The following is a 113,688-nucleotide window of genomic DNA, read 5'->3' on the forward strand; positions in this document are numbered from 1 at the left end:
ACTTTCCTTCTGAGAAGAGCGACTACCAAGATTGGCTGTGTTTTCTAATATTCCCTTTTTTGGAAAGGACAAATTATGGGAATTTTCCCCCAATTCTTTCCCTCAGAGCTGTACTAAGGGGTGTTACAATTAGATGGACATAACACCCTACATCTGGACAGACACAGTTATGGCACTTTGTAGCATCATAAGTTTTAATTGCTGCTGACATGTAATTTACTAACATCTCTTCTCCCCCAGAGAACAGCAAAAAAACATGTTGCTGCATGTCTATTGAATTCTAATGTGGCTTATTAATAAATGATACTGAGCTGAATCAGTAAGGGCTAAAGCAAGAGAAGAAGATTAGATATTGGAGTCTGGAGCGGAAGAGAATGGTCAATTACAAAGAGGACCATACAGACAGTAAAATGAAGGGGTAAAATCCTTATCAGAGAAATTGAAGAGGAGGGCGGTGATGCCTATTTCAGCAGTTATCCAATGGAGAGGGGAGAATGATAGTTGATTAAGTCAGTGGGCTCACTCCTTCCCCACTCCTAACCTCTAGCTCTTTACTCCACTGGGAGCTGAGCTGCATGGTGAACATGGACCCAGAGTGATGGGGAGAATTGGGGCCTCTGATCACTAACCACTTTGTCAGGGGAGAATACGACCCAAGAGGCCCTGGGTAACGTTACTTTCAGCAAAAACAGCTTTTCACCTTACGTAATGCTGGGGTGAAAACTATTGATATATTCAGTATCTTAAGTTATTACGCATACATTTAAACACCTTCCCTCCCAAACGTATGTAATCTCGTAAGTGCACATGTTAACATCCCTATGCACCTATCTCCAGGACAGTACACAGTAGTAGCTAGCTACAGTATATACATCGGGACAGTACACAGTAGTAGCTAGCTATACCAGGTTTTATGACAATATCAAAAGCTCTTTCACTTAAAGTGAAGTAGTGCTGATAAATGCAGCCATGGGAGTCTTAATGAACGATTTACTCATAATGTGGGCTCATAAAGATTATAGCATACACAGTACCAATCGTCCATGCACCTACAATTGCCCTCCTGTATGGTCGACCCATTCTTATATTTCAGCAAATGGGGTTTGTCAGAGACTATTTATATCACTTTAGTTGATTATAAATGTCAATCTTTCAGTTCACAGCCAATCTGAACAGTGCTTGTGTGGAAATATTTCAGTGTGTTATGATCCACAGGTAAGACATTGATGGAAGTCTCAAAGTAAGAGTGCTGATCTAGGATCAGTTTTGTGATTTGTAAAGTAACGAATGGACAGGAGAAACCTGAACGTATCAGCACTCCTGTGTGATGTTTGATACGGCCCAGTTATGAGTTAAGGGATGATTATTATTAGAATACCATTTTAATAACAAACAGGCAATATCAAACCATGTACTCAATGCAAAAACTAAGCCATGTGCTAAAAATACATCAGATATTTACAGTATCTGGTTAAAAGGATTAGAAAACGCATTGTAAATATGCAATTAACATTTCCTATAAAGGTTTGATGCTGTTTTAAGTGAATTTCAAAGTTACGGACCTTTCAGTGTTTCGAACGACCTCCAACAACCTTTATTCTGAGGGCCCACTGTAATACATGGATTTTATATGGCGCTTTTCTCGCTTTTCTTTCAAAACATCCATTTAGGGTGCTTTGCAGCACCTTGCATCACTTTATGATGATTTTAGATGATACTTTAAGCAAACTGTCTGTGTCTATCATCAAATGGGAACCGTGCTGCACAAGTACAATAGATAAGGGAGTCATTTGGATGACCGTAGGCCTGCTGAAAAGGAATTACAGGCTATCGTACATGTCTCCTCCTCAGTCTGCATGCATGTCACATGTTTGCACAGATTCAGTGATTTAAATCGGATCTTGTTAAGCTTCTTCGTTAATCACACCTGCCAAGAACATGAGATGAGGATGCAACATAGATAGCTACTGTCTGTTCCTAGCCTGCGGTGGATTCTCATTCTCAGTACTGGTTTGATGCATCATGGTACTGTTTATATTTAGGTGCAGGAGCTCCACAATACTTTTGAGCTGATATTCTATAAAAGGAACTCAAGCAGTAGAACATTTGAGGTGCCGGTACTCAGCTCAGGTGAGCTCCTGTCCAAGTCAAGCAAAGCCTCAAACTCTGTCTTCACTACACAATATTATACAGGATAGTAAAGGTGTTGAACACCACATTCAAAGACAACAGATTAGGTCTATGGAAAAATCTATACAAAATCACTTTCATATGATGGGTAGCCTAACCACACATGTATAAGACTGAATTAATCCACCTCTCCCGCTGTCGCTGCATGATCAGTGTCTCCTCAACCCAACCGTAACCATGCCTTTAATTTAGTTAACGCTCAAAGACGCGCACTAGAATCCGTCTCTCACTGAAGTAATGGTTACATCTGTGCCACTTAAGTGGCTCTCTTCTCCCCATTAAGCACAATGACAGTGATTCATTGTCATGCAAAATACAGATTTTGGCCTCTCTAACTCATGTGCTTCAATTGAATCCTCCTCTAATCTCGATCGTCCTTGAAAGACAGTCCAATCAGCTAAGGAAGTCAGACAGATTTTTTTTAAGGGAATTTGACGTGACAGATGAGCCTGCGGGCCCCTTAGGATGTTACCATTTTTCTGCAGCGCCTCCTTCAGTCCAAGTCCGTCTCTGAAACCGAAACACCATAAATACTGACAGCATGACATTCATGGTTTCAAATTTGCTCTTTTTTGTCCCCCTATCCTGACACTACAGTTTTCTTTTCTTACTGCAGAGAGCACAGTTTGCATTAGAGCTGGGTTTGTGACAAGGCTACATTCATCATGTAATAAAGTGATGCAAACTGCTGCAAAACGCCCTAAATGGTTGTCAGCCCCGATTTCCACGAATTTGAAGTTGTTTAGGGTCTTGCTGCTTCACGGCCAAGAATGTTATGTTTGAAATTCCAGTGATGTTTTATTATTGGCCAGCTAGCCGTGTGTCATGTTTTGACTAAGTGCAAGAAACTTGCTGATCCTGCCATGCAGTTTATAATACTGCAAATCCATGCAGCTTACAATACTGCAAATCCATGCAGCCTTGGGCACCTATCTAGATGATGCATAAAGGGTGTTTGTCATCTTTATAACTTCAGATGTTTAGGTGTACGGTGTGTGTCTCTCACATCTATCCGACTCACAGTCCTGATGTTCCCTACACCTGCAGCTTGTGATAAGATGACAGAACCCTGTCCAGAAACAACCCTTAGTACCTAAACCAAGCACCTGTGTAGATCTGAGAGGATTAGATAAGTATAAGAAATGTGGGACAAAATCCTCCCAACCTATCCGAGGGCAAGGTAAAGCTACTGCCATACTGCTTACGCCTAGACTTATTGATTTAGGGAGAAGGAACTAAGGCTTGTCTCTGGACAGGGCCATAGGACTAACCACACCAAGTCAAACACCTCCACCCTGCCACCTGACAATCACTTACAGCTTAGGGCCAACTACACTATAGTTCACAAAATGCTCAGAAAATGTATTTAACCGATACATAAAGTAGGCCTATACTAATTTAAATAAATGGACAATGTCAAAGACACAAGGTGGAGTTTCAGTTTACCCCCCCCCCCAATATATTTGTGTATATTAGTTACATTTACAGTGTTTTCTTATCATACCAGAGTTTGTGTTGTTTTTCAGCCCCTTTATCATATTAATTTATTTTGAGTTTCTCAGTTAGCTGAATCACAATTGTGTATGTGTGTGTGTGTTAGAGAATCCATTTGCAAATATATGGGATCATCTCAGATATGTTTTATTAGAAAAAACATATTGCACATATCATGCCAACTCTTTGTTAAATGAACAATACACTGCTGCCATCTATTGGTGTGACTGGAAAAATACACACAGGTGTCTAAATGTTGAGGCCCAAAAATCCTGCCTAAACATTTGCATAATTCATAATTGTACATTGGGTTGAAAATACTGTATTGTACTCTGGAGTGACCACAGATATCACTTTAAAAAGTATAATGACAATAAATATTATATTGACAAAGCAGATTGATTTCATCACATTCAATGAATCATTTACAGTGATTTCAGCATTTAAATATATCAATTGATATAGCAACGCTTTCTGGAGTGCAAATTATGATAATTGTCACATCGGTCATGAAGTCACAATTAAACAGAGAAAATAATCAATTTTTAATCAGCAAGGTTCATCAGACCAAAGTTCAGCATATTGTTAGCTTCAGACCACGCAGCGTGTTGTGCCCCATCCATCTCTGAAGCCACTCTGTTGCCACTTGCCAGAGCATGGTTTGCTCCACCGATCGTAGCATTGCACTCTGGGCAGTTACGGCTCATCATGGCGCCTCCACAATCTCCGATGGCATAGACGTGACCGTTGGGGCAGGAGTACCAGTGGCCTTTAGGTAAACTCATGGCTGAGAGTATCATCTTTCGTTCATCATCACTGATCCCCAGGCCAGAGCTTGGTAGCTTTTCAGCCAAGTCTTTCAGTGCCTGCTTTACCGAGTCCTCGTCTTGCAGAGTGAATGGCTGCATTCTCTCCAGAACCTCCCTTATGGCTGTGACCTCAGCCTGAACCTTGACCCCACGGCCTGTGTCCTTAGCCATCTTGCAGCGGGCGTTGAGCTCAGCCAAAAAGGAGAGCCTCTGTAGCTCACTCTGCAGATCAGAAGCCTGCTGCTCCGAGAACTTCTGGTAACAATCCATCAGCCACCTCAGGAACTCTTCGACTTTCTCATCAAAGTGGAAAACTTCCGCACTTGACATGTGCTGCCTACTAATCTTCAGCAACTTGCCAACTCTCTCAAGGTAGGCCATCTTGTTTTCCGTGATCCACAGTTCCTTAGCTGTGAGGTGGGAGGCCCTTAGTTTTTTCTCGATCTGTATGTACTCCATTGGTAGATACCTTTGCAAGTCCTCCTTGTCAATCCATTGCTGCTTAAGGACCGCCTTTTGTGCCGCAATATCTGACTGTGCTCCATTAATCTTCTCCTTAACTTTCTCAATTACCGCCAGACTCCGGTTGACGTAAGCCCCGTACCGGAGATTCCTGCGGATGGGAGTGCGACACCTGGGGCACTCCTTCAACTTTACTGCGAGCTGCTCCTCGGTAGCCTGCTGGTTGTCATCCATCCCCATGTATATATCCATGGACGTGGACTCAAAGATGTGTCCGCAGTCGTCCAGCTGAATAAAGCAGGCCTCAGCATCGTCCTCCGTACCAAAGAAGATCTCCATAACATCCTCGCGGTGGCAAACACGGCACTTGTTGGGGCAGGGGTCTCCACACAGGCCGATGCAGGGGTGCCCACACTGCAAGGTTTTGGTGCAGGGCTGGGTGCAGGGTGGACGGTCACAAGGCTCATGGCAGAGTTTGCTGCAGCCCTGGTGAGGACACTGCCAGGCACAGGGCTCTATGCAGGGGGCACAGGGCTGGCCGCAGGGCTTCTTACAGGCACTGTGGATGCAGCGATTCTCACAGAGAATTGGACAGGAAGGGCAGTCACGTGTACAGGGCTCCCGACACTTGTGGGAGCAGACTAGGAGCTTATCACATCGGTGGAAACAGCCCAAGTGGAAGCGGCCCTGGTGGCATCTCTGGCAGGAACCAGGACAGGGGTGGCCACACTTCAGAATCTGTTTGCAAGGTGCCCTGCAGTCCGGCTGTACTGTAGATCTCCTATAATGACAGGGACCTTCTTGCTTGTGTCCACACTTGAGCTCCAAGGTGACTGTTGCCATGCAGGTGGTGGTGCAGGACTCCCCACACACAGTGGCACATAGATGGCCACACACCAGCATCTTCTGACAGGGCTCCTGGCACACAAACCGCTCTGGAGCCTGGTGACAGGGCACCATCTGCTTGTGCTGGCATCGCGGTACGATTTTCTCTACCCGCGTAAGGCAGTCTGTAGGGCACTTCTTGTAGCACAGAAGTTTGCATCGATGCCCCAGCTCACAGAGGACCTTCTGGCACTTCTTGTTACATGTGTACTTCTTGTGCTCTTGGTCGTACGGGTGGCAAGCACTGGAGCACACGTGACCACAGTTCAAGCGGAACTCGCAGGGCAGGTTGCAGCCTCCCTCAGGAGCATGTTTGAAGTCTTCTCCGCAGAATGCTTTAATGTGTCGCTCAGGGTGGTTCTGGCAGCACAGGGTCAGGGCAGGGCCCACTTGGTCTTTCTCTCGCAGTGTGTGCAGGATGTTGCTCCAAAGCTTGACCTTTCCCAACATGGCCATGTTTCCAACGCAGTAGAGACCCTTCTTAGCCCGTGACAGGGCAACACAGACGCGGTTGGGGATGTTCAAGAAGCCCACCTTCCCCTCTTTGTTACTTCGAACCAGCGACAGTAGGACAATATCATTCTCCTCTCCTTGGTATTTGTCAACAACATGAACTTTTACCCCATTGAACTCTTTGGCTGGCATGAGTTTGCGCAGACAGTGGAGTTGGCCAGTGTAAGTGGTGAGGATGGTGATCTGGGACGGCTGGTATTCCTGTAACAGGAGGTAGCGACACAACGCTACCACGAATAAGGCCTCGTGGAGGTTCTGGCGACTCTTTCCATCCCTGATCTCCTCCTCCGGGTAGTTATGCTCCACAAAGAACATGTTGGAGAGAAGACCCTACAAGACAACAGGGAGGTGAATACAACGGTTATTGGACTGCAACTAACTTCTAAGGCCTACACATGGACTGTGTATTGTACTTTATTAATGGTTCATTGAATTGATGACATGCTGAAATGGATTGATATTCAGTATACAGTACACTTTAAATGCCCTCCTGCTAGGAGGGTAACTACCATGTAAAAAGTCTCTGAAAGCATTGACGAACCTTAATATTGTCATAGTCCATCACTGAGGGGTGGTTCTCTAGCTCAGAGTAGATGTGCGGGACCAGGAGACGGGCAATGTCTGGCCTCATGCGATGCTGTGCGAGGATAGACCCAGAGTTAGAGGATTGGTCAATGGACAATGAAGAACAAGGTTCTATGGATTGGTTTATCCATATACACTTTCCCTTTAGATTCCCCACACGTACCTGGTAGTTAAGTCTGACGTATGGAAAGTCCATCCTGATCAGCCTCTCAAACATGGACACTTCAAGATTGAAGTTCTTGGCCAGTTCGAACACTGTTGCACTGGGCCGGAGCTAGGGACACAATGAGCTACATAAGTACCCCTATAAGTACCGCTGAAGCCCAAGAGAGGATGGAATGGACCACCTCATTTCAACACTTTTAGACAACATCTCCTCAACTCTATTACTTGTTGTTGAACACTGTTTTTCCAGAACCTGCCCAAAGATAAACATTTGCTGTTCGACTAAATCACATTTACAGAAATCTTGATAAATGTGCATTGGCCCTCTCAAATCAATGTAATAAAGTAAAATAAAAAGAGTACGAAAAGTATACAGTATTTGAAAATAAAAACTCACAGTTTTGCTATCCTATCTTGTTTTCCTGCTTCTTTTCAGTTGTTAATGTGTGTCTGCTTTATTTAGGGGACAAGGTAAGAATGTATGTGGGAGGGGTGTGGGAAAGATACAAAACATTCTCAAATAATGTGAGTTATTGTACTCAGTTTGTTTCTGCCTGACTGTGTTAGATTTCAACCACTAACTTTTGATTAATAGCACTTCAAAACCAAAGCTTTTTTTCTCATCGAAAGTGTGATCCACCTACACGAAAGTAAAGTGCACATCTCAAGAATACCAGCTTTGAATAAAAGTGGATTATATTGAACTGAGTAAAATACGTGATATTCCCAGAGTGCTTTAGCTTTTTCACTCAGCGCTAAAAGGAACAAGTCAAGTTACGTAAGACCTTATAGCTGGGTGAACTCTCCGTTTAGCCCCAAGCAGAGTTGGAAGTTGATTGCAATTCAATAAGAAATTAAAATGACCATGGACTTTCAATCGACAAATGCCCAGTTTACATTAGGAGCAATTTTACATTAGGAGATATGTTCAAGTCAATTTTACATTAGGCGCAATGTTCAAGTCAATTTAACATTAGGAGCAATGTTCAAGTCAATTTTACATTAGGCGCAATGTTCAAGTAAATTTAACATTAGGAGCAATGTTCAAGTCAATTTAACATTAGGAGCAATGTTCAAGTAAATTTTACATTAGGAGCCATTTTCAAGTCAATTTTACATTAGAAGCAATTTTCAAGTCAATTGAACATTAGGAGCAATTTTCATGTCCAATTCAATCACTGGATTTAGTGGCCTAACAGTAGGGAAGTTGACCATGCCTGGCCAATGAGTGTCCAGTACCTGTTGGTGGTCTCCAATGAGAATGAGGTGCTGGCAGGCCTGGCTCAGAGTGGTGATGGTGTGGGCCTCCAGTACCTCTGCTGCCTCTTCCACGATCACTAGGCGGGGGCGCACTTCCTGCAAAGCTTTGCGCCATCTAGCAGCCCCCGTGGTCGTCATGCCGATGACCTTGGCTTCCTTCAGGACACATAAGTCCTCACGGAGACGAATCTCAGCCAGACGCTCGGCAGCATCCTGATAGTCCTGCTCTGCCTGCTGGGCTCGCATACGCAGCTCCGTCCGATAACGCCCCACCCATAACCTGCGAACACAGAGCAGCGTCAGATGAGGTCATTGGTAGCATTTGACGGTAAGGTCACTAATGGAGTCTACACACGCAGGTCATAAAACTAACAAAGTTCCTATAGAAAAGTTGTGTTTACCTGACATAACCCTGTCACAATCAAATTCTGAATATCTGAGATTCGTAGATAATGTGTAGAGCAGAATCCTTTATTACTTGTATGATTTACTGAGTCAATCCAACACGCTGGAGCTGTGACAATTTCTTTATTGCATCATCCAAAATGGCTTTTTGGCTTGGCACACAACTGGGTCTTTTCCCCAGTCAGATCAAAACATGCGTCACTTAAGGTGGCACAGTCAATCGCACACCTGTGTGGTTTGTGTGGTCATGACGACTGTGCACTTTGCACAAACTAAGCACAGTTACAGTGCCAGGGTGACAGAAACTTGTAGAGGTGAGGGGTTCAGTGCATGCATCTACTGAGATACGTTTTCTCAGTAATTAGTTGACATAATTATGCACAATGGGAATATACGCTCTCGCAGTCTGGCGTTGCCTAGGGGATGAGAGAGACTATTACCGGTACAGTCTCCATCTGTCTGGCAGACTAAGAGTCCACACATCCAGAATGGTGTCTTCCTCATCTTCACTCATGGCTGAGCTGCTGCCCAGCTCTCTCCTAATACGATGTTTCATCTTCCTCTTCTGCACCCGCTGTATCTGCGCACACAGAGAGAGACACGTCAGACTTTTCAAATAACATTAACTATACCTTTAACGCAGCACCTGTCTTTCTACCATACTCCTGAGCTAAATACTGTGAAAATGAAACAGGAGATTGTCATTTTAAATCAATAAGCAGCTGAATTAGTTTGTGATTCACATATTGTATGATGCAATGTATTTTGGCTATATTGTTATACAATAAGTTTGGATCAAGGCACGTTGTAGGTTCTCACCTCCCAGCCTTGTTCACTCTGCTCTGCATGTATCAGAGTGTTCTCCAGGTTCATGGCCAGCATCATTTCCGCCATATCCCTGACTGTCTCCTCCATCTTTCTTCGATCATCATCGTGACTATGATGCATGTCTGAGACTTCTACAAAGCGTTCCATCTGGATCAGGTCTGCCTCCTCCGCTATCTCGATCAGGTCCTCCTCCTCCTCCTCATCTTCGTCCATTTCCCCATCTATCACAAAACAGAGAGGGTAAAATGGGTGAGGAGTTTCTAACTTCTATTCCTAGTAGTTCTCTCAACAGTCACTTTAATAATGTTTACATATTTTGCATTACTCATCTCATATGTATATACTGTATTCTATCCTATTCTACTGTTTCTTAGTCAATGCCGCTCTGACATTTCTAACCCAAATATTTATAGATTCGTAATTCTATTCCTTTACTTTATATTTGTGTGTATTGTGTGTATTGCTGTGAAATTGTTAGATATTACTTGTCAGATATTACTGCACTGTCGGAGCTAGAAGCATTTCGCTACACCCACAATAACATCTGCTGAACACGTGTATGTGACAAATAACATTTGATTCGATGAACTCTGAACTCTGCTTCACCCAATATAGTTTCAGGATCAAAGGGAGTTTTAAAGAAAACATAAAAGAGTTCAATAGATACAGCAGACTACTAGCTATCTATGTGAACTACAACCATAATATATTCACAAGCAATGTTGACAAATACAAGGCCACAAGGAGAAGCACTTTTTTAACTCTGCATTGTTGGGAAAGGGCTCATAAAGTAAACATTTCACAGTAAAGTCTAGACCTGTTGTATTTAGAGCATGTGACAAATACAATTTGATTTTGATTTGCTCTGCACCTGTTCCAGTTGTTATGTCTGTCTGATCATGTTGTGTCTCATCTACTGTGACAATTATGCAATTTTGGGTAACAATGAATTGTCAAGCACGGTTATTATTATATAATTTTTTTAAACAAACTGCTTATAATGCATTATAACCTATCTTTGAAAACAAGTTACAATATACTGTACCTAATGAATACAACACAGCTTTGGGGACACCCCTGTCGCTTGGAACTTTTGGAAATTAAGCTTCTCCTCCCGACCGTGCCGTTCTGTTCATATAATGATTACCAACTTCATGTAAAAAATAAAATAAAAAAATTAACTGCTATTGGGTAAACCATATCTACTTAAATATAAAGGTGTATCCCCCTTCTACTGAAGATAATGTAGTAAGAAGATTATGACAATAATTGTTTTAAAGTTCAGGGTTATTGTCCATAATTGTCAGTTACGAGATTATACAATAACTGTTCCAGCCCTATGTCTTCGTTCAGTGGTACTGCAGTGGCTTCTCACCTGCATTGTCATTTTGAGGATGTGGTGTCCTCTGCTGGAAGGCAGTGGAACCTAACCCCAGCCACTCCATTATCATAGATGGCTTCTTCCCACCATAGCTCTCAAAACCATCCAGTACCTGAGGAAAAGTACATATCAAGAGTAAGTATTGTCTCCACTCAGGCCAATAGCAGATTATCACAGATCGTATCATAAAGCTTTTCTGGGAATGTCTATTTTGTTTACATGAATCTTAAGCCTTGAATAAGCAGTAGGGGTTATCGTCCTCATTGTAGTTATCCTATATGACATCATCATAGTTCTAGAAGTAGCAGAGGTGGTGGAACTATGAGTTATAGTCATAGCAGTAGTCACCACTTTATATTTGACAGTGGTATCAACGACTCACAGGCTGGAGGGACAGGCTATCCCAGTGCTCCTCTGAGATGAACCTTTGAAGGAACTGTTCCCTCAGAACGCCTCGCAGACTGCACTCCAGCTGCACAGACTGAGTCTGGATCTTAGTCTCTTCGGTCCGCAGTGCATCATAGATCTGAGAGGAAACAATATTCTGAGCATCAGTGTGTGGTATCGTTTCCCTAAATGACTATTTCCCCAAAACATATCCAGCCTGGTTGTTACATTCCTGACACATACGGAAGCTGAGCTACATTGACTTCAATAGGAGTGCTCATTTACATTTTAAGACTATTTTTCAAATTTTAGCGTAACTTTCAGGTTTCCCACACTAACTCTCACCTCACTGTTGGCACGGCGAAGATGTTGCGGTAGTCTGCGGCGGAAGTCATGGGACCTTTTCAGCTCCCCCAGAGTGAAACGCTTCAGGGCCTCACTGTTGCTTCGCCCACCCACTCTTACAATACCGTCTGGTAAAAACTTGTGGATGCCTTTGGTGCACAATGTTAAACAAATGAACTTGTGGATTTGGTGCACAATGTTAAACAAATGAACTTGTGGATTTGGTGCACAATGTTAAACAAATGAACTTGTGGATGCCTTTGGTGCACAATGTCAAACAAATGAACTTGTGGATGCCTATGGTGCATGTTAAACAAATGAAAAAGCTGCTGATACATGTGATGACTAAAGTGCCCTTCAGAATTATATCTGGTAAAACACAAATTATGACATTTTCAAGAATGGCTTGAGGTTGAAAATAACTGAATTCAAGAAGCAAAAGTAGAGTGGGACAATCATGCATTCATATACCATACATCCATAGTTCAGTATGTCGGGGAGCAGGAGCCCTACCTTCCAGGAACTGGTCTAGAGCGTGGTTGGTATAACAAACCACCAGCATTGGGGAGGAGTCAAAGACACCTTTCCACACCTCCTGATTGGTCAAAAGAGCTTGGGCGATCTTTAGTCCTGTGTAGGTCTTCCCTGAGGTTATGAGTAAGGAGAGAAAACGAACGTCCAAAAGTATTATACTCCTGCAAGTCCACCAACACATGAAGCAGCATGGCATACCAATGTCAAACTTTCAGCCTAGAAATTGTACATGTACACTACCATTCAAACGTTTACGGTCACTTAGAAATGTCCTTGTTTTTGAAAGAAAAGCACATTTTGTCCATTAAAATAACATCAAATTGATTAGAAATACAATGTAGACATTGTTAATGTTGTAAATGACTATTGCTGCTGGAAACGGCAGATATTTTATGGAATATCTACATAGGAGTACAGAGGCTTATTATCAGCAACCATCACTCCTGTGTTCCAATGGCATGTTGTGTTAGCTAATCCAAGTTTATCATTTTAAAAGGCTAATTGATCATTAGAAATCCCTTTTGCAATTATGTTAGCACAGCTGAAAACTGTTGTTCAGATTAAAGAAGCAATAAAATGGATGATCTCGTGCAAAGCTGTGTACTACTCCCTTCACAGAACACCGCAAACTGCCTCTAACCAGAATAGAAAGAGGAGTGGGAGACCCTGTGCACAACTGAGCAAGAGGATAAGTACATTAGAGTGTCTAGTTTGAGAAACAGATGCCTCACAAGTCCTTAACTGGCAGCTTCATTAAATAGTACCAGCAAAACACCAGTCTCAATGTCAACAGTGAAGAAGCGACTCCGGGATGCTGGCCAGTTAAGGACTTGTGAGGCGTCTGTTTCTCAAACTAGACACTCTAATGTACTTGTCCTCTTGCTCAGCTGTGCACCGGGGCCTCCCACTCTTCTTTCTATTCTGGTTAGAGCCAGTTTGCCCTGTTCTGTGAAGGGAGTAGTACACAGCATTGTACGAGATCTTCAGTTTCTTGGCAATTTCTCGCATAGAATAGCCTTCAATTCTCAGAACAAGAATAGACTGACGAGTTTCAGAAGAAAGTTCTTTGTTTCTGGCCCTTTTGAGCCTGTAATGGATCTCACAAATGCTGATGCTCCAGATACTCAACTAGTCTAAAGGAGACCACTTCTATTGCTTCTTTAATCAGTACAACAGTTTTCAGCTGTGCTAACATAATTGCAAAAGGGTTTTCTAATGATCAATTAGACTTTTAAAATTAGAAACTTGGATTAACACAACGTGCCATTGGAACACAGGAGTGGATGCTGATAATGGAACTCTGTACACCGATGTACAGTTGAAGTCGGAAGTTTACATACACTTAGGATGGAGTCATTAAAACTCGTTTTTCAACCACTCCGCAAATTTCTCGTAAACAAACTATAGTTTTGGCAAGTCGGTTAGGACATCTACCTTGTGCATGACACAAGTCATTTTTCCAACAATTGTTTACAGACAGATTATTTCACTTACAATTCACTGTATCACAACTCCAGTGGGTCAGAAGTTTACATACACTATGTTGACTGTGCCTTTAAACAGCTTGGAAAATTCCAGAAAATGATGTCATGGATTGAGAAGATTCTGATCGGCTAATTGACATAATTTGAGTCAATTGGAGGTGTACCTGTGGATGTATTTCAAGTCCTACCTTCAAAGTCAGTGCCTTTTTGCTTGACATAATGGGAAAATCAAAAGAAATCAGCCAAGACTTCAGAAAAAAATTGTAGACCTCCACAAGTCTGGTTCGTCCTTGGGAGCAATTTCCAAACGCCTGAAGGTACCACGTTCATCTGTACAAACAATAGTACGCAAGTATAAACACCATGGGACCACACTGCCGTCATACCGCTCCGGAGGGAAACGCGTTCTGTCTCCTAGAGATGAACGTACTTTGGTGCGAAAAGTGCAAATCAATCCCAGAACAACAGCAAAGGGCCAAGTGAAGATGCTGGAGAAAACAGAACAAAAGTATCTATATCCACAATAAAACGAGTCCTGTATCGACATAACCTGAAAGGCCGCTCAGCAAGGAAGAATCCACTGCTCCAAAACCGCCATAAAAAAAGCCAGACTACGGTTTGCGGTTTGAGAAATGTCCTCTGGTCTGATGAAACAAAATTAGAACTGTTTGGCCACAATGACCATCGTTATGTTTGGAGCAAAAAGGGGGAGGCTTGCAAGCCGAAGAACACCATCCCAACCATGAAGCACGAAGATGGCAGCATCATGTTGTGGGGGTGCTTTGCTGCAGGAGGGACTGGTGCACTTCACAAAATAGATGGCGTCATAAGGAAGGACAATTATATGGATAATTATTGTGGGAAGCTTGTAATCCACAAGCTTCCCACAATAAGATGGGTGAATTTTGGCCCATTCCTCCTGACAGAGCTGGTGTAACGGAGTCAGGTTTGTAGGCCTCCTTGCTCGCACACGATTTTTCAGTTCTGCCCACAAATTTTCAATAGGATTGAGGTCAGGGCTTTGTGATGGCCATTCCAATACCTTTAATTTGTTGTGCTTAAAGCCATTTTGACACAACTTTGGAAGTATGCTTGGGGTCATTGTCCATTTGGAAGACCCATTTGCGACCAAACTTTAACTTCCTGACTGATGTCTTGAGATTTTGCTTCAATATATCCACATAATTGTCCTCCTCATGATGCCATCTATTTTGTGAAGTGCACCAGTCCCCGCTGCAGCAAAGCACCCTCATAACATGATGCTGCTACCCCCGTGCTTCAGGGTTGGGATGGTGATCTTCGGCTTGCAAGCCTCCCCCTTTTTCCTCCAAACATAACGATGGTCATTATGGCCAAACAGTTCTATTTTTGTTTCATCAGACCAGAGGACATTTCTCCAAAAAGTACGATCTTTGTCCCCATGTGCAGTTGCAAACCGTAGTCTGGCTTTTTTATGGCGATTTGGAAGCAGTGGCTTCGTCCTTGCTGAGCGGCCTTTCAGGTAATGTTGATATAGGACTCGTTTTACTGTGGATATAGATACTTTTGTACCTGTTTTCTCCAGCATCTTCACATGGTCCTTTACTGTTGTTCTGGGATTGATTTGCACTTTTCGCACCAAAGTACGTTCATCTCTAGGAGACAGAACACGTCTCCTTCCTGAGCGGTATGACGGCTGCGTGGTCCCATGGGGTTTAAACGTATGTACTATTGTTTGTACAGATGAACGTGGTACCTTCAGGCATTTGGAAATTGCTCCCAAGGACGAACCAGACTTGTGGAGGTCTACAATTTTTTTCTGAAGTCTTGGCTGATTTCTTTTGATTTTCCCATGATGTCAAGCAAAAAGGCACTGACTTTGAAGGTAGGACTTGAAATACATCCACAGGTACACCTCCAATTGACTCAAATGATGTCAATTAGTCTATCAGAATCTCTAAAAGCCATGACATCATTTTCTGGAATTTTCCAAGCTGTTTGAAGGCACAGTCAACTTAGTGTATGTAAACTTCTGGCCCACTGGAATTGTGATACAGTGAAATAATCTGTCTGTAAACAATTGTTGGAAAAATTACTTGTGTCATGCACAAAGTAGTTGTCCTAACCGACTTGCCAAAACTATAGTTTGTTAACAAGAAATTTGTGGAGTGGTTGAAAAACAAGTTTTAATGACTCCAACCTAAGTGTATGTAAACTTCTCACTTCAACTGTATTCCATAAAAAATCTGCCATTTCCAGCTACAATAGTCATTTACAACATTAACAATGTCTGTACTGTATTTCTGATCAATTTGATGTTATTTTAATGGACAAAAAATGTGCATTTCTTTCAAAAACAAGGACGTTTCTAAGTGACCCCAAACTTTTGAACGGTAGTGTACATAAACATGATCTAATTCAATATGTATAATTTGTTCTATATGTATTCCACCTGTGCCTGGGGGTCCCTGGATGATTGCCAGCTCCTTGGTGAGGGCGAGCTGAAGTGCTCTCATCTGGGACTCGTCCAATCCCAGCTGCTCCATGGGGGGCCAGGCTTCAGGATCCAGGGTGTGGAAGCGGCTGCTCTTAAACTCAGGCACCGCAATAGCAGACAGGTCATATGTATCCCCCATTGGCAGGTAGGCAGGAGGGTGGACCTCTGAGCTACATTCCACTATATACCTGCAATTTACATGTTGTCATGAATCAAAAATACCATTTTTGTTAGTCAGAAAGTTCTCATTCTTCATTACAATAATTGATATGCAGTAAATGTTCTGTCACAAAATATCTGCTAAATATCATCTAGCAGCTGGTGGAAGAGGTAAGTCACCCACAAACCATGTTAAACACTTTAAGATCAGAAGTATGGAACTGTATGAACGCAATCTGCGACTCTCAATATCAGAAAAACATGGTGGAAAAAATATCTCTCTCATAGCATCAACACCACCGGTGCGACAGCCAGTACATACGTAGGGCTGACTAATGATTGAATTCAACAACGACAGACAGTACACCAACCTCTGGAAGGGCAGATCCTCTACTTCCAGCTCCTGCAGCCCCTCGAGGACGTAGCGGTAGGCCTCAAAGTAGGCGGTTGTCTCCACCATGAGGAAGGACTGGTGGGCCTCCACTCCGGCTAGGGCTCGCCTGCTCTCCGTTGAGAAAATGATCTGGACAAAGCCCTTCTCTAGCTCCTTGGGGTCCCGGTCTGACACAGTGGCAAACAGGAAAGTCTCAAAGTTGTCACTGGACATGCAGACCAGGGACCCATATATCAGCCGCTTGGAGTTCTGCCAGCGGACAAACTGTGTGGGACAGAGAATAACATGAACATATATTGAATGTACTCTACTACACGATGTTGGCAAGTCTTGGTAAATTATATTTCTTCTGTTCAAATACTCAAAAGAACTGACTGACCTTAAGAGGTTTGGAGTCAAACTGGACCTTATAGGCCAAACCAGACCGGGTGCACATTGGAACCACCAGTCGCGTGTCAAAGTACACTGTGATGTCATCGAAGCGCTTCTTCCTCAAAGGGACGTCTTTATTGCCCAGGTCCTGCTGGCCCTGAAGCAGCTTCTGGATGCCCTCTCGAAGAGGTCTCACAAAGTCCTCTCGCATGAGCCGGAAGTGCGTGTCCAGGTACAGCAGTCCGCTGGCATAGCGTTTCAAGATGAGGTTGGGCCTGAGGAAGGGCCTCTGTTCCTGGTGGAATTCCTCGGGGGTGGGGTAGATGGACAAGGTCCTGAAGTCGGCCTCCCCAGGTGGGGCGTCCTCCTGGGGGGTGATGAAGGAGTAGTTGTCCGACTTTAGGGTGCCCTCCCTGGCTCTCTCCTGGAGGTGCTCCACCAGGACCTGGATCTTCTCCAGGTTCTCCTCCGTCTGCTCCAGGACATCCACCCCCACAGCTCGCAGGCTGTTGATGACTGGTCTGAAGAGGGCCACTATCATGGACACGGCCTGGGTCGAGCTAGCCGGGAATATCCTGAGCACTTCAGCGAGAAGGGTCATGATGTTGTCCAAGTGCTGGGGGTACTGTTCCCGGCGAGTGAGGTCGAACTCTGACCCCATTCCCATCACATAATGGGGCAGGATGGTTCGGAGGAATCCAGAATGCTTGATTAAGCCAGCCAAGTGCTGTATAGTTTGACGGTCAGTTTTGGACAAGAAGGCCTTGCAGAGGACTTGGCAGAGGAGCTGAACGAGGTCCTTTCGCATCTCTCGTTCGTCGAGTAGAGCTTGCAGTCCATAACTGGAGGCAAGAGTAATGGCTATTTCTGAAGGTTCTTTCCCTGAGAGCTCCTCCAACGTTTTGTACCCCATTGGACGAACATGAGGAGCGCCACCATCTGCAGCTCTTCCTCTCCCTCCCCCTCTCTCTCCATCTCTTCCTCTCCCTCCTCCTCTCCCTCCTCCTCTGCCTTCTCCTCTGCCTTCTCCTCTGCCTCCCATTCTTTCTCCTCCTCCTCCTCCTCCTCCCCAACCCCTCGCACCCTCCCCTCCTATTCCTCTTCCTCCCCAACCCCTCGCACCCTCCCCTCCTATTCCTCTTCCTCCCCAACCCCTCGCACCCTCCCCTCCTCCTCTGCCTTCCACTCTTTCTCCTCCTCCTCTTCCTGCCCAACCCCTCGCACCCTCCCTTCCTCTTCCTCCCCTGGCATCTCGCGCTCTCCTATCCTCCCTTGGGTTCCCCCCATTAACACCTCTCCTCTCTCCCCTGGCCCCCCTACCTCTTCCCCCTCGGTTGGCTATCCCTTCCTCTTCTCTCTGACCAGCCTCAGCACCTGAGAGGCAAACAGGGAAATATATATCAATATAATGAAGGAAATGCCAATCATGTCTTACTTATACAAAATTCAACATTAATCTCCTTACCTATTCTGTGATGGACATGGTTGGCTCCTCTACCTCTCCTGCCCCTGTTTGGGTTTTCCATTCAGGCTGAATTACTATTGGTCCACTAGAACAAGAAATGAAACCCAGCAAAACACATATTGAATGTTTATAACAATGGCATTAATCAATTTGTTTAAAGTTATTCCAAAACAGAGGCAAACTTAATCTTGATGCATGACTATTGTACATTGTGGTGGATGCCGTGCGACATCTATTGGACACAGACAATTATTACGTGGACATTTTTTATAAATGTTTTATTATGCGGAAATAGTGTTGGTTTCATTTCTACTGAAATTATGTCACTTGGATACAGTGAATACATTATATATATATATATATATATATATGGCTGATACAATCAATGTATCGAAATCAATCTGGATCCTTCGAAACCAAGGGTGAATATTTCATCCCAAAATGTCAGTGTTTAGGACAGTCATGGAATGATGTAAATGAATCATTTATATTTTATTCCGGATCTGCAGCTACTCTTCCTAAGGGTCCAATCACAATTACATACAATAAAACAACTATAACATATATACAATACAAACTCAATAACACAGAAAAAATAACAATATTAAAATGTGTGTAGAGTGCGTGTGTTAGCGAATGCCATGTGTGCCTGTGTCTGTCTCTTCACAATCCGCGCTGATCCATAACGTGTAGTTTTATTAAAAATCTGATTCTACTGCTTGACAGTTCCAAATAGCCATGGCGCTATGTAGTACTGTGCGTTTCCCGTTGTCTGTTCCGGATTTGGGGACTGTGAAGAGACATCTGGTGGCATGTATTGGTGTGGGTATGTTTGGACGTCTGAGCTGTGCGCTAGTCGCTTAAAACAGATAGGTCAATGATTTAAACATGTCAGTACCTCTCACAAAGACACATTTTGAAACAAGGAAAACGATTTGAACTGTTCCACAAGTGTATAAACCAAGCAGTGTGACTGACGTGACATCTTATCCAGAATTGTATTTACTTGTCGAAATGTACTTGTCGAAATAGGGTGTCTACATAGTAAAATAGAATTTCTTACCTTTGCTGAACGTGTGAATATTTGAGATGGGATTTAGGGTCCAATTGCAGATTACATAAAACTTTTAAATAAGCGTATTTCTGTAGTCCTTGTTGTCTGGTTGACAGTAATGATTCGCTCTGTTACTGTCCTCGTCTCTGCGGATCCGTGTTGGGGAATTCCGCGAGCTGCTCTTTAAACAGGCCCAGGCCTGTTCGCTGTCAGTTTCGCTTTCCAAGATGTTACATAGTGCAAGTGAGTCAGAAATGAAACTACACGCCCTGTTGTTTGTAGAAAATATGTTGACAATACTTTAGAGTGATCTGCTGCCCGTTACGCTTTCCAAAATGATACGAAGTGCAAGTGAGTCAGAAATTTAACTACACGCCCTACTTGTTGGTACAATATTTTAGAGTGATAATTTTCATGTTTACGAAAATACATATTGAGCAATAATAAGGTGCTCTTTTTTGTCAGTATGGCTAATCATAAACACTTCGGAAGTTAAAATATATACATAACGCTGCACTGGCTCGCTCTCTCTGTTGTAGCAATTGAGCAGTTGTGCAAAGTTTAAGAAGCACTATCAAGTATTTTGACTTATGTAGTTTGTGTATCTGTACAATTTATATTATTGGCAACTTTTACTTCACTACATTCCTAAAGAAAATAATGTACTTTTTACCTGACACCCAAAAGTACTGAATGCTTACTTAGCAGGACAGGAAAATTGCCAAATTCACACACTTATCAAGAGAACCTCCCTGGTCATCCCTGTTACCTCAGTCTGCCAGATCAAACTAAACACATGATTTGTTTGTTAATTATGTCTAAGTGTTGGAGTGTGCCCCTGGCTTTCCACACAAAAAAAACATGAAAACTATTATCTGGTTTGCATTATAAAAGGATTGAAATTACTTAAGTATATTTTAGCTAATTACATTTACTTTTGATACTTAAGTATATTTAAAACCAAATACTTCTACTCAAGTAGAATTTTACTGTGTGACTCACTTTTACTAGTCATTTTCTATTAACATACTTTTACTCCCAAGTACAACAATTGGGTACTTTTTCCACCACTGCAATGGAGTAGGGGCTAGCGACTGAATGAGTAGGTGTTCTAAAACTTTTGACTGGTAGTGTATATTGAGCAACACAAAAGGTGCTCTTTTTTTTGTCAGTATGGCTAATCATAAACACTTTGGAACTTAAGATACCGCTGCACTGCCTATGTACAGTTGAAGTCGGAAGTTTACATACACTTAGGTTGCAGTCATTAAAACTAATTTCTCAACCACCCCACATGTATCTTGCTAACAAACTAGTTTTGGCAATTCAGTTAGGACATCTACTTTGTGCATGACACAAGTCATTTATCTAAAAATTATTTATAGACAGATTATTTCACATATAATTCACTTTATCACAATTCCAGTGGGTCAGAAGTTTACAAACACTAAGTTGACTGTACCTTTAAACAGCTTGGAAAATTCCAGAAAATTATGTTAATTAGCCTGAGTCAATTGGAGGTGTACCTGTGGATGTATTTCAAGGTCTACCTTCAAACTCAGTGCCTCTTTGCTTGACATCATGGGCAAATCAAAAGAAATCAGCCAAGACATCAGAAAAAAAAATGTAGACCTACACAAGTCTGGTTCATCCTTGGGAGCAATTTCCAAACGTCTGAAGGTTCCACGTTCATCTGTACAAACAATAGTACGCAAGTATAAACACCATGGGACCACACAGCCGTCATACTGCTCTGGAAGGAAACGCGTTCCGTCTCCTAGAGATGAACGTACTTTGGTGCGAAAAGTGCAAATAAATCCCAGAACAGCAAAGGACCTTGAAGATGCTGGAGGAAACAGGTACAAAAGTATCTATATCCACAGTAAAACGAGTCCTATAATGATATAACCTGAAAGGACGCTCAGCAAGGAAGAAGCCACTGCTCCAAAACCGCCATAACAAAGCCAGACTACGGTTTGCAACTGCACATGGGGACAAAGATTGTACTTTTTGGAGAAATGTCCTCTGGTTTGATGAAACAACAATAGAACTGTTTGGCCATAATGACCATCGTTATGTTTGGAGGAAAAAGGGGGAAGCTTGTGTTGGAGCGAACCATTGAGGAGAGAGCTGAGCATTACATAGGTCTGGTTGCAAGGCTGAAATAGCAAGGACATGCACGTTAAGAGAATATGACACCCAGGCCTCATGACACTCCATTTTTGAAAGAACACATTATCCAAGACCATACGTGCATTCATGACAGCTGAACGTGCTGTGGTCAGCAGGGTACAGGAAGAAAGATGTAGGCAAGATAACTGATGACTAACACGTAAAACATAAGCATGCAATACATACATTATTTTTAGAACATGGAAAGAGTTCTGCCATCGTTGTAACCAAAAGCAGATGCTAAGGGGGAGTAACTTTATTTCATATGTGAGTTACACAAATACTATGTATGTATAAAAGCAGAGCCAGTGCTAAGAAGCGGCGGCTGTTCCGCGGACCAGCACGGCTCTTAATAACTTGTATTAAAGTCTACATTGAATTCACAAAGTTCTTCTGAGAGTATTATATTTCTGAAACAATTCTCCACAACATATTTTGGCGAGCTTTGCCAGGAGATCAGAGGGGCCGAGCAGAGTGACATTCCAGGCTGGTGACAGTTTCTTTGGACAATCTTGCAAACGGGTGGCCACCCAACTATAAAAAGGTAAGCTTGTTCTTACATAGTTGAACGTTTGTATAAATTGCTTCAGAGATACTGTCCCAGCAAGAGGGGCGTCATGTAGGTCTCTATTTAAATTTCGTAAAAAAAACCAGTAAATGCTAAGAGCTTGTTGAATTCAATGAACTGCATGCATGTGTGATTTTGGGGGTTGTTAAATGTGAATATATGTGTGCATGTGTAGGAACTAAGTGAGTAGGGGCTGTGAGCCTTGCTGGGCGGGCGACTTAGGTTGGGTGTGTGATTCGGGACTGCCCCTCTCGCTGGGCCATTCATGTGGGGACCTTGTGTGGCCTGACTGGTGCGGCTGTTTGCTCTCTCTGACTGAACTGCCTGGCCTGGTGAGGGGCTGCTGCTGTCTGCCCATATGGTCAAAATAGATCAATAAGTAGGTAGAAAAGTCCACGAATACCGCCCTTTAAGATTACAAAGGGGTTTGGGTGGCATTCATGGTTACCGGCCCAATAAAAAAGGGGGTCTGCTCGGATGAATAGATAGCGTGCAGAAAAACGTCGGCCCGATTTGGCGAGGTTAAACTGCAAAACAAATCCTGCGGATAGAACGCTCCGTCTGTCTGAACGGGGGTCTCTAAATGAGCAGGTCACGCCATAATACAGCTCTGAGAAAAGGAACAGAGTAGACAACTGAAAAAATTAATAGAACACCAGTAGAGATCTTAAGGGCGAGGCACCCCCTGAGCAAAAAAGAAAGACTTCTATAAAATGGGAAAAAACGCACAAGAAAATTGAACACCAAATGGCCAGCGGTAGGGACATTGGATGTCTCTGTGTGTGAGACAATGAAATACTAAAAATGTTTAAAGAAGGAGTTGGTTTACTACAAAGCATGAAGACAGCAAGAGAAATGCTGAAGAAGAATGCCAAAACAAACAAAGGAAAAGCAGAATGGTAACTAACCCCCCCCGTATCAATGTATAAGTAATACTGTTGGCTTGCTGATTAAAAGGTAACATTGTGAATGCTAACGAAACGTACACTTTCTTTTCCAGAAAAAGGGGTTTCATTTTCTCTGGTCAAAATGTCCTTGGAGACTGCGATACTGAGGAAAGCAGTTAGTGATAGTCGGCCGCTTTAAAAGTAAACGTATCTGGATACGCCTGTAAATGGAGTTCCGGATAAGTGAGGCTAGTTCCTGTGTGTTCTTAACCTATGGTTCACTCTAGTAGGTGCACACCTTATACCGTGAAGAATATGTGTTAGTGGATTTAATTTGAAAGGGGTCCTTTTCAATTCAGTTTCAAATTGGGTATGCAGAAGGATGGACATTTTTTTGAAAATGTTTTTAAATGTTTCTTAAGAAAAGGGAGTGGAAACATTTTAATGGTGTCAAATGCCCTGAGCCATAAGAATTTCCCGTGAAGACTGATCAACTTCACTAGAAATTGTTGGAGAAACACCAGTCTCTACTCAAAGTGTACAAAAGTGTACAATTACCCAAATTTGTGGCAAAATGGCTTAAGGACAACAAAGTCAAGGTATTGAATCATCAAATCAAATCAAATTGAGTGGCCATCACAAAGCCCTGACCTCAATTCTATAGAAAATTTGTGGACAGACCTGAAAAAGCATGTGCGAGCAAGGAGGCCTACAAACCTGACTCAGTTACACCAGCTCTGTCAGGAGGAATGGGCCAAAATTCAACCAACTTATTGTGGGAAGCTTGTGGTAGGCTACCCAAAACGTTTAACCCAAGTTAAACAATTTAAAGGCAATGCTACCAAATACTAATTGAGTGTATGTAAACTTCTAACCCACTGGGAATGTGATGAAAGAAATAAAAGCTGAAATAAAAATCACTCTACTATTATTCTGACATTTCACATTCTTAAAATAAAGTGGTGATCCAACTGACCTAAGACAGGGAATTTACACTAGAATTAAATGTCAGTAATTGTGAAAAACTGAGTTTAATTGTATTTGGCTAAGGTGTATGTAAACTTCAGACTTCTCTGTTGTAGCAATTGAGCCTGAGGATGAGGATTTATAGTGGGCTAACTAGTGGTCTTATGAAAACAGGCCATGCATCACCATTTTGTATCTTTATTGACACACTATTTCAACAAAAACCAACATAATCCCTACATGGATTTCACTACTGCAAGGACGATGGCCATTCGACACTCATGAAAAACCCATCGCTCAGAATAATACATATTAAACTTTTATTATCTTCAAAAGAACATATGTTTCTCAGCATTACATATTTTTAAGTGAAGCCACAACAGGTTACATAAAACCACGATATGGTTACACACTGCAACCTGTATGTTTGTTTGCGTGTGTGTAGGTCTGACATATAAAAACTAAGAGAGGACGCAGAGTGCAATCTGAGGCTAATGAAATGATTTCAGCCAAAACCTTTCAAGTCTATTTCCATTATGTCCCCACTGAAAAGTGGGAAAGCACTGATTTAGGAAGACAGACACTCAAAACAAAAGAGACAGTGGAGGTGAATTCATCCATCCAAATTGCATATCTTGTCATTTTCCCATCAAGGCAGCTCTTACTTTCTCCTAAACCTGAAACAGAACCAGCGTATCAAAACATTATTAAAGTGCATAGAAAAATAATTAATGAATTACATTTCTATGGCACAGTACACATGGAGATGGCATTGGAGCAGCTGTTATGGTCATTTGAACAGTGGCTCAAACACCTGCCCCTCCCCGGAAACCCAAAAGCTGGAAACATTCATTGGTCATAATGACGGGTCACGGTTGTACTTATCATACCACTGGTAATATTTCAAAATTAAGTGTCATTGCAGAAAAACAACAGAAAAGCATGGATAAACATGAGCCATTGTAAGATGATAGTGCAATATCCACCAGACTACATTGAATAGGAATCCATGAAATATGACATCACTTACTTGGCCTTGGACTTGAAGCCACCGCCTCGTTTCTTGTTCGTTGGAATTCCAAGCCTCTTCTTATCCTCAAAGGAGGGTCTGAGGGTGAAATAAAAGACATTACATACAGACAGATTTCCTGTGTGGTTGTCAACGTTTCAATGCAGTTACAGGTATTAACTACATTTAGGAAAGACACTTACCCAGCTCTGTACTGCTTGAGTGCTTTCTTACTGGTGTTTGTAAGTTCTTTGTCAAATACAGACTTCTTGGCTGGTTTACCAGCTTTCTGTTTCGCACCTAAACGCAAAGAAAAACAGACAATCCATGAGTTGTGTTGTAGGACCCCGCATTTAGGTTATGTGGCAGGACCCCGCATTTAGGTTATGTGGTAGGACCCCGCATTTAGGTTATGTGGCAGGACCCCGCATTTAGCTTATGTTGTCAGACCCCCCCCATTTCCCCCAACTTTGTGATATCCAATTGGTAGTTAGTCTTGTCTCATTGCTGCAACTCCTGTACGGACTCGGGAGAGGCGAGGGTCGAGAACCATGCATCCTCCGAAACATGACAATGCCAAGCTGCACTGCTTCTTGACACACTGCTCGCTTAACCCAGAAGCCAACCGCACGAATGTGACGGAGGAAACACCGTACATCTGGCGACCGTGTCAGCATGCATGCCCCCGGCCCGCCAAAAGTAGTTGCTAGAGCTTGATGGGACATCACAGCCAGCCAAACCCTCACCTAACCCGGACGACGCTGGGCCAATTGTGCGGCGCCTCATGGGTCTCACGGTCACAGCAGGTCGAGACACATCCTGGGATCGAACTAGGGTCTGTAGTGACGCCTCAAGCACTGCGATGGAGTGCCTAAGACCGCTGCGCCACTCGGGAGGCCCATATTTAGTTATGTTGTAGGACCCAGTATTTCGTTATGTTGTAGGACCCAGTATTTCGTTATGTTGTAGGACCCAGTATTTCGTTATGTTGTAGGACCCAGTATTTCGTTATGTTGTAGGACCCTGCATTTCATTATGTTGTAGGACCCCGCATTTCGTTATGTTGTAGGACCCAGTATTTATGCAGCCAGCAGGGTAGTATGGGGCTGGAGAACAGGGGTGAATTGACCTAACAGTTGTAAGGAGGGGCACCTTGTAAACTGTTTTATGCATCTTAAGAAAGCACACAGAACCTGAAACAAGGGTTCCAACGCATGCAGCAAAAAAATTAAATAAACTGCTTCACACACAAAAAAAAAGAACAATTGCATTTTGTTCACTGCTGGATAAAACAGGAAGAGGTGAGCCTGCACACTGCAATCAGATATGAAACACCAAAGTGCTTCTTCTGGTTCATGTCCACATCAGGATGATAGTGGTGGCCATGGAAGTCTTACAAGCCACTTGGGAGCATAGAAAATGAAAGACCAGGGCCTGCATTCATAAAGTGTCTCAGAGTCGGAATGCTGATCTAGGATCAGGTCATAAAGTGTCTCAGAGTCAGAGTGCTGATCTAGGATCAGGCCCCCCACCCCCTGTCCATGTAACATTATTCATTCTTCATTATGATCCAATTCATTCTGATCTAATCTGATCAGCACTTTTTGTGAATATGTGCCCAGTTCTTTATAGAATATGAGTCCCACCTTTCTGGACAGGCTCGTCCTCTGGCATGGCTCTGGCTCGTTTGGGTTTCCGGTCCCTCTTGGCTGATCGCTCAGCATACATCTGGGACTTGAGGACCTCAAACTCTGCTCTATCCTCAGACTGAGAAGAACAGAGAGAAAACAGTGACTGGAAAGATACATAGCTAACCATAATAGCACTTGACAAAAAATATGATGAATAATGTGTGTACGCAACAGGGTTGGGGTCAAATCATAGAAATTCAGGAAGTTAACTGAATTTCCTATTCCAAAAATGTACCTCAACCCTGATACACGATATCCTGTATATTTAACATGTATATGACCATGTATTTCAAGTTACATAGACATGATAGGGATATGTGGTCATTCACAACACAAATGTCACCATAGTTCATTTAATTTCAGTGGTGAAAACTAGGGGAAGAAAAGATCACTAGTTTTAAATGCATGGTCAAAGTTATAAAGCTCAGATTATATGGACAGATGTAGACCCGGAGAACTACAAATAATGATTGCAGAAGAAGAAGCTAGCCTGAGTTGGACTTACAGCATGCCTCATGGGTTTATAACTAGTTCAATATAATATTTAGTGAAAAGAGGTCATACATAGGTTTGTCAAATGTAATGGTTTTGATGCTATAAAATATGAAAATGGTCAAATCAAGATTCCTGAGTGGAAACACCCTACATGGTGAATTCTGTTAACATTATTTTTCAGTGCACAGAGAAAAGACAGAAGATCAAGGAAAACAAATCAGTCGTAGTCTACCAGAAAAGGAGCACACATACCGATAACTCTTTCTTTTTCCCCTCTTTGATGAACTTCTCTCTCTTCTTTTTTCCTCTCAGGGCCAAGTCAAAGTCAGCCAGCGCTTTGGTCACTGGCAGAGACAAGGGTGAAAGGTTAAAAGTGATGCTCCAGAGCTTTGATCACTGGCAGACAAGGGTGAAAGGGTTAAATCATGAATGATGCAGATGGGGCTGAATTGTCCCTGTGCTTTTAGGGGTCATATGCCCACCTTTACAATGTGCTCACAAGCAGATCAATGAAAACAATTGCATCAGCTAACAGACAGCTGGCCCCAAAAGGCTCCTTTTCATTTACATACAAAGTTCTGACCCTAGCTGGGTCTTAGGCAAGGGCCTGTTTTAGTTGAGCTGTAGTTGAGTTCATGTGCATTGGTTGCAGTGAGAAGATATGACCATGGTAATGCACTTTCTGTAGTTTCACATCTAAGGGCATCTAAGGACACGAGCATAGGAATACACTAGTACCCACACACGAGCATAGGAATACACTAGTACCCACACACGAGCATAGGAATACACTAGTACCCACACACGAGCATAGGAATACACTATGCTGGGATAGGAAGACGCCACCTAGCAGTAGTGAGGAACGTAGTACGGAGGTCGGCAGGCCTGTAATGCATGTTGGTCTGTGATACTCACTGCGGTCTTTTTTGCGCTCGTCGTGCGTTTGGAACCACGTCCTCTGGGGATCCGTCTCGTCTGCGTTCTGTGCCAGCCGCTTCTGTGCCACACTGATCTGAATGACACGTGCACATGAGCATAGGAATACACTAGCCCCCACACACGAGCATAGGAATACACTAGCCCCCACACACGAGCATAGGAATACACTAGTACCCACACACGAGCATAGGAATACACTAGTACCCACACACGAGCATAGGAATACACTAGTACCCACACACGAGAATAGGAATACACTAGTACCCACACACGAGCATAGGAATACACTAGTACCCACACACGAGCATAGGAATACACTAGTACCCACACACGAGCATAGGAATACACTAGCCCCCACACACGAGCATAGGAATACACTAGTACCCACACACGAGCATAGGAATACACTAGTACCCACATGAGCATAGGAATACACTAGTACCCCACATGAGCATAGGAATACACTAGTACCCACATGAGCATAGGAATACACTAGTACCCACATGAGCATAGGAATACACTGGTACCCACATGAGCATAGGAATACACTAGTACCCACACATACACACATGAGCATAGGAATACACTAGTACCCACATGAGCATAGGAATACACTAGTACCCACATGAGCATAGGAATACGCTAGTACCCACATGAGCATAGGAATACGCTAGTACCCACATGAGCATAGGAATACGCTAGTACCCACACATACACACATGAGCATAGGAATACACTAGCCCTACACACATGAGCATAGGAATACACTAGCGCCCACACATGAGCATAGGAATACACTAGCGCCCACACATACACACATGAGCATAGGAATACACTAGCCCCCACACATACACACATGAGCATAGGAATACACTAGTACCCACACATGAGCATAGGAATACACTAGTACCCACACATGAGCATAGGAATACACTAGCACCCACACAATATGAGGCTTTTTACCTGAGCCTCCGAGTGAGACATGGCCCTCTCCTCTCTCTCCAGGCGCATCACGGCGTACACATCCTTCTCCAGCTTCTCAATCAGGTCTCTGAACTTCAGAATCACCTCTGGAGGAGAGAAAACATCAGAATCAATCAGGAGAGAAAAGTTGTAGGCCTGATCACCGACGACAATGAGACAGCCTATAGGGAGGAGATCAGAGAACTGTGCGCAAGACAAAATAGATGATTGTGGACTACAGGAAAAGGTGGGCCAAATAGGCCCCCATTCTCATCGACAGGGCTGCAGTGGAGCGGGAGTTTCAAGTTCCTTGGTGTCCACATCAACAACAAATTATTATGGTCCAAACACACCAAGACAGTCGTGAACAACAACACCTTTCCCCCTCAGGAGGCGGAAAAGATTTGGCATGGGTCCTCAGATCCTCAAAAGGTTCTACAGCTGCACCATCAAGAAGCATGTGTGGAGGTACAGGTCAGTCAAGGAAATTTGTAGGTAGGGGTAAAGTGACTGCATGGATAATAAGCAGCAAGTAGCAGCAGTGCAATGGGGGCCATTTTATGAATTGTAAGCCTGGGGGTAGAGGCTTACAGGGGGGGGTTGCATCACCGCCTGGGTCGGCAACTGCTCGGCATCTGACCACAAGGCGCTACAGAGGGTAGTGCGAACAGCCCAGTACATCACTGGGACCAAGCTTCCTGCCATCCAGGACCTATATACTAGGCTGTGTCAGAGAAAGGCCCCAAAAAATGGTCAATGACTCCAGTCACCCAAGTCATAGGCTGTTCGCTCTGCTACCGCACGGCAAGCGGTAGCGGAGCGCCAAGTCTAGGTCTAAAAGGCTCCCCAACAGCATCTACCCCCAGGCTTACAATTCATCAAATGGCCCCCCCATTGCACTGCTGCTACTTATTATCTATGCAGTCACTTTACCCCTACCTACAAATTTCCTTGACTAACCTGTACCTCCACACATTGACTCGGTACCAGTAACCACTGTATATAGCCTCATTATTGTTATTTAATTTTCTTGTGTTATATATTTTTTTACTTTCGTATATTTAGTAAATATTTTCTTAACTCTTTCTTAAACTGCATTGTTGGTTAAGAGCTTTTAAGTAAGCATTTTACGATCAGGTCTACACCTCTTGTGTTCGGCGCATGTGACAAATAACATCACCTCTGAAGGAGGAGCGAGGAACGCGTCTCGAAGTCAAATCAATAGATGAAGTGAGAAGAAGCCTTTTCAGAGAGGGGCCTGAGAGGCCCACCACAATGCCTCTCCTGCTGCAGTACTCTCTCACACATACTAAAACCTTCATGGGCGTGGAATGTAACAGGCAGGGCTATGAGTACACCAGTGAGAGGAACCGATTAAATTCATGCCTAGAAACAGAGATGTATTGGTTGTCTAGATGTGTAAGGAGTTGACCACGCCTATCAGAAGGTTATAAATATATGTGCTTGTGTAATCATGCCTCGACTTTGCAGCTGTACGTCCCAGTGGGTGAATAAACTTGGTTTGAGCTTTTTTCTAGTTGTCCGTTTTAGTTTTTACTCAGTTTGTTCAGAACCTAACACCATTTACCTAGTGGCCATGACATTTTATAAAATAATTTAACAATCAAATGTATAATTTTGGTGGACTAGACTCTTCCTAGAAATGAACAACACACAGTATGTTGAATGAGTGGTAAGCACACCAAAGATAAGACGTTTTATTTCTTCATTTACCCAGATGATACCAATTGAGATAGAAATCGACTTTTGAATATTTTAGAAATGAATCCTTCCTTGAAGTAATTGGCGATATGAATTGGTTGGATTGGTAAAAGTAAGGGGGTGATATCCTGGCTAACACCGATCCAACCAGGAGGAAGAAAGGATGTATTTCTGCAGTATTTCAACAGGGTCGTGGTAATGAGCTTTTACCTTGTGGCAGGACGCGGGCCTTCACGGGGGTCTTGGCCTTCCTGACGATGTCCTTTAGCATCTTCCTCTCGGTCTCGCCCACCAGGGACACAGAGCGCCCGACCTTGCCGGCACGGGCCGTGCGACCCACCCTGTGAACGTAGTGCTTCACTGTGTTGGGCATGGTGAAGTTAATCACCTGGGGAGGAGAACGAGGACGTTAGCGGGTGCATCTCAATAATAAGAAAATGGCTTCTTGGACATGGTGACCAGCTGAGGAGAATGGGTTCATTTCTACAGTGAAGGCCAGTTTTGATATAAACTCTAACTACTAGTCTTCTGCCGGCTAATCGATTGAGTTCAGGGAGGAAAAAAGCACGGTGGTAGCTCCACCCCCCCCTCTCTGCAGGGCCGGTAGCTCCACCCTCCTTTCTGCAAGTTTCTGCAAGTCTTTGGGCTAAATGTCCCCTCCTCTTCTGAACTTCGTAAGAAGTGCACACTTGTGAAATCATGATATTTCCAACTAATCTGTGACAAAAACGAACTAATCAGTGATGAAAGCAATAATGTCACGTGTTCTTGTAACACATAAACACTTTACAGAGAGCCCTTACCGTCTTGACTCCATCGATATCCAGACCTCTAGCCGCAACGTCTGTAGCCACAAGGATGTCAATCTGTTCATCTTTGAACCGCCTATTATGAGATACAAACTATTTACTATGATGAAACACAGACTGTTTACTATGATGGATACGCAAGAAACAATTTACTATGATGGACACGCAATACAATATTTAATCCATGTTACATAAACCTGGTTTGGATTTTAATGCATCTCAATTCAATACTGTCATCTTCATTCTGCTCATCTCTGTTCTTATGAACAGATCAATCCAGCTACTGTATTGTGAGTCACAGGGTACTTGCATACTCAACTTTGTCTGAAGATGTGTCAAGGCATGGTGATGGCTGGGTATACACTATACCTGTTATTACTTTAAATAAGTCTGACTCACACTGTAGGGCCGACCCAAATCCTACTGTGCTGGCTCAGATAGTTCCCTTTCACATTGTCCTGTACAGCACCGTTCCAACAACTATGGTGTGGAAGTGTAACCGGGTCAGTACCGTACAGCTGGGCTCTGTTAGACTACCTTTTCTTTTTTTAAGAGTCTAGGTACCTGAGGCTCTCCAGTCTCTGGGTCTGGGACAGGTTCCCATGCAGCTCTCCCACCTTCAGCCCCATCAGGCCCAGGAGGATGTGCATCCGGTGGGCTTGCTTCTTGGTCTGGGTGAACAGCATCACGTGGTCCTGGAAGGTCCGTGTCAGCAGAGCTGAGACACAGACCCAGGAGACAACACACACACACACACACAGTTATTCACCAGATTGGAAGAGAAATCGAAAAGCACTATACTTCACAGTGAACGTTAGGCTACATGTCGTCCTATACTTCACAGTGAACGTTCCGCCCTAACGTCATACTGTACTTCACAGTGAACGTTCCGCCACACGTCGTCCTATACTTCACAGTGAACGTTCCGCCACACGTCGTCCTATACTTCACAGTGAACGTTAGGCTACATGTCGTCCTATACTTCACAGTGAACGTTCCGCCCTAACGTCGTCCTATACTTCACAGTGAACGTTCCGCCACATGTCGTCCTGTACTTCACAGTGAACGTTCCGCCACATGTCGTACTGTACTTCACAGTGAACGTTCCGCTACATGTCGTCCTATACTTCACAGTGAACGTTAGGCTACATGTCGTCCTATACTTCACAGTGAACGTTAGGCTACATGTCGCCCTATACTTCACAGTGAACGTTCCGCCCTAACGTCGTCCTATACTTCACAGTGAACGTTCCGCCCTAACGTCGTCCTATACTTCACAGTGAACGTTCCGCCACATGTCGTCCTGTACTTCACAGTGAACGTTCCGCCACATGTCGTACTGTACTTCACAGTGAACGTTAGGCTACATGTCGTCCTATACTTCACAGTGAACGTTAGGCTACATGTCGTCCTATACTTCACAGTGAACGTTAGGCTACATGTCGTCCTGTACTTCACAGTGAACGTTCCGCCACATGTCGTCCTATACTTCACAGTGAACGTTCCGCTACATGTCGTACTGTACTTCACAGTGAACGTTCCGCTACATGTCGTACTGTACTTCACAGTGAACGTTCCGCTACATGTCGTCCTGTACTTCACAGTGAACGTTCCGCTACATGTCGTCCTGTACTTCACAGTGAACGTTAGGCTACATGTCGTCCTATACTTCACAGTGAACGTTAGGCTACATGTCGTCCTATACTTCACAGTGAACGTTCCGCTACATGTCATACTATACAATATACAGAACAAATGGACTGTGATAGTTGTCCAGACCACTCACCGGCCACAATAGCCTCCCTGTCTCCTTCCCTGGCTGGTCGGATCCTGACAAACTCCTGTCTGAGGTAGGGCGCCACGTCTGTGTTACTGTTCACAAAGATACGAACCGGCTGCTTCAGAGAGACCGACGCCAAGTCTTTCACCTGGAGAGGAGAAAAAGAGAGTGTGAGTGAGTGAACACTATTTCAATAAAAGGCACAGAAAAGGAATGGAAAACGAAGCCATAGTGATGAGAATGGAATAATAAGCAGTATGTGTCAACACAAACCATGACCAGACACTAACACATGACTCAATTTATCAGCCAATCATCAAGATGATGACAAGTGGAATCGGGTGGGTAAGAGCGGAGCTGGGAACACAGCCTGTATCTATCCTAGACCTATGTTTGGTGACCAATGGGATAATAAAGGAATCAGGTGGTGTCCTCACCTCTTCGCTCATGGTGGCAGAGAAGAGCATGGTCTGTCTCTGGTAGGCACACATCCTGATGATCTCCTTCATCTGCTCCTCAAAGTACTCGTCCAGCATCCTGCAATTTAAGGAAACATTTATGATGCACGGAAATGACAATATACAAGGGAAAATCTGTGAAATCTGGGCCGTATTCATTAGGGCACACAACGGAAAACGTTTTTAAAAGTTTAAAAACGAAAATGACTGTTTACCAGACAAGTCCAGGTCACTCCCCGTTTTAGTTTGTTTTCGTACATTTGGTGCCTACTGATGAATACGACCCTGAATTGCTGTGTAAAAAAATATATAACTATCCTATGTTGAAAATGTATACTGCCTGTAAATGATAGGCCTTCTCAATACTGTATCTGTGGTGAGATGGTCCAAACGTATGGGGTTTGGCCATAGTGCATTCGGAAAGTATTCAGACCCCTTGTTACACATTTTATTACATAACAGCCTTATTCTAAAATTGATTTTTTTTTTATGTTGCTTAAATCTACACACAATACCATAATGACAAGGTGAAAACAGATTTAGAAATGTTTTCAAATTTAAATAAAAATATATCTTATTCACATAAATATTCAGACCCTTTGGTACGAGACACAAAATTGAGTTCCCCATCCAGACAGAGCTGGAGAGGATCTGCAGAAAAGAATGGGAGAAACTCGCCAAATACAGGTGTTCCAAGCTTCTAGCGACATACCCAAGAAGACTCAAGGCGGTAATCGCTGCCAAAGTTGCTGAGTAAAGAGGCAATTTTTAATTTTTTAAATTTAAAATAAACCTGTTTTTGCTTTGTCATTATGGGTAGTGTGTAGATTGACGAGGGGAAAAACAATTTCATCCATTTTAGAATAAGGATGTAATGTAAAAAAATGTGGAAGAAGTCAAGGGGTTTGAATACTTTCCAAATGCATTAACTAGACCAACAAATGAAAACTGCATCTCATTCATTCCTATGGATGGATCAGCCTATAACCGTCTTACCGGTCAGCCTCGTCCAGGATGAGGATCTCAATCTGACTGAGCTCAAAAGAGGGCGTGTTGTGCAGGTGGTCAATCAGTCGACCTGGCGTTGCGATCAGGACGTCAGGGCCCATCCGCAATGCCACCTCCTGGGATTTGAGGTCCAGACCCCCTACAAGGCATCCACACAGAAAAAGACACCATGATTCCTGACCCTTCGTCTTTACATCAATACATTCATTGGTTATATTCCATGCAACTAAATATTTGCTTTCACAACTTATGACAAAATCTCCAGTTGATTAACGCCATGGAGTAAACTGAAAAGTATATTAAACTAATCCACGATTAATTACCACCGAACAGCCAACTACTATTGTCTGGGAGCAGAATAGGATGGCAACTGCACAACTGTTGCCAAGCAGCTTCATACTACCAGAGACGAGATCACAGACGTCGGCCATATGGCTCTAAACTTGTCCATTTTGGATCAAGTGGTCCGGTTCTCTCACTCACCAACGGCCAGGCAGGTGGTGATGCTTGTGAACTGGGCCAGCTGGCGGGCCACGGCATGCACCTGGATGCCCAGCTCACGCGTGGGCACCAGGACTAGCACACGGGTCACTGCAGTCTGTTTGGGCTTGTAGATGAGACGCTCCAGCACAGGGAGCATGAACGCTGCCGTCTTACCTAGAAGAAGAGGGAGGAAGACGAGCAAGGAGAGCCGAAGAAAGAGGAAGGAGAGGAGAGAGAAAAGGAAGGAGAAAGAGGGGTGTGTGTGCAGGAGGGAGAGGAAGGTTTAACAGATGGACTTTTTCAAAATACCATTGTAAATATGGTGTGTGTGAGCGTGTGCGCTTGCAGGGAGCAAACTTGAGTGCTGCAACTCTGTGCCAAAACATGGCAATCTACTAATATAAAATAACACACGTTGTAACTGCTGTCGTTAATGTAGTAAAGATCTGATGATGCTATGGGCACTTGCAGTGCGTGTGTGCCTATCTGTGTGTGAGTGAGTGTGTCCTGTCACATCTTCTTTACCGGTGCCGGTAGCAGCGCAGGCACAGATGTCTTTGCCCAGAAGCCCCACAGGTACACAGGCCTTCTGGATGGGAGTGGGCTGCTTGAAGCCCATAGCAGTGATAGCCTGAGGACACACATTGGGAAATATCTTGTCTGACTTCTCCATTTCTGGCCAACACAGTCATAAATTACACATTCAACTGACATTTATTCAACTGACAACTTTCATTACAGAGTGCTATATTCGTTTTTTGATTCAACTATAGTCTGAGTCAAACACATGCAGGACTACTGCTCTGCTTTGGGTGAACACACCCAAAGCAAACCTTAGTATAATTTCATTTTCTAACAGATTTCCAAGTGAACGTGACCCACCTTAAGAATAGGCCTGGAGAGGTTCATGTCGGGAAACATGAGTTTGTCGTCATAGTTTGAGGCATCTTCAAAGAAGGCCTCTTGAGGCTGTAGGTAGAGAATGAGTAAAACATATGGCTATTATAGCAACAATAGCAGGGTCCTAGCAATAGAAACAGTCCCACGGTTAATCAGGGTCCTAGCAATAGAAATAGTCCCACAGTTAATCCCTCTACAGTATAAATGTGGGAAACTCAAAAGTATTTCTTACAAGCTATCTGTTCAACGCTCACCTCTTCTGCCTTTGTCTTCTTTCTGCCTTTGTCCCTCACCGTATCTGTGAGAGTAAAACCAAGTTTAAAAGTCACTGAGTGTCAATACCAAAAGTAAAACAATGCTTCAAGCTCTACCCACCTGCTTTGGTGAGAACCTCTTCATCCCCCGATGTAAACTCCTCCCCATCATCACCACTCTGGTCTTCGTCATTGGATACCTCAGCCCCATCTTCAGCTATATCGGGTTTCTCATCTTCTTCCTCCTCCTCATCATCATCGTCATCTGCCTCTGAGGGAATCTCTGGTTTTTCTGTCGTCTTTGCCTTCTCCTATATAGACATTGAAGGAAAGGGAACGTGCCCTTAGTGACAAACACTGAAGCAGTCATCATAGGAAATGTAATGTGTCTTGTCTGCAGGTTCCATAGTACAGCAACTTTTCAAACTACAGGACATCTTACCTCTGTTTTGCGCTTCTTGCGTACTTTCTCAATCTTTTCATCCAAGGTGGTGGGGGCTTTCTGCAGGACAAGAACACATTTAGTTCAGTGTTGTATGATTTGGCACAGACTCAGTAACAGTAGTTCAGTCTTTTTGAGTTGAATTAGCAAGTCGCCTGGATGTCAGCCTTGTCTCCGCTTAGGCCAAATAATTTGACAGTTCTGTTTGCTACAAAAAAAGTAACAAAGGAGCTGGCTGAAGCACAAGACTGATAACCAGGCTTTGCCAAATTGCATACTCTTAGACTTGCAACCTACCCTCTTCTTCAGCTGTGCCATCACATCTGCCATAGCCCAGTCCTCGCTGTAGAGTCCATCCCTCTCTCCAAACTCAAAGTCAGCGCTGAAGTCCCCAGCACCATGGCCCTTCAACGCTTTCTTCTTCTTGTTGAGTACTATTGGCTGTTCCTTTTAGCACCGAGTGGAGGGATGAAACACAATGTCTGGTATTGTAACAAACTAACTTTCAAGAGAAACACACCAGAAAGTTAATCAGGGTCTAATTTATTTTTCTTATGCAGTGACACTTCTGTCCTGGAAGAAATTAACTAGCTAGTGAATGATTGCCTAAATGCAATAGAAAAACGACCACTCAGGTTACTAACGTGAGATACCCAGCTAGCTAGCCACTTTGATCAGTATAACTGACTGTCTGGCACGCTTGTTTCCAAACTTACATCTTCGTCGTCAGACTCTGAATCAGGCTCCTCGGGCACATCGTCATGGTCCTGAATTGTCCCGACCAGGTCCAAATCTGATAGCATGGTTCCGTTCGTGTTAACTAGCTTTATTTCCAAAGAAAACAGTGATTGGGCTACCCAATGCTAGATAGCCGGTGTTAACCAGTTGAATCGATGCCTGTTCCAACACGTGTACGTACCAAAATAGGAAGTGTACGGTCATCTACATCCGGTTACCTTATCGGGCGTGACATGTTTAGCGCCCTCTACGGTATCGGGGCGAACACTACATCTGCGGTAATGATAGGTACGGGTGTTATGCAAAGATATATATAAACCAATGATATTCCGTGCATTCGTAAAGTATTCAGACCCTGTTACTTTTCCCACATGTTGTTAAGTTACAGCATTATTCTAAACTGGATTAAATTAATTATTTTCCTAATACATCTACACACAATACTCCATAATGACAAAGCGAAAACTGTTTTTTAGACATTTTTGCAAATGTGTTAACATAAAAAACAGAAATACCTTATTTACGTAAGTATTCAGACCCTTTGCTATGAAACTCAAAATTGAGCTCAAGCGCATCCTGTGTTTCCATTGATCGTTCTTGAGATGTGTCCACAACTTGATTGGAGTCCATCTGTAGTAAACTCAATTGACTTGACATGATTTGGAAAGGCACACACCTGACTTTATAAGGTCCCACAGTTGACAGTGAATGTCAGAGCAAAAAAACAACCAATGAGGTCGAAGGAATTGTCCGTAGAGCTCAGAGACAGGATTGTGTCGAGGCACAGTTCTGGGGAAGGGTAACAAAAAATGTCTGCAGCATTGAAGGTCCCCAACAACACAGTGGCCTCCATCATTCTTAAATGTAAGAAGTTTGGAACCACCAAGACTCTTCCTAGAGCTGTCCGCCCGGCCAGACTGAGCAATTGGGGTACAAGGGCCTTGGCTAGAGTGGTGACCAAGAGCCGATAGTCACTCTGACAGAGCTCCAGAGTTCCTCTGTGGAGATGGGAGAACCTTCCAGAAAGAAATCCATTTCTGCAGCACTCCACCAATCAGGCCTTTATGGTAGAGTGGCCAGACAGAAGCCACACCTCGGTAAAAGGCACATGACAGCCTGCTTGGAGTTTGCCAAAAGGTACTTAAAGGACTCTCAGACCATGAGAAACAAGATTCTCTGGTTTTATGGTACCAAGATGGAACTCTTTGGCTTGAAAGTCAATCGTCACATCTAGAGCAAACCTGGCACCATCCTCACGGTGAAGCATAGTGGTGGCAGTGGCATGCTGTGGGGGTGTATTTCAGCGGCAGGGACTAGGGCAAAGATGTACCTTCTAACAGGACAACAACCAAAAATACAGTCAAGACATTGATTGAGAGGATCTGGAGAAAAGAATGGGAGAAACTACCCAAAGACATGTGTGCCAAGCTTGTAGTGTCATACCCAAGACGACTCAAGGCTGTAATCGCTAACAAGTTGCTTCAACAAAGTACTGAGTAAATGTTTGGATACCGACTCATTCCATGTTTTTTCTTAATTTTTGTTATTTTCTACATTGTATAATAATAGGGAAGACATCAAAACCATAAAATACCACATATGGAATCCTGTAGTAACCAAAAAAGTGTTAAACAAATCAAAATATATTTTCTATTATTCAAAGTAGCCACCCTTTACCTTGACAGCTTTCCATTTCAATTAACAGTTGTGCCTTGTTAAAAGTTAACTTTCTTTCCTTCTTAATGCGTTTGTTGTGACGAGGTAGGGTTGGTATACAGAAGACCAAGAATTGCTGCAAAGAAACCACTACTAAAGGACACCAATAAGAAGATGTGACTCGCTTGGGCAAAGAAACATGAGCAATGGACATTAGACCAGTGGAAATCTGCCCATTGGTCTGATGAGTCCAAATTTGAGATTTTTGGTTCAAACTGCTGTGTCTTTGTGAGACACACAGTAACTGAACAGATTATCTCTACATGTGTGGTTCCCACGGTGAAGCCTGGCAGAGGTGTGATGGTGCTTTGCTGGTGTCTGACTTAATTAGAATATGTTTTTCAACAGGACACTGACCCAACACACCTCCAGGCTGAGTAAGGGCTATTTGACCAAGGAGAGTGATTGAGTGCTGCATTAGATGACCTGGCCTCCACAAGCCCCCAATCTCAACCCAATTGAGATGAGTTTGACCGCAGAGTGAAAAGCAGCTAACAAGAGCTCAGCATATGTGGTAACTCCTTCAAGGCTGTTGGAAAGGCATTCCAGGTGAAGATGGTTAAGAGAATGCCAAGAATGTGTGAAGCGGTCATCAATGCAAAGGGTGTCTACATTGAAGAATCTACAATATAAAATATATTTTGATTTAACACTTTCTGGCTCCTACATGATTCCGTAGTTTGTCTTCACTATTATAATGCAGAAAATAATATTTGAAAACCCTTGAGTAGCTGACCAAACTTGAGATACAGTATGTAAATGTGATATTTCCATCTATATTTAAAATGTTTGCAGAAATGTTTGAACCTGTTGTCATAATGGGGTATTGTGTGCAGATCGATTCATTTTTTTGAAAAGTAATATGTGGAGAAAGTCAAGGGGTCTGAATAATTGAGACCTTTGAATTGTTTATGCCATCTACTGGCCATTGAGGCTTTGAAGCCACTGGTCAGTAATACTGGCACACCCCAGTAGGGCCAGTCCTCTATAAGAAATTTACAGTAATTCAATTAGACTGTTATGGATAAAATGACATGAATCAGTATTTTTTGGAGACATTAGCACTCGTGATATCTATACACTTTAAGGGCAGTTTAAAGTATTTGTATGCTTAGCTCAACATAAGTATGCATTGTATCTAAAATAAATGTAGACATACATTTCTCTACATTCCAAAATATTAAATGGTTAGTGTTAAGATTGAGACATGGTGGCTTCAGTGCCCCCAATATAATTGTTTGGCAATACCAAGTATCCAATGATTCCCAACCAGGGGGTACTAGGCCTATCCACAGGTAGGTACTTAAGACCATAAACTTAATGTTAAAATGCAACCATGGGGGTACACAGGGCAGATGAACCTTCCAGTTGGTGGTAGGGAACCACTTAATGTGATCATGAAAGTACTCAACCAATACATCCCAGGCAAAACTAGTTCCCCACCACAGGTGAATGTATTTATGGTTCAGTTTCAGAAACATGCTCATACTTTTAGACCAATAGTCAACTGCCAATTTCCACCCAAGTAATTGTGGAAAGATCTGTCAGACAAGCATCAGTTAAAATGACACAATAATGCCATTACCCCTCCCTAGCTGTGAACAGCAGTCCATCATGCCACTTGGTAGATCAGAAAAAAAAAAAAAAAAAATTCAGGAAACTGGCCCAATAGTCTGATCCATCAAGACAAAGAAATTAGAGACCTGGCCATCTTAATCATTGAGAGCATGGTGGATTGATAATAAATTAAATTAGCTTGTCCTTGCATTTAAGACCATATTGTCTGTTCAACAAATCACCCGCAACGCGCATGCGCTTCAGCCAAACACGGCATCAATACTCACTTTAATCTGCATAGCAAGTCAGAGGCCAACATTAAAACAAATCGTCCATGACACTTTATTAAAAAAAATCAAAACAAAGTTACAAAATTCAAACTATACAGGAGCCTAAAGAGAAGGATTTTGTAGGGATTACACTTAAGACAGTCCAGTGGGGAGACTCAAGGTCTGGAAGGACGCATTCCTGGGGGTAGTGGGCCTGGAAAGAGAATATTCAGGATTAGTTAAACAGTGCCATGGCTTGAATAATGAAGGATTAACTCATTTTAACATCAAGTCACCAAAGAGAGAAAACTCAGTCTGAGTTCATGGTTCTGGGCTCAGAGTAATCCTGCTTCAATGAGCTTCATCAGCATCAGGTTCAGCTCTAATGAAAATCATCACCACAACAGAACCAATGTCTCAAAGGCTGCGTTTACACAGACAGCTTAATTCTGATCTTTTGCCACTAATTGGTCTTTTAACCAAACAGACCTTTCGCCAATAATTAAGAAAAATAACAGAATTCAGCTGACTAAACACAGACAAACATCAACTTTACTCAGAATCCTGAAAGAAAGTCACCCTCACCTCTCATGCCTGGGTGTGGTGGCCTCATGCCGGGAGGGGGCATGCCCATTGGACCTCCACGGCCAGGGAGCATTCCCATTGGAGGACCCATGGGAGGCCTCATGCCTGGGGGAGGGCCCATCATACCTATAGTGGGTAAAGCATAGATTATGTTAATCCTAGTCATTAAATTAATGTAAGCATAAATACCCACTTCCTAAATACAAATGTTGATCATACGAAGTTAAGTGAATGTTCTGGGCTCAGAGTAATCCTGCTGATGTAATGTTTCAGCATCAAGTTCAGCTCAAATGATCAATCATCACTGCAACAGAACAAAAGTCTACTTTCCACTGCAAATGAAGCTAGGCAGCCGTTGTGATTGAGTCCTTACCTGGGGGGGGTGCACCACGGCCCATGGGAGGGGGTCCTCCTCTGCCTGGTGGGTACTGTGTGGGGGCACCAGCGAGGGTGGCACCAGCTGCTGCTGCAGCGACCGTTCCCCTACCCTGTGGGGTCATTACCTTGGGAGGGGGTCAAGGCACCATATTTAACAAACCAAAATGCGTAGTTCCAAGGCCCCAACTCAGATAAACTCTGGAGACAGATTAATACTGAACTTGTGTAATCAAACTTGTGCAATTATACAAAACTCTACATTATGATCTCCGCTCAGATGCAGCAGAGAAGATTGTGCTGTTTTAAAGCACATGATAATTTCTATGCACTTTACCATGACTTTCAGCAAACAAAACCGATACTGCTAAATATATTGGTTTTGGAATTTTCAGTTTGCCAAGCAGTGTTCTATCAAGAAAACAATATTTTATAGGTTTGGATGTAAGCAAACAGTACCCATCCAAGAATTTTAATTACAGAAAAATCTTTGGAAATCCTGCTTCAATGAGCTTCAACTCAAATGAAATGCCTCCCCTGAAAAATAACCACATTTTCACCCTTTTAGAACTTCAAAAACTGAAAAGCTGCAAGCTAATCCCCAGTAATCATCCACCATATAGCCATTATCAATCTTTTGTTTTCACTGAGATGCAGATGGGATAAGAGAAAACGTGTGACCCGAGACCTTGGCCGTACCTGTTGCGAGGGGCCTCCTACTCCTCTGACCGGCCCAGCGAGGCCTGCAGGTGCCTGGGGCATGGGTGCTCCGGCAGGGACGCCTCTGCCAGCTGCCCTGCCAACTCCTGGGCCTCCTGCCACACCAGCCAGGGGCACACGGGCAATGCCAGTCTGAAAGGGGGGGCAACACTAAGTCAGATAACACACCTATGAATTTCTAAGTACAGTTAAATCGCAGATGATTAAACCGCTCTGGGCTCAGAGTAATCCTGCTTCAATTGGTTTCAGCATCAGGTTCAGCTAAAATGATCATCACTGCCACAGAACAAAGTAACTTGTAAACCTCTCACAATGATCCAAGTAAGCCACCCATTGAGTAGGAAACCCCAATGGCTGATAAAAATGCCTTCATTATGACAGACACTGAGCATTTACACTACAGAAAACCTACAGGTGGTGCGGAATGGCTTACATCTTTGGGAGGGGGTCCTTCCACTGTCATGGAGACCAGATTCTCTCCTCTGAGCAGCACCAGGCCCAGTACCCTCTTTTCTTCACGCTCAGGCTGTTTAGAATTCTTGGGCCTGTCAAGGGGAGAGTATGGATTAAATCAAAATATATTTTTTACCTTTGAGTCTGGAAAGGAATACAGATTTAACAAAACTCATTTTAAGTCACTGTTCATCCAATAGTACACACAAATGTTACTTCTGCCGTTCTAAGCCTGCCCTGTTTGAAAGCGGCAGATGTAATGATAGAGATCCAAAAGCAATTACTGATTGTTCTTAACAAAAAAACATTACTTACTTGATCTTTCTGAACTCGTCGCAGTCACACAAGATGAGGTTCATGTGTTTGTCAAAGGCTTTGAAAGTCCCGATGAAGATCCGACCGTCCTGCAGGATGCACCGCATCCTGAAGTCGATGTGTTGCAGCATCTTACTACTCTTTCCAACAGTCTGAAAAAAATTAGGCATAAATCAATTTATGCGAAATGTGCAATACTATATGAATTGACAAACCTCAGAGTAATCCTGCTTCAATTAGTTACAGCATCAGATTCAGCTCAAATGAGCATCACTGACAGATCAAATTTATCCAAGTTACCCACTGATTAGCAATCATTGCCGTCATGGAATTTAATAAATTCTTAACTTAGATTATGTTCAGAACAAAAACGAGCCTTGATTGTAGCAACTAGAAAACTAGGTAGTCCTAGATTGAATATATTAGCCAAGTGCCGCTAGCTACCCCCAAAAAAGGGACTAGCAGACAGACAAGCGGCACTTTCGCCACGATAAGAGGTAAATTGTCAGGTGGACATTTCGATAGCAACATACAATCATGATAACATTGGCGGGCTTGGAGCCTAACATGAATGAAGCCATGTATGAGCATGCAGCCAACCAACTAGCGTTAGCTAGCTATGTTACCTAAACAAGTTCTGGTCATGGTCAACTACGGCCAGGGTTTAGTTTCGCATGGACGTGCTGGTCAAAACTGTACTGTATGCAAAAGCACATTACAACAGGAACATACCGTATGCAATTTGTTTCAAGTGGCGAATGTAGCTAGTTAGCCATTGTAGTCTTATAAGCTAAGAGTGAAACAAAGGCCTACACGCCTACGTTGCACTGACGTTCATCACCGGGACAGAGAACAGAAAGTTTCCACCGAATAAAAAAACTAAAATATATCATAAAACACGTAGATCATACTTCAATTGAGTCCAGAATAAAGCCTTACCATGATTGCAGTTCTGATGGCTCCGATGTAAGTCGGATCACGCCAAACAAACTCAAAAAATTGACCCGCGAAGCTCCCAAACTAGGTGCTGCCAGGTCCGTCTTTATCCGCGAGTTACAGGAAGTGACGACGCACTCGTGTGAACCCGTTAAAAGCGAGAAGCGCTCTTTACACGCCACTTCGAGATAAGCTATGTCCGGAAGTAACTTCTTAGTAGCATATGTTAGGAGAATTTCCATAACAGGTTAGGATAATTAAGTGAAATTCAGGAAAAGGTTTACGGTTTGCGAAAATGCTCTCCTAACCTGCTACGAAAATCACTTCCGTTCGTAGTTGCTATCGAAGTTACGTGAACAGTGTGTCCCCGTTAAAACCACCGTGTGTCATTCATTCAGTCACTCAAAATAACGGACCTTGCTATCGTGGATTTAAAATGGTTAAGGCAAGGGTGAAGGATAGTGTACAGGTTAGGTAAGCCTTTAGTTAAGGTTAGGGGCTAGGGTAAGAGTAGGGACATCCCAAGGAGCCCGGATAGCACAAAACTCAAAATAACATCTAATTTATATTTTGGTTTCATAACTCAATTATACACATTTAAAACAGATACTGGTACACATGCATGATAATAATATAATGTACGCTCTGAATGGGTTCTTACGGGAACATAGAAAGTGAAACACAATTATTATTTTTTGCGCAAGAGTCGCGAGTCACATGGCTTTGACACATTTTATGACTTGAGACTTCATTTGATAGAAAGTAAAATAACTTGACTTGACGTGGAGCCTCAACACTCAGGAAGCGACTTGATACTGATTACTTGTAATTGTCTGCCCAGGTTTTGTTACTCATTTTGTGGCACATAGTCTCAGCGGATTATTTTCCACACAGCCAGGGACAGTAGTGCCCTTGCAAAAAGGAAAATAAAAAAATGATTGGCTAGAGAGACGCAGCTCTCTGATTAGACCAGCAAACTGTCAATCTCCACAGGCCGGGGTGAGCTAGCTCAGTGAGAAAGGTTTGGCGTGTTAGTTGGGTCATGTGGAATCGGTGAGGGTAACTAGAAGTGGTCTAGTGATAATTGTTTGTGTTTCTGTTGGGCAGAGGAAGAATGCGCTCGAAGTTAAACGAATGGGGCCAAGAAAAGTTAATTGTTTCGTTCTCAAGAAAAGGGAACCAATGAAAGGAGTGATAACTGGGGTAGTAGTAAATATAAACGTTGACCAGTGTATGTGATGCTCGTCGTTTGATGCGACGCAGACATGGTGGGGAAACAGAAGAGTCATTGTCTGTCTGTTTTTTTGAGTTTTGAAGTTGAGTCTTTGCCTGACAATGTGAAGTTGGGATATATAAGTTATCCTGTAGTAGCGTATGTGCCGAATACATTAAGAAATTACAGGTGTCAAGTTTATGGGCATGTGGCAGCAGTGTGTAGGAGGGGAGGGTACAAGGTATGAGAAATGCAGAAGGGCATGAGACAAAGGAATGTGTTAATTGTAGAGGTGCCCATGGAGCTGGGGATTAGAAATGTCCCATGTGAGAGAGGCAGGTTGAGGTTTCCAGGGTTAGAGCAGAAGTTGTCATATGCTGAGGCAGTGAAGAAAGTAGAGGAAGATGGGAAGTGGTGAGAGTAGTAGAGATATACCAGTACAGAGGGATAGGCAAAAAATATATTAAATAAGTTAGAGGAAGATTGGATTTTTAGCATTTATAGCAATGGTTATCAATTATGCTACTGGGATGGAACGGAAGTCTCAGAAAATTGAGGTTGGGGTGGCAGCTGCAGAGAGGTAATTTGGGTGTGCGAGACTTGACAGCAGAAGAGTTACAGGATGTGTCAAGTGGTGATGTCCCATCCTTTCAGGGTGATGGCATGAGGTAGGAATAAATACATTTAATTAGCGGAGTAGGGGGGTGTTAATTTTATTTTATATAATTTTGAAACGAGTGAGTATAGTGTTAGATGGTAGGCTATTTATTTAGTACATTTTTATTTTTCAAGTAGAGTATAAGGGAGTTGTACTCCAGTCTAGTAGGTGGCTGTAATGCAGCAAATTGGATGCCAACCGCTGTTAAACCTTATAAAAGAAGAAGGTTTGGTGGGTGGGTTCCCACTGAATGGGAAAAGTATTACTTTCATACATATTCTATTTGGCTACATAACATTTGTGTTTTATATTTATACCATTGCTTATTCAATCTAGTCACTAACATAGGCCTATGCCATTGCACCAAATTCTTGTTTCAAAAACATCTAAACAAAACGCAACATCTAAACGCAACAAGTTGCGTGTCTTGAATGTTGATCAATGATCTGTCAACATCATTTGGTGCACAAGGAAAGGCTGTCGTACACTTCGATCCAGAAAATCCCAAACATGCTCAATGGGTGACATGTCTGGTGAGCAGGCCCGGCACCACGAGGGGGCAAAAGGGTGCAATGCCCCCTTACTTGGAATATTGTGCCCCCTCAGTTTTGTATCCTTATTCTGTACCACAATCTGCCCCCTCTGTCATGTCCAACTGATTTGTTGTGTATGCTTCATTCATGCAACTCCATTGCATGCATCATACGTACGTCATACACATTTTACCAGTTTGATTGGCCTTCACAGTAGAAGGGCGGGGTAAATTTTACCGTTTAGGTTTACTTTCAAAGTTACATACTACAAAGAAAAAAAAGTTTAACAGCGCAGCTGGATATAATTTCGCTAAGTTTAACAGTTAGGTAGGTAGCTGATAGCATGATGGATATTAGAAAGTGGCTTCGCCAGGGCACAACTGCAGCATCGGATCAAAGTGGCGGGGAGGGGGAGAACCCCAAGGCCACTGAGCCGATGCTAATCACCAAGGCGAAGGTCATCGAGGCACGCATCAAGCAAATAACATTTGAAATGCATGGTACTTTGGACAGAAAAACAAGCAAGGAATGCACAGGAAGCAGAGATTTCAAAACTTGTGAATTCTGCACAGCTTGTAAGATATTGTATGTATTTATCATCGATTGTGGAATTTCCTGCTATCAACGAGCTTCCTCTCAGGTTAACTTTGGATGCGATGGACGCAAGAGGGGAAGGGGGTGGTGGACTATTCCTGGTGATGTTAGATTATACGCTCAGGAAAGACGAGGAACTTGCCTTAAGCACAATTCCCTGCAATGCCACATACACATCTCATGACATCCAGAACAAAATAATTGGGCTCATGAGGGATGTAGTCACAGAGGAAAAGGAAGTAGGTGATTCATGGTACACAGTTAAAGTGGATTGGACTGAAGACCCAACCGGGTGCGAGAACATTTCAATTGTACTCGTTATGTGGGCGAAAACAACAGTGTTTGTGAGCGGCTAGTGTCAATGGCAACGAGTAAAGAATGTGATGCTTTATCGCTGACAAACTTGGTTCCTGTCAGAACTAACAAATGTTAACCTTAGCACCGAGAAGATTCTTAGTCAATGTTATGAAAGGTGGTGCAGGACAAACTGAATCGGGAAGTGCCGTATGTGCATTGCTTTAATCACCAGCTGCATTTAGTCAAAGTGCACACTATGTCCTCTTGAGGTTGCATAGGATGACTTTTTTAACGTGTGTATTTCCCTTTACAAGTTTCTCAGGAAACCAACTGTGTCTGCGCAATATTCAGGAGAGAAACTGGCCACAGTGAGTGTCATTATAAACCCCCCCCCAACAAGCTACTTCAGGCTGATTAACTGATCTGTACACTGGCATCCGAGTCGTCCGCAGTGTGTGGAAAAACTGCGACGTGACAGTGAGTTTGATGAGTTATGGGAGAAATACATGGACACCTCCGCTCCAAGCAAACGGCGAAGAGTAGTGAGTAGTAATCTGAAAGAATATGTGGTCGAAAACAACAATGGGCCAGCAAGAAGAAATAAATGAGAGGGAGTCCAAAAGATTGTTTTTCAGCACTTTGGATGCTGTACTGGGAGAAATGTCAGCAACATTAAACAAACAAAACAGTCAACTTGTCGAGGCCCTGTGTGCCTTGCACCCAGAAAATGAAACCTTTATGGATGTGAAAAAAGTGAAACCACTGCTGGACTTAATCTCATTAGACTTTATGGAAACTGAGTTTACTGTCACACGCCAGTTTCTACAGACTGAAATCACCTGATCTGGAGAAGATCCGGGGCATCTAACTTACTGTGCTTACTGTGATGACTGGCATTGAAACTGGGATGAACATTTGAAGCATCCACGGCAATTTGTGAGAACTCTTTCAACATTGAAAAACGTATTCAGTGAGCACAGACGAAGCATGTTGCACGGGAGGAAAGCGTAACTGATTCAACTGGGATTTGAGAGGGATTTTAGAAGCAAATTCCGTGGGGAGTGGGAACGAGAGACTGCTGAGAAGGTTCAACACAGCATCAAAGCGGCTGCAACTCTTTTGAATCTGGGTACAAACAGGCAGTCTGGCTGGGCTTGTATTATTTAGTTATTTGCTAGCTTTTGGAAATGCGTGGCAAATGTCAGAAATAGGCGTAGAAGTGATTTTCTTTATTGGAGTTGCTGCCAAGTTTTCTGCTTGATTTCTGTGATTGGATTGGAAATGTTTGGTTTATAATCAGATTGTTTTTTAATGTTGTTTTATATGGTAGAAGAGGCGCTTTGCATTACATTGATAAGGGTGGGCAGACCTTGGCCAATGGTTGAGTAACAATGTAGCTATAGTGTTGCCATGGAATACTAATTTCTCTGATATCATATGCAGCGTAGTACTGCACTCTCGTGGGAAGACAGCTTGGTAGCTGCGTCCAAGCTGAATTGTACTGATAAATCCTGGTAGTGCATTGTACATTATTGTTTGCTTTCCGCTATTGGAAATGCATTGTATTGGCATTGGTTATTACAGTAATTAGCAACTGTTTTGCATTGCATTGATGAGTATTATGTATGTAGCGTTGTCATAACTTGCAATTGCTCCAGTTGGTTATGAATTGTCCATGTTTGTAAAGTGGTGCAGTAGCCTGTATTCTTGCGGCAAGACAGCCGTGTGTGGCTGCAAATACATTGTGTGTAATTGTACTATCGATTATTATCCATCCTGTGTTAACAGCAAGCGAAAATAGTTGTGCCCCCTTAGTAATTTCTAATGCCCCCTTGGTGAGTTAATCCTGCTGCCGGGCCTGCTGGGAAATGTTCAGTTTCCAGGAATTGTGTACAGATAATTGTGACATGGGCCTTGCATTACCATGCTGAAACATGAGGGGATGGCGGTGGATAAATGACACGAAAATGGGCCTCAGGATCTCGTCACGATATCTCTGTGCATTCAAATTGCCATTGATAAAATGCAATTGTGTTCACTGTCCGTAGCTTATGCTTGCCCATACCATAACCCCACCGCCACCATGGGGCACTGTTCATAACTTTGACTTCAGCAAACCGCTCACTCACATGACACCATATGTCACACGACACCATATGTACCATCTGCCCGGTACAGTTGAAACCGGGACTCATCTGTGAAGAGCACACTTCCCTTCTTGATATGCCACTCCTGTCAGGTGGATGTATTATCTTGGCAAAGGAGAAATGTTTACAAACGGGCATGTAAATCAATGTGTTGACATAATTGTAGAGAAATAAGCTTTTTGTGTGCATGGAACATTTCTGGGATCTTTTATTTCAGCTCATGAAACATGGGACCAACACTTTACATGCTGTGTTTATATATATTTTGTAAATATACACCTCAATGATGGTACTAGCTAAATCTAAAGATAGCTGTAACATCGCACTACCTTCAATACTTATGGGATGAAGATGTAACATATTCTGGTGAATTAATTACAATATTTTTGAGGAAGAAAAAGGCTACAGACTGTAACAGACAGATCATGTTTTCCAGTGGTGACCTGTCATTCAGGGCAGGTTGGGCCAAATAATACAAAATATGTGTTGCCTGTTTTGCATGTTATTTTAGGATTAATGTGTGTCACATATCACTTTGCAAACAATGTCAAAATATATATATATAAGGTAACAAAGCCGCATACAAACATGGTCTCTTTTTTGCTTTCTTGAGTAAGGCAGCTCCAAAATACAGATGTTTCAGCCTAGCTCAGTGCTTTCTGTTGTGGTGGGGCAGCCATCGGAAAATACAGAGCGTAGGGGTTGGTAATTTTCTCTAGTTATGCTGTGATTGGCTTAGAGTTCTGTCACTCATGTGGACACTACGTCACAGCAACATCTACAGGGAGAGCTTTAAAATTCAAGCCCCTTAGATGCTGCCATAGATTTACATTAGAAGTGCCCATCCAAGAAGGCTAAGGGCATTGGCTAAAGAATAAATTAAATTAAATCACGTTATATCTAATGTAGCTTTGATTGGACTGATCATGTCAACATCATACTTTCAAAATCTTAGCAAGCAAGCTAGACAAGCAGTCATCATCATGAATCAAGTCGACAATCTACTGGCAAATCCTTTTCAATCCTTGTCATATGAAGATAAATTATAGATAAAGCGTATCAGTGCTCATCGGCCATTGGACATAAAATTTACACAACAAATTGGAAATCGCAAATTCAACAATGAGTAGTTTGGAAGGAATCAGTAGCTAACTGCATGCGTTGCAAAGCAATCACTAGCCTGCTATTCAGTGGCGAGGGTGTGTGGTCCAATTCTGGGGTTAAGGGTCTCTTTACCAAGCTTGAATGGATAAACATTCACATGCAACACCATGTGCCAGAAAAGGTTGAATACATAGGCCATGCTGTCAATCCAGCATAACTTCTGCCATGTTCAAAACAACTGGAAACTCAGAACTGGGAAATCTCCAATTTCAGTGAGTTCAAGACAACTGGGAACTCTGAAAAAAAATAGCTACAACTGGGAAAATACCTTTTGAACAGTCATCCAACTCAGAATTCCAAGTCGGGAACTCGGGCCTCTTTCTAGAGCTCCGACCTGAAGATCACTGACGTCATGATTCAACCTTGTTTCTTTCCAAGTTCCCAGTTGTCTTGAAAGCACCATCAATCTAGAGAATGCCACTTTGATGACAAAGTGCAAGGACCGCCGCGCCACCTTCCTGTTCAAGTGAGCACAGCACAACAAGGTGAGTCCTACAATGTATTGTATGCTGCTGCATAAATTATGAAATATGACAGGGAGATATGTATACTGTAGTTAAGAAAGTAATACTAAGTGTATGTAGTGTAGTAAGCTGTTAGTAGCCCATGTGCCTCACCCTAATCATTTGGTCCCTTTCCCCCTCATAACTTAGCCTACTGTTCTGACTTGGTGTTGCACATGTAGCCTATAGCCTGTTTAGAGAAATGTCATCATCGAATGTCGTAAGAGCTTTGTCTGATTAAATGCCTACTTTATTTATCCTATGGTTCTGACTTGGTGTACAGGGAGAATACTGTAGGAATGGCCCATGTTCTGAATTCTGTCGCTGTACATTTCAAAAGTGCTGAACAAATAGTTATATTGACTACATCAGTCTTAACTCGCTCATTGTCTTAATTTAAATTACAGATTACCTCTTATCATCATTCCCTTATGCCATAGTTTGTATAGCTCAATTGTCCGTAGAAACCACAGTTGTTTAAGCAAGTTAGCCATATCAGCTGTTTTTTTAAGGCAGTAAATGAGGCTGAATTAACTGTTTCGCTGCCAGACAAGGCTCCGCTGGTAGCCAGGTGCAGCTGTGGTAAGGATTCACTCCATAGTGCTAAAAAGAAAGCTCTGCTGTTGGGGCAGCTTTATGTAGGCCCTAACAGTTTGTTGGCACCGTTTGTCACCGTTATAGTGCAATTAATGTATTGTTTAGTGTTCTGTAGTGGCTTTGCTGGCATGCATCTAAAATAATCTGAGTTTGCCCCACCAAAATGTACATGCTAAAATTGCCACTGATGCTTTCCATCCGATTCTGCATCATCCGCTGCACACAGGTAGGCCATATGATCCTTCTTGCTCTGGATTCCAGAGAAGTGGGAATGTGACATATCCCGAGACGATATTGACTGCTATCATGAATGACTTTCAGCACAAAATGCAGGTGTAAAACGCCGTTTGTTTCTGTATCTTGCGTTTTGAAAATGCATCACCGTTTATGGCTGTAATTACAGGCTACATTTGCGCAGCCATTGTGCGCGAGTATATGTGCGGTGGTTGCGAGCTTTGAACCACTCCTTTTTGGGGCTTGTGGGTCAAAAGGTTTGAAAACTACCGAGCTAGCGAACAGATTGGGGATTTGCTGTACAGCTAGAGGATCGGGTGCAGCCCAACGGCAAATAAATTGTAGGGAGAGAGTATTGCTCAAGAATATGAACAAATTTGGCAACAATTGAGAGCATAGGTCTACAGGACTTTACTCTAAACTCGACCGGTTCTACTTATGACTGATTTCGAACTTGTGATTTGAGACTTGCTTGTGACTCGAATAATAGTGACGTGTCCCAACTCTGATTTTCGGTAACGCTAACCAATTTCCTAACCTTAACCTAATTATCCTAACATGCTACATTTATTCTCCTAACCTGCTAATTCTAATTTGCCACGAAAAAGGCGTGTTTTGTTCCGGACTCGCCTTTCCATTGAGGGATAAAGTGGTAGTTTCCTTGGAAACGGCTCGGGCTGCAGCAAAGGCTTGCGACAAAGACACAATTTGTATTTTTACTCCTGTCTGTAGGAGATTCTTTCAGTTTCTCAGCTCATGCCCCATGCTTTTGTTTGATTTTGTCTGTGTGTTTACTTGTAATTTGTTTAACATGGAATGGTTATGTAGAATTTCTTGAAAATGAATAATTCCATTTATACAACCTTCCAGTGATTGGCATTGAAATGTAATGGTTCCACACAGTTCTGCCACAGGTTCTGCTGTCTCCAGCCATCACAGGCCACAAGCAAAGCTTGACCGCCGAGGCTCGCGCAGCTCAGTCGCATGCAGCATGAGCTTGGTGTTGTTGCCACAGCAACCACTGAAGAGAAATCCGTGCAGGTCCTGATGCTACGGAGCTCGCGCTACCGCATTGAGGGGGATGTAGCAGTCGGACACGGGCAGATGGGACCTCAATATCGACAGTGACTCACCGACAACGCGCGACACTAGATAACGAGGGAGGGAGAAATGTGATGGCGATAAGCCTCGGGTACCTTGGACCTTGACGGGAAGACATTGTCACACGGTGTGCCAGGTTGTCCTACACTTGCGGATCAAGGGTGAGTGCACCTAACTGCGGCGAAATGTGATTGCTGGATTAGTCTGAATCTAAATTGGGCTTGTTGCGACTGGGCTATATTCAATCGCAATGAGGCTATGAATTATACAATTGTCACACGGCTCACACCTATATGGTTTTGGCAAATACATAAAATGATATAAATATATTCGTACAATATTATTAGTCTATAAGCTAGTATACAGGAGAATAGGTTGGATAATGTATTACATCTTCGGGATGTTGAATTCTAATGAGTTGGTTCTAAATACTACTCCAAAGCAACAGGGCTGACATTTGTTCTTGTTGGGAATTATAATGCACACATTAATGCAGCACAACAGGCTAATAGAAACAAAAACAGCTGTAAACATGTTTTTGCTGAAATAAATATCTAGCCTATCACAATAGGTTCTAGGCTAGAATGATATTGTGCAGTTTAATTGCCTAAACTAAATATGGAGTCCATTTTAAAAGGCGTTTTTTAAATCGCCTGTAGTGATAAAACATTTGCAACAGGAGTTCCAGAGGCTTGCTGCTGATCAAAACGGCATGGGTGTTTGACAGAGAAAACCCCACTTTATTAGAATAAGCTATTGTTGTAAATACTCATAAGCCTTCAATTGGACATGTGTGTTTTTACTCACAAAGTAGTCATTTCATTAGTGCCAAAATAGTGTTAACATGGTAAATATAAACAGCTCAATGTCTTGACTTTGAGAAACGTCAAAAGATATTTATAATTTAAAAAATGACTTAAGACAGGGTTGAAAAATGAATCCCCAAGAACTAGTATAATCTAAAAAAAAATGTAAGTGTCATTATTTGACTTGGCCATTTTTACCCCAAAAATTAAAAGAAAAAAAATGAAATGAAAGTCGGAGAAGAAGAATTCACTGAATTATTGATTTTTTATTATAGATACTCTATATATAACTATTTAACAATGGGATTTGATTAATGTTCCAAAATGAATACAGGTCCTTCAGTACAGGTCTCAAAATGCCTGGCAACAACATGCATCTAAAACAATGTTGTTTTACTGCATGTCTCATACTTAGAAGCAACCCAGCAACCATGCATTTGCTGTAAGACAAGAAAGAAACCTAATTGTACAGCTTTTCAAAATAATTAGTGACTTCAGTCAGTCAGACCGGGAATGCAATGAGTGGAAACGTGTGGTTGACCACCACTATTCCCAGTTGCATTTCCTATCAACCTGTCAGATCACATCAAATCAGAACAGAGTTGACTATTTGCTGTGTCTAAAACCAGAAAGAAGAAGACACAATAGTGTCTGTCTCATAAAGTATGGATTGTTTTGAACTGTTCTCTGCCAAGTGTTATATTTCAGTATAGTTTCCGAAGTAGGAAGGAAGTAGTTGGGCTAAGCTATATTTTTACATTCAAAGTGAATTAGCTTCATTGTATTATACAGTACCAAAATGCTACTATGTTGAATATATCTCAGGTTCAAAGTGAATTAGCTTCGTCGTATTATACAGTACCAAAATGCTACTATGTTGAATATATCTCAGGTTCAAAGTGAATTAGCTTCGTCGTATTATACAGTACCAAAATGCTACTATGTTGAATATATCTCAGGTTCAAAGTGAATTAGCTTCATTGTATTATACAGTACCAAAATGCTACTATGTTGAATATATCTCAGGTTCAAAGTGAATTATTCAGTGTACAACAGTTTCATTTACTTCTTCATATCATCTTGTCAGGTATGTGGACTGTTCCCTGCAGCAAATATAACGTCAACACTGATTGTTTGTTTGTGTTTGTTTACACTATTCTGCTTTGTTTTATAGTTGATTTAGGATTTAAGGCCTGTAATGCAATTGGTGTTTTCTTGTAATGGCGATAGCCCCAGTAATGGCTAAGTGCCTTGAGCAAGGCACTTAACCATAAAATTGCTCTCCATTCAGGGGCGCTGTTCCGCAACTGACCCTGTGTGTTTGTCTGGAAGTGTTGGGAAATTTGCTTGACGACTCAAACTGAATTCTTCCGCTGCTCTATGTTCGCTACATACTTCAGTCTGAGACTGCCGTGAGGTGTTGTACAAAACAAAGTGATCAGCCATTTGATCGTCTCTAATCAATCAGAATGTCAAAGCCAATGACACATTTTCTAAATACCGCTTTACCCACTTGTGTTCTGGCTCTGGCCCGACCCATCTGTTTCTGGGACCAATCCGAACAGTTAGAATGTGTTTGTGTTCTAGAAATTGTCAGGCAGGTACTCACGTTCAGACTCACTGCGGAGAAGAAACTAACGTCCGTGGGCGTGGTGTATCATTTGGCCGGAGCCAAATTGGGAAATAGGCAAACGACGAATGGCCATTATAACCAAATGGACAATAACATTTCTATTATATTATTTTATATTCTATTCAGTTACATTTCTACATTGTGGAACAGCCAGGCATAAGGGATGTGTAAACATAAACAATATTTGAATGTTACCTGTTTTTTTAAAAAGAACATCTGTACAATTTTGTTTCTGATTGAAAATATATTGTTTAAAAAAGCAATAATTCACTATGAAATGATAGCATTTGTTTGCGGATATAGCGTGTAGGGAGCCTTGGTATTGGCACAGTGATGTGTGTCAGTGTTTGTGCCTGCCATAGAAAAGGGGCCACAGATGTTTGCCTGTTGATCTGACATCATGCTGTCTTCTTAACAGGTATCTTTCCTCCGACCCAGCAGGCCACACCAGCAGCCACAGGCAAGGCTTGATGGCATGTAGATTTCCTAGAAAACAATGCCCAAAGCTACATAATCCCTTTTGGAAATAAAATATATTGAATATATATATTTTAATAATTTCAAATCACTCAATTTATTTTCTAAAATATACAGTGTAGTATATTGATAATATATTTGTACGCAATATATTTCATGTCATAATATATTGGAAAAATATACAACTATTTGCCACATTCAGATATTGTAATACAATACAATAATAACATTCTTATTTACAATGACGGCCTAACCCGGATGACGCTGGGCCAATTGTGCTCTGCCCTATGGGGCTCCAAATCACGTCCGGTTGTGATACAGCCTGGAATCGAACCAGGGTGTCTGTTGTGATGCCTCTAGCACTGAGATGCAGTGCCTTAGACCGCTGCTCCTCAAGGGAGCTCATATGTAGGCATACAAGTGTGAAATGTTCTAGATAATTATTTGCAGTTTCTTTGTCCACTATAAAAGGCAAGAATAGACTAGCAATAAAAGCAATACGGCTTGCCAAGTTGACATTCAATTATAGGGCCAGTCCGCAGTTGAAACCATAACAAACCGTCATTTGAGGGATGGGCCTGGAGAAATGTAACCACTCTCAAATTAATATACTATGGATGGAAGGACTGACAATTCATGATATCACAATTATCTTTTTAACCATGTTATGAGGCTACAGTGTTTGTTTACATTTACAATGTTTACACACATTGGAGTAAAACAAGCTTATGTTTTTGGTTATGATGGGGTGTGCCAGTTGAACTAAGCTCATGAGGCATTTCTAAGTTATATTCTTCAAGAATCAATGGGTATATATCTTTAATTTATTAAATCCAAACATTTATGTAGCAACTGCAGATGTCCCCTTTAAGGAAATGGTAGGTGATATATACTGAACCAAAATATAAACACAACAATTTCAAAGATTTTGCTGAGTTACAGTTTATATACGGGTATCAGTCAATTTACATAAATAAATTAGGCCTTAATCTATGAAGCCGGTTGGACATACTGCCAAATTCTCTAAAAGGATGTTAGAGGCAGCTAATGGTAGAGAAATTAACATTAAATTCTCTGGCAACAGCTCTGGTGGACATTCCTGCAGTCAGCATGCTAATCGCATGCTCCCTCAACTTTAGACATCTGTGGCATTGTGTTGTGTGACAAAACTGCACATTTTAGAGTGGCCTTTTATTGTCCCCCAGCACAAGGTGCACCTGTGTAATGATCATGCTGTTTAATCAGCTTCGTTATATGCCACACCTATCAGGTGGATGGATTATCTTGACAAAGGATAACATTTGAGAGAAATAAGATTTTTGTGCGTATGGAACATTTCTGGGATCTTTTATTTTAGCTCATAAAAAATGGGAGTAGGACATTTTATGTTTTGTTACTGAGAGCCATGAAATGACACAGTTGGCTATTGTCTTCCTCATAATTCTACCTCTGGTGAAGAGTGATGCCTCCTCCACCTGTCTAGAACCCACCCTGGATGTATTGTCAGCTAATTAGACAAGGAAACACTATGTATTCCCACTGGGCACACACTGGTTGAATCAACGTTGTTCAGTGAAATGACATGGAATAGACGCTGAGGTGACGTCTGTGGCCAGAGGTGTCTGCAAGCGTGTTAATGCCTTTGCAAATGATCAAACTGACACCAAATGGAAGTTGTTAAAAGCCACGAGAAGAGCTCCATTGTGTACTGGGCTCAGGTCAATGGGAATCCTGAGGATATGAATGCTCATCCATACAACGCCAGTAGTCTATTTTCTCTGTGTTCCTCAAACAGCTGTATCAGTCTCTGTGTGGTAACATGAGAGTCACGGTTCCTACAGCGTTGCCGTTTGTCACTTAGTTCGCTCGGTTTCCCAAAGAGCTCTGGTAGGATACAATAGTATCTTAGGGAGACTCAGTGTCAGTGGCCTAGAGGATTTGTTTTGACAAAAAAAAAAATACACATAGCTTAGTCTTAGTGCATATACCTATAATCTTAGTCCTAAATGCATTTTTGTTACCCTAGTTCCCGCAAGTTATTTCCAAATATTAGCTTCATAGGGACCAAGCTATATTTAGCTCATGCACACAAGCTTTTTCGAAATGAGGGCAACTTCATTTTGTGCTCATTAACTAACCAAAGACACACACTCGCTTCATCAGAGGGATAAAATACAGCTTCATCAGAGGGATAAAATACAGCTTCATCAGGGGGATAAAATACAGCTTCATCAGAGGGATAAAATACAGCTTCCTCAGAGGGATAAAATACAGCTTCCTCAGGGGGATAAAATACAGCTTCATCAGAGGGATAAAATACAGCTTCATCAGGGGGATAAAATACAGCTTCATCAGAGGGATAAAATACAGCTTCCTCAGGGGGATAAAATACAGCTTCCTCAGGGGGATAAAATACAGCTTCATCAGGGGGATAAAATACAGCTTCATCAGAGGGATAAAATACAGCTTCCTCAGAGGGATAAATATGTCCGGGTGTTTTACAGTTGTCCCTTCAGGATGTGTAGCCGGTAATTACATTTTTTTTTTTTGCAGACCAAGAGGACAACAGTGCTGCTTCTAGAGCCTCCTTGTCCTTAGAATAAACATCTATTCAAATAAACATCTATTCCTTGGCCCTAGCAGAAACATCTATTAAAAGAAACATCTATTCCTTGGCCCTAGAATAAACATCTATTCAAATAAACATCTATTCCTTGGCCCTAGAATAAACATCTATTCAAATAAACATCTATTCCTTGGCCCTAGCAGAAACATCTATTCAAATAAACATCTATTCCTTGGCCCTAGAATAAACATCTATTCCTTGGCCCTAGAATAAACATCTATTCAAATAAACATCTATTCCTTGGCCCTAGCAGAAACATCTATTCAAATAAACATCTATTCCTTGGCCCTAGAATAAACATCTATTCAAATAAACATCTATTCCTTGGCCCTAGAATAAACATCTATTCAAATAAACATCTATTCCTTGGCCCTAGAATAAACATCTATTCAAATAAACATCTATTCCTTGGCCCTAGAAGAAACATCTATTCAAATAAACATCTATTCCTTGGCCCTAGAATAAACATCTATTCCTTGGCCCTAGAATAAACATCTATTCCTTGGCCCTAGAATAAACATCTATTCAAATAAACATCTATTCCTTGGCCCTAGAATAAACATCTATTCAAATAAACATATATTCCTTGGCCCTAGAAGAAACATCTATTCAAATAAACATCTATTCCTTGGCCCTAGAATAAACATCTATTCCTTGGCCCTAGCAGAAACATCTATTCAAAGAAACATTTCCTATTGTTTATGCAACCTTGTGTTCTTCTTCCCATCCCCAGATCCCTTAGAGACAACCTGCCACCCAATGTCATCGTCATTATCTGTAAGCTATATCTGTCTCTTCGCTCTCCTCTTTTTCAGTCTCTCTATTCCATCAGCATAAAGAGAGGGCTCCCCTCCAACCTCCCTATCGCCCCGCTGTCTTAGAAGGGAAAAAAGGAGGCATTATATAAAACACCTTGTGTATCCCCCCCAGCTCTACAGGTGGGATATTTATAGGCACAGTTCAGATTCTAACAACCTGTGCGCAGGAGAAAAAAGGGAGGAGGAAAGATGAAGGAAGGAAGGAAGGAAGGAAGGAAGTGTTACATAATGACAGAACAAGCGGTGAGGGAAATCAGATCTGTGCACTTGTAGTGTGCTGTGCTGCTCCTTCACTCTCCACAACTCTCTCCCACTGACATTCTGGTGTGTGACTCATCATCTTAGTAAACACACACAGAGAGAGGGAGAGAGAGCGAGCGAGAGGAGAGAGAGACCATACATATGTGCTACAACTTGTTGGCCGACTATTTTGATGGAAGGAAAATTATTTAATGCATTTTAATGCCTGATAAAAAAAATAAGGTACAGTTGAAGTCAGAAGTTTACATACACCTCAACCAAATACATTGAAACTCATTGAAACTTTTCACAATTCCTGACATTTAATCCGAGTAAAAATTCCCTGTTTTAGGTCAGTTAGGATCACCACTTTATTTTAAGAATGTGAAATGTCAGAATAATTGTAGAGAGAATGATTTATTTCAGCTTTTATTTCTTTCATCAAATCAAATTTATTTATATAGCCCTTCGTACATCAGCTGATATCTCAAAGTGCTGTACAGAAACTTTCATCACATTCCTAGTGGGTCAGAAGTTTACATACACTCAATTAGTATTTGTTAGCATTATCTTTAAATTGTTTAACTTGGGTCAAATGTTTCAGGTAGCCTTCCACAAGCTTCCAACAATAAGTTGGGTGAATTTTGGCCCATTCCTCCTGACAGAGCTGGTGTAACTGAGTCAGGTTTGTAGGCATCCTTGCTCGCACATCCTTTTTCAGTTCTGCCCACAAATTTTCTATAGGATTGAGGTCAGGGCTTTGTGATGGCCATTCCAATACCTTGACTTTGTTGTTCTTAAGCCATTTTGCCACAACTTTGGAAGTATGCTTGAGGTCATTGTCCATTTGGAAGACCCATTTGCGACCAATCTTTAACTTCCTGAATGATGTCTTGAGATGTTGCTACAATATATCCACATAATTGTCCTGCCTCATGATGCCATCTATTTTGTGAAGTGCACCAGTTCCTCCTGCAGCAAAGCATCCCCACAACATGATGCTGCCACCCCCGTGCTTCACGATTGGGATGGTGTTCTTTGGCTTGCAAGCCTCCCCCTTTTTCCTCCAAACATAACAATGGTCATTATGGCCAAACAGTTCTATTTTTGTTTTGTCAGACCAGAGGACATTTCTCCAAAAAGTATGATCTTTGTCCCCATGTGCAGTTGCAAAACGTAGTCTGGCTTTTTTATGGCGGTTTTGGAGCAGTGGCTTCTTCCTTGTTGAGCTGCCTTTCAGGTTATGTCAATATAGGACTCGTTTTACTGTGGATATTGATACTTTTGTACCTGTTTCCTCCAGCATCTTCACAAGGTCCTTTGCTGTTGTTCTGGGATTGATTTGCACTTTTGGCACCAATGTACGTTCATCTCTAGGAGACAGAACACGTTTCCTTCCTGAGCGGTATGACGGCTGCGTGGTCCCATGGTGTTTATACTTGCCTACTATTGTTTGTACAGATGAACATGGTACCTTCAGGCTTTTGGAAATTGCTCCCAAAGATGAACCAGACTTGTCGAGGTCTACAATTTTGATTTCTTTTGATTTTCACATGATGTTGTCGTGTCTTTGGCATCATTAAACTGAAGATTAACCTTTATCAAAAATTCTCTGTAATTATTATTACATGATTAAACTACTTAATCATGAAACTGTAATTAACTAGGAAGTCGGGGCACCAAGGAAAATATTCAGATTACAAAGTTATAATTTTCCTAATATAACTTTCAGATCTTTTAATATCTGATCATTTAGTCTTCTGATTAATGAATTCTTAATTACCTCACGTTAGTCTCATTCCAAACGTCGTAAATTGTTGGTTATCTGCACAAACCCAGTTTTCACTATAAGTCATCCATACATCAATTGTCTTAAAATCATTTATTTACTAACTAAGTACTCACAGACATGCATAACAAACAAACAAGATATGGTTACAAAGAAATGATCGGGGATGTGCCCTAGTGGGCTAAACCGGTATGGCGGCTTGTTAGAAAGAGTGGTAATTATAACAATTTAAATGCTAATCCTTTGCACATGAACGCTCACTCATTCGGGAAAAATTGCAATCAATATATATATTTACGCTCAGTGTGTCGTCGGGATCTCTGTTGAAAAGTTTGTTTCTGTTGGAGAGTCTGTCCGCCCGCTCTCTCTCTCTCTGTCGTGGTTAGAATTCAGACTGACATTCATTCTTGTCGTTATAGAATAGATGTTTCGGCGGTTGTCGGTCTTCGCGTTCAATGTTACCGAATTCCTAGCTGCAGACTAGTAATTAATATCAAAGACTTGTTCTTCTGTCGGTATTGATAGTCTAAAAGTTTAACCACATGGTATGATTAAAAGATTCAGCCATCTACTCAAACCTTAGCCCTCTCGTTATCGAGGTAAGCTGGTCTGCAACCTTTGTCCTCTCGTAATTGAGAGAAACATGGTCTGTTGAGAAATTCTCAAGGTGGGGGTTTTATTCGGAAGAGCAGAAAGGGGCCTGTCCCAGGACGCCAGACCATAACTGTGCTCATGGGTGGACCTCTGATTTAGTTAAACTCCAAAGGGAATTGGAGTTTCCTTCATTAAACAGTCCAAAATCACATTACACAATTTCACAAACAGTATAATCCTCACTCATTCATTTTATACAACAATTAGATGTAAGCCTCATATCTGAGGCTATTGTATAAACAGTGTTATGGTAATGTGGCCGTATTGCTCCCATGAGTTTCACAAAATTGTACCAAACGGACCAGTTCGTAGCTGGATTCTTCAGCGATCTTTTATACCTTCTCCAGAACATAAATGTTGTTCGGACCTCAAGTTCTGTGAGGTGGAAGAAATTCCTTTGTTCTCTCTATGAAAACTCACTCTCTCTCTCTATACTGTGGCCATGAGGAGATAATCTCCTCCAGGAATTTACGACCTGAGGTTGCAGCAGCCTGAGTGTAGGAGACAGAGAGAGGGGGATGGTGCTCGCTGTACCCAAAGAGGGTAACGTCATGACAATGTCAAGCAAAGAGGCACTGAGTTTGAAGGTAGGCTTTGAAATAGATCCACAGGTACACCTCCAATTGACTCAAATTATGTCAATTAGCCTATCAGAAGCTTCTAAAGCCATGACATAATTTTCTGGAATTTTCCAAGCTGTTTAAAGGCACAGTCAACTTAGTGTATGTAAACTTCTGACCCACTGGAATTGTGATACAGTGAATTATAAGTGAAATATTCTGTCTGTAAACATTTGTTGAAAAAATTACTTGTGTAATGCACAAAGTAGATGTCCTAACTGACTTGCCAAAACTATAGTTTGTTAACAAGAAATTTGTGGGTGGGGTGTATGTGTATGTAAACTTCCGACTTCAACTGTATGTAAGAAGGGTCCCATAACACAATAGTGGTTTACAGTGCCACATGTCATAGGGCTTCCATCCATCCCTTTGCATACCCAACCCCCGTGATGCACAACTTCTCAGCACTGTGGATTGTATTAAAGAGAGAGGTGTGTGTGGAGGGTGGATTGACAGAAAGGAGGTGATGAACGGTGAAGAGGTAAATTAACAGAGGGGAGGGAGGAGAAAGGCAAGTTAAAGGGGGCTATAGACCCCTTTCTGCGTTTACAAACATTGGCGCATGAGGGCGATGCGCGCAAGTTGGTGACAGAACAAGGGGGAGTTATTATAGAACACCAGCAAAAAAAGCCTCTATTTACATGTTGCTTATGAGTGCATTTCACATTACTTTTGGATTATAATTGGATTTTAAGTCTCGTATGAATGTCCTTGCTTAATATAATGTTTGTCATCATCACAAATCAACTGTATAATACTAAAACCTTTCAACCAGTAAAATGGCTCTTTGGCTAGCTTTTTGCTATATCAATGAGCGTTAGCATTCCAGCTAACAACTGCTGCATCCAAAACAGTTATTTTGCAAAGATCACAACCAAATATAATCTTAACGACTGTTCAAGCAAGAATCAAAATATCATTGCAAGCGTATGAGAACCCCAAAATGTCATTTTGTTTGGAAGTAATAAAAAATTAAATCTAGGCTATGTTGAATGGGCACAGATGGAGATGGCTTTCTTACTACCGCCATGAGTCGCGCGCATCTGAGCGTGATGTCAGTGTGTCATGTACTGAAATAGGATCTATTACTGGGGACATTGAGGATCACCACAGTACCTATTATGGATGATGAATCATGATAAGCCCATTAAAGGTTGCAACTGGAATGACATTGGATGACCATAAATAAAGCATGAGATGAACGCTCTCTTCTGATGAAGGATGTAGCTCTGGGATGTAGGCTATATGATAGTGATGAAGGATGTAGCTCTGGGATGTAGGCTATATGATAGTGATGAAGGATGTAGGCTATATGATAGTGATGAAGGATGTAGCTCTGGGATGTAGGCTATATGATAGTGATGAAGGATGTAGCTCTGGAATGTAGGCTATATGATAGTGATGAAGGATGTAGCTCTGGGATGTAGGCTATATGATAGTGATGAAGGATGTAGCTCTGGGATGTAGGCTATATGATAATGATGAAGGATGTAGCTCTGGGATGTTGGCTATATGATAGTGATGAAGGATGTAGCTCTGGGATGTAGGCTATATGATAGTGATGAAAGGATGTGTGGATACAATTCTTGGATAAAGACAATAGGCTGATATTGAAGAAATGCATAGACCCAAATTCATTGAATTAAGTATTGGTAAACTGGTGTTGACATTACCAACATTTTGACAACAACCTGACACCTTGTCCGTTCATGCACTCTGAAATGAAAAATAGAATTCGGTCAAAGTTGATCATCTGTCGTAACTAGTGCATATTTCTTTTAAGGAGTGGAGCAGTCCCAAACGGAAATAGCAGTAGGCTGGATTCAAACCCATGCAGCGTACTGTATATGCAGCGGCTTAGCCTGCAAGACAATCAAAAGGCCCCTAGTGTGCGGGTTTTACATATATTTTGGATTTCCAATGTTCCCTGATATATATTCCCTTGTGTTCTTTCCACAGAGGAGGGACCATGTTGCTGTACCAAGGTCCTGGGAATACCTATACTGGGAATACCACTGGCCCTCTCTAGCTGGATCATCTGACACCAACTCCCCCAAGATTTCCTGATGGATATAATCCAATTCATCCCTCCATATTTTGGATATTCGAAGCAATAGTGGCATTGGCACATGTAAACATGGTTCCCGCCTTCTATACACTTGTGTATTTTTTTCTGTTTACACATTTTACACATAACAGGGATTTTCAAAACCGGAATGTTCTCTCATTAAATTGTTCAAATGTTTTTGTCATTGGAAACTCATCTGGAGAGGAACATCTCTGATCCGAGGTGGGCATGCGCTACGTTTTGGTAGCGACCAGTCATACAGCATTGTTGAAGATGTAAAGCTGTCTAACCTCAGTCCTATGCCCTCAAATGCTAATTTAGCACCACACATTGTTGTGAAAGTAAAGCCATACTCAGCATGCATACTCAACTGTGAATACGAACTCTATTATTCAGGGTGTTCAGGATCAACCATGAACATATATTAGAGCATGATTGTGAATGTATTTTTACTATGAAAAGGTGTAAAAAAGTATGAGCCATCATATCAGTGTCTTAAATCATAATTTGGATTCCACTTCTTGTGCACGTCAACGTGGACAATACCAATTAATAACATTCACTGTATCTTCATACAAATCTTTTACAGAAATCGTACAAATCTTGGGACAAAACTTTACCGGAGAGACCGCAGCTGTTGTTGAAAGTGCAGGGTGTCTCAGTGCAGGGTGTCTCTAGAACACGGCACTGCTGCATTAGTGCCTACATTTCTGGCTAGCTGGGCATCCCTCCCTCCCTTCTCTCTCTCTCTCTCTTACAATGAGCCAGAAGTTGGAGAAGTTGACCTTGGAGACAGACCAGCCTCTGGTCTACACCGTGGAGGAGCTGGAGTGTAAGATTTGCTACAACCGTTATGACACGCGTACCCGCAAGCCCAAGGTGTTGGGCTGCCTCCACCGCGTCTGCGCCAAATGCCTGAAGAAGATCGTGGAGAACTCGTCCCCCAGCATCGTCAGCTGCCCCTTCTGCCGCCACGAGACGCACGTGTCTGACGATGACATCTGGCTGCTGCAGGACGACAGCAACATCCTGGCCATCCTCACCTACCAGGACCGCGCCAGGAAGAGTGGCGGTTCCATCACCCCGAGTGGGGAGGTGCTGCTCACTCCGGGCAGCCTGAGCGGGAGTGGAGGTGGAGAGGGTGGCTGTGGTGGTTCTGGGGGCGGCTGCGTCACAACCGGTGAGCAGTCACACAGCTCCTCCGACTGCCTGGTCATTACCATCATGGAGGTGCCGGGCGAGTCGCAGTCATCAGACTCCATGAGCATGCTCAATATGGTGCGCCTGTACCGGCCCGCCAGCCTGGCCTCGCTGCCCTGCCACCTGCCTGCGCAGAAGTGCGGCGCATGGACCTCTCGCACCTTCCCCAGCTTCCTAATCGGCGTCCTGTGTCTAGTCTACTTCTCATCGCTGCCGCTGGGCATCTACCTGCTGATGATCCAGCAGCTCACCCTGGGAATCATCCTGGTCAGCCTGGTGCCCTCCACCCTGGTTCTGTGTGTCTTCTACGGCTTCTGTCAATGCCTGTGCCATGAGATCATGCAGTCCATAGCCACATAGCCATGCCTCCGCTTAACTCCCCTCCCCCATCCCCCATCCTAATACCAATGTATTTCTATCAGTGGATGTGACATAGCAAGACCTGTAAAAGACAAAGCCAAATCACCAATGCAAATCTATACACCCTGTCCTTTTGTAAAATACCCCCCCACCCCTTCCTTTTACCTTCTTCAGATAATACCAGCACTAAAACATCCAAGTGACCACTTGGATTTGGATGTATGGCTTGACTATTCAAGACAACCTGTGAAAGGCCCACGGCCTGATGAATGGTTTTCTAATTACACAGCTCAACCTGCATCAGATTGCTGCCGTTTGTGTTCATGCAGCTCACCGGAATGGGCTTCAGTTATTACTGTGACGATCACCAAACTGTATTGTTCAAAAATAATATGATCCTCTCAGTGTTAACCGTACTGTGGTAGAATACCCATCTGCTCGACCTATGGGCAACAGACTATGAAAACCCATAGTTTTAAGGATGTATTCAGACACAGCATAGTCACCATGTATACGCCATGTTCCTAGTTGCCTTTTAAAGGCATGTCTGTTTGTGCCCCTGCAGTAACTTAACGTTGTAAAACCTGTCTGTGTCATTGCATTGGGAACGGACAAACCGCCTAAACTGTTACTAGATATTTCAATAAAAGACTCAAGACACTTTTGTGATCTTTGCCATTCTTTTTAAAAATTTCCCCCATAACCCACATTTCCTGGGCAACTGATTCCAATTTGCACTATTAATAGGATACAATCACATTCCTTGTACTTAAAAATGAAGATGGAATAAGTTCTGTAAAAACGCAAAACATGCGCAAGTTTTCATATAGGAACACGACACACAGCTACATAAGAAGCTTCATGAACACTACCCACAAGGGACTGGAGAAATCAATGTATTATCCACAGTAGTCGTTTATGCTGAAGAATGACCCGCAGTGAAAAGTGTACCATTTTGTGATGTGTGAATCAGTAGGTTCCAGCCCCACAGACCCATTCTGCTAAAATGCTGACGTTTTGCTAACTCGAGCTAATTTTAGTGTTGTTGCTCCGGAGACCTGGCACATGGGAGCACCCCCATGGCATCGAAGGACCTCAGCTCCTAAAAGCTTCTTGTTAGCTATTACAGGAGAGCAACTCAAAGGAATATCTTGCTGGCACTATCAAATGATGCTAATTATAAGAAACCTTACCTAGCACTAGAACTTAGAAATAGCATTAATCAACCACAATATGAATATGATAGAACCACACAATTTGTGCAGAACCTGTGTCTAATGGTAACACTCCCAGTCTATTAGATCATGTCCACCATTTTTTGTTTGCCTTTATTTAACTTGGCAAGTCAGTTAAGAACAAATTCTTATTTATAATGACAGCCTACACCGGCAAAACCCGGACGATGCTGGGCCAATTGTGCACTGCCCTATGGGACTCCCAATCACGGCTGGTTGTGATACAGCCTGGATTTGATGTGGTGTCTGTAGTGACGCCTCAAGCACCGAGATGCAGTACCTTAGACCCCTGTGCCACTCGGGAGCCCAAACTAGCAACCCTCCAGTTGCTGGCTGGCCTTTCTAACCGCTAGGCTACCTGCCACCTCAACAATAAAAAGCATTCAAAAACACATCTTTAGATATGATTAGGGAATATGATTTGTCAAAATGTGTTGACGTAAACGACTTTTATTTATGGAAGAAGAGCCAAGGACACAGATGGTTCCATGGGCCTCAGCTGCTAGGGTTGGCCTAATTGAATAGTGTCTCCCTGAAGACCAGTTCCTGCCAGTGCCAGTAAGGAAACAGTAAGCAGGGGGGATGTGGAGGAGGAGCCCAATACTGAGGGCTCACCCTGAAGTTGCTCAGTTGTTTTCAGTCGTGTCGAAGGTTGTCAACTTGGCCGTAGGCTATAAGAAAGCATGAGACCCTGAGGAGACTTCAAAACAGAGGTGGGTTCTTAATCTAGCTTGATTATTTGGTAATGAATAAGTTGCGAAGTAGCTAATAACTCTTGATTCCTAATTCCTTTATTTTGTGTTTCATATGTGGTCATTGTAATATTTGGTGGAGTTAGTGGCACAATATAGACTACTGATAGTAATGTTAAGTATAAATGTTTATTGGAATATAAAAAGGGAGACAATATAAATCAAATACAACTTTATATTTTTACAGTGAAAATTATATGCCAATCATCAGAGATTACATTATCAATACTCAGGTCTATATTGGTTTTATAATACCAGTCCATTTACCTGGTTTAGTGAGACTGTGTGAAGAAACGTATTAATTCCATCACAAGGGCCATGACAAGGTTATTGCTTGATGAGCTTAAAGACGTCAACCAGTGATTTTTGTACTTTTACTGTTGAAGCGATATCCCAAATACAGTAAAGCACACACACAAAAGGGTCAAAAATATGTTTTGGGCAAAATAGTTATTTTTTTCTGACACAAAAGCAAACGTCAAAGAGTATGGAATTCAAGGACTTGGTCTGATGGTAATCGGTGATGTCGACGGCCTCCCCCCTTGCTTGAAAAGCAATAGAGAACAAAAACCACCACCACCCACACAACTTGTGCTGTCATGACATACCCGGACCACCTATTGAGATGTGCCTTTTGTTAGGTAATTCAGTTAAACGAGGTGAAAAGGAGACTGGAGTGTGACATTAAGGTCAGAGTGGCAGGGCTGGGTTAGTTACTTTCTAAATGTAATGTTACCTAAATAAAAAGGTACCTAGGCTGTCCAAAATTGTAATCGGTAATTTAGCTCTCTCTTGCAAGGTTCAGATGAATCGGTGGCGGAGATCAGTGGATGAGATTCAGGCCAGGAAACGGCAGGTCACAGAGTGTGAGCGTGCCCTGGAAGCCCTGTGCAAGGTGACTGCCTGTTTCCAACAGATGGCCATCTCTATCGGAAGTAACTCAGATGGCAGCTTTCTGAGAGAGGAGATGGACGAGACCAGAGCACTGGCTCATAGAATCTGCACAGGTAAGGCCACTATAATGCTGTTGAATGTAACATGAACCTCAAGATCTGACCCTTTCTTATTCTATCATTTAATGGGGTTCTACAAACAAAAGGGGACTGTGATCTGACCCCTTCCATTCAAATTCAAGTCAAATCTTTAAGTGCAACATTCTCTCAGCCAATTGGTGTCTTAAAAAAAAATCAAAATTGTTGACAGCACTGTCTTTTCAAAATCACAAGTACTTTGTATTGAGTGTAAATCATACACAAATTCTACTGTGAATAATTGTGCGTCGTCTCATGATCCAGGGTTGCACAGACGCCTGGTCCCTCTATTGACAGAGAGGTCAACTGAACCTGGACAAGAGGATCGATTACAGGTGCAGAGACTGTGGGTTCTTTTCCTCACTGGGCTAGAGAACCTCCAACAGGACTTGCACAAAGCCAGTGACTTAATAGACCGCTTCCCTTTGAAACAGAGAAATGACCGCCGGACCCTGGTGAACACAGGAGCTACAGATGGGGTCACTGGGGTGTCTGCCCGAGCAGCTTCAGTCCAAACCCCGTGGCTAGCAGTAGAGGTGGAGCAAAACCCTGACCTAAAGACGCACATCACCCAGATTGACGTCCTGGTCAAGGAGATGCTCCAGAAAGTCAGCATTCCTTTCTGGGCAGTGGAGGCTACCCAAGAGGCCTGGGTGGAAGCCACTCAGTCTCAGGACGCTGCACACGATCAAGATGAGACTCTAGAAGAGATGATGGTGGTGTCCCAAGATGACCAGATGTCTGGGTGTTGTCAACCTCTAAACTGTAAGTTATGGTGTATGTTTTGTCTATCGACCTGAAGACTGGGGTGTACTCAAACTGTTAATGGTCAGTAAAACTTTGAATAAAGCCTCATTCATACTGTACATACACTGTGCAATAACTACAAGTAGCTGTGTAAAAACTAAAATGTGTTGTCCTGCAATTTTAAAACGACAGTACAAAGGACCAGCATTTTGCATAGCGTCGTGTTGCGTACACATAGCATAAATTAGGTTTTTACATGCACAAGTCATTTCTATTTACTAATGAAAATTATGAACGTTAAACATCTTTAGATGCAGTCAAAGAACTAACACATGCTGTAAGGTATGATCAACTATAAAGATCTCCTTGATAAAAGGATAGATTTGTATGTTAAAGACCTTGTATAGCAATAACCTAGGTTATCGATTCATTTTGTAATATGCTGACTACACCAGGTGGGTACATCCAGCCACACAAGTAGGTTGAAATAGCAAAATAGTCAGTCTAAACAGTCACGGACATTTAGCTCGCTAAATGGTCCTGGGATATAAAAATTGCGTTATTTTTATCTCCTTCATATGCCATTTGGCAACCAACCTTAAGGTGCATTACCATCACCAACTGGACTTGAGAGTGTGGACCTAAATTCAGCTTTCAATCACCCACGTGGGTAAATACTCCCAAAAACCAATGACAAGATGGTCTTGTGACACAAATAGAAGTTGTATTTTAGCGCCTGGCTACAGAGACACACGCGAGCAGTTTGGGTAAAATTATTGAACATGTATTTTGTAACAGGGCCGGTGTGGTCAGCATGTTAGAATGAACGTTGTATTGATTGCTTGAAAATGTATTATGCAAACTAAATAAAGTCAAATGTTGATTGGAAAATAACCAACAAAGCCACGATTACACTTTATTCACATAAAGTTTATACAAACATAAAAATATTGTACAGACATACCCAGTATTTACATAATCAGAAGAAAGATACTTAAAACTAGAACACATGGCAGGATTGTAGGATCTTGGGTCAGTTCTTGTAGGTAGAGTTTAAATGGGCTTTGAATGCTGTAAGAAAGACCTTTGTTCAATACCGTACAAGTTTAACAAAACTGTTTAATTCATGACACTAATATTTATAAGGTGCATAACAAATTACCTATGGGCCCTGGTCAAAATGTGTGGGTCCTATTGTAACAGACATTGTCCATCTACTAACCTTCCTGGTTATGCCAAAGCTCAGCAGCAGCAGTGTTCAAGGGACTCTCATTGTTGGGCTCTGGACAAAACAGATTTTGGTACAAGGTTAGCAAAAATTTGACAGTGGCACAAAACCTAAAAAATGTAAGCGATTTGATCTCGGTGTATTGATAAATCTGATCAGACCCCCTTATGAAAATGGTTGGGCGACAGACGCCAAATAAAAAAAAGACACCTCACCTCCTAATAAACTCTGGATGGACAGTAGGATGGAACGCACATCGTACAGAGCTGACCATTTGTCTTTCAAGATATCCAGACAGATGAATCCCTGATCGTCAACATTGGGGTGGAAACACGATGTGATGAACTTCACGCGTGGGGCTTTGTAAGGGTAGCCACTAGGGAATTCCAGCGACAGCTTGTACCTCAGGCCTTCGTAAACCTAAGAGAAGGAAGAAGGCTGACATTCTTTAATATACTTTTTTTTTTTAACTGCACAAAAGCTAATCAAGGCGAGCATTTGAATGTTGACGGAAGGCATGTAGATCTTGTTAAGGCATCCGTATAACGCCTATCTGAAACAGTTCATGCATATATTCTGACGACCTTTTGGTCGCCGGAAAGAGTTTGGCTGTTCATGCACACACATTTCTGTCCAGAGGCAAGCCAAAGCCCACGCCCCTTCGTCGGTGATTGGTCAAAAGTAGGTAATTGTTTGTGGTCTTTCAACAAGAGACAAAAAAAAAGCCATTGCTTCTTGACACACTGCTCGCTTAAACTGGAAGCCAGATGAACAATGTGACGGAGGAAACGCCATACAGCTGTTGACCGAAGTCAGCGTGCATGCGCCCGGCCACCACAAGAAGTCGCTAGAGCGCGATGGGACAAGGACATCCAAGCCAACCAAACCCTCCCATAACCCAGACGAAACTGGGCCAATTGCGCGGTGCCTCATGGGTCTCCAGCACTGCGCCGCTTGGGACTACACCAAACATCTTATTTCGTAAATTCACTTTGGCTATCTACTCCCCATTCAGAACAGTCTCATCGGAGTGTGCCAGGGCACAGAATAACTGTCAGTAAACATCAGCAACAAAGCGTAATTAAATTGTTGCCAGCAGCAGTCAGTCACCAAAGCTCTGGATAATCAGCTCTGCTAGGGCAAGTAAAATAGTCAGTGAGGCACTCTCATTTGTGTCTGGAAGTAGCTAGCCAACATTAGCCAGTTAGCTTGGGTGCTTGACTGCCGTTGATGTCAGAACGCTCGGATCAACACTACTCCTCAGCCAGAGCGTCCACTCTGGCACTTCAGATTGAATTTACGAACACACCCGTAGTTTGACTTAAAATTTTGTGACCAAGATCTCCTCAGCAAAAATTGTAACTAATGACAGATTTATTGAGTCATCTTACGTTAATTATATTTTGAGGGAGTGGCTACGGCATCTCAAGTTCAACAAACTTTTATTGTTTTTCAAGCAACGGTCTTTTAAGGGAATACGCAAGCACAAGCGGTCTGTTCACCTAGCCGAAGCATGCCAACACCTTTACCCATGTTCATCTGGCAGGGTTACACACCATCTACACATTACTGGTCTTACAATCAGAGCCCATGCCAACGATCCACTTTTCATGGTGGAGTATAAAAAAAAAACTTCACTTACTGTTCCCTGAGCACCGTCTATCGTTCCGATCCACTTAAAAAGGTTGTCAGATTCTGGGAAAGCCGAGATCCCCTTATGTCCAGACATCTATATGACATGTGCAAGAAATAACCTTCAGATCTAAAATAGTTGCTTTCCAAATAGATCAATTGACATCTCCAATTGTGATTAGGACATAGCCCTACACAACACTTACCATTAGTGTCATCAGCTCTTGTTGAAGTCTAGGGAGTAAAAAAAAAAAAGACATTTAAAATGTGCCCAAACTTTGTGCAATGACTAGCCCATATCCCAATGTAAGTAGTACTAATCCCCCATCTTAAAAATCCACTAACATGTAGGCTGTTACAGAACAATACTTTTTGGTTCACTTAGCAGCTAAATGGCAATTTTTCTAGGACCATTTGTTAAGACCCAGCCTTAGTATAAAAGTAAGCTGGGAATAAATCTAGAGTATTCGCAGTAGCCTAGCGTTTAAGTGTGTTGGGGCAGTCACCAAAAGTTGCGGTTTGATTACAGAGACAACTAGGTTAAATAAATATGTCGACATGCCATTGAGGAAGGCACTTAACCATAATTGCTCCTCTATGTCGCTCTGTATAAGAGCATCTGTTAAACGACAAATGTACTCCGTTCTCTCACTTCTGCCCCACAACCACTAGTGGAGGACAGCTCCCGTTGAGACCATTGAAAGATCATGTCCTGGCATCCCAATGGTGTAACCAGCGTCCCCTTGAAGCTATGCCCAGTTTCCAGAAAGACTTTCTTTTGAAGATGTAGGGTTATCATAAATAATTGCACTGCACCTCAACACAAAGAGCCTTTTGTGAACAAACATTCGCACTTGACCCCCTCCTGACTTTGCTGATCGCTACTTTGAGGAACAAATTACTTTGACAGATGGTTGTCCCACCTGGGCATCTTAAGAGGAATGCACTAACTAAGTCTCTCTGGGTAAGAGCTTCTGCTAAATGAGTAAAATGTACATGACGGTAACAAATGTCACAAACCTTTTAGTGACTGAGCCCTTTGCGGCACTCCCACCGGTCTCATTGCCTTTCAGAGCGGCTGTGGATGAGGAAGCTGCAGGGTCCATATTTTGAGAGGCCATACTTGTAACTTATTGGAATAACATAATTCGAGAGGACGGTAAGTAGTTAGCAAAATAGAAGGCAACAAACAAAAAAGTACACGTTACTTGAAACACTCAAATGCACGTCGTATCTGGCATTTTGCTTCGTGCTATAGCAAGCCACTAACCAACAGGGGTGTCGTCATGACGGTAGCTAAACAAGTTACAGTAGTTAGCTAGCAAACATTTTATTTGAAGTTGCCTTGGCTAATTAACAGTAAGTTAGTTAGGTTTGCATTGACTAGCACAGAGATCCTATGACCTAAACAAACTGTCGAATTCACACAAGCCAATAACACAAATGGGTATATTTGCTAATCATGTTAGCATAGCAAGCTAACGTTAGCTTAGTTAACGACGCAGTTAGCCGAGTGTCGTCTCGTTAGCGTTATTAATGCTGCAGTGTACTTTCCAGCCAAGCTAAAGTATTGTTTGTTTGTTGAATAACCAGTACTGCCTATCCTATACTATACTTCTGAATGAATAATAAAACGTCGCCATACTTGCCTGGTGTGTCGGTTCTGTCCACCGACTCTATTCTTCTGCTACTGAGTTTTTCAAATTGTGTCGGTACCCGCCCACCCGTTTAAACGGCCTTTATCAAATCGGTGTCACCGCCCCATTTACAAATATGACCAATCGCAACTTCAGGTTTAAAACAAAGCAACGCTGTAGCAACCATTGAGAAGACTGCACTTTACAAAACACTTCGATGTCATTGGGTGAAATATCATTCGGAAGAGACAGATTTGCCGATGGTTGTACGGTCGCACTAAACACAAACTCGCGTTCACATGCTAGTCGGAACTAGGAAATTCGGCAATGTCCGATTTGCTGAATCGTTGAAAGCGGCACGTGTGTAACGACAACCAGTTAGCAAGTTGACTTTTTATTTTTGGAGTTTCATAGTTCCAACAACCACTTAAACGCGGCATGAGCAATAGTCGGTCGGCCAGTCATAATTATGGCTAAACCACGCCCATTTCTACAATGTATATTCTTAAAACCTTAACCATACTAACACCGCTAGCCGTGTTTCTACCCCTAACCTTAAATTGAGGCCAAAAAGCACATTTTTGTAGTCAATTTTAAAATGTGAACATGTCTCAATAATATATATTTACCTCCACTATTGTGTACATTAAAATATCTCACACATTTGCTTCAATATTTTAACGCAATATTTTAACGCAATAAACCATATAAAAAGGTAGACAGACATACAATGGATATTTGAATAGCACGGCTGTAGATAAAATAAACGTTCTGACAAACATACTGAATAAATCAGACATAGACAAATCAAAACCTTTATTTCTAAGCGAGTAAGGTTGATTCATATCTTCACTAGAAAAAAAGTATATGGTCTAAAAGCTCATCATGGTCTATGTGCCATGAAGTACAATGACATAAAAGAACCTGACATTGTAGAAACATATTACAATATAAAATTGAGAATACAGTTGAAGATGGGAAAAGCACCTGACATTGTAGAAACATATTATAATATAAAATTGAGAATACAGTTGAAGATGGGAAAACAAAATGACTGATTTTACAAGAACAGTAACTCTTTATTGAAATGTGGGCGGAGGCACCAAGAATGGCCCCAAGAACCATTCTATTACCAAGGGGCCATAGGCTGCCAAAGAGCCCCTTTTAACCATCAGAGTACTGTAAGGAGTGTTTGGTTTTTTTAATTAAGAAAAAAAAGGAGGGGGGGGGGCATTTCTTCATCAAATAGAACTGATCAATTACTGACTTGGCTAGTTAAATAAAAGTTACATTTATTATATATATCTATAAAAATAAAAATAAACATAAAAAATACAAATCTGTAATGGTATACAATGAGATCCAAAGCCACATGGGCAAAAAAGACATTGGCACTTTTGTACAGTGTCTCGTGATTTGATACGATTGATATATTCATTATTTCCGTGGTTTTCTACGGCTGTATCAGAAATTGACATTTTACATTTGAGTCATTTAGCAGACTCTTACAGAAGCAATTAGGGTTAAGTGTCTTGCTCAAGGGCACATTGACAGATTTCTCACCTAGTCGGCTCAGGAATTCAAACCAGTGACCTTTTGGTTACTGGCCCATTGCTTTTAACTGCTAGGCTACCTGCCGCCCACAAAATGGCACCCTATTCCCTTTAGCACACTACCTATGTCCAGGGCCAACAGGGCTCTGGTCAGCAGTAATGTATTATATAGGCTAGGAAATAGGGTGCCATTTGCCAAGGTAGACTAGGACTCTACTCCTTCCCTGAACTCTGGACCTCCATGGCCTTCTGCATCTTCTCAATCATCCACCCGGGAACTGTGAAAGGCTTCAACTCAACTGGCGTCATTTTCAGGTCAGGGCAATCTCTTTAAAAAAAACACAAAAAAACAACAGAATCTTAATCTCACCCTGAAAACTGTGTAACCCCCTTTAGGCTTGATTTTAGCCTGGTCGTCCCAGATCTATTTGAGCTGAAGGCTACAGCCAATTTATCTGGGGTGACCAGGCTAGGCATGCCTGGTTTAAGAAGTGAATATCCATCGAAGATACTCCATTCAATGACAGATGAATTGACACTTGTTGAGTAAAATGGGGGCCAACAAAACATCTTCCTTACTTGTAATCATTACTCAGAGAAAGGTCCTGGACATCCTCTTCAATAAGGAGATAGGCCTATAAAATTATAAAATGTTTAGATCATGTTAGATTAGCTTACATTAGTTCATAGATTTAGCAGAACATACTAGTTTTTAAAAAGGTGCAAATATGTAGAAATCTCTCCTCCATTACCTGGTTGTTCAAATTCTATAATTTCAGTTTGTAATAAAACAAGCAATTTATAGTGTAAAGGATCATATTACAATCTTTTCAAAAATCAAAAAGATTGTATTTTAAGCTGATGGGCATTCACTCACTGCTCTAGGATGTTTTTTTTTGTTTTTTTTGCTCTCGGATGTAGTGAAATAAGGGTCAAGAGGGTTTCAAGAGGGTGCTACTAAATTAATGTCTAAACGTAGTTCTTTGCCCTATGCCATTATGAATCAGATTCGACTAATCATTAGATTGGTCTCTAAATATTATAACCTTAGAGGCCTCCAGACCGAGTGGCGCAGTGGTCTAAGGCACTGCATCGCAGTGTTTGCGGTGTCACTAGAGACCCGGGTTTGATCCCGGGTTTGTATTATAACTTTAATACGCTAGTACTTAACAGTGTTGATTAAATAAGAAGGTAGACTTCACTTAGAAAAACCCAATTTGTGTCACACAGGAACCTGTAGCCACTAGCTAGCTTGTCAGTTGACGTTAGAGCCATTCTGCCCGCGGAGCATTAACAAGGTTCTATTGACCAGCGACCACTTTCACTCTAATCATGCTAAATTATCTGAGTAGATAGTCTAACTTGTGAACCATATATGGTAGAGACATAGGGTCTGGACTATTGTTTTTTTTAATGCAATTCTATATTGAAATGATGTATTCTTTTTTTTTACATTGAAATAATAATGTTATGGGCGAACACCCTATAGCTGTATGAAGCTGATGTGTACAAAACTGAAAGTAAAAAGACACAAAAGCTAAACTTAAGGACGGGAAGCATAGAAATGACCGCTTAGACTTGCTTTCAATGAGAATGACGGATCTATAACTCACATTTCTATGTGAATTTGGTCAGGTCGCCCACAAAAGATCGGTTTCTGCAGATCTTGCTTTAGCCAAACTCCTCTGTCATGTTAGTTTTCATGCAGAGTTGGCTAAAGCAAGATCTGCGACCAGGCTAGAGTTGGAAAAAGAGCTCTTACCATCTTTCCACCTGTAGCTCTCATATGCTGTCTCTCTGCCAACCAGTGTTTGTCCTGGGCATCGGCAGCATACTGAAAACACACACAGAACTTTATTACTTGGCTGTAAGCTTTGTAATGGTTTATGGTAGGGGAGAGGGGATGGTCGTCTCACTCACAAGTTGGTTAGCATAATATAGCAGACAGTGAAAAAAAACGTCAAAGCACATGGCCACTCCGGTTCCACATTTACTTTAGACTTTTTTGATTCAATTCTATGTGCTCCTTTAATTCAGTTATTAGCTACCAATGTACACGTGAAATACAATTTATTTAAACAAATATTGCGTACTTCTAAATCTACAGCTTGTTGTGTAACCATAAGATAAAACATTACTTCCACCTACAGGTAAATGCCAAATAAAGGAAACACCAACATGAAGTGTCTTAATATGATGTTGAGCCAGAACAGCTTCAATGCACCGTGGCAAAGATGCTACAAGTGTCTAGAACTCTATTGGAGGGATGCGACATCATTCTTCCACAAGATATTCCATCATTTACTGTTTCGTTGAAGGTAGTGGAAAACGCTCCAGAATCTTCCATAAAGTGTTCAGTTGGGTTGACATCTGGTGACAGACGGCCAGGGTATATGGTTTAGATTTTTTTTATGCTCATCAAACAATTCCTTGACCACTCGTGCCCCTGGAAGAGACCACTCCAATCAGAATATAAATTATTCACCATAGCTGATCTCACAGAATGGCTGTGTATTTCTTGGGGTTTACCCTGCCCTCTAAACCATCAGAGCCACCAGAACCTTCATTTCAAATTCAAGTGTTTCCAAATTTTGGGCTTTCCACTAGACGTTGGAACATTGCTGCGGGGACTTGCTTCCATTCAACTACAAGAACATTCGTGAGGTTGGGCGATTAGGCCTGGCCGGCAGTCGGCGTACCAATTCATTCCAAAGGTGTTCGATGGGGTTGAGGTCAGGGCTCTGTGCAAGCCAGTCAAGTTCGTCCACACCGATCTCGACAAACAATTTCTGTATTGACCTTGCTTTGTGCACGGGGACATTGTCATGCTGAAACAGGAAAGGGCCTTCCCCAAACTGTTGCCACAAAGTTGGAAGCACAGAATCGTCTAGGATGTCATTGTATGCTGTAGCATTAAGATTTCCCTTTACTGGACCTAAGGGGCCTAGCCCGAACCATGAAAAACATCCCCAGACCATTATTCCTCTTCCACCAAACTTGACAGTTGGCACTATGCAGTCAGGCAGGTAGCGTTCTCCTGGCATCTGCCAAACCCAGATTTGTCTGTCGAACTGACAGATGGTGAAGCGTGATTCATAACTCCAGAGAACGCGTTTCCACTGCTCCAGAGTCGGAAAGGTAGCATCCTATGACAGTGCCACGTTGAAAGTCACTGAGCTCTTCAGTAAGGCCATTATACTGCCAATGTTTATCTGTGGAGATTGCATGGCAACAGGTATGGCTGAAATAGCCGAATCCAGTATTTTGAAGGGTTGTCCACATACTTTTGCATATATAGCGTATATCGATTTGGATTCTGCATGTAGTGCTTATTAAACATTCCAGATGATGCAGAGCAAATTCATTTATTTTACAACTGTTTGATATACAACCACATGTACATCCTGCATTTATTATTGCCTGACGGAGAGAGCAAGAGAGAGCAAGAGAGAGCAAGAGAGAGAGAGCGAGAGCGAGAGAGAGCGAGAGAGCGAGAGAGAGCGAGAGAGAGCGAGCGAGAGCGAGCGACACAATTAAACCCAACCAAAACATGAGAAAACAAAAAGAAAATCACTTGACATATTGGAAAGAAATAACAACAAAACTGAGCAAACTAGAACCCATATTTATGTTGATTTATTTTCCCTTTTGTACTTTAACTATTTGTGCATAACATGATATCTGCAAAGTTTTTTATTTTGAAACTTTTGTGGGTGTAATGTTTACTGTTCATTTTTGTTTATTTCACTTTTGTTTATTATCTACTTCACTTGCTTTGGCAATGTTAACATATGTTTCCCATTCCAATAAAGCTCTTAAATTGAATTGAGAGAGTTACCTTGAAGAGGTCAGCATGTTTGATGTAAATCCTTCCTCTGGTGCCACCCATTCCTAAAGCCCTACAATTAAACAGGGATTTCAGGTTTCATTAGGAACATAAGGTAAAAACAACGAAGACCAAGACAGTTGGTGGACCACGCTCCCATGTAACTCAATTTAATTCTCTTTTTTTTTTTGTGCGTGTGAGTCATTATGAAACATTGTTAATACTCAACTTCTAATTTCCACTTACTTATTTGCTCTGGACCCAAGAACAAATGTGCTCCCTTCATTCAGTCTGGAAGAGTCCCACTGTAGAATGTGAAAACATTGTATTTTATAGGGAAAATGTATCATACTCAAATCCATGGAACAGAATGTAAAAAAAAAAAAAAAAAAAAAAAAAAAAAAAAAGTCTAATTACTATTCACCCAAAAAGGACAGTTTGTGATCTTTAAAGATGCTAGAATGCATAAGGGAAACTTGTTAGAAGTATATGGTATAATTGATAAATGACTATTGCAGTCAGCCATTACCATATAACTAATTAATAGAAGCAATAACATAAACTCTTACCTTAGGTCCCTCACGCTTTACGGACTCCGATGTCTTGGGCTTAGGCCTACAGAACATGCATATGGATCACAGCATTTTACATCATACAAGTTTGAATATTCACGTTAATCTAGATTTCCATTGAAGAAATATGCGATGACGAAGTTGTATTTCACCTTTATTTAACTAGACTAAGTAGCATCACTTGCATGTGAATTAGAGTTTGAGCATTCATGCAGCAGTGATTTTACATGTAGGTTTTGACAATGAAAACAACTGCTCACTGACAGCAAGGTAAAAACACGTGTTGTCGAACAGAAGTGCATACTCACACATTACTATACATAGTAGGCTTGAAAGTGGACCCGACAGGAGCTGTCATGCGCCCTTTCCGCTGGGAGAAAGACATTGCCATATTGTCAGTTATTCTGCGTTTAGGGTTTTTTATTTTTTGATGAAGGTTTATTCTACAAGGGCAGACTAGTTTACCTTCTTTGGAACAGGGCTGGATCTTTGACTGGACTCATCCTCCAGCTTCACCCGCTGCAAGAAAAGAGATATTGTCGCTGAAGTGGAAGAGACAGCGATAGCATTATATCCTTATTTTCCCGCCAAAAACTTCATTCAAGATGTGGAGGCAATAAGACTAATGCGATGAGGAAAACACTCATTCATACTTCCAGCCGGCATCCTCACTTTTTTATTTGACCTTTTTTTAACTAGGCAAGTCAGTTAAGAACAAATTATTTTTACAAAGACGGCTAAAACCCGGACGACACTGGGCCAATTGTGCGCCGCCCTATGGGACTCCCAATCACGGCAGGTTGTGATACAGCCTGGGCTGAGATGAGATGCAATGCCTTAGACCGTTGCGCCACAACATCCCTTTTTGGAAGCGTAATTCAGTGTCATGTTCACTTAAAATCTGCAACTTCACTTATGATGACAACTACGTTTAAGTTATGAGACTTGGACTCATTCTAGATGAGTGTTTCTGCAATACATCTCACATCCTACCTCCTCGCCTCCTTCTCAACCGTATAGGAGGAAAAGGGCCAAGGTTCCTAACCTCCCCGCCAATGCACTTTGAGGTAAAGAAAGAGGAATGTGAGGAATTGATGAATGATGGATTGAGAAAGAGCCATCGTGATTTTCACTAAAAAAAAAATAATCTTCCTTTACCTTGACTGGAGGCTCAGGGCCGGGTCTTGCCACTGCCGATTTCTCCCCATCTGAGAAGAGCTGTTTGGCCTGACCATGGACAGGAACATTACTCATAGATGTCTCTGTGCATTAACCACAGAATCTAAACACTGACACTTCTTGAAACACATTTAGTTGGCATCTTACATTTTCCAAGCAGTTTCTGCAGGCTTCTCGGATCAGCTGCTCGGTCTGGATGTCCTCTTCGAAGTTCTCCTTCACGTTGCTGGCTGCTTTCTCGAAAAACTGTCGCAAAGAAAGAAAAAAAGTTTGCCACCCCTGTTTTCAGTACTCCAGCACCTTTACCCGTTTGAGGGTAACAACACGGAGGCTTTTTTGTTTTATGAGATTAGAGAGCACATTAGAAGGGATTATTGACCATTCCTCCATACAGAATCTTTCCACATTCTTGATCTCCTTCGTCTGTACTTATGGACTGCGGAGAGCTCTATTTTCATGTAATTTGACCATAGCACTGCCTGGAGTTTGATAAAAGGCATTGGTGCTTGGACTGGAATCGGTGCTATGAGTTTGGGTTTGGAAGCATACGCAGAAAAGTACCTCATACTTACGGTAAAATATGGTGGTGGGTCTTGTATGTTATGGGGTTATTTTACTTCCACTGGGCTTTTGTTAAGGTCACAACAGCATCATTAACGTTACCAAGTACCAGGACATTTTAGATCCAAAACCTGGTTACCTCTAACAGGTGGCTGAGGAGGGTGCTAAAGTATTGAAAACAGAGGTGCCAACAATGAGGGTGCTGGTGTATTGAAAACACGGGTGCAAAAATGAGGAGAGTGCTAGAGTATTGTAAACAGGGGTGTCAATAATTTCGACTCCTATCCTTTTTAGATGTGTTTATTACTTTTCCAAACAAAATATATTCCTTGTTAGTATAAAATAATATATTTTCCCAATTTTTTGGAGCACAGATATCTCAGTATTTGCGTTATTTATGTTATACAGTCTTCTTTTCCTCATCTTGATCAAGGGTGGCAATAATTATGGACCTGACTGTACGTATGTATATATGTATGTACAGTACCAATCAAACGTTTGGACACACCTAATCATTCAAGGGTTTTTCTTTATGTTTACTATTTTCTACATCAAAACTATGAAATAGTTACATGGAAAAACATATGGAAATATATAATACACATATGGAAATATATAATACACATATGGAAACGTGTAGTAACCAAAAAAAGTGTTAAACAAATCAACATACATTTTTTATTTGAGATTCTTTAAAATAGGCACCCTTTGCCATGACAGCTCTGCACACGCTTGGCATTCTCTCAACCAGTTTCATGAGGTAGTCACCTGGAATGCATTTCAATTAACAGGTGTGCCTTGTTAAAAGTTCATTTGCGTTATTTCTTTCCTTCTTAATGTGTTTGAGCCAATCAGTTGTGTTGCGACAAGATAGGGGTGGTATCAGAGGTGTGGACTCGAGTCACAAATATGATGAATTACAACTCGACTTTGACTTTAACACCAATGACTCGTGACTTGACTTGTACTTGAGCCTCATGACTCGACCTGACTTGAAACCCTCCTCAAGACCAAATGTAAAAAATTATGCTAATGAAAAAAAGTGTGCAGCGCATTAACTCTACAGTTTGAATCGGACAGCAGCCAATCAAATTGTGCCAGCTGTCCACAAAAGTTGTGCGTGGCAGTGCAGAGGAACATCGGCGGTGAATTCAGATGAGGCATTGGAAAGATACTCAATGATTATTTTCGGATATAAAGACGACGCTGTATCAACAAAAAAATTGATTGCAACTTGCAAAACACACGGGAAGAAAATTACAGATGGAGGCGCAACAATTTCCAACTTTGTTCGACATTTGAAGCTGCACAAAGAACGGTAAGTCGTGGCTAATATAGCCAACAGCTATATAATTTATATGTTTACTAGTGTAGCATGTAGGCTAACGTAACGTTAAATCAATGACACACAGTCAGTCAGTGCGGGAACATGATCATTGCCCCCAAGATTGAGCTACAACTGGCTAGACAGTTGGTAGCCTAAATCCTGCCTGCTGTTCCTAAAACCATTGACACATGTTAGCCTACCGTAACCACACAAAGAGAGAGTGTGTGTGTGTTAAGGATGGGAGATTGTGTACAAGCCTACATCGCCAGATTGCACCCCATAGCGATCCTCGATAGTCAATCACTATTGGAGGGGGGGGGGGGTCTTTCATGGCTACCCATGTATTTCCATGGAAATATAAAGTTTATTTGCTAAGTAATAAATGCATAGATATTTTTAAAAGCATTCATGATTTGCGTAAATGTAATATGCTGACTATTACTTGTTAAAAATATGAAATGGTATTACATTTGGTGAAGAGCATAATTATGACTGGTTTAGGACTCAAAACTCAAAGTTTAGGACTTGAGACTTGACTCGGACTTGCCTGTTTGACTTGGGACTTGAGTGGTAAAGACTTGAGACTTACTTGTGACTTGTAAAACAATGACTTGTCCCACCTCTGGGTGTTATATGGAAGATGGTATTTTACCAAATAGGGCTAAGTCCATATTATGGCAAGAACAGCTCAAATAAGCAAAGAGAAACAACAGTCCGTTATTACTTTAAGACATGAACGTCAGTCAATCCGGAAAATGTCAAGAAATTTGAAAGTTTCTTCAAGCACAGTCACAAAAACCATCAAGCACTATGATGAAACTGGATCTCATGAGGACCGCCACAGGAAAGGAAGACCCAGAGATACCTCTGCTGCATAGAAAACAATACTAAAAGACACCAATAGGAAGAAGAGGCTTGCTTGGGTCCAGGAACATGAGCAATGGACATTAGACTGGTGGAAATCTGTCCAAATTGTTGATTTTTTGTTCCAACCGCTGTGTCTTTGTGAGACGCAGAGGAGGGGAAAGGATGACCTCCGCATGTGTTGTTCCCACCGTGAAGCATGGAGGAGGAGGTGTGATGGTGCTTTGCCGGTGACACGGTCAGTGATTTATTTAGAATTCAAGGCACACTTAACCAGCATGTCTACCACAGCATTCTGCAGCGATACGCCATCCCATCTGATTTGCGCTTAGTGGGACTATCATTTGTTTTTCAACAGGACAATGACCCAAAACACCACCTCCAGGCTGTGTAAGGGCTATTTGACCAAGAAGGAGAGTGATGGAGTGCTGCATCAGATGACCTGGCCTCCACAATCACCAGACCTCAACCTAATTGAGATGGTTTGGGATGAGTCAGACCACAGAGTGAAGGAAAAGCAGAAACTCATTCAAGAATGTTGGAAAAGCGTTCCTCATGAAGCTGGTTGAGAGAATACCAAGAGTGTGCAAAGCTGTCATCAAGGCAAAAGAGTGGCTACTAAATCTATTTTGATTTGTTTAACACTTTTTTTGGTTACTACATGATTCCATGTGTGTTATTTCATCGTTTTGATGTCTTCACTATTACTCTACAATGTAGTAAAGATAAAGAAAAACCCTTGAACGAGTAGGTTGAAGGGGAGCCTTTCCCCCTCAGAAATGTTTGGGAACTTGCAGGTGCCTTGGTGGTAACATCTCACAGCAAGAACTGGCAAATCTGGTGCAGTCCATGAGGAGGAGATGCACTGCAGTACTTAATGCAGCTGGTGGCCACACCAGATACTGACTGTTACTTTAGATTTTGACCCCCTCCCCCCTTTGTTCAGGGAAACATTCATCCATTTCTGTTAGTCACACGTCTGTGGAACTTGTTCAGTTTATGTCTCAGTTTTTGAATCTTGTTATGTTCATAAATATTTAAACATGTTAAGTTTGCTGAAAATAAACACAGTTGACAGTGAGGACGTTTCTTTTTTTGCTGAGTTTATAAGCACCCCCCCAAAAAAAAAATGTATGTATATACAGCAGACTCACCTTCATGTATTTTCTGAAGACTCCCATAATGTCCTCATTGAAGCTGGGCTGTAGAACTGTTCGCAAGAGGTCCATGGATATAACAGGGTCTGTGTAGCTAGATGCACAATGACACTACCAGCTATAGCACACCTTTTGTAAAATCGGTCTGGAAAGTCACTCAACAAAACACATCGTCATCACAGTTTCTGCTCTATCTTAACTTGACAATATTACACATACACAATATTTGGTTTTGTATCAAAGAGATTCTCCTGTACTTTGTTTACTTATTAGCCAGTAGTAGTAGTTCTAAAAGTAGAGATTGTGCTCCCCGAAAATTGCGTACTGTCACATTATGTTCACCACTTCAGTGCGCTCTCTCGCTCTGCTGTTAGTGCATCATGTGCATCTTGCTAGTTGTCACTCATATGGCGAGGGGCTGATTGCTCATTGGTTGAAATCGATGTGGGGGAAAAATACTGCAGTACATCTTCCAGAAAAACAGTCGCTTTTAAAACTTGGGCTTTCATGGCTAATTAAGGTAAGACAGTAATTCTGCTCATAGATGATGCATGTATGAACTACACATTGACACATCCAGCTCAAAGCAGGAGGTTTAAATAAAATACAAAGTAATTGCCAAAGTTTAGGAGCATGTCTTTAAAAGCAGACTAACAATACTCAAATGTGTTTTTGTTGGTGTACTATCCCTTTAACAGGGAGTCAACTTACCTCATGGTCATCTGTGAGCGTCTGCCCCGGCGGTAGACCTGTCTGTGCTTTATCATGATGTTCCATGGATTCTGGAAGAAGAGGCCAAAGGATGCTCAGAGTCATTGAATGTCACCTGAGTCATCATCCCATTCCCATCACATGAATTAGGGTGTGTTGACAACTACTTTTCCACATTACCCTATGTTAAGTGACATTTGAAATGTTAGTTAGATATACATTTTGATGACAACTATAACTTGCTGAACTTGTCGACTAGCTGATAGTTAAAACGACAATCGCTATCGATCCACCTCATCGAATCACTTCCAGGCACGATCGGAATGAGCTCGAGCGGTCAATCTACGAAATGTCACATTTAGTTGTTCACATTGTTTCTCGTAACATAGTTATGTAACGTTAACTGTGTAGGAATCACACTTAGTAACGGTAATAATTTTGCAATTTTAATGCATGCTCAGAGCTCACCATAGTTTGTATGGGCGGCTGTTCAACAGCATCTTGTTGAAGCCAGTCCCTCCGTCCCTCACCTCGATGGGCACCCATTTGGCAACAGCCCTTCTGGTATCTGGCTGGATGGAGTGTGATTGATCCACGAGGACGGTAAAAGCTTGAGACGGCGACCAGGACAACTATTTTTGATCCCTTTTGACGAGGTTGTTACAGAAGTGTGCAATGCTCAAATTGGGCTTATACGTAATTGTCTGATTCTTTTTATTATTTCAATAGGCTAAAATGATCCAAATGCTGATTTAAATGCGCGCTGGAAAATTACTTCCGAGTATTTTTTTTACAGAATATTCTAGCATTCAAAAGAAACCATTATCCTCTTTTCTAACCACACTGTTGTTTTAAAGAGCCAGGGTGTTTTTCAAGAAACCAAAGCGAACTCTTTACCGCCATCTATTGCACGGGAGGTACAAAAATGTATTTAGCGCACGCGTAAAAGCTACGAAGGCGTGTCCGTGCGACGAAGGCTTTGAACCATTGCAGCCGCCATATTTGTAGGGGCTTTCAGAAGCAACTCATGACCATCAGCGTTTGGGGAAAAAAATGACTATTGCGCTCTATCACCTATTTTGTCTCTTAACATTTAGGTTGTAGTGACCAGCATTGCAGTATACATTTTTCTTTCACTAAAGTAATATGGAGTAATGCAACAACTATGGCATAATGTACAGGTATGTCATATTTTCCAAGAGATGGCTCTGGGGAACCTTTAGGGGGTTCAAAGCCCAAAACATGGGATGTCAGCAGACCAGTCAGCATCTTGAAGAGAGCCTAAAAAGTACAGCTACGGTATGGTAGTTTATTAGAAATGCAAACAACATACATGGTTTGACACATTTTACTGGGAACAAATATGATTCAGCGCATCTGTATGCTTGTTCCAATGGAGAAACATTGATAATCTACTCCGAGAGAAGACTAGGAAGATTAATGAATGAATTCAGCACAGACAGTATTTACATTCTCCTTATTCTTGCCCATAGGAATCACATTGAGAAAAACATTCATGGCATTACAAATGTTCTACAGACAATAAATTACCATAAGGGTAAACAGGGATAAATACATGTCGTCATACTCATACTTTATGTAAAAAGTCTATGAATTGATTTAAGAATAAACATTTTTATGATTTAAGTGTCAAAAGTGTCATGCAAAATAAATTCCAAACATACAATCTGCTCTTACTAGAACAAAAAAAAAACGAATTATAAAAATAAACTCAAGGAGTAATTTTGCTGGTTACACCTTATCCATTACTGATGCAATCATACACAAGTCTACTTTTAGATACAAGATAGATTTTTTTCTTCTTTTAATAACACTTTGGTTTAGATTAAAACAATTTCTATGTGATAAACTGTATAATACATAAACAATTTTAAAATATATGTTAAATGAACTCATAAAAAAACATGGAGAAAGACAACATTCAATTGTTTTTTTTTTCTTTCATCAGAGCTCAATACAATTGTGTAACAGAGAAAAATAACACAATTCATACCAATTTTCTGTACAATATCTACAATTTGTTTTGCTGGTGACAGAAACATACTAGGATCAGGGTATGTGACTGGTGCTCAATGCTCAAATGACAAAGAACGAATTGCTAGAGTTTGTATCCAGGTTCTGGGGCGCGATGCCAGACTTACTGTAGTACGTATTATGTTCAAAGAGCAAGATGACCATCATACATTTTCAACAGCATAAACAGATCTTTGTCTTATCCTACAGCCTTATGCCTGCAATCATTGTAGTTCTCTATAAAAAACCTCACTACTAAGTATATACAAATGGGGCAAAGGCAAGTGATGCTATCAAGAAGAAACTATGTCTAAGCTCATTGTACAAAGCATTTGGGCTATAGATGAGAGCATATGCTGAGATGACAGTCCGTGCCTGATAATCATAGTTTACAAGGACAGAGACAAATTTGTCATACGATGGAGGAATTGTACAATAACATTTGTCTTTCATCTTATTTTTTTTTAATACATGAATTCTCTCCCCTCGATGACTGAGGCCGAAGTGAGGCTCTTGGGCCTGTGTCCCAAAAGGCAATCTAGTCCCTATATAGGGCACTTCTTTTGACCAGAGCCCAAAATTAGGGCACTACAGAGGGTACAGAGTGCCACGTTGGACGCAAGGCATCATGACCTTCTTGTTTTGCCTTTTCAAATTTTACATTCATAGTGCTGCCCAGTGATGCGTTCTAATCTCATACTGGTGTAAACATATACAAAAAATACAATTGAGATTGGAGGGATTAAAAACAACGTAACTAATCTATTTTTCTATGCCATACGACAATGTGAAAACACCACAACCAAGGTTGAACACAATGGACATTTTTTTCTATGTTTAAAGAGGGTATAATTTTATATCAGATATTTCATTTAGTGCTTTTCCTTATTTTAAAAGAGGTGGGATAGTGCTCTAAGGGAAGTGACACATTTTGCTCAACAAGCCAGTTCAACTCCTTTCGTAGTTGTTACTTTGGACTTACATATAGCACAGGGGGAAAATAAGAATAATTCAGCTGTTGTTCGAGCCAATGGTTTGCAACATATTGCCATTGTAAGATGTATTAAAGGCCTGTATTTTGCGTGCATTGGGAAAGCGGTTAACAACTTGATGAGCTTTCTTCAACCGCAGATATGGAAACGGTACATGGACATGGACAGGGCCAATATGGAACTACTACTCTCTGGTATTTCTGACCTGCATAACAGTAGTCCACAATGCAATGCAGCAATATAAAGGCCTGAATCTCTCTCGTTCAGTACTCTAACTTACTGCTGGCTGTCGTATGTACAAGGGTTGCCTCTAAACTGTTTGTCGGCTTAAGAGGGTTAGAAACATAGCTGCCTTATTACCCAACGACACCTCCATCCTGTACCTATTAAGGATTAGAAGGGATTTGGACAAACAAAACTTATGTCTTTCAAAATACACATTTTTCAATTCCACACATCAAAACTGACAGCCAAGTCCCGCTGCTCAGGAGCAGATCACTATCCATGAGTTCCAAATAGCAGCCTATTCCCAGAGTGCCATTTGGGACAAACAGTACTTCAAAAAGGCCAATGAACAATGACTAGAATTACCCAATAATTACTGACGACGACAGCACCAATGATAGAAAAAAGGAATCCTAGTAAACCACAACCACTAGCTACATTGATAAAAAGCAACAAGCGTTACTACAGTAAATAACGACCAGAATTATAAAAACCTAGTAGAACTAATATTAAATAGTTGAGAAAGTAAACTGATTTTAAGGGAGGCCCTCCTTCGTAGTCCACTCTAGCAGTCGAAGACCAAATCCCCCCCCCACCACCACCACCATTTGTGGTCTACCCCCACCACCAAACACTCCCTATCCTCACCTATGTCCCCTCCCCTGCTTTTAAACACTGGCTGTTTCAGAAGGTGGTGTAGTCTTTTCCACAGTATTACTACTACTGCTGTTGTCCTGGCGAGCGGGTGATGTGTCCAAACTGGCTGATCGTTCGGGTGCCGTTTTGGCGGCAATAGAGTCTTTGTCGCCTGACCCCCCTGCACTGGCCGGGGAGAGCGTAGTGGGAGCGGAGGAGGGACCTGGGGAGCCCAAGGCTCGCCTGTAGACCTGGTAGGCTGCCAGCAGCTCCTGGATGCGCTCCGGCGTGGGCTCCCACTTCGCAAAGCCAGCGGCATTCTGCAGGAAGATGACCACCGTGCCGTGGACGGCCTTGTAGTACATCTCCTCCCTGAGAGAGATAGCGAGAGAGAGCCATTGAAACTCCCTTCATACAAATCAAAATACAGCTACGCTTGTGTCCTCTTTAGGGTGCATCTGGGAGCGTAATTTCCCAAAATACAGCAAAGAGCACTTGGGCAGCCAAGTGAAAACACCAAGCACATTACACTTGTTGGTCCTGTATGTCAAATATTGTGCGCTATAGCTTGGAAAATAAACTAAATGTGACTCTGGGTGACAAAAAAAAAAGACAAAAAAAAAAGACTGTTTCAAGCATCAAGAAATAAAGTCTGCGTCATGTTTGTTTTTTTCTTTCTTCCATGCCATGAGTATCACGATAACGGTGATGTGACAACCCTAGTCAGAACAATGGACCCTGCGCTGTTGGACACACTCACTTCTTGCAGATGTGCTGCGAGCCGCTGCGGTACTCGTGCTCGAAGGCGGGCACCGACATCTGGTGGCGGCGGAAGGCGCTGGTCTCCATGCGGTGGAGGGCCGGGGTCAGCGGGTCTCGCCACTCCGGGACAAAGATGATGAAGGACAGAGGCTCGCTGGACTTCTCCAGTAGTTTCTATAGGACACATATATTTGTTAAATACAAACACTCCCAGGAATTCAAAAATGAACATTTCAGTTGAAAGTTAAGCTGGAGTTAAATATCGCTAATTGTCCCCCCTGTTCATGTAGGATTTATGTCCTGTAGATTCTCTCCTAATACAGTCGGTGGGATCTACACAGCACGTGGTATATGGACTCATACCACTTTTGAAGTATAAACACATCAGACAGAATTTGAATGAGGGGTGAACCGTCACTTTAAATGAGTTTAACAAGCAATGAGTTACTAAGGAGGAGCACCTCAAAGTGTGTCACCATGGCATCCATCAGCTCCTCACTGAAGGGAGGGTTGGCCTCAAAGGAGCCACTGGCTGGTGAGAAGTTCAGAAAGGGCCTGGGAGGGCAAAGAACATTTTAGAACAGGCTCAAACTAGAAAACCATAGAAGAACAAATAACTAAAAGTACACAGACCATGTCTGGGTGGTCTCTGTTTAGTTGTGATGGGGTAGACCAGTGTTTCTCACATTGAAACTAGCATTGTAAAATAGACAAAAGTCCCTGGACCAGAGGTTGAGAAACACTGGGATAGAGAAAAAATTTTGGGATGAGAAGCAAATCTTTTTTTCTGTTTTTTTGTGATTCTAAACCTACCCCCTGGATCCGAAAAAGCCATCTGTGTCGGGGAAGGCAGAGCAGAACTGCTTGAAGTAGGAGTTGAGTGGCGAGGCGAAACACTCAAAGGTCACCCCGAACTGCTTGTTGAGGGCCTCAAAGACAGGCACGGGGAGAGCCCCCTGTAAGCCCGTCCCCTCATTCACCCCGGCACCAAACATCACCTGCACGACAAATAGTGACATCAGCACAATAAAAGATGACGTCAGCACAACAAATGTCAAGACGTAGCCAGACAGAAAGGATGGCGAGAAAGAGTAACAGGACAGTGATTGTCATCACGATATGGAGGGAAAGTGGACTATAAGAACATCGCCTCTAAACAGATGGCTTCATACTTTGGCAGTGAAGACAAAAATATATAGAAAGAGCAGTGAGTCAAAAAGGCAGGGGTAGAAGGGGTGATGGGGAGGTGAAGTAAGGGGGTGAGGGGGAGGTGAAGTAAGGGGGTGAGGGGGAGGTGAAGTAAGGGGTGAGGGGTGAAGGGGGAGGTGAAGTAAGGGGGTGACGGGGGGAGGTGAAGTAAGGGGGTGACGGGGGAGGTGAAGTAAGGGGGTGACGGGGGGAGGTGAAGTAAGGGGGTGAGGGGGAGGTGAAGTAAGGGGGTGAGGGGGAGGTGAAGTAAGGGGGTGAGGGGGAGGTGAATGGAGATCAACGGCAGGGGTCTAACCCCTAATTTACCAGGTATCTCTTGATAAGGCACCACACTCGTGACAGGAACTTCTCGAACCTGGGATCATCGATGGAGCTGTATCGGTATAATAGCTCCTGAAAGAAAGCATAGAGAGGAGAGTCATTTAGCAGAGGGCACGCCATGTGCCAGAAGGCAATGCTAGTCAATTATATCCACAACACCTTTCAGGATTACATCCTGGTAGTTTCTCAAACAAGAGCAATTCATCTCTCTGGTCATGTAGGACTTCGGATTGCATGCATTACAAACACTCAGTGGTACTGTGCTAGTATCAACACTCAACCAATGACACCCCAGTGCACCTGCATACACTGAATGTACAAAACATTAAGAATACCATATTGGAGTTGACCCCCTTATCCCCTCAGAACAGACTCAATTCATGGACTCTACAAGGTGTCGAAAGCTTTCCACAGGGATGCTGGCACATGTTGACTCCAATGCTTCCCACAGTTGTGTCAAGCTGAATATCCTTTGGGTGGTGAACCATTCTTGATTCACACAGGAAACTGTTTAGCGTGAAAAAACCAACAGTGCTGCAATTCTTGACACAAACCGGTGCGCCTGGTACCTTCCCCGTTCAAAGGCAGTTAAATATTTTGTCTTCCCCTTCACCCTCTGAATGGCAACAATACACAATCCATATCTCAATTGCCTGAAGGCTAAAAAAAAAATATCTTTAACCTGTCTCCTCCCCTTCTTCTACACTGATTGAAGTGGATTTAACAGGTGACATCAATAAGGGATCAAAGCTTTCACCTGGTCAGTCTGTCATGGAAAGAGCAGGTGTTCTTAATGTTTGGTACACTCAGTGTATATTTGTACTTCTAATAATATATACACATTATCGCTGCTACATTACTCACCAGCTTGGTGAAGTAGCTGCGGTTGACCTTGACCATCTCTCCCTTGTAGCGCAGGCAGGCGATGTCGTTCTCAAAGTGCAGCTCCACGCGTGGCTGAGCCGGCGAGGGCAAGGCCAGCCGAATGGGGTAGCAGTATACCAGCCTGTCCTGCACATCTGCTGCCTCTGGGTCTGGGAGAGAGGGAGGGAATGAGGGATAACAGTAGAACAAAAGTTTAAAAAACAGTAAGAAAAACCACACAACCAGTTCATCATGGATATTGAACGGCTTAAATTCAGAGTAAAACCACAATATCAACAACAGACTTTGGGGGGTTTTAAGTTGCTAAATTAGTTGGGCGCAAAGATACTGAACGATTAGAAAGGACATCGCCATTCAAAGTCAATCCATTTCTATGGTTGTGCACCAATGTAATCAATTTGGTCCCGTATGAGTCAGTTGGTAAAGCATGGTGCAGAGTGCGAGGCGATTTAGCACGTCTCACCCGACACGTTGCAGTCCTTCAGCAACGTCTTGTGGGCCTGGTGAATGCGTCGCACGTACTCTGCTGAGATGTGGTAGATCTTCGTACAGATCCCCTCCACAGAGTCTTTGGCCACTGCTGCTACGTGGGGACCGCACTGTTTCCGCAAGTGCTCCAGACGTTCCTGAGGGGGAGGATTTGTTTTGGGATCCGTTTTATTAACATATACATGTCATTGTTCATTCCGTTGAGGTGAAATTTATACAGACACGGATTATTTTGTTGTTGCCACATATACATACAATACACCACACTTCTAAACCACACACACACCATGTAGTCCTCTTTACTGGCCGAGTGGTCCCTCCGTAGCCAGTTCATGGTGTCCTCTGCATTCCATTTCACAACCTTTCGGCTGTCTGGTGTGGCGTTTCTACCAGGACATAAGAGACACCAGTCATTCTTCAGCCAAGACAAAGCATTTCAAAGCAAAGTGCCGTTCAACGAGCCCAATCAAGCTCCCATACACATGCTATGTTCAACGAGCCCAATCAAGCTCCCATACACATGCTATGTTCAACGAGCCCAATCAAGCTCCCATACACATGCTATGTTCAACGAGCCCAATCAAGCTCCCATACACATGCTATGTTCAACGAGCCCAATCAAGCTCCCATACACATGCTATGTTCAACGAGCCCAATCAAGCTCCCATACACATGCTATGTTCAACGAGCCCAATCAAGCTCCCATACACATGCTATGTTCAACGAGCCCAATCAAGCTCCCATACACATGCTATGTTCAACAAGCCCAATCAAGCTTTCTTTTCTTTCCAGTAAGACAGTTGGGGAAAGAGAACGGACTGGTTTTGGTTTAGGATCTGAAGCCACGGGTTTCTGATTCAAGTTTATCAGTGGATGCACATATAAATGCTTTCTGTGTGTGATGGCGAGACATGGTGTTGCTTTTTATGTTACGGTCTGGATCTTGCCGTCAAAGCAGTGGTGTTAAAAATGCTGAGCCATCACTTGAGTTATAGAACATACTATAATATATATATATATATATATATATATATATATATAAAAACATCTCTATACACACACACACAGTTGGAGTCGGAAGTTAACATACACCTTAGCCAAATACATTTAAACTCAGTTTTTCACAATACCTGACATTTAATCCTAGTAAAAATGTCCTGTTTTAGGTCAGTTAGGATCACCACTTTATTTTAAGAAAGTGAAATGTCAGACTAATAGTAGAAAGGATTTATTTCAGCTTTAAATTCTTTCATCACATTCCCATTGGGTCAGAAGTTTACATACACTCAATTCGTATTTGGTAGCATTGCCTTTAAATTGTTTAACTTGGGTCAAATGTTTCAGGTAGCCTTCCACAAGCTTCCCACAATAAGTTGGGTGAACTACTGCCCATTCCTCCTGACAGAGCTGGTTTAACTGAGTCAGGTTTGTAGGCCTCCTTGCTTGCACACGCTTTTTCAGTTCTGCCCACAAATTTTCTATAGGATTGAGGTCAGGGCTTTGTGATGGCCACTCCAATACCTTGACTTTGTTGTCCTTAAGCCATTTTGCCACAACTTTGGAAGTATGCTTGGGGTCAATGTCCATTTGGAAGGCCCATTTGCGACCAAGCTTTAACTTCCTGACTCATGTCTTGAGATGTTGCGTCAATATATCCACATCATTTTCGACTTCAACTGTACATACACATACGTCCTAATGGACACCAGCTCTGTCAGAAGGAATGGGCCAAAATTCACCCAACTTATTGTGGAAGGCCACCCAAAACATTTGACCCAACTTAATTGAACAATTTAAAAGGCAATGCTACCAAATACTAATCGAGTGTGTGTAAACTTCTGACCCACTGGGAATGTGATGAAAGAATTTAAAGCTGAAATAAATTATTCTCACTACTATTATTCTGACATTTCACATTCTTAAAATAAAGTGGTGATCCTAACTGACCTAAAACAGGGAATTTTTACTGGGATTAAATGTTAGGAATTGTGAAAAACTGAGTTTAAATGTATTTGTTCCGACTTCAACTGTATGTATATATATATATATATATATATATATATATATATATATATATATATATATATATATGTGTATGTATGTGTATACAGTGCCTTGCGAAAGTATTCGGCCCCCTTGAACTTTGCGACCTTTTGCCACATTTCAGGCTTCAAACATAAAGATATAAAACTATTTTTTTGTGAAGAATCAACAACAATTGGGACACAATCATGAAGTGGAACGACATTTATTGGATATTTCAAACTTTTTTAACAAATCAAAAACTGAAAAATTGGGCGTGCAAAATTATTCAGCCCCTTTACTTTCAGTGCAGCAAACTCTCTCCAGAAGTTCAGTGAGGATCTCTGAATGATCCAATGTTGACCTAAATGACTAATGATGATAAATACAATCCACCTGTGTATAATCAAGTCTCCGTATAAATGCACCTGCACTGTGATAGTCTCAGAGGTCCGTTAAAAGCGCAGAGAGCATCATGAAGAACAAGGAACACACCAGGCAGGTCCGAGATACTGTTGTGAAGAAGTTTAAAGCCGGATTTGGATACAAAACGATTTCCCAAGCTTTAAAAATCCCAAGGAGCACTGTGCAAGCGATAATATTGAAATGGAATCAGACCACTGCAAATCTACCAAGACCTGGCCGTCCCTCTAAACTTTCAGCTCATACAAGGAGAAGACTGATCAGAGATGCAGCCAAGAGGCCCATGATCACTCTGGATGAACTGCAGAGATCTACAGCTGAGGTGGGAGACTCTGTCCATAGGACAACAATCAGTCGTATATTGCACAAATCTGGCCTTTATGGAAGAGTGGCAAGAAGAAAGCCATTTCTTAAAGATATCCATAAAAAGTGTTGTTTAAAGTTTGCCACAAGCTACCTGGGAGACACACCAAACATGTGGAAGAAGGTGCTCTGGTCAGATGAAAACAAAATTGAACTTTTTGGCAACAATGCAAAACGTTATGTTTGGCGTAAAAGCAACACAGCTCATCACCCTGAACACACCATCCCCACTGTCAAACATGGTGGTGGCAGCATCATGGTTTGGGCCTGCTTTTCTTCAGCAGGGACAGGGAAGATGGTTAAAATTGATGGGAAGATGGATGGAGCCAAATACAGGACCATTCTGGAAGAAAACCTGATGGAGTCTGCAAAAGACCTGAGACTGGGACGGAGATTTGTCTTCCAACAAGACAATGATCCAAAACATAAAGCAAAATCTACAATGGAATGGTTCAAAAATAAACATATCCAGGTGTTAGAATGGCCAAGTCAAAGTCCAGACCTGAATCCAATCGAGAATCTGTGGAAAGAACTGAAAACTGCTGTTCACAAATGCTCTCCATCCAACCTCACTGAGCTCGAGATGTTTTGCAAGGAGGAATGGGAAAAAATTTCAGTCTCTCGATGTGCAAAACTGATAGAGACATACCCCAAGCGACTTACAGCTGTAATCGCAGCAAAAGGTGGCGCTACAAAGTATTAACTTAAGGGGGCTGAATAATTTTGCACGTCCAATTTTTCAGTTTTTGATTTGTTAAAAAAGTTTGAAATATCCAATAAATGTCGTTCCACTTCATGATTGTGTCCCACTTGTTGTTGATTCTTCACAAAAAAATACAGTTTTATATCTTTATGTTTGAAACCTGAAATGTGGCAAAAGGTCGCAAAGTTCAAGGGGGCCGAATACTTTCGCAAGGCACTGTATGTATGTGTATATGTATGTATGTATATATATATATATATGTGTGTATGTGTATATGTATGTATGTGTGAGTGTATTCTAAATTGTTAAGGGAAATACTGTAACGGTATACCAGGAGGTAGTAGTAGCTGGAATTCTTTGAGAGCATCTCTGACTTCATACTCGGAACGATTTCAAAGAATATTAGGTCATATTCAAATGGAATTTGGCCAACTAACTCCAGTGTGCCAGAAACACCTACCTCGAGTCAATCATTTTCTTGGCAGCTTCGGCATATTTGAATAAGAGCTTACGGGCCTCCTCTTTGTACTTGATGCGGGACAACCTGGTGTAAGAAATGACAAAACATGTGGTCAATAAAACTAATTGTTGAAATGAAGACATTTCAGTGTGTTGACAATTCACATACTAAAATGTAAATCAGAATAGTGCAAAAAGTAAACATTTTTGACACATATCGTATAATTTGACAATATCGCAATATTATTTTTGCGCTTGTTGGCATTACCTGCACCAAAACTCAGTATTTTTCCATTCATAGCTTGTTCTCTATCTTATTTATTTTTTTAAATAGGGAGACAATTTGGTTTCAACACTTATTTCCATGACTGATCAAAACTTGACTTCTCATGGCTCTCTTGACCCTCTGCAGCAGACATGTGTTTGGAACATCGAATCACAATAAATATTGTATCGGCACTTTGAAAATATCGTATCGTGTCATCCCTGGCAATTCCCAGCTCTATCAGACAACATACTTCACAATGAAGACCTGAACGGAATCTAGCCATACCAACCATAGTGAATCAAGTCCATCCCAGGGTAGACTAGAATTGGTATCTAGAGATAAGACCTTGGTTCAAAAAGTACATTTTAACATCTTTTGAATCCATTGAGCATTTGCGTGTCTGATGGGTGGGGTTTGCAGTTGTTGGGACTATTCCATTCGTTCCGTTACACCAGGCATGATCAATCAAGCAAATATTTAACCCTAGGACTAACACAGATTCTCTTTCCCACTGACCTGATTGGGATGTCATTCATGACCTCTCTGAACATGGACGGGGAGATGATGGGGTCACACTCGCTGGGCAGTAGGGGGTCTGGCCCTTTGTCCAGCACCTTGCGCTCCAGCAGCCAGCGGTTGAAGGACTCCCGTGGGGGCTCGATACCTATTAGATAGGGGGAAAATCATTGATTATCAAGGTCAGCCAAGAATAGGAACCCCTGGGTTATGTTCACTAGGGCATGCTTTAGGGAAAACATTAGAATCCATTTCATAATGAAACATGAGAAAAGCAACACCAGGTCCCCGCGGTTGTACAAGTTGGGCAAAAAAGGGAGAAAAAAAAAAGTCTTAAATGCTAGGACGCTACGACCGACTTCAGGATCAGAATTTACACCTGTTGCATTAACAGTAAGACTAATGGTAGCTAAGTCTGGCGTCAGCAATGCGCCTTCATGAGATTTAATGCTTCATAAGGATGGTTGCTAGGCAGCGCTCGTTAATCGGCTATTACTATTCTCGTGGCAGTTCTAAACATTGCGAGGCATTTCGAGTCAACCACCATCACAGCTGGAAGGATCAATCATAATTACTGTGGGGATTCATATCACTGAACAATGAAAATATTGGAAGAAAGTAGGCTAGAAAATGTTAGCCAAATTAAGGTGAGTGTTCATGATCTTCGGTCTAGTTATCAGAACATTTTGCAAGCATGTTAGTTAGCTATGTCGCCTACACTATCCTAGTATAACAGGTGGGTTATTTTGCTCTTCACCCTCTTAGTAACCGAGACTATGTCACGACTAAAAGCCCTTGACTTGTCTGATAATCAACATGATTTTGTTTGACTGAATCTCAGTCTGTATATTTGGTTATTTGATCTCTGCCTGGGGAAACAAGTGGTGGCAGCTCACCTTTTTCAAATCAAATCAAATGTATTTATAAAGCCATTCGTACACCAGCGCTGTACGCGCTGTACAGAAACCCAGCCTAAAACCCCAAACAGCAAGCAATGCAGGTGTAGAAGCACGGTGGCTAAGGAAAAACTCCCTAGAAAGGCCAAAACCTAGGAAGAAACCTAGAGGAACCAGGCTATGTGGGGAGGCCAGTCCTCTTCTGGCTGTGTTCTGGGTGGAGATTATAACAGTTTGTTTGTTTGTCAATATGTGATCAGACACATTCAACATGCTATGTAGCATAAATCAAGTGTATTATATTGTTATTGACTCACGTATAGGTAACTCGAAAAGCCCAGAGGTTATGAAATATGAAAACTAGGCTTACATCCTTTTGAAAATATAGATATTTTCTGCATATATCATGAAAGAAGATCGTCCCAATTGAACACCCTACCCCTGCTCCCTACTAGGTGTAAAATCTAGTCTCAATTTAACACCCTACTAGGTGTAAAATCCAGTCTCAATTTAACACCCTACTAGGTGTAAAATCTTGTCTCAATTTAAGACCCTACGCCTGCTCACTCAAATCTACACCCAGGTGTAGCAACAAGTCAAATGTTTAGGTCCGGCATAGAGCGCATTTTGCACTGGACATAGAGTCACCACCAACTGGTGCAACCGGCCCCTGGGTTGTGTTCACTAGGGCATGCATTAGGGAAAACATTTGAATCCATTTCATAATGGAGAATAAGTGTTGCTTATATGAAAAGTTCAGCTAGTCCGTCGCCGTTTCAGTCCGTGGTCTTCCGTTCGGTGCCTAATGAACATGACCCGGGGCTAGAGTGAAAACCTGCCCACCCTGCTGCACTCCAGTAGCAGGGGTGGAGGAGTGACCACAATGGCTTAGAAAATATTGTCAGCGCTGTTTCAGACAGACACTTAATGCTCACCTAGAAAGTAAACGTCTAGCTGCCTAATGGGGATGCACCTCGAAAAGTAAGACTTTATGGTAACAAAAGCAAGAAATAAAAGGTTTAAAAAAAAAAAATATATATATATATATATATATAGTTTGACTTGACAATTGCAGTTGCATGGGTAATGTACCTTCTCGTTGGTAGCAGAGCTCGTGGTAGTGCTGCCGTAGCTTGGTGGTGAGATGGGCACGTTGGAGCTCCATCTCTGGGTGGGGCGGTAGATGGTTGGCAGGGGGTCGCTCTCTGATCACTGCGTTCGTCTGAACATCCAGGTCCCAGTATATTCTACCACAGGATCGATATAACTGGTTATTTCAACTTGACAGAACTGTATTATAAGTTACGGTGCTACATAAAATCCAAAACAAGACCCGCCTGCCCTGTATATTGCAGAGATCACACAATTGTGAACTGTGGGTGCACTATAGGCTATACAAATTAGGGATGTGTACATTTCCCTTTTAAGACGATTCAATACGTATCTAGATACATGGGCTCTGATACGATACAGGAACGGTATATTTAAGTTTGAAGGCTTTCACTAAAGCACCTTATACCACCCACCACTGCGACTTGTATGCTCTAGTCGGCTGGCCCTCGCTACATATTCGTCGCCAGACCCACTGGCTCCAGGTCATCTACAAGTCCATGCTAGGTAAAGCTCCGCCTTATCTCAGTTCGCTGGTCACGATGGCAACACCTATCCGTAGCACGCGCTCCAGCAGGTGTATCTCACTGATCATCCCTAAAGCCAACACTTCATTTGGCCGCCTTTCCTTCCAGTTCTCTGCTGCCTGTGACTGGAACGAATTGCAAAAATCGCTGAAGTTCGAGACTTTTATCTCCCTCACCAACTTCAAACATCTGCTATCTGAGCAGCTAACCAATCGCTGCAGCTGTTCATAGTCTATCGGTAAATAGCCCACCCATTTTTACCTACCTCATCCCCATACTGTTTTTATTTATTTACTTTTCTGCTCTTTTGCACACCAATATCTCTACCTGTACATGACCATCTGATCATTTATCACTCCAGTGTTAATCTGCAAAATTGTAATTATTTGCCTACCTCCTCATGCCTTTTCCACACAATGTATAGACTCCCCTTTTTTTTCTCTACTGTGTTATTGACTTGTTAATTGTTTACTCCATGTGTAACTCTGTGTTGTCTGTTCAGACTGCTATGCTTTATCTTGGCCAGGTCGCAGTTGTAAATGAGAACTTGTTCTCAACTAGCCTACCTGGTTAAATAAAGGTGAAATAAATAAAAATAAAACATTCGGTTTGATTGGAGAACGAATCAGTGCGAGTCGTTTCAACGCATAAACACAATCATTTTCAAAATTAAAATCTGCTGCTGATGGAACTCACGAGCAGACTTCTGTCTGTCTGTGTGTGTGTGAATGACACGTCTATGGTGTATACGATGTAGTCACCTCATCTGAGTCATAGGGGAGACTAGGCAACTACCACTATCAGATTAGGGCAATGTAGCCTGTTCTTTTGTTTCCCCCTCTTTGGTTCTGAAATCACCATCGGCCACTAATGAACTTGTCATTTTTGTCGATTGTGTTTGAGCTTGTAATGTGTCAACATTTATCATTTACAAATCAGCTATGACATAGCCAATGAATATACAGCATAACTTTGGATTTCAACACATCTCAAAATCGAATGGTTTTGACCATTTAGAGAGCTTATTTTCTCCTACCGCTTTGGCCACGCAGTGCGCCTCGCAAAAGTGATTCCTCATAATGAAATTATCAACTTTACCCTGTATATCAAAACATCACACTGACTGTTGGGCTGCCGAGTGGCGCAGCAGTCTAAGGTACTGCATCTCAGAGTCCCATAGGGCGGCGCACAATTGGCCCAGCGTCGTTAGGGCTTGGCCGGGGTAGGCCGTCATTGTAAATAAGAATTTGTTCATAACTGACTAGCCTAGTTAAATAAAGGTTAAATACAAAATTGTTTAAAGCCAAACGTACAAAACTATTGCTGATAGTGAACCTGAACAATCAAAATATCTATTGTTTCCGGTAGCTTACTTTTATTCCGGTAAAAAACACATTTTCAACAGCGCATAGATAATAACCTAGCAAATTACATACGTAATTACAAATTACGTACATACTCAACTAATGAAGCCTAATATCGAGCAAGCCATTTTAGCATTTTAATGCTTATGGTGCCGTGCAGATGTGCAAGATCAGGAAGAGGCCACCCACCATATGTTGGTCAGCACGCCAAGCTGGACACAGTGCCCAGTTTGACTAGGCTACTGATATTCCCTAGGGTTGTTCGGCATGCAAAATGACTTGTAGATCAATGACTGTCAACACAGTTTCATGCTTAGATCGACACTGAAGGAGAGGAAGCATCAGTTGTCACAGTAGATTAGGTATTTTCGGAATGAAGAAAGTAATGAGCAAAACATTTTAGTGAATCAGCGGTTTGTAATGTTTGAATACTTTTTATGACCAATGCATGGATCGGTTTGGGATCCACGGACCAATGTAGTTGTATCTTAAACATCTGAATCTGGACCAATGCATATAGGTGAATCGTTACATCCCCAATACAAATATTTACAGACATGAGCAGATCAACATATGTTACAGCAGGACCCCCACTGCAACGCGTTTTGACCAAAAAGGTCTTCCTCAGGCAGTGTCCATGAGATGTCTACTTTAGAGGTCGACCGATTATGATTTTTCAACGCCGATACCGATTTTTGGAGGACCAAAAAAGGCCGATACCGATTAAATACACATGGCAATTACAACAAAACTGAATGAACACTTATTTTAACTTAATATAATAGATAAATAAAATCTATATAGTCTCAAATAAATAATGAAACATGTTAAATTTGGTTTAAATAATGCAAAAACAGTGTTGGAGAAAAGTAAAAGTGCAATATGTGCCATGTAAAAAAGTTAACGTTTAAGTTCCTTGGTCAGAACATATGAAAGCTGGTGGTTCAATATTCCCAGTTCTTCAATATTAAAGTTAACAAGTTTTAGGTTGTAGTTTTTATAGGAATTATGACGAGTCAACTATTTCTCTCTATACCATTTGTATTTCATATACCTTTGATTATTGGATGTTCTAATAGGCACTTTAGTATTGCCAGCCTAATCTCGGGAGTTGATGGGCTCGAAGTCATAAACAGCGCTGTGATTCAAGCATTGCTAAGAACTGCTGGCAAACGCAGTAAAGTTTGAATTAATGCTTACGAGCCTGCTGCTGCCTTCCACCGCTCAGTCAGCCTGCTCTATCAAATCATAGACTTAATTATAATAAACACAGAATTACGAGCCTTCGGTCATTAATATGGTCAAATCCGGAAACTATAATTTCGAAACAAAACCTTTATTCTTTCAGTAAAATACGGAACAATTACGTATTTTATTAAAATGGGTAGCAACCCCAAGTCTAAATATTGCTGTTACATTGCACAACCTTCAATTTTATGTAAAATTCTGGCAAATTAGTTCGCAACGAGCCAGGCGGCCCAAACTGTTGCATATACCCTGACTCTGCGTGCAATGAACCCAAGAGAAGTGACACAATTTACCTGGTTAATATTGCCTGCTAACATGAATGAAATATACAGGTTTAAATAAATATACTTCTGTGTATTGATTTTAAGAAAAGCATTGATGTTTATGGTTAGGTACATTCGTGCAACAATTGTGCTTTTGTTAACCCATCACCCGTTTGGCGAAGTAGGCTGTGATTAGATGATAACTTAACAGGCACCGCATTGATTATATGCAACGCAGGACAAGCTAGTTAGCCTAGTAATATCATCAACCATGTGTAGTTAACTAGTGATTATGTGAAGATTCATTGTTTTTTTACAAGATAAGTTTAAATGCTAGCTAGCAACTGACCTTGGCTCCTGCTGCACTCGCGTAACAGGTGGTCAGCCTGCCACGCAGTTTCCTCGTGGAATGTAATGTAATCGGCCATAATCAGCGTCCAAAAATACTGATTGTTATGAAAACTTCTGCCTAATTAAAATCAGCCATGCCGATTAATCGGTTGACCTCTAGTCTACATATCAATTCCAGCGATTGTGATGTGGCTGTACTCACACGCTGGGACGGTATGGGGCTGGGGCGGGCATAGAGTGCTGCCCTGGCTTGTCTTCTGTGCCTGTGGTAGAGTTCCATGGCTTAGCCCCGGGGGTAATGGGTGAGATGGGAACTATTGGGGTAGTTGGGGTTACCGGTATACCAACCTCAATCTGTCAACGACACAGTAACATATCGGATTAGACTGACAATTAAGACAGTGGAAATATTCAAATAATACATATATGAAACAATCTACAGAGACAACGGACTCCAGTAAATTCCAGTAAAACATGACTTTCGTCGTGTCAGGCAAGACAGCACTGCGTCGTCTAATAGATAAGCTCGAATGTGAATCACATTGGTAAAGAAGCGTGAAAATTGTCACGCTTGTATAATTTTACGGCATTGAAGTTGTAAGAAACGTGTTCTTCTCAATGACTCACCTTGGACCTCTTGAAGCTGTTAGGACCCCCCTGGGCGGTCTCCTCCGACAGGCGTCTCTTGCGTTGCCCGTTGCCCACGCCGGCGTCGCCCGTTCCCTCGGCTGGGGCAGCGTTCAAACCCAGCGGGTCAGACTAAGACAGACAGAAACAAACAGACAAGCCGCCAAGTTAGGAGCAGAACAGGAAAACAAGACAAGTGATGTCGATATAATAAAAAGGAGGTTCAGCCAAGCTCCATCAAGAGACAAAAGAGGACGTGGGGTACTTGGAACAGAACTTGAGAAGGATAATTATCCCCTCTGTCCCAAACAGCGGTTGGCATCCAATTATTGTTGCATTACCGCCACCTACTAGACTAGAGTAAAACTCCCGTAAAACCCCCCACTCCACTAATTAAATATATTTATTCCTATCTCGTGCCAACAACCTGAAAGGATGGGACACCACCACTTAACACGCCCTGTAACGCTTCTGATGTCAAGTCACGCACATCCAAATACCTCTGCAACTGCCACCACAACCTCAATTTCTGTGACTTACGTTCCATCCCTGCAGTACAATTGATAACCATTACTTTAAATTCTAAAAATCCAATCTCACTGAAACATACATCACTTGTTGGTTTTTTTCACTCTGTACTGGTACAGATCTACTACTCACACCTCTCATCTCAGGACCCCAACCTAACCCTGGAAACCTCAACCTGCCTCACCTCTCATCTCAGGACCCCCCCCCTAACCCTGAAACCTCTCACACAGGACATTTCTGATCCCCAGCCCCATGGGCACCCCTAAAATTAACACATACCACTAGCCCAATGCTGCACATTCCTTTGTCTCTTGCCCTTCTGCATACTTCTCACACCTAGGAACCTCCCTCCTACACACTGCTGCCACATGCCCATAAGCTTGACATCTGTAACAACGTAATGTATTTGGCAGAAAAGCTTGTACAGGATAAATTTATATCCTAACATCGCTTTGTTGGGCAAAGACTAAACATCAAAACTCAAAAGAACAGACAACGACTTCAGTTTCACCACACACGCTACCCTGTCTGCGTCTCACCAAACGACGAGCATAAACACCGGGAATCTTCCCCTTCAGTTGGTCAACTTTTACTGCTACCCCAGTTATCACTCCTTCCATGGTACCCTTTTCTTGAGTGAAACAATTCATATTTCTTGCCCCCATTCGTTTAATGCCGACGGCCTTTTCCCTCTGACTAGCAGAAACAAACAATAATCACAAGACCACTTCTGGTTACCCTCACCGATTCCACAGTACCCAACTCTGTTTTCATCCACCCCGAAACCACAAATAGATCAGCCAAAAGGCAAGGGTCCACTTTTTCCAAAATCTTCAACCCTACTGTCACAGACTCATCTTTACCTGACCCTGGGTGCAAGCCTCGGGCTTTGAAAACTTCACCACACCTACCACCTCCGATACATCAACCTCATTCACTTCCATTTCTCCTCCTGTCTTCAGCTCACTCTGCTTACACTTTCTACCATTCTTCTTTAACAAACCATCTCCCACTTCCCCACCATTTTTAACCAACTCAAGCTCACAGTCGTCCGCCCCCTCTCTCTCTGACCTCCTCTGCTTCTCTTTTTCCCCTCAATTCCTCCTCCGTATTCCAAGTATAAGTCTCCTTATCATAATACTGCACTTCTCCTGGCATATACATCTTGTTCGTGCTTTCTCAAGGGACGCCACTTAACAGGCTGTCACGATCTCCGTACAATCAGCACGAACCCCTCGGGATGTCGCGCTCAACAGTGCATCCCACGTATACATAAAAAAAAAAAATGTTTTATTTATTTAACTAGGCAAGTCAGTTTAGAACAAATTCTTATTTTTGATGATGGCCTACCCCGGCCAAACCCGGATGACTCTGGAACAATTGTGCGCCGCCCTATGGGACTCCCAATCACAACCGGATGTGATGCAGCCTGGAAAGGACCTGCTTCGTCTTGATGTTTTCCTTTATCAAAAGTTACAGCAACACTTTTCCATTTTCAAACAAGCACGCTCTTCCAACAACCCATCTGTCACAAAACAAACAGCAAAACCCATTTTTCACTCACAATGACATCATGCTGCCCCAGGACTGGCATCTCCCACAGCGACTGATTGGTGAAACGGTTGAACCAGTAGGGCCTGTTCTCCCGCTTGCTCCAGCATTTCGACCAGCCTGCCTGGACGAGTTCGTCTGCACAAACAGGAAAGGTGTCAGAAATGTCTAATCTATCTCCATTCAGTTGCATGTCATCTTTGTCAGAGCCAGCAATCTTTCCTTCATCAGCACTGATCTCAAGACAAGGCCTAATTTATACCCTACATATATACACATAGGATACCCATTTTTGGTAGTTTACTTGCATTGCCTAATTAGGGTATACATTAGATTTTAAAATAATTGTATGAATGCTTGGTAAGCAGAGCGGAAAGCTGAGTTACGCCATATATATATCACCAGGGCTATCTTCAGTGCTGGACTTGGGCAGGAGAACCAGCACCTCAAATGTTTTACTGCTTCAGCTCCTGTTCCACATATAGAATATAATCTCAAAAGTATTGTGGAGCTGCTACACCAAAAAAACAACACCAGCACCCAAAATGAGTACATGCACCTATTTTAGTCCAAGTCAAGCACTGGCTATCTTACCTGGCAACTCTGGCATTGGTTTGCTGGTTGAAGGTGAGACAGGAGACCCCTGTGTGGCAGAGCCTGTGGGAGACATCACCATAGAGGTGTCCACCTTCACTGTTGTGTGATTCTCACTTGTCATCTCTCCTCATCTGTCCTGTCCTGAAAATAAAAGGTAGAATATTAGAAAAAGGGGTATTCAGTTCATATTGCCAGGTAAAAATACTGTGTACGCTACTTCTTTATTTATGACACAACACTGCCTAAATAATTAATATTATTTTATGTGATCAAATGTAAACATGTCCCATAATCTCCAAGGTAACCGAGTGGTGATTGTCATATTTCGGGAAAGCATGTCCAATCAAGCAAGTTTTAATCCTCCTGACATTTTAAAAACCAGACCCTTAATGGACATTTCTTGCAGTCTGGTGTGAATGGTAGTCTACTACTACTACTACTCATTAATTCCCTAAATGATAAGACTCATCCCAGAGCCGTAGTGTGTTTTGCAGTAGCAAAAATAACAGTTGCTCGCCCGAGACGGTTGAACATTTAACAGTGAAACGTTAAATGAGCGCATGATTAGTCTACAGTAGCGAGCTAGAATGTGTTGTGCTTGCACAAGGTGTTATTGCCAACATTGTGCAGACAAGATACCATAATATCCGGATAGATAGTCCCTAAGAACGACAGTTCCTAAGAGCTTAACTAGCTAGCTAACTAGTTAAGCTAACACGAATGTGTTACGTACGGGACATGTAGCTAGTAGCTAGCTACACCTATGCCTTATAGCTACGTGGTTCATGATTTATTTAAATGTGATTTAGATAGAACATTCCAAATTGACATCTTGGAGATGCGTTTTCTATCTTTTGTCGTTGATAACACAAATGGGCAAAAGAAGGACACGCATGCGCCTGCTACACCGCCCACCCCAGTTTGAGCTGCCCGAAAACAAACACGGAGGAGGAGGGGAAGCCGCTGGGTAGCTGCGCTACACAACAAAAGGCAACAGCATCATCTCGGGAACCTAGGCGGGGGATACGTGGAATAAACATTTAATATACGGTAGGATACTGTACGAAACAGGGTTAATGAGACATAAAAAGGACGAGAGTTAGTAAGACTACCCGTGTATGCTGTCAAAATAGAGAATGGAGGCGTATCTGACCTCCTTATTTCAAACACATACACAATTTTGGGCGCGCACTTTGGTTAAGACAAGATGGCGCGCGCGCTCTCGACTCATAGCCACTGCACCCCTTGCAGGCAATATTGTTTGTTTATTTCGTGCAATGACAATGCGTGCATTTTGAGTAGATAATATGATACCCCGCATATTCCACCACCTGCCCATGCCCTTGCTGTAGCGCTAAATTGGTTATTCCCCTTACCTTGTAGAGGTTTGTTGAGAACCCTGTATAGGCTTTGCTCTATTCAATCCGTACCCGCCTCCGCCTCTCCCTCCCCACCTTCTCCGCCATCTTGTATCGGGGACTCGGGCCTTGGTATTGCGCACGCGCCAGTTTAGTTGTCATTTCAGGATAACATTGTCATTGAGAAGTAGCCATATGTAGAAGGGCATTTGTAGGTAGGCATACAGAAATAGTTATTCACAACGTCGCTTGTGAAAGTAATCATGCAAAAACACATTTGCAAACTCGTCTGAACTATTTAACCAGTAATAACTTCGATGGCATGTTTTGTGCTGTGGCTACTTTTCCCATTGATAGCCTTCAGCTACATGCTCATTAGTCTATGTATTTATTCTCATATTATTAGAACACTTTATTATGCCTGTGTGATAGGTCTGTTATTTATGTATGTGAAGAATAATAAATGAACAACTTTCAATTCATGTTGCTGTTTTCTCTCTTATTATGTGTGCACTGAATGGTAAATATCATACAAAATAATATACATGTTATAAAAATAGAAACATATTTGGGGTCTTGGGAAAGTAAAAGTTGTAGTCCTGAAAACTGGAAGTTACCTCTGATTTGTTCAGACATTACCTATGGGGCAAATTAATGGAGAAAGAATGGAGTTTTGGGATAAACAATGAAAATAAGGTCTGAATTTAAAATGCTTAGGAGATCTTATGTTTTGTTTTATGGGATAATATCAGTCAGGTAACTTGACCTTTATGAATTATGAAGCCTTTATGTGCTTGTTTTGATTACATAAATGCTTCAATGCATAGAAAGTGACAGTAGATGATGAAGATTATCTCACAGAACAAAACGTATACAATCTCCTAAGCCTGTGTTTACCACAGACCTTATTTTCGGCATTTATCCAAAAACCCAACTAATCATTGCGGAGTTAGTGCCTACAAAACGACGCCATTTCTATTTCAAAGGTTTCTAACAACCAACGCTATCTGTGCCTTGCACATGATCTCAATAAATAGCTTTTTATAGTTACTGTGTCTCAGGTGTGACTGGGTTGTTTGAAATGTGTAGGCATACAGGGTTACATAAACTCAGCAAAAAAAGAAACGTCCTGTTTTCAGGACCCTGTCTTTCAAAGATAATTCGGAAAAATCCAAATAACTTCACAGATCTTCATTGTAAAGGGTTTAAACACTGTTTCCCATGCTTGTTCAATGAACCATAAACAATTAATGAACATGCACCTGTGGAACGGTCGTTTATAACAGCTTACAGACGGTAGGCAATTAAGGTCACAGTTATGAAAACTTAGGACACTAAAAAGGCCTTTCTACTGACTCTGAAAAACACCAAAAGAAAGATGCCCAGGGTCCCTGCTCATCGGCATGAACGTGCCTTAGGCATGCTGCAAGGGGTTACGAGGACTGCAGATGTGGCCAGGGCAATAAATTGCAATGAGATGCCTAAGACAGCGCTACAGGGAGACAGGACGGACACTGATCATCCTCGCAGTGGCAGACCACGTGTAACAATACCTGCACAGGATCGGTGCATCCGAACATCACACAGGTACAGGATGGCAACAACAACTGCCAGAGATACACCAGGAACACACAATCCCTCCATCAGTGCTCAGACTGTCCACAATAGGCTGAGAGAGGCTGGACTGAGGGTTTGTAGGCCTGTTGTCAGGCAGGTCCTCACCAGACATCACTGGCAAAAACGTTGCCTATGAACACAAACCCACCATCGCTGGACCAGACAGGACTGGCAAAAAGTGCTCTTCACTGACGAGTTTTGTCTCACCAGGGGTGATGGTCAGATTCACATTTATCGTTGAATGAATGAGAGTTACACCGAGGCTTGTTCTCTGGAGCGGGATCGATTGGAGGTGGAGGGTCCGTCATGGTCTGTGGCGGTGTTGGACAGCATCATCGGACTGAGCTTGTGGTCACTGCAGGCAATCTCAACGCTGTGCGTTACAGGGAAGACATCCTCCTCCCTCATGTGGTACCCTTCCTGCAGGCTCATCCTGACATGACCCTCCAGCATGACAATGCCACCAGCCATACTGCTCGTTCTGTACGTGATTTCCTGCAAGACAGGAATGTAAGGGTTCTGCCATGGCTAGCGAAAAGCCCGGATCTCAATCCCATTGAGCATGTCTGGGACCTGTTGGATCAGAGGGTGAGGGCTAGGGCCATTCCCCCCCAGAAATGTCTGTGAACTTGCAGGTGCCTTGGTGGAAGAGTTGGGTAACATCTCACAGCAAGAACTGGCAAATCTGGTGCAGTCCATGAGGAGGAGATGCACTGCAGTACTTAATGCAGCTGGTGGCCACAACAGATACTGACTGTTACTTTTGAGTTTGACCCCCCCCCTTTGTTCAGGGACACATTATTCAATTTCTGTTAGTCACATGTCTGTGGAACTTGTTCAGTTTATGTCTTAGTTGTTGAATCTTGTTATGTTCATACAAACATTTACACATGTTAAGTTTGCTGAAAATAAACGCAGTTGACAGTGAGAGGACGTTTATTTTTTTGCTGAGTTTATGATATTGTACAACAGGTCAGGAGAAAAGTCATGTCTCACTTGTTGACCATAAATGATGTCATCACTGACATCTGGTGGTGCATGGATGTATGGATGATCTGTTCTTCTATGGCCATTAAAGGTGTTACACCTAGAAACCCTCCCCTATGCAGAAGCTAGGTGAATTGCAACGGCACTAGGCTGCATTCACAACAAATCTCCCCCTCCCCTGCATTCCATAAAATGGTGAACTCTCGCTTTAAAATAAAAATGTGTTTTAATTAAACATTTCTATTTCACAGCGATTTAGATAGTACAATGATTCCCTACACTATTCATTGATTGTTTTCTCACATAAACTGAAATTGAGCGAAAAGTGTAGAATTTTAGCAACCGGGAAATGACAGCAATTTCTACATTGGTGACTTGACCCGATTTCCACTAGATAACACAACCACAAAGTCAAAACAGCATTCCCATTTTGACAACACATGCCACTTTGGCGGGAGAAATCAATAGGCGAATATCAGAGCAAATCACAACACTGGTGGGTAAATAATACTCTGAAACACTATCATTGCACTATTACTACAGATATACTGTATTATGGCCATTTTCTGAAATTACAATGCAAAAATTCACCCATCACATTTTATGCTGTAGTCTACAATTGGTGCAGAAGCCTCACGCCATATACTTAATTTAAAAAATATATCCTCCCATTTCTCTGAACAGCTCTTTTATGTTGTGTTTTTTATACGTCAAATAAGTGGGCTGAGCCATCATTGTGGCACGGAGTCGGGAATCACTATGATCTGTGTGGTCCAGAGACTTAAATGGCACTTAACGCTGTGAACCAACCCTGGCCCTGCTGCTCCCAATTTGCTCAGTGCATTCCTGCACAGTTCAGGAGTTTTGTGCAAATGAACATGTGGCATGGCATGAAAGTTACCTAAATCGACATGGCATCGTGCAAAACTTACCTAACAATGAACCAGGTTAATAAAACTGGTAATAAATAAATAAATAAAGAGAAATGTGATATAGGCCTACAGTAGTAGTTTTCAGGAAATTCTCACTTTTTAAAGAGTAGGCTACAATTATATCCGACCAGTGGTTTAGCCCGATCTTTCCAAGGGTTGGTACAAGCTATTTTTAGCATTTCACCTCAGTCAGAAGAATGCAAAGGCTAACCTATTATTTAATG

The 113,688-nt window shown here is 42.1% G+C and overlaps 8 protein-coding genes and 1 long non-coding RNA gene across 13 annotated transcripts; 2 read left to right on the forward strand and 7 right to left on the reverse strand.

The window, feature by feature from the left end:
- Positions 1-3,810: 3,810 nt before the first annotated feature.
- znfx1 (zinc finger, NFX1-type containing 1) lies at positions 3,811-18,177 on the reverse strand. Its single transcript, XM_024428073.2, has 13 exons — positions 17,136-18,177; positions 16,734-17,020; positions 16,159-16,391; positions 12,223-12,354; positions 11,710-11,858; positions 11,360-11,503; positions 10,972-11,089; positions 9,588-9,817; positions 9,209-9,348; positions 8,343-8,643; positions 7,102-7,212; positions 6,895-6,990; positions 3,811-6,683 (listed from the first exon to the last, which is right to left on the reverse strand). Exons 1-13 carry the CDS (start codon positions 18,168-18,170, stop codon positions 4,230-4,232), a joined length of 5,430 nt encoding a protein of 1,809 aa, XP_024283841.2. The 5' UTR covers positions 18,171-18,177; the 3' UTR covers positions 3,811-4,229.
- A 248-nt stretch (positions 18,178-18,425) lies between these two features.
- LOC112255535 lies at positions 18,426-20,086 on the reverse strand. Its single transcript, XR_002954267.2, has 3 exons — positions 19,657-20,086; positions 18,594-18,678; positions 18,426-18,502 (listed from the first exon to the last, which is right to left on the reverse strand). It is a non-coding gene; the product is annotated as an uncharacterized LOC112255535 (long non-coding RNA).
- A 4,338-nt stretch (positions 20,087-24,424) lies between these two features.
- Positions 24,425-38,125, reverse strand: ddx27 (DEAD (Asp-Glu-Ala-Asp) box polypeptide 27). Of its 2 annotated transcripts, XM_024428074.2 has the most exons (21): positions 37,910-38,122; positions 37,491-37,640; positions 37,194-37,253; positions 36,873-37,062; positions 36,752-36,795; positions 36,480-36,566; positions 36,123-36,228; positions 35,598-35,771; positions 35,103-35,253; positions 34,086-34,185; positions 33,655-33,796; positions 32,433-32,586; positions 31,863-31,944; positions 31,270-31,447; positions 29,338-29,444; positions 28,351-28,447; positions 27,688-27,779; positions 26,896-27,016; positions 25,453-25,549; positions 25,271-25,348; positions 24,425-24,917 (listed from the first exon to the last, which is right to left on the reverse strand). In XM_024428074.2, the coding sequence occupies exons 1-21, from the start codon at positions 37,994-37,996 to the stop codon at positions 24,902-24,904; spliced, it is 2,313 nt and encodes a 770-aa protein (XP_024283842.1). In that variant the 5' UTR covers positions 37,997-38,122; the 3' UTR covers positions 24,425-24,901. The 2 variants fall into 2 exon arrangements, with proteins under 2 accessions (XP_024283842.1, XP_042180753.1); XM_042324819.1 differs by lacking the exons at positions 24,425-24,917; positions 25,271-25,348; positions 25,453-25,549; positions 26,896-27,016 and having other exon boundaries at positions 27,741-28,141; positions 28,261-28,447; positions 37,910-38,125.
- A 3,335-nt stretch (positions 38,126-41,460) lies between these two features.
- On the reverse strand, positions 41,461-45,019 carry snrpb (small nuclear ribonucleoprotein polypeptides B and B1). The gene is made up of 7 exons (XM_024428075.2): positions 44,861-45,019; positions 43,922-44,073; positions 43,587-43,698; positions 43,133-43,285; positions 42,432-42,561; positions 42,059-42,184; positions 41,461-41,687 (listed from the first exon to the last, which is right to left on the reverse strand). The coding sequence occupies exons 1-7, from the start codon at positions 44,861-44,863 to the stop codon at positions 41,650-41,652; spliced, it is 714 nt and encodes a 237-aa protein (XP_024283843.1). The 5' UTR covers positions 44,864-45,019; the 3' UTR covers positions 41,461-41,649.
- Positions 45,020-53,036: 8,017 nt separating this feature from the next.
- On the forward strand, positions 53,037-67,842 carry LOC112255034 (E3 ubiquitin-protein ligase RNF182). 2 transcript variants are annotated; one of them, XM_024428077.2, is made up of 3 exons: positions 53,037-54,059; positions 65,521-65,851; positions 66,219-67,842. In XM_024428077.2, exon 3 carries the CDS (start codon positions 66,389-66,391, stop codon positions 67,187-67,189), a length of 801 nt encoding a protein of 266 aa, XP_024283845.1. In that variant the 5' UTR covers positions 53,037-54,059; positions 65,521-65,851; positions 66,219-66,388; the 3' UTR covers positions 67,190-67,842. The 2 variants fall into 2 exon arrangements, with proteins under 2 accessions (XP_024283845.1, XP_042180754.1); XM_042324820.1 differs by having other exon boundaries at positions 65,521-65,692.
- Positions 67,843-69,040: 1,198 nt separating this feature from the next.
- Positions 69,041-71,840, forward strand: zgc:109913 (regulator of G-protein signaling 9-binding protein). 2 transcript variants are annotated; one of them, XM_024428079.2, is made up of 3 exons: positions 69,041-69,137; positions 69,976-70,183; positions 70,472-71,840. In XM_024428079.2, exons 2-3 carry the CDS (start codon positions 69,982-69,984, stop codon positions 71,005-71,007), a joined length of 738 nt encoding a protein of 245 aa, XP_024283847.1. In that variant the 5' UTR covers positions 69,041-69,137; positions 69,976-69,981; the 3' UTR covers positions 71,008-71,840. The 2 variants fall into 2 exon arrangements, with proteins under 2 accessions (XP_024283847.1, XP_024283848.1); XM_024428080.2 differs by having other exon boundaries at positions 69,982-70,183.
- Positions 71,841-71,857: 17 nt separating this feature from the next.
- On the reverse strand, positions 71,858-75,610 carry ube2c (ubiquitin-conjugating enzyme E2C). 2 transcript variants are annotated; one of them, XM_024428082.2, is made up of 7 exons: positions 75,464-75,610; positions 74,835-74,943; positions 74,021-74,048; positions 73,825-73,911; positions 72,398-72,602; positions 72,177-72,236; positions 71,858-72,025 (listed from the first exon to the last, which is right to left on the reverse strand). In XM_024428082.2, the coding sequence occupies exons 2-7, from the start codon at positions 74,933-74,935 to the stop codon at positions 71,988-71,990; spliced, it is 519 nt and encodes a 172-aa protein (XP_024283850.1). In that variant the 5' UTR covers positions 74,936-74,943; positions 75,464-75,610; the 3' UTR covers positions 71,858-71,987. The 2 variants fall into 2 exon arrangements, with proteins under 2 accessions (XP_024283850.1, XP_024283851.1); XM_024428083.2 differs by having other exon boundaries at positions 75,460-75,551.
- Positions 75,611-76,250: 640 nt separating this feature from the next.
- On the reverse strand, positions 76,251-88,072 carry LOC112255036 (deoxynucleotidyltransferase terminal-interacting protein 1). The gene is made up of 13 exons (XM_024428078.2): positions 87,670-88,072; positions 87,202-87,272; positions 86,488-86,584; positions 82,729-82,827; positions 82,561-82,629; positions 81,868-81,921; positions 81,711-81,772; positions 81,400-81,445; positions 81,077-81,135; positions 80,843-80,903; positions 78,767-78,838; positions 77,584-77,639; positions 76,251-77,332 (listed from the first exon to the last, which is right to left on the reverse strand). Exons 1-13 carry the CDS (start codon positions 87,745-87,747, stop codon positions 77,218-77,220), a joined length of 939 nt encoding a protein of 312 aa, XP_024283846.1. The 5' UTR covers positions 87,748-88,072; the 3' UTR covers positions 76,251-77,217.
- A 418-nt stretch (positions 88,073-88,490) lies between these two features.
- pcif1 (phosphorylated CTD interacting factor 1) lies at positions 88,491-110,240 on the reverse strand. Its single transcript, XM_024428084.2, has 16 exons — positions 109,947-110,240; positions 108,568-108,711; positions 107,987-108,111; positions 105,895-106,026; positions 105,470-105,621; positions 101,497-101,651; positions 99,509-99,656; positions 98,726-98,809; positions 95,041-95,140; positions 94,729-94,891; positions 94,245-94,414; positions 93,366-93,452; positions 92,664-92,848; positions 92,312-92,405; positions 91,849-92,024; positions 88,491-91,460 (listed from the first exon to the last, which is right to left on the reverse strand). The coding sequence occupies exons 2-16, from the start codon at positions 108,689-108,691 to the stop codon at positions 91,121-91,123; spliced, it is 2,235 nt and encodes a 744-aa protein (XP_024283852.2). The 5' UTR covers positions 108,692-108,711; positions 109,947-110,240; the 3' UTR covers positions 88,491-91,120.
- Between the last annotated feature and the right edge of the window lie 3,448 nt (positions 110,241-113,688).

The sequence above is a fragment of the Oncorhynchus tshawytscha genome, linkage group LG07 (assembly GCF_018296145.1).
Source record: "Oncorhynchus tshawytscha isolate Ot180627B linkage group LG07, Otsh_v2.0, whole genome shotgun sequence".
Lineage (NCBI taxonomy): Eukaryota > Metazoa > Chordata > Actinopteri > Salmoniformes > Salmonidae > Oncorhynchus > Oncorhynchus tshawytscha.

What these genes read in the sequence shown, in the direction of transcription:
- LOC112255036 (XM_024428078.2), bottom strand. Translation starts at nt 87,747, where the DNA reads ATGGGTGCCCATCGAGGTGAGGGACGGAGGGACTGGCTTCAACAAGAT. An exon ending in CGCTCACAGATGACCATGAG is followed by an intron (nt 86,585 to 87,201) that starts GTAAGTTGACTC and finishes TTGTGCATCTAG; the next exon opens with CTACACAGACCCTGTTATAT. An exon ending in CCTACTATGTATAGTAATGT is followed by an intron (nt 81,446 to 81,710) that starts GTGAGTATGCAC and finishes CATGTTCTGTAG; the next exon opens with GCCTAAGCCCAAGACATCGG.
- snrpb (XM_024428075.2), bottom strand. An exon ending in AAGGACCCCCTCCCAAAGAT is followed by an intron (nt 43,286 to 43,586) that starts GTAAGCCATTCC and finishes CCCCCCTTTCAG; the next exon opens with ACTGGCATTGCCCGTGTGCC. An exon ending in ACCACACCCAGGCATGAGAG is followed by an intron (nt 41,688 to 42,058) that starts GTGAGGGTGACT and finishes TTCTCTTTCCAG; the next exon opens with GCCCACTACCCCCAGGAATG.
- znfx1 (XM_024428073.2), bottom strand. Translation starts at nt 18,170, where the DNA reads ATGGGAGGCAGAGGAGAAGGCAGAGGAGAAGGCAGAGGAGGAGGGAGA. An exon ending in TTCGCCGTGCCAACAGTGAG is followed by an intron (nt 11,504 to 11,709) that starts GTGAGAGTTAGT and finishes GTTTCCTCTCAG; the next exon opens with ATCTATGATGCACTGCGGAC. An exon ending in TCATTGGAGACCACCAACAG is followed by an intron (nt 7,213 to 8,342) that starts GTACTGGACACT and finishes TTGTGTCCCTAG; the next exon opens with CTCCGGCCCAGTGCAACAGT.
- ube2c (XM_024428082.2), bottom strand. Translation starts at nt 74,935, where the DNA reads ATGGCCTCTCAAAATATGGACCCTGCAGCTTCCTCATCCACAGCCGCT. An exon ending in CATCCAGAGTTTATTAGGAG is followed by an intron (nt 72,237 to 72,397) that starts GTGAGGTGTCTT and finishes TGTTTTGTCCAG; the next exon opens with AGCCCAACAATGAGAGTCCC. An exon ending in GCTTTGGCATAACCAGGAAG is followed by an intron (nt 72,026 to 72,176) that starts GTTAGTAGATGG and finishes TCTTTCTTACAG; the next exon opens with CATTCAAAGCCCATTTAAAC.
- ddx27 (XM_024428074.2), bottom strand. Translation starts at nt 37,996, where the DNA reads ATGCTATCAGATTTGGACCTGGTCGGGACAATTCAGGACCATGACGAT. An exon ending in TGGCACAGCTGAAGAAGAGG is followed by an intron (nt 37,254 to 37,490) that starts GTAGGTTGCAAG and finishes CTTGTCCTGCAG; the next exon opens with AAAGCCCCCACCACCTTGGA. An exon ending in ATATCGATGGAGTCAAGACG is followed by an intron (nt 31,448 to 31,862) that starts GTAAGGGCTCTC and finishes TCTCCTCCCCAG; the next exon opens with GTGATTAACTTCACCATGCC.
- zgc:109913 (XM_024428079.2), top strand. Translation starts at nt 69,982, where the DNA reads ATGAATCGGTGGCGGAGATCAGTGGATGAGATTCAGGCCAGGAAACGG. An exon ending in GGCTCATAGAATCTGCACAG is followed by an intron (nt 70,184 to 70,471) that starts GTAAGGCCACTA and finishes CTCATGATCCAG; the next exon opens with GGTTGCACAGACGCCTGGTC.
- pcif1 (XM_024428084.2), bottom strand. Translation starts at nt 108,691, where the DNA reads ATGACAAGTGAGAATCACACAACAGTGAAGGTGGACACCTCTATGGTG. An exon ending in GCCCCATACCGTCCCAGCGT is followed by an intron (nt 101,652 to 105,469) that starts GTGAGTACAGCC and finishes ATCCTGTGGTAG; the next exon opens with AATATACTGGGACCTGGATG. An exon ending in GCAGCTACTTCACCAAGCTG is followed by an intron (nt 93,453 to 94,244) that starts GTGAGTAATGTA and finishes GCTTTCTTTCAG; the next exon opens with GAGCTATTATACCGATACAG.
- LOC112255034 (XM_024428077.2), top strand. Translation starts at nt 66,389, where the DNA reads ATGAGCCAGAAGTTGGAGAAGTTGACCTTGGAGACAGACCAGCCTCTG.